Raw genomic sequence first — 141,633 nt, 5'->3', positions numbered from 1 at the left:
CAGGAAGATTTAGCAGGTTGGCTCCTTGCCATCTCTAGAGTTGCACAAAGCAAGGAGGGAAACCCCAGGCTCCTGTTAAAAAATTCAAGTCACTGCCTACTTAGCAGCAGCATCATGCTTCACCTTTGCCTCAGCATTTGGCCTCTTCCACCAAGCACACAGGGCAGTTAACTTGGATCCCAGCACAAGGAAACCCGCCATCTAATCCCAGGTATTTTGCTTCCCCCACCCCCTGGGTCATGGAACACCACACAACACTATAAATGATTTTTTTTACTTCTTCCTGAATGTATTTACATTGGCTAAAATTGCTTAGTTACTTCATAAATATCCACCACTTTTATTTTTAGAATTTTAAACTTTATCAGGAAACACAAAATGTGCAAAACCACATTAGTTTGAAGTAAAAGCTGTCAGCAACCCTCAGCCTCAGCTGAGTGGCACTGACAGCTTCCTGAAGGCGGGGTGGCAGGAGCCCACGTCTGGTTTTGTTCTGGGCTTCTGGTCTTTGTGGTCTCTGTTCAGTTTTGGAAAATTCTCAATTTTTATTGCTTCAAATGCTTCTGCTCCATTCTCTCTTTCTCCTCCTGGTACTCCCATCCGAGGTGTGTTACTTTTGTAATTGTCCCACAGTTCTTGCTATTCTGATCCATCTTTTTAATTCTTTTTTCTCCCTGCATTTAGGAAGTTTCTATTGGCACATCTTCAATCTCACAGATTCTCTCTTCAGCTGTGTCCATGTACTGATGAGCCCCTAGAAGGCACTCCTCATTTCTGCTAGTGATTTTAGTCTCCAGCTTTTCCTTTTGATTCTCTATCTGAGGTTGCATTCTTCTGCTTACAACAGAGGAATTGTCATCTACGCTTGTTGTCTACCTTTTCCATTGGAGCTTTTAGCATTTTAGTCATAATGGTGTTAAATTCCCCATCTGAAAATTCTAAAATCAGTCCCATTTGAGTCTGGTGCTGACGCTTGCTTCCTCTCTACAGACTGTGGTTTTTGCCCTTTAGCATGTCTTGTAACATTTTGTTGAAAGCCGGACATGACGCACTTGACAGAAACTGCGTAACTGGTCTGGGGTGTGGGAGCTTGTGTCTACCTGGCTGCGAGTGAGGCTGTGGGGGCTGCTCGCCACAGCCGTGCTGCCAGACGCTCCTGTTTCCCTGGTGTCCTTGCTTTCATCTGCCCTGCTGATTTCGGTTTCCCTAGAAACTCCTTCTTAATCATGAACTGTGCCCTGCAGTCCCTTCAGCAGGCGCCCCTGTGGGGCACAGGCTCCCTGTGGATGTCAGGTGGGGGGGCATGGGGTCCTCACCAGCTGAGGAGCCTGTGTCCTGGGCCGAGACCGCCCCGAGGTGAGTGCGAAGGCTGCAGGGCTGAGCTGGGTATTTCCCCCCTTGGGAGGCAGAGCTGAGTGTCCTGCTCGTTTCAAAGTGGTTTCTCCACATCCCCACAGGAAGCACGGGGGATTTTCTCCCACCTTCACCCTGAGAATCCGGGGGCTCTGGAGGTGAGAATCACAAAGGTGAGGGCCCTGCCGGCACCGGTCGGCAGGAGTTTCCACTCCCCAGCTGTCGCCAGTCACGACGCCCTTCCCCCTACACTCCAAGTCTCTGTTTTCATCTCTCTTTCCAGGGTCAGTTGGTCCCACGGCCTCAGTCCTCTGAGGGATCTAGGAAAGATGTTCAGTGTTTACTTTTGTGAGGCTTTTCCTTCCTGTGGGGAGCATCTGCCACGGGCTCCTTCCCTCAGGTGCTGACGGGTTTTGTTCTCATTTCTTCACTTTTTACCTCCTCATAAACCACTGTGGGCTGCGCATACTCTCACTTCCACTTTAGGAAACATTTTGCCACTGCCGCACCCGTCCTACAGCCCAGCTGCTCCAGCCCTTGGGAAGTGAGAGAGGACGAACCCCGCCTCACCCAGGGGCCCGTCGGGTGCCCGGGGGGCGTGTGACGAGGCCATCACACGCGGCTCACAGCAGCCCCACATTGGAACGCCCGATGTCCCCCAACAGCAATTGTGAACAGCGACGTCCGCTGGTCAGACGGTGGGTGGCCTGTCGCCACCCCAGGCCCCGGGGGGATTCAGGCCGGGAGCAGAGGGGCCACGGCACATGTGGACTGAAGCACCATGGTGGACGCTGTCCTACCCTGGGGAGAGAGCATGCAGAGGAGAGTCCCTGGATGTGCCTGCAGTGCAACAGCCCCCGACACTTGGTGGCTGACATAAGAAGATGGATTTGCCCAGATAGTTGGAGGAAATGAGGGTGTTCACAGAGATATTTGGGGGAAAAGTGCTCCACGCAGTGGAAATACTGCAAAGAGCCTGACAGGGGCCTGCCCCGTATGCGGACGGCAGGAAGCCGGAGTGGGCGGGGCAGGGCCAGCGGAGGCCCCAGCCCTGCGACTCAGTGGTGGCCAGCACCCACCTGGGGACAGCGCCGGGCAGGTGAGGTGCCTTGTCCACAGCCAAGGGCTTTAAGAGGCTCCTTCTCTCTCCCTCTTTTCTTCTATTCCAGAACAGTCCACTCCAGAGCTGTTGGTGGCACAGAGCAGTCATGGCCCTGTGGGCTGGGGACCCACCTAGGGGTCAGAGCCCATGAGCAGCAGGGGCCCATCGGGCAGGGGTGTCCAGGCAGGGGTTACCCAGGGACCCTGGAGTGAGAGGGCATCCGGTCAGGGGTCACCCAGGGGCACAAGGGAATGAGGGGGCATTCCCGTGGCTGGGGAGCCTGACCTGGGGTTGCCTGGGCTGGGGAGGGGAGACTGAGGGGTCAGTGGAGGGCGTCCTGCGAGGGGTGGGCTGGAGGGAGCCCTGGTGCCCCCGCCTGGTAAGTGGGATGTCCACAGGGCGGCAGGGCCCACAGGGCACAAGGAGGGGTGGCGAGGGCACAGGGACAGTGCACTGCCCAGAGCATGTATGGGTGACAGGCCAGCTGTAAATGCAGGGTCCACCAGCCCTGCCTGCAGCCCTGCCTGCAGCCCTGCCTGCAGCCCTGCCAACCAGCCCTGCCTACAGCCCTGCCTGCAGCCCTGCCCACTGGCCTGCCCACCAGCCCTGTCTGCAGCCCTGCCCACCAGCCCTGCCCACCAGCCCTGCCCACCAGTCCTGCCTGCAGCCCTGCCCACCAGCCCTGCCTACAGCCCTGCCCACCAGCCCTGCCCATCAGCCCTGCCCACCAGCCCTGCCTACAGCCCTGTCCACCAGCCCTGCCCACCAGCCTGCCCATCAGCCCTGCCTGCAGCCCTGCCCACTGGCCTGCCCACCAGCCCTGCCTGCAGCCCTGCCCACTGGCCTGCCCATCAGCCCTGCCTGCAGCCCTGCCCACCAGCCCTGCCTACAGCCCGTCCACCAGCCCTGTGCACTCAGCACACATCGCCATGGACATTGGTCTGGACGCACAAGCAGCACAAGCCCGCTGTGGGCCCTGCACACCTGGCGCCCCGTCCCGCTTCCCCGTGGGGAGCCAGGCTCCTGTGGAAAGCCAGGTCCCAGGCTGCGGCGGGAGCAGCGGGGGTGCCGGGCTGGACGACAGTGGAAGCCGGCTGGACAGGGCCCTGGTGCCGATGTGGGACATTTGGGGGGTCAAAGTAAATAATGACCAGGACAGGTTACAACCCACAAATACAACAGGAATCACAAGTACATACAGATACGAATGAATGAATGGAAAGTTGAATTAGAAAGTGGACATTTCCAAAGCCTCAGAGACGCTTCCAGCAAAATGCTGGTTTGTGGCCACGTGGAACGGGCAGCCGCCAGGGCTGGGGTGTGGAGGACGCACAGAGGACGCGATGACATCAGACTCAGGCAAATCAAGGGACAGACTGCAAAATAACTGGCCTGAGGTCCTCAGAAGTGTCAAGGTTAAAAGAGTCAAAGAAATACGAAGGAGCTGATTCAGGCTGGAGGAATCTAAAACCAAGTGGCAGCCAAGTGCCACGTGATTCTACGTGGAATCCTTTTGCCGTGACACACATTATGAAGCTGTGGGGCTGAACCTGCAGGAGGCCTGAGGCCGGACGGGGGGATGGAACCCCCAGGGCTTTTCAGGCCACCCCCCGGGGCTGCCCCTGTGGAGGGGTCGCACACGGGTTCTGCATATGGAGAGCACCAGGTTTGCAGGTGAGTCCAGAAAACGACTGTCCTCTGTACTGTTTCTGAACATTTCTGTAAGTGGACTAGTTAAAAAAAAATTTTTAAGCACTGTTAAAGATAAGTAAATGGACAAATAAGCCTCTCTTTAATATAAAGGCCCGCGCCGATGCCGTGGGGACGGACTGCTGAGGAGGGTGTTCGTTCGTGCGGAAGCAGGGACGGGTCAGGATGGCAAAATCTGCGGTGGCAGAGGGGCCGTGAGGAGTGGAGGGTTTCTCAATGCGGGGTGGTGGGGCCCACAGGGGTTCCTTGGGGATGGGGGGGGAGAAAGGAAGGAATTGCTGGAGTCTGAGAATTGGGGGCTCAGCAACTGAAAGAACATAGTCCCCTCTAGTACGGAGGGGAAGGCGTCCATGGGACTGAAAAAGTGGAGTTTAGTTGTGGCCAGGTTGGGTTTTCGGTATCGATGAGACAATTGAGCGGAGACTTGACCGGGTGTTCGGGTAACCAGCCTGGAAGGACTGAAGAAGAGGTGTCTGGACCGTGGATCTAAACCTGGGGGCTGTGAGCCTGGGGTGATGTTTAAGCCTGTCCAGCGGACGAGACCTTCAGTGAAGCAGCGTCAGACCCAGGACCGGAAAGCGCAGGGACCCAGCCCCGGGCTCTCCCTAGAACGTCCGCCCGGGAGGTGAGGAGACACGAGCAGAAGGCGCTGAGACGCTTTCGCCCTGAGGAGCCAAGGAGAAGAACCAACCAGCGGGAAACCGGGAGAGGGTGCGCCTGGAAGCGGCGGGGAGAGAATTTCGGAAGGAATGCGCGGTCGCTCGCGTCACATCCTGCTGAGAGTTCACGCCAGGTGACAGAGATTTCTGAAGCTCTGGACACCACTGGGTTGTCAGGTTCTTTGATGGATTTACCATTTTACCACCGTGGATTGTCCCCCTTTATCCCAACGCTCGTCCTTGTCTGGCGGCACAGGTCTGTACCCACGCGGCTCCCTTAGGGTTAGCGCCGGCAGAGCGAAACTTTTCAATCCTTTTACTTCCAGCCCATCGTTGTTCTTGTAGGCAAAGTGTGTCTCTTGTAAACAACACGTAACTGGGCCCTGTTTTGTTACCCAGATTGACAGAATCTGACACTAGAATGTTTATTCCTTTTGCACTTAGTATAATTACTGATAGAGTTGAAGTTTACCATCTTGCTATTTATTCTTTACTTGTACCATCTGTTCTTTCTTCCTTTGTTAAAACTTTTCTGCTTTCCTTTGGAGTCAACAAAAATTTTACTCTCGTTTTTTTAGCTATACATTTTGAATTTTATATAAATGGTTACTCTTAGCATTATTGTATACACCCTAACATTTTCAGTCTGCACTGAATTGTCTTATCACGTGTATAATACAAGAAACCTTACAAACTATGACTCCACCAATCCCTCCTGCTCTTGGTCCTACTGTTTTCGTGTTTTATTTTGCACACCATATATACTACATAGTATTTTTTTTGTTATTGCTGTAAACAACTAATGGTCTTTAAATGTTTTAAAACCGTCTTTTACCATTTCATCCATTCCTGCAGATCTGTGCTTCAAGCTTAATGATGTCCTCTTTAGCAGGAAAGTTTTTCTCAAGTGTTTTTTAGCATTGTATCTCATGGAAAATAATTCTCTTAGCTCATACTTCTCTGAAAGTACCTTTATGCCATCTTCATTTTGAAGGCTATTTTTGCCAGGTATGGAATTGCAGGTAAGCCTAATTTTTTATTCAGTATCCTACAAAAGTCATTCATTGTATACTGACTTCCATTGTTTCTGATTAAGTCAGTCTGTTTCATTTGTTATTCCCTTGAATATAATGTGTCTTTTATCCTCTGGCTGCTTTTAGGATTTTCTCTTTTTATTTGATATTGCCAGTTCAACTATGATGTGCCAAGATGTGGCTTTCTTTGTATTTGTCCAGATTGGGGTTTGATAAATTTCTTGAATTTGCGGGATGGTATCTGTCCTCAATTTTGGAACTCCTTTAGCCATCATCCCTTTCACGTTTATTCTGCCCTCCTCTGCCTCTGGTGTTTCAGACCATTCCCTGCCACCTGCATGTCTCCGTGCAGGGGTTTCATCCACTCCTCACTCTCGGTGTCAGTTTAGGGCATTTCTGCTGATCTACCTTCAGGTTTACTGTCCTTTCTTCTGCTCTGTTTAGTCTGCTGTTAATTCTCTCCAGTAAATTATTATTTCAGATACTTTATTTTTCAGTCCTAGAATGTCAATGTGGTTCCTTATTAGCATTTTCATTGCTACTTCTAATTCTCCAACTTTTCATTCATTTTCTTCCATCTCTTCCTTTACTTTCTTTAAAATATTTATGTAATTGAAGTCTTTAACCTGCTCACTCCACTACCTGGGTCATCCATGAGTCAGGCTCTCCTGTTTTCCTCTTCATTATCTTCTCATAATTGTTTACATATCTCATAATTTTTTATTGTATGTCAGATATTACGATTAAGAGATCCTTAGAAACTTGAGTAAACATCAGTTTTCCCTGTAACTCATACACCCTTTCTTTTGTCTGGCAACCAGGGTGAGTAACCAATTCTTTCAATCCAATCAGGAATTGAGCTGTGTCCAGGCTGGGCTGCCACTCGAGTTTGTTTCATTTCACTTCTGGCTTCACATGTCTTGAAGCAGGATCGTCTTGATGCACATGGCCTCTTCATCTAACAGGGCTTCGGGCTCTAAGCCCAGTGGATATGCAGAGATCTCACTCTCCAGCCCCACCTCCAGCTTCCCCAACCTTCTCATGCTCAACGAAATCCTGGGGACAGAGGGAATCAACAGCGATGAGGAGAACCAGCTCTGCACCTGAGGCTTCTCTCCGCTCCTCCCTGTCCCCAGCCTTCCCGCAGGGTTGGGGGTTCTGTGCTTCCTCTCAGCCTTCCTGTGCGCAGACATGGCTACTTGCCCCGGGCAGGAAGGATGGCCCAGCAGGGCTTGTTCCAGCGGCTGACATTGCTCTCCTCTCCCTCTCACCCAATTTCCTTCCTACAACCCAGGAAACTAATGCTTTCTGTGCCTCCTTTCCAATTCCAAATGCCTACCTCAGCATTAATCACAAATAATGGTATTGCTATATATTTTGAGTGTCCTCTATGACCTGAATCCCCTGGTTTAGCTATTAATATTCTGAAAAGTAAGAAGACTGCTGCCAAAAGAATTTAGTAAATTCCTTTTCAATAAAATGGACAGGCTTATAAGCCAATTATCTTGGCTGCAAAGACCTATTCTGAATGCCGAAAGCTGGCCGTGCTCCTATTCCTGTAATAAACTGCAGTTCTCTCCTCCCTCCGCCCCCCACCCGCTCATACCCCCAGGAGATGCCTGCCCCACGCCAATTAGGGTGAAGTTCGTGCACTTGAGGAAGCAACATAGATCATATTATTCATTTCAAAATCCTAATTCTGGACACTAAATCGTACGCCAGGTTTTGAGAAGGGGGTGGGGAAGGAAACCCAAAAGGGCTGTTGATGACAGAACATTTTAGGACGATGCAAGCTCACCTTAACATTTCCTCTTTTTAGAAAATCAGTTTTCACTTCTCTCCTTTAGTAGGACACAGTGAAAGAAAAGCAAGGAAAACTTGTGGTTGTTTTTCTTTTCTTTCTTCCTCTGCTAGTGATACTGACCTGTAGAGTAGGGAAGTCATTCTTGTTTGTTAGTACATGTGTTTGCTTATTACAACCAGGAAAACAAAAACAAATAATACAAAGTCAAAGGGGAAACCAAACTCTGTGGATGGAGGCCTCTGACAATAGGGACTTTCTCAGCAGTGACAGGAGTGGAGACCCCCAGCCAGGGTCTCAGCAGGCAGTGGACACCGCGAGCTGGAGGGGCCGTGGGAGATGGATGCTAGGCTAGAAATGACGCCCATCCGAATGACCAGCGATGAGGCGCCCGGTACCTGGGTGAGCTGCGTGCGCCAGGCCCCTCCCCCCAGGTGCTCCAGCGAGAAAACCGGGGTCCTGAGAGGGGACGTGATCTGACCAGGCCGCACGGGCAAGCGGCCTCACGACTGAAGCCCCGAGCGCAGGTTAGTGAGCTCCCTGCTACAGCCCACACTGCCCCCCGGAAGGCCTGCTACGTCCTAACCCACCTGCAAGCAGGACGCGCCTTAGAAGACGCTCTTCGTTCCCGCGGGGCCGAGTGGGCCAGCAGGCCTGGACGCAGGAGTAGGTGACAGGTCTGCAGGGACAGGTGTGGGGCAGCAGGACAGCCTGCCGGAGGCCCTGCCAACACCTGGGTCTCAACCTCAGAGCTGAACCGATGAGCCCCGTGGTCAAGCCGTCCAGCCTGTGGGAGAACTGGCTGCAGCAGCCCAGCTCCGGCGTGTCGGGGAGCCCCGCGGTGCCATCCAGGTGAAAACTGACAGCCCGCCTAATTTTCTTCGGCTGCCATTATAAATGATTTGTATGATCCTTCCTAAGTGCTTCCTGAGGTGATATTTTATTTTTAATTTCTGACTCTCTTTTGGAGACTGGAAGCTTTACCATCATGGGGCTTTACCCGCAGAGCTGGCTGGGTCCATCCTCCCGTGTAATTAGAGGGCAGAGAGAGTCTTTGGAAATATTAAATGAGGAAAAATTGTTCTAATAAGCATTCGTAACCCCATTTTCCCATCAAAGAAAAGGGTTTGCAATGAATAAAAAACTGCCTTGCTTTAACACAAGTGAAGTCATTAACTTAATACTCAGTTACAAAGCAGCAGTTTTGAAAACATATTATTTTGGGAATCAGAAATTCTTGTTAGTATGTTGTCTTACTTGCCCTGGAAAAGGAAACTATGGAGCTAGAAGGAAGATGTAATTTGGATTCTCTCGAAGTTCTTTTATTTCTCAGAGGACGCATCCATTAGAGCAGCAAAACCACCAACCCCCATTACTGGTCTTTCCCCGGAGCGCGGGTCCATGCCATCTGCCCAGACGCTGCTGCCCTCGGGCCAGGTGCGGCCAATCGCGCAGCCCCGCGGCCTCAGTGGACCCAACCCTGGAGCCCCCACGGAAAGGAAGGGAGGCACGCGGTGGAGGCTGGCGGTGCGGGACTGACTGTGGGCCAGCAAAGTGTCCGCCAGAGGAGATGGCTGGAAACGTGTCCCCAGGAGTCAGGCCGAGCGTCCCCTGCCTGCAGGGCCCATTGCACTGTGCTCCGTTCAGCCGCGCTGGTGCTCGGTGCAGAGCAGCCATCGCCACAGCCGAGGCCACCGAGCGGTCGCACCAGTGGGACGTCCAGCGTCCTCCCGTGGGTGGCGGAAGCGGCGTGGGTGGTGGGCCTCGGCGGTCCCTGCAGCTCCAACGCCCGCGGGTCATGGAGCAGGCGCAGCCGAGGCGTGGAGACGGGCCCCGCCGCCACCAGCCTTTCTCCCGGGACGCGGAACGCGACGTACGTCTCCAGGCCGGGAAGACACAGGCATCGGGGTCCGCCACCACCAAAAAGGAAGAAGCTAAAGGAAATGTCCATGCTCCTTGCCTGTGGGTCCCGCCTTGCCACGTGAACCTGCCCACCCAGACTTCACTTTGCCTTTCAAATTCTCACCTGCTCATCTGACATTTACTGATGGGGATAAAAGGCGTCTGAGCAGCAGGACATGCCTGCTTTACGGTCATTTATCTTTCTAAGGCACCTCTACACAGTGTGGGAGGACTGGCAAGATGAAATGAGGCAAAACCATACAGCTGGCTAGGAACTGACTATTAATTCGTATAAATAAAGTTTAAGAAGTTCCAGGGTGGGGTGATGATGGTAAGAGGAGCCAGAGCACATCTGTAAGGTCAAGCCTCCTCGCCACAGAGGCCGCTGCCGTGGGAACGCACGTGACACCCTCTCGGGCTGTCCGTCCAAGGCGCCTTCCGCGGGGGCCGTGCAGGGCCCTGCAGTGACCCATCCACACAGTGACCTGTCCGCACAGGCTCTGCCAGCTGCGCGGTCGGCAGCTTGGCCATAGCGTCTTCCTTTTCTCTTTTCTAGGGCCACCCACGTGTCCCAGTTTGCCCGAGATTCTCCTGCTTTTAGCACCGAGAGTCTGGTGGGGGGGAGTCAGGCTGCCCGGGACAACTGGTCACTGCATAGCCCAGGGGTCCCCAGGAAGCCAGAGGCCACCCAGGTGATACGTGGACGCCCTCGAGGGCACAGGGCAGAGGACGCTGCTGGGACCAGCGGATGCGGGCAGCCCAGCAAGGGTGACAGGCCTACTGCGCGCCTCAGGCTGGGGGAGGCCAGACCCCTCCTCCTTGAGCCCTGGTACCGCCCGGGAACCTGACCCAGCACGCTGGCCCTCGGGCTGCACTCCCCTCGCCGAGCCACGCGGCCGGGACTCTTCGTGGGGGCCTCGGGGCAGCCGGGCCTCCATGGGGAGGAAATCAGCTCCCCTGGGAACACTGTGGGGAGGGAAGGGGCCTAAAGTAACCCAGCACCCACCCCCGCGGCCGCGCAGACCCAAGAGGCACCTCCAGACCTGCTGACCATGGGGCTTTGCTGGGGCGACCACCCCCTCTTTTCTCCGTGGCGACCATCCTCCTTTCCTCTCTGAGCAGCCACCCCCCTTTCCTCCGTGGGCGACCACCCCCTTTTCCTCGCCAGGCGTGACAAGCAGTTGGCTTAGCTGGGTGGAGGGGCTGCAGGCAGGGCCCCCACAGCTGGCTCAAGACCACCAGCCCATCCGCAAGGAACCCCCAGGGGAGGGGAGGCGCTGCTGTGTCTTCCCGTCACTTCTCATCCATTTTCCTTTTTCTCCTGAGCTGCAGCCTCCGAGCTGGACTCGGCTTCGCTGCTCTTTAGCTGCAGCGTTTCAAAGACAGACTGAAGCAGCTGTGAGTCACAGGTGAGAAGAAATAAAGCCCGAGGTGTCAAGCCCTGAAGTCGGCCACTTTCCTGCCTGAGCCGGTGGATTCCTCGGAGAGATTTAGACCGACAGAAGGAACCCCTCAGATGTGTGCAGCGAGCTGGGGCTGGGCAGCAGCTTCCAGGCGCTGGCGTTGGGGTGCCCTGCCCCCGGTGCCTGCCGCCTCTGCTCACACACTGGCTTCTGCAAACGCCAATGTTTGGGGAACGGCCTCAGAGTGGGTGGGGATAAAGCGCCTGAGAGTTTAAAATAATTAAAAGAGCTCCCTGTACAAATGTCAAAATAGAAAACATGTAGCAGAAAATGGGGCAACGTGACAATACAAATGGCCAGATCGCGCCTCGCTGCTCGCCCCCTGCCAGACAGCTGGTGGCCCTTTCTGCACAGGCCACGGCACCCGGTGATTTATTGGGTAATTCAGCATTTGCCAGTATGTCTCGTGCTAATTAAATGCACCGCACTCTATTCAGAAATGTCACAATTGATTTGTCTTCTGCAAGCACTGACTTTATTTCAATCTTCTAAAAAAGGTTTTATGAGCCCCAGATAACTTATCCTGGCACATCCATCTCCTGGGGCAGCTTCTGACGAGGGCAGTCAGAGAAGACGCGCTCAGAGCGTGTCAGCGTAGGTGCCTTGGTAGACATCTTATTTATCTGTGATGTGCCGTGCATCCGGGAAATCTGGGCTAGGAATTCCAAAGTTACAAACCTCCCCATTAGCCTAACACGCATTTAAACATGATGGGACTTAGCTTAAACTGGTATTGGCAGATCTTATCGGATGAGGCTGCTTCAAGCCAAAAACATGTACTCTGAAACCGTGCTATTTAGTACAAGTTGTCTGGTTATTCACGAACAGATTTGAACCGACTGTAGCTACTAACTTGCATCCTAGAGGAAATGCACGCCACCTCAGGGGCACAAACGCAGGCGGATGAGAGGGCAGCGGCCTGGGTGGAGTGGCCACGCACCCCCCCCCCGTTGCCACCCCCGGGCCAGCCCCACCCAAAGGACAGGTCAGTCCAGGGAAGTAAAAACTGCGGTGCAGCCGCCCCGTGCAGCCGCCCCGCTCGCCAACTGTCACCCGCACCCCGGACGAGCGGACGCCCCGTCGGGAAGGAGCAGTGCGTGTGTGCCCAGGACAAGGAGACAGAGTCGCGGTGCCGTCCTCAGCAGGGCAGCGCAGAGGGCATTGGCTGGAGGTTGGAGACTGCATCTTTCTCCTTACGTATGTTACTGTTTGGGTTTGGATGCAAAAACGCATCACTGAACAGTGTCAACTTTCCAAGCCCTTTTGGCTCCCAGTTAAGACACATTTCCTTTGGAATCAACGTTGGCCTGGCCAGGAAGGCAGGTGGACTCGCCAGGCGGCTGCTGCCCCTCAGCTTCCACCTACCGCAGGGAAGGCGGGTCCACGCGAGGGCAGTGAAGGCACTCAGGGGGTCCGCGCGCCAGCCGTTCCCCTGCTTCTCCGCAGCGCGATCAGACGCTTTTGTCCCTCCACGGGAATCTCTGTGTGTGAGCAGCTGAAGTAAGAACCCGTGAACTGGGGAATTCTTCAGCACGAACGTGAAAGCTATGTGTGAGGCAGCAGCCCTCTGACTGATTTCTTGTGCCTTTAAAATATTTACCCTCAACCGTGGACGGCACGTTTTTCTTTCTGTGTAGCAGAACAGGAGACGGAGTCTCAGCAGCCGAGACAAAGCCGAGGCCTCAACGCGGGGACCCGGAAAACCGTGGCTCCTGCACTCGATTCCGTCTCTGTCCGGCACGGCGTGGGTGAGGCTGCGCCCCAGGCTCGACGGGAGCAAAGTGAAAGCGTCGCCAAAGGGACGGTTGGCCCAATCCTGGCTGCTGGCCTTTACACCCTCCCTTCGCCCACACAGAGGCCGTGGTCGGCTCGGGGTGACCCCGGCCAGTACTGAGACAGACACCCCGGCTCGCCCTGTCCAGCAGCGGGGACAGCTTGGAGGGCTTCGTGCTGGGCCAGTGCTCCCCGGGTGCAGCCCTGCGTGCCCACCCCGGACAGGGCAGCCCCCAAACCTCAGGGACCTTGTCTCCAACCCAGGTCCTGCTTCCAGGCTTCCCATGGCAGGCGTCCCACGTCCCCCCATCCCCCCATCCCCCCATCCCCGCGTCCCCCCATCCCCCCATCCCCACATCCCCCCGTCCCCCATCCCCCCATCCCCGCGTCCCCCCATCCCCCCATCCCCCCATCCCCCCATCCCCGCGTCCCCCCATCCCCCCATCCCCCCATCCCCGCGTCCCCCCATCCCCCCATCCCCACATCCCCCCGTCCCCCCATCCCCCATCTCCCACCCCCCCATCCCCACGTCCCCCCGTGCCCCCATCCCCCATCTCACGTCCCCCGTCCCCCCATCTCCCACCCCCCACCCCCCCATCCCCACGTCCCCACATCCCATGTCCCCACGTCCCCACGTCCCCACGTCCCGCATCCCCGAAGTCAGGAAGCCGCTCACACACGGAGGGCAGAAGAAATGACTCTGTTTCCCAAACACCACCTCGACTAGTTATTTTCCTCCTATTTTTGGTCACATCTACTTCACACTCATCTTGTCATCCTTACTTGTTCTAAAATCAGGGACATGCATTATTTGCACTGTAGTTCATGGGAAATAAAACAACCGGTACAGACTGTAACAGATAGAAACTATAAGGAGGCTTAGGAGAATTTAGGCATTTATTTTCAGTCATTATCCATAAAAGATATGACAAGTAACAGTGGTTTCAATCAAAATTGATAAAAAAATAATAGAGCAGTAATTGAATAACCATATTTTTTAATTGTTTTACCTACGACACAGAAAAGACTTTTCTTGGAGATTTGGGGGAAAACATGCAAAAAAATTAAAGGAATCATCAAATTAAATCATTATCCAAGTATGGCAGAGACAGAAAATAAAATTTGGTTGCTAAGAAATTAAATGAATCTGTGCATAGCAAATCTGTAAAAAGTGACTGAGAGATAAACACCTAGCTAGGTTCCAAAATAGCATTTGAGAAAACTCAATAGTCACTCATGATAAAAAACACTTGGCAAAAGAAACACTTAGCAAAAGAAAAATAGAAAGGACTTCCTTAAATCTAATAAAGAACGTGTCCCCTAAATATTTATTGTGAAATATTCAAAGCTTTCCTCTGACTGGGGACAAGACAAGGGCACCTGTAAACAATTCTCTCACCTAGTTTAGCCATGTGATAAGGCGAGAAAAAACAGAAAGCATAGGAATTAGGAAGGAAGAAATAAAAGTGCCCAATATTAGAAGTTAACATTCCTTTTGTGACTACCACATCCAAAAGGGTCTTAAACTTAACAATTAATAAGTAAATCTAGAAAGTCACTGATTTCAAGGTCAGGTTATAAAAATCAACTGTGTTTCTAGATATCAGCCACAAACAAGTAAAATATGGAACTTTAAGCATGATACCGTTTACAATAGCATCAACAAGCATAAAATAACTTGGCAATAAACCTGAGAACGGTGTGCAGGGCCTGTGCTGAGCACAGCCGGTTTCCTGGACAAGCTCAGCTGCCGGTGAGCGGATGAGAAGATGGAAGCTTCGGCGTCAGGTAATAACCTAACCGCGTGCCCAGCCGGCCCACCCTCAGATATTTACACACGGGAAGTTAAACCAAATATCCACAAAAAGTCCCCCATTCATGGTCATGCCAGCTTTATTCATAACCACCAAAAACTAGAAATAACCGAAACGTCTATGGCTACTAAAGGTAAGCAAAGCCGTCACCAAAGGAGCCCGCGGGGGTGTGAGCAGGGATGGAAAACGGCACAAAGGGTACAAACCAGATGCTTCCGCCCATACAACACTCTAGAACAACCACACTAATCTGCAGCTCAGAGGCGCAGGTCTGGAGGGGGCTGGGCAGGGAGGGGGAGGGGAAGAGGCACAAAGGAGCTTCTGGGGAGCTGGAAACGTTCTGTAACTTACTGTCACGGTGACGTGCGCTTTTCAAAACTCATCAAACAGCATAAAATGGGTGCAATCGCTTTCGTTTAAAAGTTAAAACTTACCACTAGCGACGCTCCGACATGGAATGAGAACTCGTCCTCTAGAGAAACTCAAGCACCCGCGAGATGGAGATGGCCTCAGGGACTAAAGGGCCCTGGAGATGTTAGCCGGAATTTCAAACTCTCTGTCAGGATTCTGGCTAAAAAGAGACGGCAGATGCAAAGGAGGCAGCTGAGGGAAAACGTCATCCTGAGACTGTTTAAAAGATGGACGCAGGGGATGAGAAAACCCTAACAGGACGTGCAGTGAACTGAGCTAAGCCCTGGGTTGGAGGGGTCAGCAAGAAAAGACTGGGGGACCAAGGGGCCTGTAGGACCTGGGGGAGGCCGGGGGACCTGGGGAGGCAGCTTGGACCAGAGCCCCAGGAAATGGCCTGCAGGGCCGTGGGGGGCCGTGGGGGGGCCGTGGGAGGACCATCGGGAGGGCTGTGGCTCCACGCCCAGGGTCACTGTCTCCCCTCCCGGTCGGGCTCCCCAGGGCTCGGAGGTGGCGCCCATGTCTCCAGATCAGCCTCTTGGGTGCAAGACAGAAGGGAGAGGCAAGTAGCCGACCAGGGCACGACCCTCAACCCCGGTCCCCTTCGCTGCCCTGAGACTCTGACCAGGCAGTGGACGGTGGCCCCAGGACCTGCCCAGGTGAGTCTCCGGAGAGGGTGCCTGGCCAGGGCTCAGCAGCAGCATTTAGAGTTGAGAGCACGGTCCCCTGGCCCGAGCACCCTGAGCTGCCCCCGAATTCTTTACTTTTCATTCTGGCTGCAGGTGGGTTCAGCTCTGGGAGGCCTGTGAAGGGGTCTGAGTATCCGCAGCTCACACTTCCAGGAGTCCGAGCCAACCCGGACTGTCTGATGCAAGGGAATGAAGGTTGTGCAGCTGGGACACCTGGGCAGGTAGGGGCAGGTCCTGCCTCCTGGGCACCGAGCACTTACACCCAGTCTTTACCCTTGAAGCTTCCTGAAGGTCACAGGAGGCGAGAAATCAGAAGGTGAGACGCGGGTTGGTGGGGAGCGGGCCTCCCAAAAGGCCACAGGTGGGGTGCAGGCTTCAGCTCTGCCCGAGGTCACGCTTTCCCTTTTGGGGAGTCTGGGGACAGCCAGGAAGGGTCCGCTCTCACCACGTCGGCACTGCCTCTTGGCACAAGGGGAGCACAGAGGGCAGAGGGAGGCACCGGCTCAGGCGCCCGCAGGGCCCCCAGGTCCACCTCCCTGATGGAGCAGAGCCAGTGCACAAGGTCCAGCCAGTGTGACGTCTGCACACACGGGCCGCATCTCCACAGACGCGCTGCTGGTAGTCAAATAACAACCCTGTGCTTTTACTTTTAAAGTATTTAAAAGGAAAAACAGAACCAAAATGCTAGCATAAATTCTACAGAGAATGCACTTGGAATGTATTTTTATCTTGAAATCATGTAATAATTGTGAAATGCACAACTTACATAAAACAGTTACTATCACATCTGCAGCGCTTCCTTTTTCATGTAAATATCACAGTAAATAGGTGCACGACGCTTTTGTATGGGAGAATTGCATAAATATGCTCATCCCTAAGATGGCACAAGCGGTGAGCGCTTTTTTAGGTAAAATTACCTGAAACGATTCTAATTTGTCCTGCAATAAAACATCGACCCTTTGTTTTGAAGCGTGAGTGTCACCAATTCTGCCCTCCACTTCCTTTCGGTTCTAGGTCCGTTTCTGACACATCTCAGGGCACAAAGGATCTGCTTGCAGGACAAGGGCTGCAAGAGACGGACGGTGGCTCTAGAATCTTCCGCGCCCATGGAGCCTGGGCAGGGAGACCATTCGCCGACAGCCCGGCTTTCAGGGAGGCTCAGAGGTCACCTGAGAACGGGGGGGGGGGGTTGCAGTTGTGAGGCAAATGAAGGCACACACAGAACCGCACTATTTGCAGACCACGCGTAAAACCCACTAACTGTTAAAAATACGTTGCGACTCCCCACCTGACAAATGTAACCACAGAAGTGTCTGCAGAGCCGTGGCGTTTCTGTGGCTGAGGGTCAGGAGCACTGCAGAGGAGCGCTCAGCATTTTTCCATGTTGGGTACTTCACTGATGCCCAAGCGATGAGTAATATGATAAGGACAAATATATATCGTAATTTCTTATAAGTAATTGTATTATTAAAAATAGTTCCATGCACATTGTTTATTTTTACGTCTGCAAAATCATCATGCTGTTATATCAAGGATTTTACATGACTTTTCTTCCAATTTTGTCAGTGAGCACTTACAGGATTTTAAAAATGTAGTTATTTTTAAAGATGGAGTTATTTTACATGTATGAAATCTGAACATATTTTCATTCAAAATGTAAATTAATGTAAATGTAGAAAATAAAAAACTTAGTATTTTAATACATTTGTAAAAGTATTTTTCTTCTTTTAAACTATTTAATTTGAATAATTAAATGGTTAAACGTCAAATAATTCAGTAAATAAGTTAGAACTATTGGCGAAAATAAAGGGAAAATACAAACTGCAGTTAATGTATAATTTTTAAGCAAAAATTTTCAAACGGGAAACTGAAATTTGTCTTCTGAGAGGTAATTCAATCCCATGAATGTAGGAATAAAATGAAACTAATTCTGGCGTCTCTCAGCAGTGTCCGCCCTGCACACACCTGAGGTCAGCCCAAGGCCCTCGGAACCGCCGGAGACGTGGGTGGCCGCGCTGGGCCTGCCGGGCGGAGGGGTCGCCGGAGGCGTCCCTGGGACCCAGGTGGACCCGCCCCCCCCAGGCCAGCCGGTTCCCGACCCCGCCGATGGCGGCCGGAGGGGCTGCGAGGCTGGGAACGGGCAGCCTTGGACGCCGCTGGTCGCACAGGCGACTCCCCCGCCCCCCGGGAGCGCCCGGTGTAAAGCTCGTGGCCCCCGAGGCAGCCCCGGACCTGGCACCTGCCTGTGCCCACACCCGGGTCCCCGCGGAGCAGGGAGGCGCCCCCGCCGCAGCCGCCCCCGCCTAACCGTGGGGACCTGCCTCCCCTCTCGCTCAACAGGACCGCGTGGTGGGGCGGGTCCGCGTGGTGGAGGGGGTCCGCGTGGTGGAGGGGGGACCACGCGGTGGAGGGGGGACCGCGCGGTGGAGGGGGGACCACGCGGTGGAGGGGGGACCGCGCGGTGGAGGGGGGACCACGCGGTGGAGGGGGTCCGCGCGGTGGGGCGGGACCGCGTGGTGGAGGGGGTACCGCGTGGTGGAGGCGGGACCGCGTGGTGGAGGGGGGACCGTGTGGTGGAGGGGGGACCGTGTGGTGGAGGGGGGACCGCGCGGTGGGGGGGGGACCGCGTGGTGGGGGGGGGACCGCGTGGTGGAGGGGGTCTGCGTGGTGGAGGGGGGGACCACGCGGTGGAGGGGGTCCGCGCGGTGGGGCGGGACCGCGTGGTGGAGGGGGTACCGCGTGGTGGAGGGGGGACCGCGCGGTGGAGGGGGTCCGCGTGGTGGAGGCGGGACCGCGCGGTGGAGGGGGGACCGTGCGGTGGAGGGGGGACCGCGCGGTGGAGGGGGGACCGCGCGGTGGGGGGGGGGACCGCGTGGTGGGGGGGGACCGCGTGGTGGAGGGGGTCTGCGTGGTGGAGGGGGGACCACGCGGTGGAGGGGGGACCGCGCGGTGGAGGGGGGACCACGCGGTGGAGGGGGTCCGCGCGGTGGGGCGGGACCGCGTGGTGGAGGGGGTACCGCGTGGTGGAGGGGGGACCGCGCGGTGGAGGGGGTCCGCGTGGTGGAGGCGGGACCGCGCGGTGGAGGGGGGACCGCGCGGTGGAGGGGGGACCGCGCGGTGGGGGGGGGACCGCGTGGTGGGGGGGGGACCGCGTGGTGGAGGGGGTCTGCGTGGTGGAGGGGGGACCACGCGGTGGAGGGGGGACCGCGCGGTGGAGGGGGGGACCACGCGGTGGAGGGGGTCCGCGCGGTGGGGCGGGACCGCGTGGTGGAGGGGGTACCGCGTGGTGGAGGGGGTACCGCGTGGTGGAGGGGGGACCGCGCGGTGGAGGGGGGACCGCGTGGTGGGGCGGGGACCGCGTGGTGGAGGCGGGACCGCGTGGTGCAGCCAGGACCACGACGTGGGGACGGGACCACGACGTGGGGACGGGACCACGACGTGGGGGCGGGACGTGGAGCAGGGACCCCGTGGTGGAAGCGCATCTCCGCGAGAACCGAGGCCGCTCGAGCGCCTGCCCGCCCCCCGAGGCCCCGCCCACAGGCCCGGCTGTCGCGGATCCAGCGCCCAGCAGCGGACCCGGGTGTGGCCAGCAGGAGGCCCCTGGGATCCCCCCTGCCGCGAAGCTTGTCTGGTGCAGACGCTGTTCCAATATGGTTTACTGTTTCGGCTAGGAGCAAATGAGAAGTGTTGTTTTCAATCTTACCGGTTTCTAAGCACACCAGCCTGGGTTATGTCCCCTGGCCTGGGGACAGCTGCGCTGCAGTTACCTGAGGCAGGTGAAGATGCGCGCAGGTTCAGGTGCACTGGGGGTAAACGAGGCCTTCGGAGCGCATCGTGGGTCCTGCGGTTCCCTCCCGAGCCCGGGAACCCTGGGTTCGACTTCTGCGGGCCTGAGGCAGCGTCCTAATACACGAGCCTTTTGTCCTGCTTTGACACCTGAGTGAAAGCAGAAAGTGAACAGTGACCAAAAGGAAAGGTGGAGGGTGTGCCTTCAGCAAACATTCTTCTCCGGACTCCTCAGCCCTGTGAGTCTCACGCCAGCACCGGGTCACAACCAGCGGGCGACTCGCTGCCCGCACTGCCCGAGTGCGTGGCCCGGGCTGCACACCCACCTGCTCTCCCCTCACCCTTTCCTGGGGCCGGACACCCCATCCTCAGCACGAACGCTCAGCCTCGCCCCTCCGGAGCTCCAGCACCACCTCAGCTCTCCACCTATTCGGGACGTTGTTTTGTCATTTTTAATTAGCATACAATGTTTATTTAACAAAAACCAATTTGGCTGATACAGACAGCTTTTTAAAAAAAGACTATGAACTCTTTTCTACATACAATATTTTAAGCCTATTTGCACAGAAATTCACAAGGAATTCCAACAGATGTCAAATGTCTTCACAGAGAACGCTTAGCAGTAGCTCTTCTCTTCTAAAAGCATCAAGGAATACCTGGGAAAATTAATGGAATTGACACTTTTTAAATGATGAAATTTTCCGAAGGGGAAGATTTTCATAAACTATAAAAAAAATCTTAAATATAATTCAATGAACTTTTAGACATGAAACTTGAGGACCACCTGAATAACGCTTAGTCCATGGAATCCCTTGGTGGAGAAATAGAAAGGTACAGTAAAAGAAAAAGCCGTAGCCAAGGCACGGCCAGGCCCACGGAGAGCTGAGTTCACTGATCCGTGCTTGGACCTGCCCATTACTTTCTGCATCTTGACTCAACCAGCGGGTTTAACCTCCACCAAGCGGTCACTCTGCGCGTGAAACCTCAGTGGTCACCGCTGAAGCTCTTGGTTCACAGACGACTCTTTCTGTTCCCGAGTGCTGACCCGGGTGATGGACTCTGGCTGCCTGGTAAACCCTGGCCATGAGCTCCGCAGGCCTGGGGACTGAGCAGATGACCACAGAGTGGAGAACTTGCTTTTTCTTCTGCTACTTAGAGTGTCTGCTCCGAGAGAGAACGCAGCGACAAGAACACAGCAAGTGAAGGAAAGACGCTGCTGAGTGATGGCAGAAGCGTTTTGCAGGAAGTCCTGGAGCTACGGGAAAATGAATGTGAAAAAGAAATTAAATCTGTGGAAGAAAAAGTAAACAAAAAATGAAAGGAGGAAAAAGAACAAGAAAGCTTCACCTTTAGAAGAAAGAATACAACTTCAGAGACATTAAACAAAATGAGAGAAACTGCTGGGTTACTCAGAGTAAGTAATGGTAATAGAATCCTACAATTCAAAAGTTTTGAGGCCAACAACTGAAATTAGGTAATTTTTTTTTTTTCGCATGGGCAGGCACTGGGAAATGAACCCGTCTCCGGCATGGCAGGCAAGCACTCTGCCACTGAGTCGCCATGCCCCGCCCTGAAATTAGGTAATTTTTCAGTCACATTTGAGACTGGTCTCTGGAAGAGCTCACCATCATGTTCCAGAAGCGTCTAGTAGATGTCAGTCAATGAGCTTCTAATTGGTTTTTTGAAAAAAACTTTCGTGTTCTTAAATTTCACACAGCACGTTTCCTCCATGCCCATTAAGTGTGCGGTAGGCTGCTGGCTGTTTTCTCAGATGGAGAAAGCGCGCCGTGCACAGACGCACCTTGGAGAGGGGGCAGGCTTGGTTCCAGAACACCGCAAAAAGGGAATGTGGTGATAAACCAAGTCACATGAATTCTGCGGGTTTTTCAGGGCATATAAAAGTTATGTTGATGCTATACTGTAGTCTATTGGATGTGCAATAGTATTGTGCATGAAAAAATGTACATACCTTAACAAAAAACACTTTCTTGCTAAACCTGCCACCCGTCCCCTGAGCCTTCAGTGAGTCGTCGTCCCTCCGCGGGTGGGGGGCTCGCCTCGGTGCCGATGTTGCTCCCCGAGCGGGGACAGGGGCTGTGGGGGTCGGGATGACCGCGGCAGCTTCTTGGACAACAGTGAAGTTCGCCACACCGATTGCCTCTCCCTTGCAGGGAAGATTTCTTTGTAGCCTGCAGTGCTGTTTGATGGCCACGGCAGAACTTCTTCCAGAGTTGGAGCCAATCCTCTCCAGCCCTGCAGCCGCTTTATCAACTAAGTCGATGTGCGGTTCTAAATCCTCTGTTGTCATTTCAGCATGTTCGCAGCATCTCCGCCAGGAGTGGATTCCATCTCAGGAAACCACTTCCTTCGTCATCCACGAGAAGCAGCTCCTCAGCTTCAAGTTTCATCCTGAGCTCGCAGCAGTTCAGCCCCAGCTCAGGCCCCACTTCCAGCTCCAGTCCTCTGGCCGTTCCCACCACTTCTGCAGCTACTTCCTCCACGGACGTCATGAACCCCTCTGAGTCACCCGTGAGGACTGGAATCAGTTTCTTCCAAGTTCTTGTGTGTGACGACATTTTGACCTCCTCTCATGAATCACAAATATTCTTAATGGCATTTGGAATGGTGAATCCCTTCCGGAAGGATTCCAATTGACTTTGCCCAGATCCATCAGAGGAATCACCGTCTATGGCAGCTCTAGCCCCAGGGAATGTATTTCTTAAATAATAAGACTTGAAAGTCGGAGTTCCTCCTCGACCCATGTGCTGCCGAATGGATGTTGTATGAGCAAGCATGAAAACAACATTAATCTTCTACATCTACTTCAGAGCTCTTGAGTGAGTAGATGCATTGTCAATGAGCAGTAGTATTTTGAAAGGAATCTATTTTTCTGAGCAGCAGGGCTCAACAGTGGGCTTAAAATAAGTCAGTAAACCATATTATAAGCTGATGTGCTCTTACCCAGGTTTTGTTGTTCCGTTTATAGTGTTCAGGCCAACTTGATTAAACTTCATTCTTAAGGGCCCTAGGATTTTCAGAATGGTAAATGCACATTGGCTTCAGCTTAAAGTCACCAGCTGCATTAGCCCTTAACGAGAGGGCCACCCTGTCCTCCGAAGCTCTGAAGCCAGGCAGTGACTTCTGTCTAGCTGTGAAAGTCCTGGATGCCCTCTTCTTTCAGTAGAAGGCTGTTTCATCTACTTGGAACGCCTGTTGTTTAGTGTAGCCACCTTCATCAATGATCTTAGCTAGATTTTTTGGGTAACTTGCTGCAGCTTCTGCATCAGCACTTGCTGTTTGACCTTGCACTTTTATGTTATGGAGACTCTCAGCTTCTTTCCTTAAACCTCATGAACCAATCAACCTTTGTTGGTTCAAACTTTTCTTCTGCAGCTTCCTCACCTCCCTCAGCCTTCATAGAATTGAAGAGACTTAGGGTCTTGCTCTAGATTTGGCTTAAGGGAATGTTGCAGCTGGTTTGATCCTCTATCCAGACCACTAAAACTCTTTCCATAGGCTCGCTAGTCATTCATATGCTCACTGGAGTCGTCCTTTTAATGTCCTTCAAGGGCTTTTTGTTTGCATTCGCAATGTGGCTAACTGTTGGGTGCAAGAGTCCTAGCTGTCTTGGCTTTTGACGTGCCTTCTTCACTAAGCTTAATCATTTCTACCTTTTTATTTAGAGAGCTTTGCAATTCTTCCTTTCAACTTGAACACTTAGAGGCCATTGTAGGGTCATGAATTGGCCTGATTTCAGTGGTTTTGTGTCTCAGGGAATAGGGAGACCCCAGGAGAGGGAGAGAGGTGGGGAAAGGACCAGTCTGGAGAGCTCAGTACACAAACAAGATTTGTTGATGAAGTTTGCAGTCATATGGGCATGGCTCATAGTGCCCAAAACAATCATAATAGTGACATCAAAGATCACAGATTTCCATAACAGATACAATAATAACGTAAAAGTTTGAAATATTGTGAGAACTTCCAAACTGACACTGAGCCCCAGAGTGAGCATGTGGTGTTGGAAAGATGGTGCCAGTGCACTTGCTCAACACAGGATTGCCAAAATCTTCAGTTTGTGAAAAGCGCAGTATCTGCAAAGTGCAATAAAATGAGGTATGCCTGTATAGGAATACATAATTAGAGAAAATGATCAGAATTGGTCCAAAATGTATTATTTAGTAATTAGTCAAATTAATGTTTCTTTAATGTCAAATTAAGACATACATAATGGAGGAGGGTTCAGGGATGGCAGTGGCTGAGTTGACGGTGCTGACTGTGCAGAAGTGGGGAGGTTTGCTCTCAGCACCGCGAGAACTGCTTGGAGGAGGAGGGAATTTAAGTGTATCCTCAGTGGGGCCGGGGAGAGAAGGGTCCCGGCAGCCCCACCCAGTGCAGGGAGCACACAAATGAACGGCCCTGTATCTGTGCTTGAGACGAAGGGAGCAAGGTGGGGCCTTAGGGTAAGGTGGCAGAGAAGTGGCAGGAGCCTTGGGCGTTCCCAAAGAAAAAAGACTAAGAAGGCTCAAAGCCCCACCTCGGCGAGGGTGGGAGGGGTACCATAGATTAGAATATTCCAGCGTGCAATGACGTTGTTTGCTGACCTTATTTTTTTCGGGCGTGAAAAGCCCAGCGGGAAGAATACATTTGGGCGTGGGCGCTGCCGTGGCCGCAGCCCTGGGCGCAGCGCGGGGCTGAGGCCAGCGTGGCAGCACCCGGCCTGACCGCGCCGGCCTCGCGTCCACAGGCGCCCTGACGCTCTCGCTGTGCAACCCACGCGGCAGCCGGTCTGCGGGAGAAACGCCCATCCGTCGATGTCTGCGAATCCACCAGCCCCGTGCACGGCGTGGCCTTCTGGCCAAAGCCAGCTGAAAGGCTGCGGCAGGCGCGCAGGTGGCCGTGGGCGCGGACCCCCAGTCGCCGTTGGTCCTGGCTCAGTGCCCACCGCACGGACGTCCGCTGGGTCCACGGATACCGGGGGCCGGCAGCAGGGGAGGGCGGAGCCCACTGCGCTGACGCCGCGTAATTGGTCTCGAAGGAGCTGCAATTCCTTTCCGCGCCGGGGAAAGGAAGCCCTGAAAGCCAGCTGCGCCCACCCCCTCCCACGCGCCCCCTGCAGACGCGCTCCTGGAGCGAGCGCAGGCCCTTTGTCCCCGCAGCCCAGGCAGGCCAGCCCGGGCCCTCGCAGCGAGAAGCCTTCCTCCCCAAAGACGCGAGGCCCCGGGACACAGCGACGACCCCTGCGATGAGAGGCCCTGCCGGGACAGCCCGCGCCGCTGGAGGCCCTCCGAGATGCCGGCCCCCGGCCCCGGAGCCCGCCTCCGGTCCCAGAGGCCTTGCGGGGTGGGGAACCGAGCGCAGGGGCTGCCGCTACCGAGATCAGGGCGCGCTGAGGGCGGCAGCCCCTGTTCTGGAGAGACAGTGGAGCAAACGCGGGGAAACATGGCCCAGCTGTGAGGCCCCAAGTAGCTAAAAGGAAAACACCTCTGGGTTTAGCCTCTCCGCACACCAGGCCAGCGGGGACTGGAAGGGCCCCTGTGCTGCTGCGAGCAGGTGGCATGGCCTCGGGCAAAGCAGGGGCCGCCGTGCCAGGCAGGGGTGGCAGACACGCCCCTCTGCTGTCACCCCAGGCCCCAGACGAGAGAGCACAGTGCGGCCCGGCCTTGCGCCAGGACACTCGGGGACAGCTCTCGATGGGTGGGTTCTGAGACCCCCCCCCCCCCCGCAAGGCCAGAGGAGGGGGCGGCTCTCGGGTCTCTGGGTCCAATCCCAGAAGATTTTAACAAGCTCACTGAATACCATGCCAAACCACACACAGAGCCGTCTCACAATTAGAAGCTGGAATCGTCTCTTCTGCTTTCCTGTCACTTTGCACGGGTGTTAATAGGTCTCTCTAGCTCTTCCTAAGTTACCCTTAAATAGACCACAATTGTGGGATTTCACCAGGCTGCTGCGCCGTGTAGGGTAAATCGTAATTCATATCTGTGGAAGAAAACGTCTTTCCTTTTTCTGAAATCCAGTCTATTGTGTGAAATTAATTTGGTGTAAATGTGGATTTGGCATGGTCTTTTATAGAAATCTTCTTTGCTTTACGCTGCTGTCATCTAAAATAAATAGCTCCAGATCAAGTAATTGGGTCAGATCTCGGAGTCTCTGTCCTGTGGCCATCGTGGGACCGGACAGTGGCGTGTCCGTGGGTGGGCATGCGGGGAGGGCTCGGGGAGAGCCCCAGTGGTGGAGTCTCCCCTATGTGTCCATAGTGTCAATAGCAGAATTCTATTTTAATTCTATTCACTGTTTCATGGAAACAAAATGCAAACAAACAAACAAAAAAAGTAGATTTTCGATCCTTGGCTGCCGTCCCGTGACCCTCGAGGAACTGGCGAGAGGCAGCCTTGGAACAGCTGCCCACATGGCGAGCCCTGGAAGGAAAATGCACAGAAAGGAGAAGGATCAAGCTGCGAAGTGGCCCCACAGGCTGCACTGAGGACACAGCAAACAGGAGGAAGCAGGTGAGAGGCGAGGTCAAAGGCCACCATGGGAGCCGCCCTGCCCGGGCTGGTCCATCGGAGAGCGTAACAGGCCTCTCTGAGTGGGGCATTCTGAGACGCTCTGGAGGAGGGTGCTCAGAGGGCCGTCAGAGCCGCCACCGGGCGCTCAGGTTTAGCGTGGAGAGAAGAGGCCGGCTTTCCTGGGTGAGGCGCCTGCAGACTCACTGTGTGGGTGCGAGACGTGCGTGGAGCAGGTATTTCAGTCGAGGTGAGAAAAGACCACGGCGACAGGCAGAGGGCTCGAGACACCACGCAGAGCCAGGAACACAGGGTAAGGACGCAGGCAAGCCGGCCTGGGGACAGGGCCACACCGCAGCACTCACGGCGCCCGGGACGTCTCCGTGACGCGGGGGGGTTGGTTCGGTTGGGTTCTGTTGTCCCAGCGATTCAGGTTTCTGGCAGCAAGTTGAACTCGCAGCAGAGAGACCCCAAAGGCGGGTGTGCTTGGTACATCACAGCGGGGGCTGGCGAGGGACAGACCCCAGGCCCCCGGGACCGCAGACCCAGCCTCCTGCAGCTTCTGTTCCACGAGGCCCCGTTAGTGGGCAGGCCTCCGATTTCCTGCCACAGATAGAGAACACCGTCGAAAGAGAAGGGGTTGTGGGAAGGGAGGGGCTGTGTGACTGCCAGGGTGGATCCCAAGTGCTCACCACGGAAGCTTCGGCCCTGGCTTCCCTGCTTCCCCGGGGGCTGTGGCCCCTGCACCTGGGGAGGGCAGTGCCGTCCCGTGCCCGCCCCCGAGGCCCCAGCAGCCGTCTCACTCCATCGATATTGATGCACTGCAGGGGTCAAACCTTGCAGATGTCGCATCCATCACCACAAACAAGCTCCCCTTGACATATTGATTATTTCATTTTTCCTGTCTCTCGGCCAGAGCCTCCTTTCTAATTAGCGTGCTGTTGGTGCACTTGGTGTGTGTGTCTTCCATGCTCCCGAGATCACACTGAGCAGGGGGTGACAGGCTCCGCGGCCGCCTGCCCCTCCTCTGCCTGTCTGTCTCTGCGAGACGCAGGGCCGGCCTCTCCTGGGTTTGCATTTGCATTTTATAGGGCAGGCTTTCCCGTGGCTGGCACAAGCACCTTTCACAGGGAGTAGCTCTGGCTATGAGCCTTAAATATCACACGAATCCCCTTCCCTCTGCTTTCCTGTCTGCGGAACTCTGCTCGCCTCCGGGCATTGCATGCCAGGCTCTGCAGGCCACCCTGGCAGGTCAGGGAACCACCCCAGAAGCCGCTGTCGCTGCCCTCGCATTTGCTCAAGCTCCCTTTCTCTCCCTGGAATCGGTGCTCGGCTCTGGGCCAGGGGACCTGCGTGGCGCTGCCTGAGGCCCCGGCCAGGCCACAGGGACCTCCGTGTCCTTCCTGGAGAAGCCACCGGCCTTTCCATGGCAGCTCACATGGGGGAAGGAACCCATGTGGGCTGCTGGGAAGTAAAGTCCTTGCTGCAGGAAGTGACAGGGATTGAATCACACAGCCCTTCATCCGTCCATCTGTCCGGAAGCTGCTACCGCCCTCCTCCTCTTGCCAACTGGTCCCTTTAATGCAAGGGCTCGATACGGCGAGCAGTGGGGAAGGGGCCTGTGATGGCTCATACACTCCCAAATGCCAGCTTGCCCATGACATGGGGAGGGAACAGTAAATAATTCATATTTTTCATAAGGCTGAATTGTAGTTCAAGTTGGGCAACGCAATCTCTTGCTGCTCGGCGCGGACGTGGATGGGGACAGGGGAGAGAGTTACAGTGGTTTGGCAGGAGGCTGGGTGGCCGTCCTCGTTAGGACTGTGCCTGATGTAGACCCGATGACCTTGGCCCACTGTCCCTAGAAAAGGGCCAGCAGGTGGGGAAGAGAATGCCAGGCCGAGGAGATCTGGAAGAGGAGAAACAGTCCGACGTCCCCGTCCTGTCTCCACTGCAGCCGTCACACAAGCCCACACGTGGGTTCTTTATGCCTCGCCCACTTCTTCATTCCCCGGCTGCCTTCACCACTGGGAATGCCTGAGCCTTGCAACTGCAGACGTGGCAACAACAGAGAACAGAGGGTCCCCTCTTCAGCCACCTGCGCTCAAATACGACGCCCTGGCCAAAAGCAAGCACGTGCCCAAGTCAAACGCTGGCGAGGCCACTTTCCCTCTCCTGTTTTGATGGTTTCTGCACAAATCAGAGCTGTGCCTGCTTGAAAACTTTGTCCTGAGACCAGGTCCTTAGTGTGAAGGGCAAAATGCAATCCACCTTCACTTCTTAAATCACATAGTCTGAGCAAAGTTATTTCTTGAGTGATTAGACTTCAATATTCCTTTTACGACGCAGAAACCAACAGCGAAAACAGACGCGACATCTCCAAGAACGAATCCACATGCGTGACCCAAGCTCAGGTAGCCTTTCTTTGGCATGGACACTCTCACAAGTGAGTGCAGTGCAGATGTGTAGTCGTGTTTAACTAGTGCCAGTAACACACTCGACTGAAAATGTCTGCCCTTTGGGCCTCTCTGCTTGCGGACAGCGACCTACCAAGCAGTGCTGGCCTCCGGCCCCCTGAGTCTCTCTGGATGTTCTGCCCTTGTCCACTGCTCCAAAAGAGCTTTTTAAAGAAATTAGCACACAGGCCATGAACATTTGAGAGAGGCCCTGGGGAGAGTGAGGCCAGCAAATCCCACTTCCAGCTGTGCCGACCCTCTCCAGTCATGCCCGACGTCTCCAGCTGTGCCAACCCTTCTCCAGCTGTGGTGACCCTCTCCAGCTGTGCAGACCTTCTCCAGTCGTGCCCGACGTCTCTAGCTGTGCCAACCCCTCCCCAGCTGTGCCGACCCTCTCCAGCTATGTCCATTGTCTCCAGCTATGTCCAATGTCTCCAGCTGTGCCAACCCCTCTTCGGTTGTGTCTGACCCTCTCCAGCTGTGCTGACCCTCTCAGGTGTGACAGCAAGAGCTTTGGGGTTTAAATCCCACAGTCTCCATGGGAAGGAAGCACTGCTTTGCCTCCACAGCGACTTACAGCTTCTCCTCTCCCTGCACACCCTGCACTGCTCATTCTCCTGCGCTGTCGTGCCAGGACACAGTGACCCCTGCAGCCTGCTTGGCCTAAACTGCAAGCACCCCTGCCTCACGGTTTCAGAGGCTGAATTAAGAAGCCCAAAGTGAGACCCCGGCGGGGCCCCTCCTCCGGGGCTGTGCCCTGTTGTGCCACCTGAGGCCGTGTCCCCTCCCCAGGCCCGCCGTCGCGTTGGCAGGGCTTCTGGCTGACGGGACCAAATGGTCCCTCTTTGGAGGGCCTCGTGGTGTGGGCTTAGGCCCACCCTGATCAAGGAGAGCCCTCCCAAAGGCCCCGCTTGCGATGGCTCACAGCCCCAGGCACACACTAAGGTCTGGGCATGTCTTTTGGAGGACACAGGGTTCCATCCCCAACGTTCTGCTTGAACAAAACTTTGACGTTCAGTTAAATGCAGATCAGCTGAGACAGGCTGCCTTGGGCCCAACCTGCCGGAGCCGCCAGCCTCCCCCAGCCCCTTCCTGCTGAGGCCGCCACCTCGCAAGCCCAGTTGAGAGACGCCACCTCTTGGACTCTCCCCACCTCATTCCCCCTGCCCCATAATGGATTCTAGGGCTGCAGGACCTAGCTGCACATGGCTTAAAACAACACAGTGGTTTCTCCAAGTCCAGGATCAGTCTCACTGAGGCAGGGCTGGGGGCTGAGGCTCCGGGGGCAGGCGCGGGGGCTCCGGGTGACAGGCGCGGGGGCTCCGGGGGCAGGCGTGGGGGCTCCATCCCCCCAGCCGTGGCTCAGTGGGTGTCCAGGGAATGGACAGGTCAGCGTGGAGGTACCGGGACGGCTTAACTGCAGGCTGTCCTGTGGCAAGGAAAGACAGCGGACAAAGCTCTGTACCTACACCAATGCCAAGATAATGCTCAGAAAGGCAGTAAATTCCATCATCCTGGATAACGTTTCATGGAGAGCCACAAAGCCACCAGCATCAGCAGGCCGCCGCCCGGAGCCGCCTGCACAGGACAAAGCCCGTCCTCCCGGAGAGCGCACGGCTCGCTGATGGACTGTCTGAGGCTCCCCTGATGGCAGAGCAGCCAGAGAAACGCTCTCGGGCGATCCCAGCAGGAGCGCTCCGTCCGGGCTGGTTGTGACCACATCACGCGCGCACTTTGGTGCGCTGCAGTCCCTGGAGCCTGCGCAGCACGGTTTGCTGGGCCTGATGTCAGAGGCGTACTCGCCGCCCCCATCCTGGGGACAGTCTTGAGCTGGAGCCCCGCGTTGCGGGCAGGGCTAAGGTAATGCCACGTGGACCAGTGTCAAACCTGCCTCCCTTTGAAGGAGAAAATCAAAGGCCTGAGAGGTCAACAGAGAAGAGGCTAGAAGGGAACAGGGCGCGTTGGCCAAACGAAATGATGCTGACAACCGTTACACAATTTTAGTGAATCCTGTGACTTTCACTTGTTTTGTTTTTTTCTTTTTTCTTCTTTTTTTCTGGACCGTTGCCATCCCTTTGTCTGTTTGAATTATAAAAACCCAAGCCACCTTTCTCACTTCGAGCTGGTCTTGGAAAGATTCTTCCTCTCGTTCCTGGGGAGACATCATCAGTAAACTCACCTTCTCAAAAGGCAGAGACTCGTTTCTGTGTTAGCGCGGGATCAGGTGGGCCTGACTATTTAGGACCGTGTTTTCTGGTGGTAACACTTTTGTGCTACCGTGAGAGGGTTGAATAGTTACAATAGGACTGTATGTCCCTACAGCCTAAAATATTTGCCATCTGGCCTTTCCCAGAAGCAGTTTGCTGACTGGGGATCTGGATAATGAGAAAAGATTAACTCAGAGCTCCATTCAAGCATTTGAATTAACTGTTTTGAAAGCTGAGTTCATGTGTTCAACCATTGTGGCAGTTGGACACCCTCTGCTTAGTCAAGCTGCCTCTCGCCTACAGACAGGCAGACTGAGTTCTCTTCTACCATGAGGTTCTCCTCTGCCACGAGGTTCTCCTCTGCTATGAGGGTCTCCTCTCCATGAGGTTCTCCTCTCCACGAGGTTCTCCTCTCCACGAGGTTCTCCTCTCCCATGAGATTTTCCCCTACCACAAGGTTCTCCTCTGCCATGAGGGTCTCCTCTGCCTCAAGGGTCTCCTCTGCTATGAGGGTCTCCTCTGCCACGAGGTTCTCCTCTCCACGAGGTTCTCCTCTCCTGTGAGGTTCTCCTCTCCATGAGGGTCTCCTCTCCACAAGGTTCTCCTCTCCCATGAGGTTCTCCTCTACCACAAGGTTCTCCTCTGCCACGAGGTTCTCCTCTGCATGAGGTTCTCCTCTCCACAAGGTTCTCTTCTCTACAAGGTTCTCTTCTCCCATGAGGTTTTCCTCTACCATGATGTCTCCTCTCCATGAGGTTCTCCTTTACCACAAGGTTCTCCTCTGCCACGAGGTTCTCCTCTGTGCGAGGTCCTTCTCTCCACTAGGTTCTCCTTTCCCATGAGGTTCTCCTCTCCATGAGGTTCTCCTCTCCCATGAGGTTCTCCTCTACCATGATGTCTCCTTGCCACGAGGTTCTCCTCTGCCACGAGGTTCTCCTCTCCACAAGGTTCTCCTCTCTACAAGGTTCTCCTCTCCCATGAGGTTTTCCTCTACCATGATGTCTCCTCTCCATGAGGTTCTTTACCACAAGGTTCTCCTCTGCCACGAGGTTCTCCTCTGTGCAAGGTTCTCCTCTCCACTAGGTTCTCCTTTCCCATGAGGTTCTCCTCTCCATGATGTTCTACTCTGCCATGAGGTTCTCCTCTCCACAAGGTTCTCCTCTGCCACGAGGGTCTCCTCTGCCATGAGGGTCTCCTCTGCCATGAGATTCTCTTCTCCACAAGGTTCTCCTCTCCATGAGGTTCTCTTTTCCACGAGGTTCTCCTCTGTCACGAGGTTCTCCTCTGCCATGAGGTTCTCCTCTCCCATGATGTCTCCTCTCCATGAGGTTCTCCTCTACCACAAGGTTCTCCTCTGCCACGAGGGTCTCCTCTACCCTCAGGAAATAAGAAGCTTGCCAATTTATTTATTTTGAATGCCTTGGTGGCTGGGATAAGATATTAGTGTTTCCAATTTCTTACTCATAATCACCCTTCAAATTTCCTAACCCCTTCATTTCAAGCGTGGACCAAATCTTCACGTCAGCACTTAGCAGGGGCCCCATTGGGAAGTTATTTCAGTATTCGAGATGTTGTCAGTTCCATTTCTTCCTACTCACCTTTTTTGTGTGTCTTTTCAGACCCTGGGGAGAAACAGGCACACAAATCCTTTTGGTAGAAACTAACTTGTGAGTCAAAGGAAATAAAATGAAGAGGAGAAGAAAACTCAAGAAGAAGAAATACTTTTTTTCTAAAGCATTGCCTTTTAATAAAGATGGGTTTGTAGCTGAAAAGAAAAGCCAGTATTTGTGGTATTTATATGATGTTGACTGATAGAAAGCTTTTTGCTGTATCACTGTAAACCATGCCCCTCTAATTTTAAAACTGTAAGGTTGAACATCAGAAGCCACTATTACAAAGCTTCTAACATGTAGCCTCATTCCAATGAACTCTCCAGAATTGAAATGGAGTCTTGGATCCTGATTGCAGCTTGGCCACCTGACTTAACGTGTGAATTGGAGCAAATAAACCCACGGCCTCAATTTCTCCACGTGTAAAGGGGCTAAACAAGGTCTTGGCCACCTAATTCCCGGCACTAGTCGTATGACAAAGTGTGAATTTGTGAAAGTGCCACAAGAGTCACAGGCAGTATTATTATCCAGTTATTACCTGCATGTCTCCCCAAGTTGTTGTCAAACACGCCATGGCCATAAGCATCTGTCTTGAGGCGCCTTAGCTGACTGAACGTCATAGTTTAGATTTTATTGTTGATGTAATAAACGGGCATCATTAACTTTCATTGTGTGCATCCTTCGTGGAACTGTTCTAACATGTTAAGTATAGTCATGTGTCTTGGCATTACGTGAAGATTACCAAACCAAGAAGTGCTGCCTTAAAAAATGAGATGACTTCATTTGGTGATTTGCGGTTGGTTTTATTGCCAAGATTAATAAAATATTGCTGCTTAAAATGAAACTGTTTTCTTTCCAGAACGTCATATTTTTGTTCAGTTAAAGAAACCGCAATAACATGACCAGACGTCGGTAATTAAATATCTCTGTAGAGCAGTATCTTAATAGCGTGTATTTAGAACACAGCCAAACCAAAAACATTCAATTACATCGATGCAGCTTTAATATTTAACAGCTTGTTCCTTAACTACCAGCCTTCTGGTGAGCTGATGCTGACCATAGTAGAAAGGAAAGCAAGCAGCTTAGTGTCAAATTAAGAGAAGTGGGATATATTATGATGGTACTTTTATGTTTTGCTATTCTTTCAGCCAAGTTAGTGTTTGTTTGCTTATTTTAATGCATTTAGCAATAGAGTCATCTCTCTTATTTTTCATGGTGGGAGCCATCCACTTTCTCTGAACAGAATGAAGTTTTATCTGGTGGCCAGAAAAGAAAAGAAGCATGTGTAGGGAGCAGGGACGTTAGCCCAGCACCCCACACAATTTCCTGAGAATACCAGGTTGACAACAGTGGAAGTCGCCTTGGGAAGTGGGGGGGGTGGCTCCCGGTGCGGCAGGCAAGGGGTCACCAGCTGGGCGGGCGCCTCCGGCCTCCCAGGGACGAGGCTGAGTCAGCGGGGTGGGCTCTGCTCAGTTTCCCGTGGTGCGCCCGGAGAGAGCTTGAGGGCATTCCCAAAGCTCCTTTTGGCTCCACTTTTGTGACCCACTGCTTCGCTCTCTGGCCTCGGCCGGAATGAAAATTGCCCCGGCCCAGCCCCAGGGTGGGCGCAGCTCCCTTGGGCTCTGGGCCCCACCACGGTCACTGCCAGGCCATTCTGAGGGCATCGGGGTCTCGGCCCAAGGAAGGTCTCAGCTGCCGGGCTCCCTGGTGGGCGGCGGTGGGGTGGGGCGGCCGTGGTGGGGCTCTGTGCCCTAGGGCTGGGTTGGTGCCCCTCCCGGATGGCCCGACGGCCCCTCTGTGGCTGGGCCTGGCTGCTCAGGGTGGGCGGCGAGGGGGGATGCAGGGGGCTTCTGCAGGAGCGCTCATGGGGACCCCTGTGAGAAGGCTTGGGGCTCGGCGCACTTGCTCCAGGCCGCTGACCCTTAAGCTTTGCTTCACAGCCCCGGGCCCTGGACGCCGTGCGGCCGGACGGCACTGGCCGCAGGGTAGGGGCAGCAGGTATATGCGGGGTCAGCCCAGAGATCAGATCGGAGTCACCATCCTTCTGCAGGACCGGCCTGGCCACAGCTGCCTCGGGAAAACGCTATACTTCTCTTGTCTCCCGGGACCCTCAGAGCCACAGGTGCCGACAATGGCCATGGTTGGCCAAACCCAAGCAAAGCCGTTCTCAACCCTAAGGAGCGCCCGGGGCCCCATCTGAGAGCCTTGAAAGGCTCCAGGCACCAAGACTACTTTCCAGAAACCTCCACCTCCAGAGGGTTCCTGGGCCAGATGAGCCCTGAAACCCAGAGCCCAGCCTCTCCAGGACACAAGCTAGCTCCATCCCCGTCCCGTGTTATCGACAGCCCCTCCCAACATGGAAAAGTTAGACTGGGCTGAGCCCAAATACCCCTAAAGATGGGAGAAGGATCAAAGGAGATGGTGGGGTCACACAGAGAAGGTTGGGTATCACAAATGAGTGTGACTACTGCATCATTACACCGATGTTCCTTTTAGTCTCCAGTGTCTTGGAGAAGCTGGAAGGAAAAGCCTAAAATTGTGGAACTGTAACCCACACCGAACTCTGAAATTAATTTATAATGACTTTGTTACAATGTACTTTGAAAATTGTTGCTTTTTTGTATATATGTTATATTTCACAATTAAAGCATTTTTTTAAAAAGTCACTAGGATCCAAGACTCCTGGGGAAGGCAACGCCCCTGAGGACGGAGCCCTGGGCCCAGCAGTGACTCAGCTGTCGACCACCAGGACAAGCGGCAAGGTTGCTTCCCTGGTTTTGGAGTAATTGGAGTCCGACTTGCCAGGCATCGTTGAGTGAAAACTGCCAGTGGTGAGGCAGAGCCACAGCGCACAGGGTGAGGGCAGCACTGTCCCCCGCGGGGCCTGCAATCGCGCTGTCCCTGGGTTTTTCCTGGCGCTGTGGTCGGCCAAGCCCTACTGGGCTGGGGCTGCCCGCTGCGCTGGGGGTGGCCTCCCCCACTGGACGCTAGCACCCCCCAATGCTGTGACAACCATAAGCCTCTCCAGATGTTCCCAAGTGTCCCCGGGAGGCACAGTCACCCCCGGGTGGGCACCCTCTGCCCCATCTCTGCCGACCTCCCGGTGACCTGGGGACCCCAGCAGCAGGGGCCCACGTGGTGCCCCCACGTCCTGGTGCAGCCCATGGGGTGTGGCCACACGTGGCTCAGCCTAGCAAGGGGGTCCCGCCCCGAGGCCCGCCCTGGGCTCACAACCCCGTCTGCCACTTAGAGGCTGCCAAGTCTGGGGCAAAGCTGCTCCTTCCTGAGCCTTGGTTCCTGAAGGAGAGAATGACCGTGGACATCTACCCGTAGCCCACTGCCGGCCGAATGACATTCCAGTAAAGCTGCGGTGGCACATCTCCATGGCGTATGGGTAGGCGGTACTGCGTAGACCCAGACGGCGTGAGGGCAGGGCGCTGGGGCAGGTGGACTGGGCCAGGATGGGCCTGGGCGGCCAGCTGGGGTAGGGACGGGGCCCCCAGGCATGCCCTGAGCGGGGCTCTTGCCGGGCCTCCTGGGGCTTCTTGCTGGGGTCCTTGCCGACCCCCAGAGGCGACCGGGCTGCAAGCAAACCCGCTTCCCTTCGGTTCCCGTCACCTGCTCCGCATTCTTGGACTGGCTCATCTCAGAACCAGCGAACATTGTTAACGAAACGTGACATTCTGTGACACTTATTTTTGTAATATAAAAAGCAAAAAAAAAGGTGCTTGGAAATGTCTCTTCTCCACATGTCAAGTCACCCTACTTTTGTTAAGGCGAGGTAAATGTTAAAAAAAACAAACAAAACTAGTCTAAGGAATTACATTTCAGAAGATGAATACAAAACGCATCACATTGTTAAATTCAATGTGAGTGGATTTCTTTGGTTCTAGAGGCACACACTAACAATAACTAGGAGGGTTTCAAAGACAAATGCACCTGCAATCTTCCCTTAAGTCCAACATTGGTATAAAATCTCACGGCAGCTTAATTCGGGGCAGCGATGGTCGGTCAGTACGTCCCTTCACTGTCACGACAACCGCGAGGAAGATGGCTGCAGAGTGCGGGGCAGCACCCACAGGGGCGGTTTCCTGCCAGCAGGACCCTCACGGCTCCTGCGTCACCACGGCGCCAGCACCGTGACAGCCACCAGGCAAATGAAAGCTGACAGCCACCACCTTACGGCACTCGGCACAGTTCAGCTTGACTGAATAGGTCTTTCTCTGGGAATCGAAACAGAAGTACACACAGCCCCACGAAATCTTCCGCTCTGGTGCATGAGAAACACCACCGTCCTGCTGCGGTGGCCGCGCAGGCCTGGCTGTGACTTTCCGCCAGACCCCTCACCGTGCCGCCGTGTCCCTACGCGCTGAGCCATCTCTGCCTTCCTTCCGCCTCAACAAGGGGGCATCTGGCAACCGTGCACCGAATCACAAGAGTCCTCCCGTCGGAATTCCGGGCACGTCTTCGTCCGTCCCTGCCATCGGCGGCCACGTGTGTCTCTCATGCCCGCCTGCAGGCGTCATGTCCGCTGACCAGCGACAGCCAGCTCTGCGGTCAACGACAACAGCAACGACAGAGTGCCTAAATCACCACTGCAGACCAGTTGTTTTCTTCTTTTCTATCTTAATAGAAGAGAAATGCTATAAATTTTTTATCAAATGCTACCGCTGTTTTAAATGTTTGGAACAGCAATGGATTTCACTTTTCTGGCATTGTCTATTCCATTTTTAAAACAGTTTAGGGTGCTTATCCAGACTGTGAAACTTTCCATAGCAACAAGCCTGAGAGAGCGGATGAGGCTCTCCTCTGCATTCACTGGGATAAGCAGCTGTGAGCTGCTTTGATTCCTGCTTCTAAGATGTACTCCTGCAACAGCCACAGGCAGGACAAACTAGAAAATGTATACCGTGTACCTCAAAAACAAACAGTAAACCAATTCCATTTTCTGACTCTATTTTTAATTATGACAGATGTTAGATACTGAATTTCAGAGAAGTAAACGAGAGGAGAGCATTTTCTTTTTGTATGATCTGGAGGATAAAATATTTAGATATGCAATTAAGGAAATTGGTTACAAAATGAGCTACATGACCTCTAGATTCTGAAGCGTGACTGGGGTTAGGAGAACAGAGTGCACTGTAGAGTGCTGTGCCCTGGGGATGATGGAGGAGGGAGGCACCGTAAAGTGCTGTGCCCTGGAGACCGTGGAGGAGGGAGGCACTGTAGAGTGCTGTGCCCTGGAGACCACGGAGGAGGGAGGCACTGTAGAGTGCTGTGCCCTGGAGACCGCGGAGGAGGGAGGCACTGTAGAGTGCTGTGACCTGGAGACCACGGAGGAGGGAAGCACTGTAGAGTGCTGTGTGTCCTGGAGACCATGGAGGAGGGAGGCACTGTAGAGTGCTGTGCCCTGGAGACTTAGGAGGAGGGAGGCACTGTAGAGTGCTGTGCCCTGGAGACCACGGAGGAGGGAGGCACTGTAGAGTGCTGTGTGTCCTGGAGACCGCGGAGGAGGGAGGCACTGTAGAGTGCTGTGCCCTGGAGACCGCGGAGGAGGGAGGCACTGTAGAGTGCTGTGTGTCCTGGAGACCATGGAGGCCATTGCTGAAGGCAACGTTCCCTAGGCGTGGGGGAACAGTTTTGATTCCTAACTTCCCAGCACTCACTGCTGATGCCCCTGCTTCCCGTGGTCTGCTCTGAGCTGGGCCACGTTGGCCAACTGCTGTAGTGGAGTTCGGATGTCTATTTAACCCTTCAGAGAGCCTCAAACGCCACTGCTCGCCTTGTGGGAGCCCCCTGGCCACGGGGTCCAGACCCCATATTCAGATCACCTGGCATTCTTCCCAAGACTAGTCTTGCCGAGCAGCGCCCAACAACAATGCTTCAAAATAACTAATTGCCTTTGTGATTGAGGAGGGAGGAAGAATAAGCTCTGATTTTTCAATATTCGTAAATAAAAGGCATTTGTTCCATGCAAATGTAAGGAGCTAATAATAGTTCTAGCGGGTGATGCTATAGGAATCTGGCACCAAATCTGTGTTTGCAGAAATGTACACCTACCGCCGTCCATGTTTATGTGGTAGCAGTTTCCTTCAGCAAAGGCACCCTGTGCATATTTGTTGATGTTCACTCACCTTGTGTTGTTGATGTTGTTTTGTTTTTTTATGAGGAACCACTCAGGCACGAGGTTCTGTTTCCTGCTTCTCATGAGACACCTATTTACTTAAACACGGGAGTCTAAAGAAATAGAGAAGGAGCATGGAAGCATAAAAAGTGGAAGAGAAATTTCACTATATACCAAAGCACACATGCTTTCTCCTTATTCATCGTAAAACAGTTTTATTGAGATGCAGTCACATAGAATACAACTGATCCAAAGTGTTCAATCCATGGCACACAGTATAATCAGAGTTGTGCATTCATCATCACAGTCAATTTTAGAACATTTTATTACTCAAAAACGAAAACCCCAGACTCCTTCTACCCCCTTAGTAGTGACACTGAGGTTTGGCATGGTGTCTTTTTTACAAGCCATGAAAGAACATTAAAATATCACTGCTAACTATGGCGCAGAGTTTGCATTAGGTGTGTTTGCCCACATACCACCCTATTGCTAACACCTCGTAATAGGGACATACATTTGTTCAGTTCATGAAAGAACATTCTTACATTTGTGCTGTTCACCATCGTTATCACCCAAAACAGGGTTCACTGTGCTACACACCCCAGGTTCCATCCTCCAGCTTTCCTGCCAGTGACACCAGGACCCTAGATTTACTCCTTCCATCACAACCCCACCCACAACTCAGCGCTGTTCACGGCACTCTCAACAATGTGCCACCATCCCCTCTACCCATCTCCACACATGTACAATCAAAATCAAAATTAAAAATTAGAAAAAAATAAAGGTTAAAAATTCTGCACAAAATGAAGCATCATCTCCCGATTCTCTAGACTCATTCTATCTTCTGGTGACCTATATTCTAGAATCTGACTCTATGAGTTTGCTTATTATAATTAGTTCATATTAGTAAGATCATCAAATATGTGTCCTTTTGTGCCTGGCTTATTTCACTCAACTTAATGCCCTTGAGCTCACCCTTGTTCCTTTGTTGTAACACGCATTAGGACTTCATTCCTGCTTAACGCTGAGTGATATTCCATCATACGTGTACATCACATTTTGCTTATCCATTCATCATTTGATGGACACTTGGGTCATTTCCATCTTATGGCAATTGTGAATAATGCAGCTGTGAGCATTGGTGTGCAAATGTCTGTTTGCCTATCCTTGCTATCAGTTCTTCTAGGTATGTTCTAAGTAGCAGGATTGCCAGGTCTGGACTTAGCTTCCTAAGGAGCTGCCAAGCTGTGTGCCACAGCAGCTGCACCAGTCTAGACTCTCACCAGCAGGGAATAAGTTTCTGCTTCTCCACATCCTCTCCAACACTTGCAAGTTTCCTGTTTTTTTAACAGTGGCCGTTCTAGTAGGTGTGAAATGATATCTCATTGTGGTTTTGATTTACATTTCCTTAATAGCTAGTGATGCTAAGCATTTTTTCATGGGCTTCTCGTCTTGTTTTTAACTGTTTTTACTAAAAGCGGATTCGATACATGGCACAGTGGGATCAAAAATGCCATCCTGACCAAAAGGGGGAAAAGAAGTGTGAAAAATAAGGTATCAGTGGCTGAGAGAGTTCAAATAAAGTCGAGAGGCTACCTTGGAGGTTGCTCTTATACAAGATTCAGGTAGACCTTGCTACCTACCATAACTTGCCAAAACCCAACCAAAACCATTTTAGCCAATGCTTAAGAACACCTAGGGTGATATATAAGAGTCTACAAAGGTTCCGTGCACCAGGGTAACTTTCCAGAAACCTACAACCTCCAGATGGGCCTCTGGACCAGATAAATCTTGAAATGCAGAGGGCCAGCCTCTCCAAAGCATCAGATGGTTCCATCTCCCATCCCATATTATTGAACCCTTCCAACATAAAAATGTTAGAATGGCCATAGCCCAAATATCCCTAAAGAGAGGATAGAAAGATCAAAGGTGATGGTGGAATTATATGGAGAAGGTCGGGTTTAACAAATGAGTTTGGTGAATCATTACACTGATATTTCTTTTAGGCTCTAGTACCTTACAGCAGTTAGAATTAAAAATCTAAAATTATGGAATTGTAACCCATACATACTAAAATTTGAAATCTGTTTTACAACTAATTGTTAAAATGTACTTTGAAATTTACTGCTTTTTGTGTATATTTAAAGAGAAGTGTAACAGAAAACATAGGATTTAACCAAAAAAAAGTGTATTTTGGAGACTCAGTACAGGAATGGATGAGGGGTCATTGTAAACAAACCACTCACTGTCCAGAGCATGCCTTGCTTTACTGTGTTTCATTCACTGCACTTCTCAGATGTTGTGCTTTTTACAATTGAAGGCTTGGTGACCCTGTCTTGTGCAACCCTATGGCACCATTTTGTCCAAAAGCAGAACAGTATTCTGTGATCAGTGACCTCTGGTGTGACTGTTGTAATTGGGGCACCACAAACTGTGCCCATAGAAGACAGAAAACTTCATCGATTACAAAAACAAGGTTGGATTAAAAGAGAATGGGTTTGCTGGGGCACGTGAGGGTTTCAGCCCAGCACGGGTCCCTACAGCTCACCCTCCCTCTGGAGGAGACCCTGCCCCGACCTGGTTGCATTAGCTAGGGTTCTCCAGAGAAACAGAGTCATCAGTAAATATTCATAAATATACAATTTATAAAAGTGTCTCACATAACTGTGGGAACACAGCATCCAAAATCTGCAGGGCAGGCTGTGAAGCTGACGATTCCGATGGAGGGTCTGGAATGAACTCCACAGGAGAGGCTCACCAGCAGAAGCAGGAAGAGAGCCTGTCTCCTCTGAATTCTCCTCAAAAGGCTTCCAGTGATTAGACTGAGCATCATCATTGCAGAAGACACTCCCCTTGGCTGATTACAAATGGAATCAGCTGTGGATGTAACCGACATGCTCATGATTTAATTCTATGAAATGTCCTCATTGCAACAGGCAGGCCAGCACTTGCCCAACCAGACAAACAGGCACCACCACCTGGCCAAGTTGACACATGAACCTGACCATGACACTGGCCATCACCCTTCCTTTTCCTTGTCACTCAGCACACACCGGGGTTTCCTTAAACATTGTGTTATTCAGTCTTGAAGGCTCTGAAGTCAGATACAAATGGAACCACTGAATTCTTCTGCCACTCGATTTTTTTCACTCAGTATTATTTCCTGGGATTTATCAACTTGATATGTATAGCGATAGATTTTTCTTTTTCACTGATACAAAGTATTGTTGCATTTTTTATTTAAAAAAAGCACAGGAAGGGGAGTCAGCTATAAATCAATAAGTCTTGATCATTTGCCATTTGAGGGAAATGTGAATTTCCCTTCCATTTCTGCATGTGACCCTTTGCTGCCTCCCCTGGAGGGAAAGGAGGGCACAGGGTCCCGACGGCGGGAAGGGCGCCAGGCCATCGGTTCCATCCTCTCCCCTGTGGGGCAGGAGCTGCAGGCCCGGGGGGGCAGCGCCTGGGCGGAGGGGCCCTGGACGCCGGGGTCTGCCCCGTCACACACCTGCAAAGGGGGAGGGCGTCGCGGCCAGGTCCCGCCCCACACAGGCCCCGGCCTCCACCCTGCTGCTGCGGCACGGCTCACGTGGAAGCGGCTAGAGCACAGAACTCTATTTTCAAGGGGGCCACAGCCAGGCTCCTGACGAGATTTTTAGAAGAAAATCATCGTTTATGTGAGCCTGCAGCACCCAGTTGCTCAGGTCTGCGTCTCAGGGGCGCAGTGAGATCTCGGGCATGTTTCTACGGCCTTTGCAGTTGATGCTGTCGTTTCCTTGCCTGGTTTGGTTTAGTTGGTCGGTTTGATTTGGGCTGCCCACCAACCAGACCCGCTCCTGTGCTTGAGAAATGGTCACCATGGAGATGGTGAAGGCCCCGCCCACTCCGCCACGCCTCCGCCTCCGTGGTAGCCCCACCGCTATGGTAGCCCCGCCCACCCACCCCCTACTGTGGAAGCCCCGCCCACTCCACCCCTGCGGTGGAAGCCCCGCCCACCCTCCACTGCGGAGGACCCCATGTCCCCACCCCATGTGGAAGGCCGCAAGTCCATGCGCTGCCCCCCACAGCCCTGGCACACAGGCACCTGTTGGCACGTGGACTCCGGTTCTCCCCTGGCAGCGGCCACAACATCTAATTTCCAGAGGCAGCAGCGGCAGAGCAGACCCTCACGTCCACACACCTGGGGCTCCGCGAATTCGCAGAGAGAGACTTGCCCTGGCAGCCAGACACAAGCACAGCCCCCGCCGTGCAGACCCCACGGGCTCCCTGAGGGCGGACAGAAGCAAGGAGGGGCTTCCAGCATGGACATGGAGCCAGCAGGCCAGGGCCCCCCACTCCTCCCCGGGCAGGTCAGGGCCCCCCACTCCTCCCTGACAGGTCAGGACCCCCTACTCTTGGCCGGCAGGTCTGGGCCCCCTGCTCCGCCCCGGGAGCTGCGGTCCATCCAGTGCAGCTGACAGAGCGCAGCAGCCCTGGGGGAGCCGCCTGTTCTTCCCGGGGGCCGCACGGTGGGGTCAGGGCCTGTGGAGGTGGCAGCACCCCCTCCAGGGCTGCGCTGAGACACCCACGGATGCGCCCAGAGCCCTGACAGTAAGGCTGCCTGCGCCCGCAGAGGGATAGCAGCCCTTCCCACGGCTACCTTGAGGGGCTGCCAGGCGCCCATGCTCAAGTCCAGGCCGTCCTGCTGCAGCCGCGGGTGGGCACAGCCCTGGCCGCCCGTGCGTCACAGACCATGAGACCCACCGCCTCGGGGGCCCAAGGGAGTCCCTCCAGCCCTGGGGCTGAGAGCTGCTGCACAGCTGGCTCTTCGCGCCCCTGTGAGCACGAGCCAAGGAAGACGGCTCGCCTGGGCTTCCCCGTTCCTTAAAATGCAGCTGAGGCCCGGAGCTGACCGTGTGGTTGAGGGACAGTGAGTTTCCATGCAGCCATGTAGCTGCCCCTGGGTCCCAGGCTAAGCCCCAGCTGGGGAAATGGACGGCTGTCTCCCAGGGATTTACCCCATGAGGGGAAAGAGGCCATGTGGCCGAAGTCTCAGGGCTGGAGGGGAGGGGCCACAGGGGCTCCGGGGGGACCTTACATCTGCATGACCCGGAGGGGAGATGCCCCCCCACAGACCCCTAGGACTGAGGCCAGCTCTCACCTTGCACCTGGCGAGGCTGGGCAGGTGCTTTTCCAGGGCCCCGGAGCCCCTCTGCCAGTCCATCAGAGCAGGAGGATGGCCCCTGGGCCCCAGGCCTACCCCCGGGTCAGCGTGGACACCCCTGGAGGCTGGGGCCGCCCTGCATGTGCCCTGTGACCCAGCAGCAGTGTGTGGCTGCACCCTGGCCTGCCCGGCTCCTGACCGGGCTCTCCCTTGTTCTGACTGGACGCAAGCCCAGGCTGCCCGTTTGCATCGGTCTCCCAGGGGAGTGTGGCCGCAGGCATGGGGGCCCAGTGGCCCAGGCCTCGGGTAGTGGATTTGCTTTCCTGTGTTTTTAAGTAGAATCACTTGTTTCCTTACAACTTTCCTGGAAAGGCAGTTTGAAGTATAATGACAACTTCATCTGCTTTAACATTATCATAACCCACAGAACCGACCTGTGCATGTGCAGTGAACCATTGAACGGGGGCTGCTGGACGTGTGTCTGGGCAGCCTGGCTGGTGGCCCACTCTGGCCCTCCGTGACTGCCTCCAATGTCGTTAGCTTTCTCAGGCACAGGTAAGTGCCGCAGGAGAGACAGCTGCTCACTTCAACCTGGAATTGTCCCCAATTTGCAACATGCATGAGCACATCTGCCTGCGGGCGTGCTTTATTACTATTTCCAGAAACTCGCCCCATCTCTTAAGTCTCTGCCTGGGGTTAAGGCAGGGCCTCCCCACGTGCGCCCCCCCGGCACATCAATAGGTGCTACGCTAAGGAAACAGTAGAGCCTGAGACCCTCTCACTCGGGTTGGGAACTCATCCCTCCCAGCGACACTGGCGGGTGACGCCTACACTGGACAGCCAGGTCTGTGGGCTCCCTCCAGATGCACCAGCCTCAGTGCAGACCTCGCCTGACGGGGGCTCAGGATGAAGGCCAGGGGGCCTCGAGTGCACTTCAGGGTCAGCTCAGGGCCCTGCCCGGCAAGACACAGGTGGGAGGGCAGCGGGTGCTGGAGGAGCCCCCGGCGGAGGGAGGGCGGCGAGGGGGCAGCGGCCCGAGGAGCTCGAGACACACGTCGCTGTCGGACGGGCTTTGCCTTGGACCATCCAGGCAGGGAAAAGACGACCAAAGCGAGGCGCCTGTGCCGCCCGCCCCTGCCCTGCACCCCCTTCTTCTCTGCAGTTTAAACAGAAACAAGTGTGGACACATGCGCGGCCGGTGGGCACGTCGGGGCCAATGTCCTGCCTGAGCGGGCCGCGGGCACCACAGCCACCTTTTAACCGCTCTTTTCCAGGGGCCGTGGGCTCGTTCTCACTACTGAAAGCCCAGGAAGCAAACCACACGAGGTTACTCCTGCATTCTGAACTGATTCTCGGTGCGCGTTTCAGCTTCGCCTCCAAGGAAAGTGCTCAGCGATGCTCCTTTCCACTGGACGTGAAGTCCGGGCCGAGACCTGACTCAGTGAGGAAGCACGGTCTAATTTAGACGTGCACCTCTCAAGTATTCTAGGTAGTTCGTATCTACTGGAACCTGAAGTGCCTCCCCGAATGCAGCTCCAGAGAGAAGTGGGCGCTGCTTCCGGGCGGGGGGCGCCCGACGCCGAGGCCACAGGTGTTCCCACCTGCCGGCCACATGTGGTCTCCACGTGGGGTTCCTCCTCCCGTCAGAGGCGCCGCCTGTTGTCTCCGGCGTGGAGCGGCTTGTCCCGAACCCCTGAGGGGGGGGAGGCCCATCACTCTCCTGGCCCTGGTCCCACTCTCGCGGGGGAAACACTTCCACGAGGAAGTCGCTGCCCTGTTACCTTAGAGGGAAAATAAGGCAAGAGGAAGTCAAGGAATACACACCTCACAACTTCATCTGTGCCAGGAGCAAGTCCTACCCACCCTGGATTTACTTTAAAACACTGATTTTGCCTGAAGCTGATGTTTTTAAAAATCCATTGTCTCCTGACTGTAATAAATGGTGCACGAGCAGCTGCCGTTTTAAAGAAAGTCCCTGGTGAATATCAGGCCCTGTCTCTCCCACCTCTGTCCCTCTGGCCGTTCTGTCTGACCTGAACCCAGAATCTGAGTCAAATGGCAGGAATCTGTGGTGAGAGCAACTGCCAGGTTAAGTGTGAGTGAGGAAGTGCCAGACTAGGTCTCTGTGCCACTTATGGGCAAGCAGAACTCCTGACCCAGGGGGAGCATCTACCTGACCTGATGGCCAGGTGGAGTACTGAAGGTGAAGGACTGCAGGTGGAGGACTACAGGTGGAGGACTACAGGTGGAGGATTGTCAGGTGGAGAACTATAGATGGAGGACTGCAGGTGGAGGACTGCAGGTGGAGGACTGCAGGTGGAGGACTACAGGTGGAGGACCACAGGTGGAGGATTGTCAGGTGGAGAACTATAGATGGAGGACTGCAGGTGGAGGACTGCAGGTGGAGGACTGCAGGTGGAGGACTACAGGTGGAGGATTGTCAGGTGGAGGACTGTCGGTGGAGGACTGCAGGTGGAGGATTGCCAGATGAAGAATTGCCAGATGGATGACAGTTGGGTGGAGGGCAGTCAGGTATTTGGGTGGAGCACAGCCAGGTGGCGCACTGCTGGGTGGAGTACTACTGGGCCAGCCTTACATGCTGCTCAAGCTCACACCTGTCTGAGAGCAGGTGGTTTTCAACCACAGTCCTCCCCACCTAAGACTTTACCACTGCTTGTGGAAGCCACTTCCAGGACAGGCAAGGGGAGGCCAGTATCTGCAGCCTGGCTTCCCAGCCCCTTGGTCCTAAAATGCTGCTCAGATCCGACCCAAATCAAGAAGTGTTCAGAGCATCCTGGCACTTCTGGGAGCCCTGGCGGGGACCCACCCACCCTCCTCCCTCTCCACTCCTGCCTCAGCGAGGCCCGGGCGCTGGGGCTCTTTCTGCTGAAGGACTGTGCAGCGTGAGGGTTGCCGTGGTGTCTGAGCCCCTGCAGTGCTGGGGGGGTCTCCCTCCCCGCAGGGAGCTGCCCCCAGCCCCCACCTCAGCAAGCAGAGCCTCTCCCCCACCCACCGTAGAAACGGCCTCTCAAGGAGCACCTACATGCATTGCAGGCAAACGCAAAACAGGCTTTGTGTAGACATGCATTTATTTCGTAGGCGCCTGCCTGCGTTGGCCCTCTGAGGCTCAGGAGCGGAGTCGGTGGGGGGGCCTGAGCACCTGGCGAGGCCCCTGGGCCCCTTGGGGCCGGAAAGCAGACCTGCTATGCGGCCATCCGGGCTTGGAAAGTCATTTCTGCCTCACTTCCATGGTGAAGGAACACCATTAACTACTTCTAAAGAAAAGTTAAACTGGGGCAAAACGGTGCTAGGAACTATGGCATTTGCCGTAGTTGCCCCTCTGGCTTAGGGCGGCAGGGGTCGTCCTGTCAGGACTCCAGGAGACGGTGGAGGAGGCGCCAGGAGCACGGGTTCCTGGGAGGACAGCAAAGGATGAAAACTTAAACTCGGGAGGGCGGGAGATGGGAGGTGGGCGGTGGGACCACAGGTCCCCTCACACACTCACACTCACAAACACTCTCATATGCACACATATGCACTCACGACCACACTCACACATGCAAGTCTCACACTCTCACATGCACACTCACAACTCATATTCATGTATTCACTTGCACACTCAAACGCAATCACACACCCACGCATATTCTAACACACTCATGCTTCCACTCACTCATGCACTTTTACACTCACATTCAAATTTATATAAACACTTTCTCACATTCATATATACATCCATGCAGTCACTCATGCACACACATGCACTCACACACTCATGCATTGCACACTAACACTAGTTATTCACACTGTCACAATATTCTCAAATTCACATGCACACACTTATGTATACACATACTCTCACATGTTCAGTCTAACACATGCTCACCTTCATGCACTCTCACACTCATGCACATTCACACACTCACACTCACACACGGTGTGTGAGAAGGATGGCCTCAGGGTCTCCAGCTCAGCCCTCACCCCACCTCCTCTGACCTGCGCCTCACTAGTCTCCCCGTCTGGACAATGACAGCTGGTGGGAACGGGCCACTTGGCCTGCGCCTCTGAGCACTTGGTGTTGATTTCTGGGTAGTTCTTAGCCTCGTCTGGGAACCAGCAAGACCTGGGTTAGAATCCCAGTTTGGCCATGTACTAGTCACGAGAGCTTGCACCTCTGCAAATGGGGGTTCTGGGAGTGACACCCAAGGGGTCCACAAAGGGGCCCTGGGTAGCGGCTGAGGGGCCCTCAGGACATCGCGGTCGCCCAGTCCGGCCACCTGCCGCCTCCTGGGCCAGCCTCCACAGGGGGCCCCTTGGGCTCTGAGACGAAGACCAGCTGTGTCCAGAGGCATCACCCACTCGGTCCCCGCTGCTGACTACACTTCTCGGCACCTTCTGCCTCCTGCCCCTCCAGCCCCCAGGCGACACCAGAGAGTCCAGGCCATGTTTAACCCGCATACCGACCGACCAGGTGTGGGGCTCGGCCACTGTCCCCAGTGGCCCCCCTGCTTCCCCAGGCCGGGACCCTCGGGATCCAGCAGAGCAGCGGGCCGAGGACTCACAGAGGGCAGGACCCGGAAGGGCACAAACATGTCCATCTACCCGCACAGCTGTGCCCGCGGCCGCAGAGGGGAGAAGGGCCACCTCCACCTGGAGGCCACGAGCCCCCGGGATTCTCAGGGAGAAAGGGAGGACAGCGGAACACGGAGGGGGCACGGAGGGGAAATGAAGGGGGCACAGAGAGGAGCACAGAGCGGGGCATGGAGAGGGCACAGGGGGGCACAGAGTGGGACTCGGAGAGGGCGTGGAGCGGGGCACGGAGGGGGCACGGAGGGGTGTGGGGCCCAGGGGATGAGGCAGGGGTGGGAGCCCCCACAGTACCCGAGTTCTGTCACACACAGCATGAGTGGCAGGAAAATGCCAGTGAACAGCAGCAGCAGTTCCACTGGAGGCATTTTTATTAAATTATGGTGACGTTATTTAAAATTATGTATTTATTTAAAGCAGAAAACATGAGTGAGAGCAATAGAAAATGTTGAAAATTAGTCAAGTTTTCAGTTATCTATAAACAGCTGTCTAAAACTGACACATCTTAAGACAAACTCATTGAAACCTGCTCCTTCAAAGTGTCACAGTAGCTCATGAATAAGGAACTCGGTGAGCGTCCGCTCACTTGAGGGGTTGCGCCTTCTCCACTGGGCTCTTTAAGAAACAAACCTTTTCCCCCCATTTCCCCCCTTGCTTCTGAGCGAAGTAACAAAGCATGTTGAATAGTTAGTTGCGTTCTCTGTGGGTACAAGAGATGGGATTTGAGAGAAAATAGGGGTTGAAAGTTCTGCCCCAGGCCCCGTGTGGCACAGGCTTCTAACATTTCACAGAAAAGATAGGAATAGCTCATCACACCATGACTAAAAATTAAGCCCAGAAAAGGTCTGCGCTCAGTGCGTTTTAACTTCCAGTGACCAGTCGGGACCCACAGCGCTGCCTTTGCAGAACCAGCATCCTCGCTCCCCTTTCTGCTGCTTGCCTGACAACTGTCTGCATTGTTTTGGGTCCTGGCCTCTCCAGATCGTTTCCATAGGCTGTTTTTGCATAAATACTTAAAACAATGAACCAGGGTGATGAGAATTTGGGTGCTCTGCAGGAGTTTAGCCAAAAGGCGAGGAGCTTTGGACATCTGGTTTTGATTTCATTCTCTCTGCCAATTTAGTGTTCCAGAGGACAGGCTCCAAGTTCAAAGAACGATGGCATGAAAAGCAGCCACTGCAGAAACGAGAGCGCATCTGAGCTAAATCCCTACCTGAGAGACTGACTGGGAAGCCTTTGGCCCCTTCGTAATGTGATTTTTAACTTGGCCATTTTATCACAGACATATGATGGTGCACTGATATCTGAGGTTTCAAAAACTATTTCCAAGTTAAGCTTCTCCAGGGAGAAAGGCTGAAAAACCAAGGTGGGGAAAAGGCTTGATGCCAGATTCTCTTTTTCACAGCAGGACGTCATAAAGACCCCTCCCCATCACCACACTTGCTGCCTGTGCCCACAGCTAGGACATCTGGGGCTCAAGAAGGTGACTTTACTTCCTTTTTAAAATCCGTCTCATCTGCAGCAGCGGGCACGTCGCTTCTGACGTGAAATGGGATTATAACGTGCACCCACGTGCAAAATGCCCCAAGAGTTTTTCACCACCACACAACTTGCCGGCTCCCCTGGCCTTCTTTGAACACACCTGTTATGGCTCTTCTGTGAAATTCCTGCAGTAAAACTCCTGTGCATTGACCTGAAGTGCATTTGAAGCAACAACAGGGGAGAGGGCGAGAGGCTGCCCCTGTGCCACTGCCATCTCTCGTGAAGGAGCCACGGGACCAGGGGCCGGCGAGGCCCTTCGCCTGGTGGAGCAGGTGCCCGGCAGCCTCCCTAAGGGACACCAGGGTCCCGCAGGCCCGCAGTCTGGGTGTGACTTCAGGCAGGCGGCAGGGACCTAGTAAAACACCAGCATTATAAAATAACGGCCCAAGGGCCCGACACTCATGTGCCCAGGGTTCTCCGTGGTGCTTCTCGTCTCTCCCGCTGCGGGCCCTGCCGATGCCCCCTCTCGGCTCCTCCAGCCACCCTGTGGCCGCCTCAGTAACCCTCCTGCCCACCTGCCCCACCCCAGTCCCTCCCAATATGTCCTCACTTTCCCCGCCAGAGAGGAGAGGCTCACCTCCACCTCCTTCCTTCCCTCTCCCCTGACTTATCTATGCTAATTTCTTTCCTCTCCAAGGGCCAGGTTGGCCCCCACCTGGGCTGGGTGCGTGACTCCCCCATCCCCGGGCTCTCCCCTGCAGTGGGGGGTCAGCGGACACTGCCAGGGGGTGTAAATCAGCAGGACCCCTGCTTGCGAGCCCCGGCTGAGCCCTTGGCCCAGTGAAGGCCAGCGGCCAGCGTCAATCTGGGCTGATGGGCAGGGCACCCCCGACTCCCGTAGGAGCACCCACCTGCCGCTCCCCAGAATTCAGGATGAGACTGACTGGACACGGAGGCAGCACTCCAAGGCTGCGGGTGGCACTGCCCGGCCCTGCCCCTGCCCGCAGGCCCCAGGCACGGAGGCGCCCCAAAGGCGCACGCACTCGGGAAGGCGACAGGTCCCCTGTAGCGCGGCCTGAGCCATAACTTTGGAAGAACCAACGTTCCGGCTATCCTGGGAGTCGCGGCGTCTGGACAGTTGCTGGCTTTCCCGGGAGGGCCTAGCCCCTCCCCACCCCGGGCTCAGCCACAGTGGAGCGAGATGGGCGCCCTGCCCTCCCCCGCAGCCCGGGCTGCCAACAGAGAGCCTCGCGCAGGGCACCGGGGCGCCCCGCGGACCAACGGGGCGGGGCCTGGGGCAGGGGCTGGGCCTCGGGAAAGGGCAGGGGGCGGGGCGGCCGGAGCGGGGCAGGGCGGGGGGCGCCGTCCGGGCCTGGGGAGAGCGCGGCGGCGCGGGCCGGAGCCAAGCCCGGTAGGAGGGGGCAGGGGGCGTAGGGGGTGCGGGTGGGGGCCGTTCTGCTCCGGGCGCGGCTGCGGGGGCGCGGGGGTCTGGACGCGGCCGGACCCTGCGAGGCCCCGCGAGCCTGGCTGGACGCCCGCGGGCGCTATCGCGCGTGGGCCGCGCCCGGGGACCGGGCCGCGCTTTCGGCGCCTCCGGGAGGAAGGGTTCGGGCGTCGTCGGGGACTGCGCTGAGGCGGGGGTGCGGCGGGGCGTCCAGCCCACCCGCGATCTTGGTGGGCGGTTGAGCCCCCTTTAATAAGGCCCGGCCCCTCGCGCGGATTGCGGGGCGGGCCCCTGCTCCTCCATTCGGGCCACTCCACGCGCACCCACGTGCGCCGCCTGCCCAGACTGGCCGGCAAGTTCCTGCCGTGCGCCTGGGACCCCGCCGGGGAGGGACCTGCGAGGGGCCTTTGCGGACAGGAGCCGTAAGTGCCCCGCAGAACCGCGTGGGGTCTGCTGGCGTGCGCGGCTGCAGGGCAGGCTTAGAGCACAGCGCCCAGTCCCAGGTAACCTAGGAGGGGCGGCCCTGCGGACGCGAAGTGGGTGCAGCGCAGAGAAAGCGCAGCTGTTGGTCAACTAGAAACAGCATGCAGAGCTGCAAGGCAGCTGGGGCACTTATTTGGGGTTCAGGTGGCAACCAAATCATGTCCCATCCTGGGATTTCCAGGCGGAGATTTTTAAAGGAAAAGGAGATCAGCCACGTGGTTGCTGGTTGGTGGACATTTGGGGTGGCCTTCAGGCCCAGAGAGTTGACCGCGTCCTGCGTCTTGGGTTTTGTGTCCGGCTGCCTTAGGGTTTTCGGGAACACCCTTGCCCGACACCGCGGCAGTGCGTGATGGCTACTGAGACCTGCCTGAGTCACCACCAAGATGACCTCCTGGCTCCATTTGAGATCTCTTAGCTGGGGAAATTCTTGTTTTATCTCTTTTAACAGTGTCAAGATAGCCTCTTAATTTTAGAATGGATAATTCCCAAGGTTCACAAACTACTACTCAATGAAATTGTGTTTTCATTTGTGAAATTTGCCTGTTTCTTTATCATTATACAAGTTACTAAAATATGTGTAACATAGTTTACAATAAAGCAAGCCACCTTTTATTTCCATCCCTTGATTTTGGAATCAGATTAGGGGTACCCCAACTCTGTTTTTGCATTTAATAACCGTTAGCAGAGTCTTCTTGACTTCCCTTGTTCCCCAGCCCTGAGGTATCTGGAATCCCCGAGGATGCCCGGTAGAGAGGGGCCGTCTGTCCCGGGGTGGGCATGGGGCAGGCGGTGGGGGCTGCGGAGGGAAACACCCGGGGCCCAGAGCTCAGGGCCGAGTTTCAGCTGCAGTCCTGGCTGCGAGACTCTGCACTTTCTACCTTTATCTTTTCTAGGCATATCAAGGTAATTGGTCTCTAGCCCTTTACCGGATCTAAAAACCTGTGTGTGCTGGCTTGAAAGGATGTGTGTACCCTCGAAAAGCTATGTTTTAGTCCTAATCCCATTTTGTAAAGGCAACAATTTCTTCTAATCCCTATTCAGTACTGTTTGTTTGAAACTGTAATTAGATCATCTCCCTGGAGATGTGACTCAATCAAGAGTGGTTGTTAAACTGGATTAGGTAGAAATGTATCTCCACTCATTTGGGTGGGTCTTGATTAGTTTACTGGAATCCTATAAAAGGGGGAACATTTTGGAGAAAGAGAGATTCTGAGAGAGCAGAGAATGACATAGCCGTGAGAAGCAGAGACTCCACCAGGCAGTGACCTTTGGAGATGAAGAAGGAAATCACCTCCCAGAGAGCTTTGTGAAGGGAACCCAGAAGAGAAAGCTAGCAGATGACACCGTGTTCGCCATGTGCCCTTCCAGATGAGAGAGGAACCCTGACTGTCATCGCCATGTGCCTTCTCACTTGAGATAGAAACCCTGGACTTCATTGGCCTTCTTGAACCAAGGTACCTTTCCCTGGATGCCTTTGATTGGATGTTTCTATAGACTTGTTTTATTGGGACATTTTCTCTGCCTTAGAACTGTAAACTAGCAACTTATTAAATTCCCCTTTTTAAAAGCCATTCCGTTTCTAGCAAACTAGAACTCTGTGGATTTAGGAAATAAGATCCTGGGCTCATCATTTAGGAACATTTGTCACATTTGCTGTTGCATCTGAGGTTGTCAGGAATGGGCGGTCTGCTCCCCCCCTGCGTCTGTACTGTGCACCTGGGTCTGGGGATGCAGGTGGTTAGGACACCTCCAAGTAAGGTGGACGCAGGCACACGTCGCCAGCAGGGGCTGGGACCGGCAGGGCTGGGGGCACTGTGTCCTGGCAGACCATCTTCCCTCCCTGTGCAGGGCCCGGGCGCGCAGGGATGGGCTCCCGGGAGGCTGGGGAAGCCAGGCAGGGGTGGCTGGGCAGGGTCATGGGTCCTAGCTGGAGGCCCTGGGGTACCTGGAGAGTGGCTGGGCTGGGGCTGAGTGAGGGAGACCGTGGCAAAGCCCAAACAAGGTGGGGGCGTGGGGGACTCGGGGACTCGGGGGCTTGGGCCAGCTGCTGCTGCTGGAGCCAGAGAAGTGATCCCACCAGTAGGGCCCCAGCAGGGCTTTCCTGGCCGCCCAACTTAAACACCCTGGCACTCCTCCGGCACTGCCACCCACCAGCACCCACTCCCTGAGGCCATGCCCAGTCTTTATTTGTTAATTCTTTATCACTCTGCCATGAGAGTTTTGATGTCTGCTTCCCACTGTCCCCCAGCACCTGTGGAAGTAGGGTGCTGAGGACTGGGTATCCTGACTGTGGATTCCATGGGGCTTGATGATGGCTTGGGTCCAGAGGTGAGAGCAAAGGACAAATCAAGGGTGATGCTCCCTTTGCTTGAAAACTTGGAGTTTCCTGTTGGTTAACCAGAGGGGAGGCTGGGGAGAGGACTTTCGGGTCTGAGGTTTGTGGACTGTGTGTCTCCTGTTGCATCAAGAGTCACCCTAAAATTGAGCACATTAGCACAGTGGAAGAGGACCTCGGGGTGTCTGCAGGTCTGGAGTCTGGGTGTGGCTGCCCAGGGACTCTGGGGAGCCTGGTCTTGGCTAGAGGGATGGTGCTGGGTGCCCGGGAAGGGTTTTCCCCACAGGGCGTGGTCCGAGGGTCTGGAGGCGAGGGGAGCGCAGGCTTCCTAGAACCCCAGAGCAGGCCCGACACTGCACGGGGAGGAGTGGGAGGGTGTGCTGGGGCCGGTAGAGGCTGCCCCCCCACGCCAGTGGAAGTGTTCTGTAGGTTGTTGGCTGCACCCCACCGTGGCTCACAGGAGAAATCTGGCTGCAGGTCATGGAGTTGCAGGCCACACCCATGGGGCTGTTGCAGGCGCATAGGAGTCCCAGGGAGGACTGAGCCTGAGGAACTCCTGTGGAGGCTAGTGGGGGAGCCAGCCAGGTTCTGGGGTGACACGCTGGACCAGCTTCCCCTGCCCTGCGAGGGTCAGAGAATACTTTGACTAGGGCTGAAGTGAAGAGAATTTCCAAAAAAGTGCAGTTTCGTCCAGCATGAGTGTCGTGGCGGGGGGTGGGCTGAGGGGTTGGGGAGGGCTGGAGGGGTCTGCCACAATCAGGACCCCACCAGCGGCTCCACTCAGGACCACCTCAGCCCCTGCGCCATCTGGCATCTGCAGGGGGCTTGCTGGCCATCTGTCCCCCCAACTCCCGGCCGTCTGTCCCCTGCTGACTCTCGTCTGCCCAGATGTCTTTGGTTCACGAGGACCGCAGTCTTCCTGGGGTGACGCCCCACTGATGGGGCCTGGTGTCCCCGCCCGGCCTGCTCCTGCTTCAGCCTCATCCGAAGGCGCATGGGGGCTGGAGGTCCCAAGACGGGGCACATCTTGCAAGGCCCTGGCCACAGGGTCCCCTAGAGGGTCAGCGCAAAGCTGAGTCCATCTGCCTCAAGGGGAGGCCTTCTTTGTCTCGCAAAGAAGGGTCAGCGGAATCGGGGGGTTCGGTGCCCCCCTTTATCGTGGTCTGCATACATGCCCCGTTCCTCCCTGGCCACGGCCTCAGCTTGCCAGCAGGCGCCTGCAAACCACATTGTACTCCAGCTTCCCCAGGGTGAGACTCCGCAGAAGTCGCACCTCTGCGCCTGCCAGAGAGGACGGCTTCTTTCGGGCCCCCGGGAGACTTTCATGGCAGTCGTGAGGACCCTGAGCTGGTAGCCGGACGCCGTGAGCTGGTTGCCGGATGCCGTGAGCACGTCCTTCCCTTCACAACTGTTTCCAGCATATTTAGGAACAACCAGCCAATCTCTATACTAATTAGCACAACAAAAATGTGCAAAACTATCAAATGCACTCTCACCCTGGCTGTCCTCTCATAGCCTGAGGAACAGTATACATGGTGATATTTTCCAAATGTTGCCAAATCACGTGGCTATCAGTGCCTTCTCAATAATTGGAAATGGAGTCATTGGTGCTTTTGACTCTCATTGGATTAGAGAACCAGTTCCCAAAACCTGAGCACCAGTTCAGCAATCTCATCCTTAAGTTTGTTTCTCAAGACCCACTCCCAGCACCAAGTCTGCATTCGCCAGCGTTCTCCTGGGAAACAGAGAATGCCACATATAGAAAGAGATTTATTTCAAGGAATTGGCTCACGTGAACATGGGGCAGGCAAGTCTGGACTCCTTGGGGCAGGCTGCAAGCTGGAAGCCAGGAAAGTTCACGCTGCCGTCCTCAGTCCGGAGTCCCCAGGAGTGGTGGCTGACTAGAAACTCCAGCAAGAGTCAGTGCTGATGTGAAGGCAGAACTCCTCCTGACGGTGAAACCCCCAGGTGTGGCTTTCAGACCTCTACCTTCAGGTGCACACGCACACGTTGCTGAGCATGGTCTCCCTTGTTAGTTGTAGATGCAATCAGCTGCTCATACAGCCAAATCCCATCTGCGAAGCCCCTCAGTTTACACTTAGAGCAGTGCTGCGCCAAGCACCTAGCCGAGCTGCCACGCCATGTCAGCTGTCACACAGCGGCAAATTTGGCCTTGTGGCCCTCGGTGTCCGGGACTTGGGATTATGGCAGGTGGGGGACCCCCGGGCGAGGCTGCTCCTGGGAGTGAACTTGAAGAGATGATGAACCACACTGCAGAGGAGGAGCTGCTGACCTCGGAAAACGTCGTCTATGCTTCCGTGGGTGCTGAACGATTACTCCATGAAGCATTCCTGCCCTCGGGTGTCTCAGATGCACAGTGGACCATACGGCATCAAGGGGACCATGGCTGACCAAGCTCCAGCCTTCTCAGGAGCTCTGAGCTGGACGTGAATAGGAGGCTCTGAAATGATGTTGGAATCCCTTCCCGGTAAACCAGCAGGGCTCTTCTGCTAGCCTCAGTGCCCTCCGTGCTGTGCTGCCAGCGGCCCCGCTTCTTCTGATGGGGCTTTGATAACAGAAGCCTTCGCATTCATAGACCCCTGGCCCCAGCTGGCACAGACTGGCCCTGTGGTTCTGGCTTTGTCTCCTGAAGGTAGGCTCTGCTCGAGCATGTATACCTGGGTACTCCTTTGGGGGGCCATTAGCCTTGCCCAGGTCTCTGCCCCCTCCGGGTAGATGTGCTCATGTGACGCTTCGGCCGGTGAAATGCAAGTGAGAGGACACAAGTCATTCCTGGTGGAAGCCTCAGGAGCCGTGAGAGACTTGCCACTCTTTCCCTTGGCACATGGCCGCCGGCTCTCTGCATCGTGCCACTCTCCCCGTGGGGTCACAGAATGCAGACGGGGGGTACGTCCCCTGCCACCCTCTGTTAAGTGCATCCCATGAGCCAGAAATAAGTGTTAGTTGTGTTGAGACCCTAAAATTTGGGGATTTATTTGTTACTGCAGCATAATCCAGCAGACCCTGGCTCATTACTCAGGCACAGTCTGAGACGCAAGCCCTCAACTTTGCCTGGGAAAGGTGCTGCTGAGGTTGTTATCCTGGAGACAGAGCAGGGGCCCTCGTTCCCAGAGTGCCTCCACCCAACGTGGCAGAAATGGCCAAGAGGCCGGTGCTCAGGACTAAGGACATAAAGACTCAACACCCAAAGGGGGTGGAAATTCAGCTTCTCCTTTTATTTTGAAAATAACAATATGCATATTTTAAATTTTCAGGACTGTTTTAGTTTAATGCTGCTGGAAATGCAATATACCAGAAATGAGTTGGCTTTTATAAAGTGAATTTATTAAGCTACACATTAACAGTTCTCAGGTCATAAAAATATCCAAACCGAGGCATCCAGGGAAAGAGACCTTGACTCAAGAAAGGCTGAGGGCATCTGAACCACCGCTGTCAGCTGGGAAGGCATGGGGCAGGCATCTGCTGGTCCTTTGGCTTCTGGTTTCAAGCAGCTTCCCTCAGGGTATTTTCTTTCTGCATCTCCATGGAAACTATGATCAAAATGTCCCACCCACACTTGGGTGGGTGACATCTCCATGGAAACAACTTAATCAAAAGGATCCCCCCCCCGAACAGTAGGTCTGCCCCCAGTTGATGGGACTAGGAAAAGGAACATGGCTTTTCTGGGGTACATACCAGCCTCGAACCAGCCCAAGCGTCCTTCCCGGTTTTCCAGCAAAGAGGAATATTCATGGGTGAGCTAGTGAAATCGATAGATGTGCCTCAGAAGCTGTTCTGTCCCCTGTGAAAGGGGCCCACACTTCCTGTCAGGCAGCCTCCAGGGCGTCTGGCATGTGGCTCCGGCCATCTCGCTGCAGGCCGGGGGGCCGTGGGCTGTGCTGGGCCTCCAGTCCTGCAGGCGAAGCCTCTGCCCTTTTCTCTCACCTACCAGGGGTGGGTGGGGCTTTGGGTGGAGCTGCTGCCCTTTGGTGCTGGGACGGCCCTTCCCCGGGAAACGCGTGCCACCGCTGGAGTGCAGGCCATGGCAGCTGCTGAATGCCCGCTGCTGATTTTGACTGGGGCTTGCCTAGTAAATTCTGTTTTCACAGAGCGAAGTGCTTAGTTCTAAATCACCTCTGCCCCCCGCTGAATTCACGAAGCTAATCAGCCTTTTGTTTTCCTCTTCCTCACTGAGAGCGTGGGGTGTTCTCCCAGCAAACACCGAGTCTTCGCAGCAACTGTTAAAACAGTAATTATTAGTCCTTTTCATGAAATCCAGAGCAGTAGCAGCTTATCTTGCAGCAGCTTAATTGGATACTTATTTGGTGGTTGGAGAGAATATTGGTAAATATTGGTGTTAATTTAATGCTCTTGTGTAATTGAAAGTCCACTGCGACCACAAAATCCTTAGTATTATTGCATACCAACAAAGGTTTCTGTCTTGATATTGCTCACTATTTTCAAAATTAGATATGTGTTGGTTTTTAGAATATTTTAAGTCTCTCAAAGTTATCTCATCTTGTGCCCTGGCGCTGCTTCCGGCCTCCTGTGCCTCCTGTGCTCGGCCGCTTTCCCGTGACACTCGGTGGGTGATTGAGGCAAGGGCCTCTGCACTGTGCATGCCGACCCCGCGGGCTGTGTCTCACCTGCAAGGGCCCTGCGTGGCCACCCTCTCCACAGGCTTGCTGCGGGGGCTGCGGTCTCCATGTGGAAACCGTCCCTTCTGGAGTTTTCTTTCTTGACAGTCAAATGTGAGCAGCCGGACATTGACCGCCAGCCTTAGGTGGCCCACCCAGTTCGGGGCAGCCTGCACGTGGGGACAGAGGGAATGGGAGCTGCGCACGAGATGACCCCATCCAGCTTATCGGGCAGTGCACGTGCACAAGCGTCCTTGCTGGCGTGCCGTGACCACCCAGGTAGGTGCCGTCACGACCGGCAGATACTTAATCCGAGCCTAAGTGAAAACCTCCTGGGGTGGCCAGGTGCTCACAGCCTCCGGCAGTTCCTCTCGGTGTCCATCCCTGTTCCAGGTGAAAACGGAGAGGCAGGGGCCCTGCGGAGAGACGCCATGTCCAGGGCCTGGGAAGGCCCCACCTTGGAGTGGGGAGGTGCGCGAGCCCCGAGGCTCAGCCTCACCTGTCCGGTTCCCCCTGCACACAGGTGTTTCAGGTGGACAGAATCAAGAGAAGTGGGGAAAACATTGTTGATTCCAGAAACCTTTCCAACCTTCTTTCAGAAGAGCAAATTGTTTGTTTGTTTTGTTTTGTTTTAAATCCTGAAACAATACCTTGTTGTGAGTTGAGAGCCAGAAATCCTCCCAGGGTGGGTGTTGGCCGTGTGTGTCGGTGACATTGGGGCCGTCGATGGGGTTTTGGATGAGCTGACACATGGATTTCCCCTTCAAACTTGCCTCAAACTGGAATTTATGGTTGAAGCTGCATGACGGACGGACGCACGGGGCCACCACCTCTCATTAAAGTGTATATCATTTACCGCAGTGGCATGTAACAGTGTGGACTGTAGCATAGAATAGTGCGTGTAATAAGGCGATTAAATAAGAGTTACTTGATGAAGAAGGAAGACTGGGGTGTGTCCTGTGCAGAGTAAATCAGTGCCCTGTTTTGTTAATGAGGGAGCGTTGCCCACATCTCAGGGACGTACAGACGTTAGGACGTCAGCACGTTCCAGACATTCGTGCCGTCGGTAAAGTCCCGGCTTTTCTCCTTCTGGGGACGTGCGTTCAGGAGGATGTCGCCCCGTGTGTCCATTCTTCCATTTCTTGAAATATAGTAAATTAACAATTTTGGTGGCACTTGAGGGATTTTTCTAGTGACCATTGTTTCATCAAATGAATTTCCCTATTGAACATTATCAGAAATAATTTTACTTGGATGAGAGACATGCTGGTGTTTTTCCAGGCAGAGTTAACGTACATTTGACGAAATAAATGGGGCTGTGGCTCATGGCGAGCACGAGTTCAGACCTCCTGAGTTGTTGATTTGTCATCTGTGATCACGTCTCACAGCAGAGTAGATAATAGCAAATGCTGGTCGTCGCCTTGGCGTGCGTACTTTTCTGCGTTAATTCACGGGGAGAAGAGTGAGGGCTGCTGCAGCAAGGGAGGCTGCGGGCAGGTTCCTCCCGCGTGGTGCTGAGACCGGGGCTGGCCTGGGCGGGCAGAGTCCACCTGGGAGGCTAAAAATAACTCGGACACAGGACAGCCTGTTCCTTTACGTAATCGGTTCCTGAGGGCAGCACTGGCCTTTATCCTCCCTGGGTGATGGCTGCGGGGGCGGGGAGTGAGGCAGAATGCGGGGGGGGGGGGGGGGGGGGGGGGAATGCGGGGGGCGGTGTCTGCTCTGTGGAAGCCACCCTGGGGCTCTGGGCCTCCCAGGCACTCACAGCAGCCTCAGCCCAGAGGAGCAGCTGCTGGAGAGAGGGCATTTGGCCAGGTGTCCACTCCCAGCCCAGCAGCCAGGTGTCCGCCCCCAGCCCAGCGGCTGCAACTCCAAGCCCAGGGCTCACCCAGTCCTGGGCCCCCGTCCACGCAGGTCTGCAGGCCCGGGGCTGTGGCTCGGGCTCATGGAGGGGCTTCCCCAGGGCCATGCACGGGTGTGGAAGCTGTGGGCACCCACGGGGCCCTTGGGGAGGTGGGGGGCTCTGCTTTCCGCTGGTCCTGGCCTCCTGGCTGTGGAGAGCAAGGGTCCCTCCTGCCTGCGCCTGCTGGGCGCCTGCGAGCGTTCTTGGGGCGTGTTGGGGTACAAGCGCCCCTGCCCCGCAGGGTGGGACTTGGCACAGCCACCCCAGGGAAGCCCGCTGCTCCTGCCCCTGTCCTCGGCCGTGTTTCGTGGTCAGCCTGGCCAGCCAGGCTGCCCAAGAGGCAGGGGCAGCTCTGCTTTTCCTTCCGCAGCTCAGGGGGCGCCACCCTATGCCGCGTGCGGTTCCCCGACAGGCCCCCAGCGGCAGGCACAGTCCGGGGGCGCCTGCCTGCGGGGGCCGCGCGCAGACCCCGCCGCTTTGTTCCCGCCTCGTGGCCCATCACCATGAATCCAGGGCAAAGTGCGGCGGGGAGATGATTTCTCCCGGGGCTGTGCTGACACCTCCAAACTGCTCTAGTGTCCGCTGGCCGCCGCGGGCGCTGCGCTCTTATGGCACCGCGTGCTTATGGCACCGCAGCGACGGGCGCTGCCCACGGGGACCACATTATGGAGCCCTTACAACCGCGATTCTAATGACACGGTAACTTGGACGCAGTTCCTTGATATGAAAACCCAGAGCTAATTTGAATGCAAGTGGTATTTCCATTAAATAGTAATTAAACCCGGAGAGCAATGCTTGTTTAAATTGAAGACGGAGGCCCACAATCCAGAAATTAAAACTGCTGGAGAATCTGTGCCAAGTGTTGGCTTAGAGAGGGTGGGAAACCCTTCGCAGGCCTGTCTGCAGTGCCTGCGACTGTGAAAGCTCAGGTCCAGCAGGAGAGCTGGTGCTCGGCGCTTCCCCCACCCCCCCCAGCCCCCGCCATCCCCCCCAACCCCCGCCATCCCCCCCACCCCCGCCATCCCCCCGGCCCCCGCCATCCCCCCACCCCCGCCATCCCCCCCGGCCCCCGCCATCCCCCCCCAGCCCCCGCCATCCCCCCCAGCCCCCGCCATCCCCCCCCGGCCCCCACCATCCCCCCCAGCCCCCACCATCTCCCCCCCCGGCCCCCGCCATCCCCCCCCCGGCCCCCACCATCCCCCTCAGCCCCCACCATCTCCCCCCCCAGCCCCCGCCATCCCCCCACCCCCCCAGCCCCACCCTGCTGCAGCCTCCTCCCTCCCAAGGCTAAAATGTTCCCGTCCCTGAGGGAACTGAAACGGGCTGGGACCCCAGGCCTTCACACCACTTAGCGTTTTGAAGCCGTGTGATGGAAGATTACCCTCCCTCAACATGAAAGGCTAAAGCAAATTATCTAGGTTTTTTCATTGGAAAGTAACTTTTTTATATACAGCAAAATTAATCCATATTTAAAATCAGACAAAATAGTTGAACACAATGGGAAAAAAAGGCAAAGGAAAACTAAATTAAAAAATCCTTCTCCCTGCAGAGAACCCATAGGAGGGTCTCGGAGTATTTTTTTTTTTTTGCACTATTTTCTATGCATAGAAACACATCTGTACTTCAAAAGTTTGCATTACAATACTCTTAAACCTACTTATTGATTCATCTGTCCCCTCCACCTGACAATCTTTGCTTGGCCAGGGGAGTCCAGGCGACGTGTCTTTGGTTGTCCTGTGACGGTCGCCTCAGCTGGACGGTCTCGCAGGTCACCTGAGTGGACAGAACCTGCAGGCTTCCTGCTGGGCACCCTCCTTGCCGGGCAGTGCCGTGGCCCCCGGCACCTCCTACCGTGCTCAGGACTCGCCCCCCTGGCGTGCGGGGACGGCGGCCTTGGGCACTCGGACTCTGGGCAGCCCTGTGGCTGAGGCGGACACGAGGTAGGTGGTGGACCTTAACCGAGAAGCCTGAGGTGAGCCGAGTGTGCGGGGGGCACGGTGCCCCGCTGGGGGGGAGCTGGAGGTCCCGGGCTGACGGGGGCTCCGCCGCGGTCCCCATGGCGCGGTGGCAGGGCTGCCCAGGCACGGGTTTCCACCTGTCTCGAGAGCGTTGAGTGCGCCGTGGGCTCTGTCATGGTTCTTACCACTTCCCGGTGGTGGGCCTGCCTGGACCCCCAGCCCTTTACCGTGCTAGGAGGGGCACGGGGCAGCATTCGCGGGGCCCAGCTGACCAGATGCGATGAATCCAGCCTGGTTTAGGAACGAGCACGGCCACCAGTGGGAGGGCAGCAGGGAAGCCAGCCAAGTCCAGGGCCTTCCAGCCCGCCCGAGGTCAGGGCCTCAGGCGTCCCGCCCGACCGTGAGGGCAGCACCCTGCCCCTCCGACACTACAGGTCAAATAGCACTCAGTCACTGAGCCTTAACTATTTTAATTAAAGATTGTACATTTTATTAATGAGTACTTAAAAACCATCCGTCTAGGTTCAAACCCATGTCTTTTTTAGATGGCATTTGATGATTCAACAGGTTTTAGCAGTGGATTTGTAATTTGCCTTCAGATGTCTTTCTTTAAGGAATGTATTAAAATAAAAGTTGCAGACATGACTCTAATCTGAAACATAGATTTAGCATCAGCTCCTTTGGGAACCTGCAATATTGTTAAAGGATGGTTAGAACTGAACCTTGTGTATGCATATTTGTGCAAATCGAGAGAAAATGATGGAGAATAATGCCTAATCTGTGGCTTTCCGTGAATCCTTAAGAAGCAGACAAAAAGCAATGATTACTAAATAACAACTTAATATATAGTCCAAGGCAAATCTTCCTAAATTATTTAGACTTAAGGTTATTGTTATGGGGGAAATATATTAGCAAGTACATTCATTTTATATTTAGATGCACATTTGTATTTAGGGATTAATTAACCTTCTTACTTGACAGTAGGTGATTTCCCTAATTTTGTGAGGCTTTTTCTCTGGAGCACCGAGCGGCCTGTTAGAGTAGCCGCGAGGGCGTCACGCGTGGACACAGCCCAGGCCCGGGTCTCGTGCCCAGGCGACCGCTCATCGGCCAAAGAGGCTTTTGGTTCAGGTGGGGTCTGCAGGCGGCCTCAGCTACCCCCCGGGCCTCTGGCCAAGGCTGCAGCATGGCGCTCCCCACTTGGCGGTCCTCCCCACTCAGCGGTCCTCCCCACTCAGCAGTCCTCCCCACTGGGCGGTCCTCCCCACTCGGCGGTCCTCCCCACTCGGCGGTCCTCCCCACTCGGCAGTCTTCCCCACACTCGGCAGGACCGTGGGTTTCTGAGCGTCGGTGGCACGGCTGACCTCACCATTGCTGTCTGAGGTTCATCCGCCTTGACCGCTCTGAGGCCTCAGCGGAGGAAGTCTAGACCCAGACGTTTGCCTCTCTTAGGAAGTGTCCGGGCGGGGTGTCCAAGCCCTGCCACCCCGAGCTCGGGCCTCGCTGTGTGCAGCGTGGCCAGTCAGCAGATGCCCACATGGCTGCCTCAAGGGGTCGGGCCACAGGGACCCACACGCGGGGACCGGCTCAGGGTTCCTGTTGGCCCCACGCCCCTGGCCGCGGCCTACGGGTCCGGTGTGGGCAGCCCTTTGGGAGGAGCGGCTGAGGGAACTGGGGTGCAGGGAAGCTGGGGGTCCTGGGGGGCCCCCAACACGTGGCCAAAGTGATGCCACGTCAGGGCCAACAAAGCGGCCCCTGGCCCGCGCCTGTCCCAAGCAAGGCTGTAGGTTTCCCTGGTACACCAAGGGGCCTGTCCGGGCTGCGGCCTCAGAGCCCACGGACTGCCCACAGCTTTTCATCCCCACGTGCTTGGCCTTGGGAGCCTGCGGGGCCCGTCACGTGGGCCAGAATAAAAACCCATGTCCTTACCGGGGGCTGGGAACAGTCATAGCAAACGTGGATTGTCCACCTCCCAGGTGGGCCTCGCAGGTCAGCGCCTGGGGCTGGTCCTGCCCCTCGCTGGCCACAGGGTGACCCCTGCGGAAACGAGACCGGCCACCCCAGAGCCGGGCTTGGTGATGACCCCGTGGCGTGGAGCTCGCAGCCATCCTCGGTGCACGCTGGGGGTTGGAGTTCCATCTTGCTGTGCTTTCTCACTGCTCCAAGTGTCGTGCTTTAGTTTTCCCTTCAGTGAGCGGCGCCTTTGGGAGGTCAGCAGGCTCTCGGGTCTTGCCTTGTGGAACAAACTTTTGAGACGCCACAGGTTGGTGAGCAGAGCCAGCGAGGCCACGGCACTCCTGGGGTGGAGGGGAAAGGAGGGGCCCAGCCTGTGCCAAGCACCCCTGTGGCGGGGGCCCTTGCCCTGGCCCCTCTCTGCTCTCCTCACTGTCCTCGCACAAGACTCACAGCCTCTGTAGGCTGCAGACGCGCCTGCAGCTCACCTTTGCTCCCCTCCTCTGAATGTCGGCCTCTTACATCCTCCTAGTGCCCCAAGGCCTGGATGCCACCTCCTCCAGGAAGCCTTCCCAGCCCCCTTCTCAGTGATGTCTTCTGGTGGCACCCTGCTCTGCGCCCCCTTCCCGACTCTCAGGGGCTCTGCTCCCCATCCCAGGTGACTTCTGACGTCTGGCAGGCCATACCCTAGGACCCCGCGGCTTCTGATGCACCTTGGCGTTTCTGCCCCTCTCCTGCCTCCTGGCTCAGCAGGCATTGCTTCCTTGAATTGGCGTTTGCCAGGCAACCCCGTGGGTGCCGGGAAGGTGGGGCTGGAGGCCGGGCCTGCAGGCGGGCGGAGGGCTCACTAGTGTGCACAGCCAGTGCAGCCTCGAGCGGTCAGTGTGGTGTGGAGGGCGGAGCCGGTGGGCAGCCCCTCGTGGCCACCCAGGTTTGCTCAGGCCTCGGCACCTCTGCTTGCTGAGGAGGGACGTGGGACCCATGCTAGCCCCTGCGGCTCGAAGCGGGTCACCGCGGGGGCCCTGCAGCCCGCGGCCTGGCCTGGGTGTGCCATCCCTGAGCACGCAGCCCCGGCTGCACCGAGCAGCGCAGGAGGCATTCTAAGGCTGGAGGCCCTCCTGGGTCCGTGGATCTGTGGATGGGGGACGGGGAGGGGGGTTCTGGGTTTCTAGGGGGGATATTTTGGAATTAAACTGCCTTAAAAAGAAGTTAGGGTGGGGGCGGTGTGTTTAGGAAGTTAGCCCAGGAGCCGGGGCTCCCCGGGGCTCAGCTGTCAGGTTGGCTGCAGCACGGCCAGCGCGCTCCTGCCGTGCCTTCCCTTAGTGAGAGGGGAAACAAACAAACAAACCCCACGTGTCCACCCCGCACGGGGCCGGCCAAGCCCAGCCTTGGCCCACCCTGGGCCCACCCCTGCCGGGCTCAAGAAGCTGGTGGCAGCCGGTCTGACGCGGGGAGATGCGCGGTGCACCTGGGAGGGCAGGCGCGTGCTGGGTCCAGCCGGTACTGGAGCCTTCTAGGCCCTGAGCCCGTCGCCCTCCCTGGTCCTTCCCTCTGGGCGGGCGTCTGGGGAGCTCGAGCGGCAGCGGCGTCCCTGAGGCCACAGGCCTGTGCTGGCTGCGTATTCGTTTCTGGGTCTCGGTGTCTGTGTTATTTGACATGTGACATTAGGACAGTGTCTGAGCGGTTTTCCTGGGAACACTGATTCCCCCCAATTCTTTGATGATTATAAGCGTAATAATAAACCTAAAAAACTGGAAAATAACATGCACAGTAATGAAGGGAAAAGTAGTTATCTTCCCTCCTCTACCACCCAAAGATAAAAACAGCACTTTAGAGTTTCTAGTCAGTAAGTCCTGGGTATATATGGATATATACTCTCCAAGTCAATTTTTCATCATCCTTAAAATGCAGGTTTTCATTTTGCTGCTTGCATGTTATAATAAGAGCATTTTCCTACATCATTAAATATTTGAAAACATAACTTGAGTGGTTGCATACTACTCCATCCTCAATGTGAAATCCCATAACGTCTGGCCGCTGTTCTAAGTAGTGCCACAGTGCAGTCTTTGGTATAAAGACCCTTTTGTCCCTGCGACGGGTCCCCCACGTGGAACAGCGCGGCTGAGACCTGGCATGAGGGTCCGGTGGGTACACGCGAGGGGCCCTTCGCACTCACAACGGAAAGCTTCATGGAGACCACACCCTGCTCAAGGTGGTGTGTGCGCTTGTCCTGAAGCATCAAGCGGGAGTTCTCTCCAGAAGACTTCAGAGGGCGGCTTGGTGTCCCGCCCGCGGCCCTTAAACCTGGGGCATGTTTCAAATGTTTCACTGTCCAGTCCCGCTCACACCGCACAGGAGCCCGTGTCCCTCCTCCACTATGTTTTGGGACTGCTCCGGCCACAGTCATTCCCAATCAATTCCCTGATTATTTGGTATTTGGACATTTGGTCAATTATTTGAAATCTGGATCAGTTTTCTGTTGTGTCATATTCTCTACAAAGTATTGGAAAATGCACCATTCTTTAAGTTTCGTTTGCAGGCATGAGAATTTTACATGTGCAGCCTCTGTCTCTTCATTTATCACTAAGTAGGCATAATTTAAACTAGACAGTCCTATTTGTGTATAAAAAAAATTAACTATTTTAGTATGTTTTAACCTAATGGGATTTGGGGTATAGTTCTACATATTATGTGACCAATTCACTTATTAATTTCAGCCAGAAAAATGTAACCTTGCTGAAATTTCAAAGCTATAGCAAATCAAATTTTACTTTATTTCCTCAGGAGTACAATTTTTGGCTGTTTTATTCATTCTTTAAGTTATAAACTAGTTGCTTTCTTTTTCTGTTGACTTCAGCTTGCTTTCACAGATGCCAACAAAATGCTGGTGACCTGTGTAAGGACAGAGGTAGACGAGAGCTCTCCCCGCAGAGGACACATCTCCTCTGGGCACCATGCACGGTGCAGACAGATCCTCCCTCGCCCTCCTCTCTCCCTCGTCCCCTCCCTCCTTCCCCTCCCCCACGGGAAGCGTCCTAGCGAGCTGACTGGACAGGGAGCCCTTATGGCTTCCTCAGGCCCTGCCTGGCAGTGACCTGCAGGGCTGACCATCTTCACGTGCCTGTTCTCTCCCTCCCCCCTCCCCTGTCTCCCCACCTCTTCCCCTCCCCCTCCCTTTCTCTCCCCTCTTCCCTTCCCCCTCCTTCCTCCCCCTCCCCCCTCCCCTTCCCCCTCCCCCTTTACCCCATCTCCCTGCCTCTCTCTGCCCTGCGGTCTTCAGCCCTTGGGCCAGGCCCCACTTGGCTGTCAGGATCACAGTCCACCCTCCGGCCCCTGCTGCCCGCTGGCCAACCCTAAGCCGAGCCCTGAAATGCCTTCCCACTTTTGACAAATTAGGGTTTGCTCCGAGAAGCAAACAACCAAGAGGGATATGAAACGAGGGATTTGTTGCAGGGATCAACTTTTCGCAGTTGTGGGAGAAGCTGTTCCCCAAAGATCCATTTGTTGCATGGCCAAGGCATCTAAAACTCTAAGACAGTCCCTTAGGCCAGTCTCGGGCGGTTGAGCCAAGGGCAGGTGGAGAGGGTGTCTATCTGGAGGATGGCGCGCTGGGTTTACAGGAAATCCCACTTGCTCGAGTGAAAATGTGCAGAGAGCCACAAGTCCCACCTCTGAAACGTGCAACACAATTAAATGGACATTTAGCCGCAGGGGCAGACAACCCTTGAACCTCATGGCCAAGGTAGAAAAGCTAAGGGACAGCCTCAGTGAGAGTAAAGCTGCCCCCAGACCACCGCCCCTCCACTGGAATGTGCAGTAATCAGTCACGATAGTTATTTGCAGTTGGAAAATTGGCTTCCTTCAAACTGATTTTCAAGTCATTGAATTATTTTCTTTCTTTATCAATCCATCCTAAACAGTCCTTCTCCAGTCCCAGATATTGTTTTACAGCTTTGTTTTCTTCACAGAATTTACCTCTGCTTGAAGTTATCTTATTTATTGAGATGGTCTGTTTTCATTTGCTAAATGCTGCTGGAATGCAGTATACCAGAAACAGAATGGCTTTAAAAAAGGAATTTATTAAGTTGCAAGTTTACAGTTCTAAGGCCATGAAAATGCCCAAATTAAGGCACCAACAAGAGGCAATGTTCTCTCAAGAAAGGCTGATGCTGTCCGGAAAACCTCTGTCACATGAGAAGATATGTGGCTGGTGTCTGCTGGTCCTTGTTCCTGGTTCTGTTGTTTCCAGCTTCCGATGCCAGTGGTTTCCTCTCTTAAGTGTCTGTGGGCCTTCACTTAGCTCCTCCAGGACACAACTCCGGGTTCTGGCTTGTCAGCATCTCATGGGAAGGCACATGGTGACATCTGCTGGGTTCTGCCTGCGTCTAGGCATCTACTCTCTCTGTTGACACTCCAGGCATCTCCAAACATCCATGTCTCTTGTCAGCTCTGAAGCAACTATTCTCCAAGTGTCTGCATCTGAGGTTTCTCCAAACTATTTCCCCCTTGAAGGGCTCTAGTAAACTAATCAAGACCTACCTTGAATGGTGGAGTCACATCTCCATTTAATCAAAAGGCCACACCCACAAGTGGGCATGTCGCATCTCTGTGGAGATAACCTAATCAAAAGATTCTGCCCTACAGTGTTGAATGATGATTGAAATAAAGCTGCCCCCTCAAGACTGGGTCAGGATTAAAACACGGCTTTTCTGGGGTACATAATAGCTTCAAACCGGCACGAAAGTGTGCATTTATTTAGAACGTTGTAAAGACAGCCACGGGATTCACTGGAAGGCAAAGCCTCTGTTTTATAAAACTGCGTGTATCAGAGCGCTGTGCCTCTTGTCCGTGGTCCCGGTTCTGTGCTTTTGCGCCAGGGCTGCCGACACCACCACTGACAGCGGGACTCGTTGCGAAGGCGAGAGGGTGGCTTCGTCCCGCGGTGCCCTGGGGCTGCAGCCCTGCCCCTGCTGCGCCAGCCTCTGCCCCTCCTGCGGCATGTCCCCTCCCGTCTGGCTTCGTGGCCGCAGCTCCCTGTGGGAGGCCTTGGCGTGGCCACGCCCTGACCAGCAGGGAGGTCCTCCCTGGGATGGGCTCCCCGCCCCAGGAAAGCAGGAACGAAGGGCACGCCAGTCCGCCGCAGCGGCCTTGGATGCTCTTCTCTTCTCCTTCTTTTATCCTTTTAAGACCTGTGTTCTTTGACATCTCAACTGGAGGGGTTGTTTCCTTTGACCAGGCTGTAAGAGTGACTGCCCAGGGCCTCTGTCTCTCTGATGGCTCAGAATTCGCATCTGAACTATAGCAAAGTTCTTTCCCTGAGGCGGGGCCCGGCACCCCTTCTCCTGCTGGCCACAGGGCAGCTCTGTGCGGTGCTGAGACTTCCAGGGCACACTCTGCAAACCGCCTGAGGTTCTTTGAGATGGGGCTGCTCTTCGCTGCACAGTGTGGGTGGAAGCTTGTTCTCCTCCCTGCTGGAGGAGCTCTCTCCTCTCCCGTGGAAAACCATTTACAGCTCCTTGCCGGTTTGCTGAGCATGGAGCAGTTCCGAGCTGAATGCTGGCTGCAAAGGGCTCACAAGCTGCAAGGAACCCTGACTTCCAGATCTGTGCCCCAGCCCATGAAAAGACAGACTTCCGCTCAGAGCAGTGTTTGGTTACAGTTTGTTCTTTAATCTTTTCTTACCCGTTGTTACATTGTGTGTGATCAGAGGACAGCATCAACTAGTTCTGCCAGAGCTTGTTAGAGGGAGTTCCCAGAGGAGGTGACATTTCTTAAGTGATTCTTTTCACAAAGACTCACAGTTTGTAAGCTCAAAACTTAGCAACTTTGCTCTTTCAAATATACATCAATTAAATAGGCGGTTTGTCAGTTTTGTAGTAAAAGTGGTAGTGTTTTATCCATCAATCCAGACTGCAGTCTTCCTGTGCCTCTCCGGAATACATATATAAAACCACCAGGCAGGGGGAAGGCACAGCTGGAGGACCACCAGGCAGAGTGAGGGTCACAGCTGGAGACCACCTAGGCAGGGGGAAGACACAGGTGGAGACCACCGGGCAGAGTGAGGGTCACGGCTAAAGGACCACCAGGCAGAGTGAGGGTCACAGCTGGAAACCACCGGACAGGGGGAAAGTAAAGCTGGAGGACCAGGCAGGGGGAAGGTCCTAGGAAACTAGCCCCTGTGGAAGACGGGGCCTTATCTAGGAACCTGGTGTCCTCACCAGGGAGGGAACCTCTGTCTCCCTGTTGAGGGACATGGATTAGGAATGGAGCTGTGAGTCCCTGGACTTGCCACTGGAAATGCTGGCCTGGGCGCTGGCTGGCATGGCTGAGTCTCAGTCCCAGTTTACAGCCCAGGGTGTCCAGACGTGGGGGCCTTACTTGCAGAGGGGCCTTGGCACATAAAGTTGCCCTGAAGCTCCTTAGGCTGTGTCATCTCCACGCCTGAGGGAAGAGGCCAAGGGGCTTCGCCGTGGGCTGGCTGCAGCCGGCAGCCCCTTCTCGCTGACACCTGACTTGACCTCCACCTGGCCTCCTGTACCTGCTGTTCCCTTTGCGGCTTCCTGCTCACCCATGGCGCCCCAGATTGCCTCCTGTCTAATCACCTGCTTCCCCTGAAAAGTATGACCCGGGAAATACGTAGTAGCTCCTGGAAGTGGCAAAGCGGGGCTGCCGTGGGTTGGGCATGAGTGTGTCCCAAACGCCTGTGATAGTTCGTCAGTTTATTTCCGGCACTGGCCAGTGGAAGCCCACGCCTGTTCCCCTATGCAGCCAATGAGACTCACGAGGGCCTGGGGTGCTGGCAGGTGGTGCTGCCCTATGATTCGGGATCTCCTGGCGCCCCAGCCGATGTCCGGCTGGGTGGCCCAGCGGTGAGGGAATGCTGCTTCTGGCCAGGACTGGCTTTCAGCCCTGGACGGTCGCCCCTTGGGCAGGCCTTCTCCAAGGCCGGCTGTGCGTTTGGGAAAAGTACTTTCAGATGCTCTCTGGGCTGGGCGCCTGTGGACGCTGCTGGGCACGCGGTGGGCACGTGCTGTGCGTCCCCCCCCAGGGCCCGCGGGTCCCCGTGAAGACGTGGGTTTTGGGTTGGGTAAAGCATGGCCGCTTCCATCACAGCTCCGGCCTCCTCCACGCGCTGACACATGACCTCATGACCTGGGGCGAGTCGTTGCCCGCCCCCCCCATGGCTTCATTGTCTGGCTTGTTCCCTGGGCCCCCGGCTGAGCGTAGCTGCCGGCACCCCTGCACATGGGGGGGTTGGCGTGGGGGGGGGGGGTCATGGACAGGCCCCAGAACCGGACCTGGGTCTCTGGCATGGCAGAGGGGGACTCTGAGCCACCGTGGCCCGCCGGCTGTTAGTTTTAAGGAGTATTTTTTTAAATGAAGTTTACTGTTGGATTCACCAAAGGAGCGTAGCTGTGAGAGCCCAAGGTGAAAGGGGCACCAAGAGGGTGCCCTGTGGTGAGGTCGGTGAACAAGGAGCCTGAGACGTGGGGGCTGCGGGGGCCCCACGGTTTGCAGGATGGGCCAGGGGCAAGGAGAGGACCGTGTCCAGCTCTCCTGCGGGGAGGGGAGGCGTCCCGTGGCGCGAGGGGGTCTGGTGACGGCTCTCCTCTTCCCAGAACCCTGGAGCCCGCGATGTCCGCCTTGAGTGGGAAGGTGCAGACGGTCCTGGGGCCCGTGGCGCCCGGCCAGCTGGGCCGCACCCTCACCCACGAGCACCTGGCCATGACCTTCGACTGCTGCTTCTGCCCGCCGCCCCCCGGCCACGAGGGGGCCTCCTGGGGCCCCATCACCATGGAGAACCTGTCCTGGATCCGGCAGCACCCCTACTCGCACCGGGAGAACCTGCAGCTGGCTCAGGAGCGCGAGGCCGTGCGGGAGGAGCTACTTCGCCTGCGGGCGGCGGGTGGGGGCACCGTGGTGGACGTCACGACCCGCGGCATTGGCCGCGACTTGCAGACCTTGCGCTGGCTGGCCCAGGAGACCGGCGTGCACATCGTGTCCGGAGCTGGCTTCTACGTGGACACCACCCACGCGCCGGCCACCAGGGCCATGTCTGTGGAGCAGGTGGGAATCCCGAGCTCCGAGGCGTGGGCTGCGCAGCCCGAGGTGCTGCAGCCAAGAGCCTGGCCCTGGGTGCAGGCTGCACCCCAAACCCCAAGTGCAGGCTGCACCCCAAACCCAAGCGTAGGCTGCACCCCAAGCCCCAAGTGCAGGCTGCACCCTGAACCCAAGCACAGGCTGCACCCCAAGCCCCGAGTGTAGTCTGCACCCCAAACCCAAGCACAGGTTGCACCCCAAACCCAAGCACAGGCTGCACCCCAAAACCCAAGTGTAGTCTGCACCCCAAGCCCCGAGCACAGGGCGTGGGCCAGGTGGCTCCCCCAGCCCGAGACCTCAGGTTTCTGTTGCAGGTTTCCGTGAGGAAACCTGGATTTTATAGTAACTAGAAATAAAGAATCACTGCAGGGTGAAATTTGCAGGCAGAGACTTGGACCATTCACCAGGTTTCCTTCTCCTTTTACTGAACGAGAAGGGCAGCCGATGTCGTGAGCCTAAGCAGAGGAGCTAAGTCCTTCACGGTCAGGAAGGAAGGACGCGCCCAGCACTGGCCTGCTCTGCTACGTGCTCTCTCCACATGTGCACGCAATTGTTTATACGTGTTGTACATATGTGTATATATTTGTGCACACGTATGTTCCCTTGCCTATTTTATACGTCTTTCAGCAAATCAATGAATCTTTAAAACATTTTCTATTTCAATTTTTTCTGTATTTTTCCCAGTCAAGAGGACTTTACCTTTTTATACATCTATGTTATTTATAGATGCTTTGTTTTAGAATAACAACTTGTTGGACTTGAGATTTGACTAGCAAAATGCCGTTCTCGTGTCCAGCACTAACTGGATGGATGTCGAATATGTTTTAGACAGTGACCGCCCAGGGCAGCGTCCATCCGCGCGTTGTGGCCGCTGCCCTCAGAGCCGTGAGCTCTTCGCTCTCGCTGTCCTGTAGCTCACCCAGCTCCTCATCGACGAGATCCTCCACGGCGCTGACGGGACCAGCACCAAGTGTGGGGTCATCGGAGAAATCGGCTGCTCCTGGCCGCTGACCGAGAGTGAGCGGAGGGTCCTCCAGGCCACGGCGCAGGCCCAGGCGCAGCTTGGGTGCCCGGTCACCATCCACCCCGGGCGGAGCCCCAGCGCCCCATTTCAGATCATCCGCGTGCTGCAGGAAGCCGGCGCCGACATCTCCAAGACGGTCATGTCCCACCTTGATAGGTAAGCGGCGACCAGACAACCAGTGCCACCCACTGACGACTGACCAGGGGCTGATAAAATGATCTGATCAGCAGTAAATCCATGAAATCCTGCCCCCTGGGGAAACCACCAGCATCTGGGAGCTGCTGCTAGAGGGCACTGCAGCTGGCACTATGTTCGTAGCAGAGTGCCTAGGATTTGTGCAAACATCCCGTTTGATTCATTTGCTCTTTCCTGTAGGTGCTGCTTTCTGCTTCACTGCCTCTGTTCGGGCAGTGGTCACAGAAACTGCCAGTCCCGCTGGTTCGGGACTGACCAGCAGGTAGAGTGGTAACGCTGTCTGCAGATAGGAAAAGAAAGTGAATGGTTTCATCCAGAGAAGAAAACCATTCTGTCCCCCTTGTGACTGGTGACTTGAATGCTGGAAATGTGAGAGGTTGAAAAAGAACAGTGACAAGCCCAGCCTTTGGTCAGTGGTATCGTACCAGTGTGTAGGGCAGGCGGAGTCACCGGCTGTGAATGGGTGGCTGCTCTGTATCTGATGAACCAGCCTAACGACGCCGCTGGGGCTGGTCACCAGCTTTTGGATTGACTTTATCAGGGAACTAACCCAGGACAGTGAGAGTAATGATGCCGCAGTTACTTGTGCCTTGCATAGTGGAATAACCCACGAGGGCAGACAGATGCATGCTCGCCATCAGACCTGACCTGCTATGTCATAAACCAGAGTCCCGCACAGTGTGCTGGTGAGGCGCTGCTCCTTACCAGACAGACTGTAAAAAGCTGTGCAGGAAACTTAAGCACATATAAGGGAGTGGGGACACGGAGGAAGGTTGAGGTAAAGGCTGGTGTCCTGGCAGCCAGGTTGGGCTTGAGATCAGTCCTCAACTGCCTGCTGAGCCTTCTGGCTGTGAGACTGGCAGAGTGACTTCTGGGCATTGTCACGGAGGCCGCTGCTTCTGCTGCGGTGCGAAGGGCAGGGGAGAGACACCTGGGCTCAGAACAGCCATCCCTGTGGGAGGGAGACCTTGGGTATGGTGTTTGATGATATTACTCTGTCCAATGGCATATGTAGCATTGTTAATCAATAGTGGTGGTTCATTTTTATGCTTTTTAGACATTGTAAAGAATACATACATGCAAAACAGGACAGATAATAGGTATTTTTAAACTTTATAAACATTTCTCAGGTTCTCAAAGTGATTAAAAGTGACTGTTGTACAGCCATATTAGTGCTGTGTGTGTGTAGCAGGCTGCAGCTTCAGTCATGTTGTTCAAACATTCTCCATTTTTATGGCTTTTTCCCCATCGCTCAGTCTCCTGGCTGCTGAGGGAAGCATGTTAAAATCCACCGCAGTAGATTTTTACTTTCTTCTTGCACATTGTTCACATTTTGTTTTATGTATTTTGAAGCTATGTTGTTACATGCATACAAATTTAGAATTGTATTTAGAATTGATTAATACATTAGCATACATTGAGCTGCTTTCTCTCTAATTATGTAAGTGATGCTACTTGTTTGAAAGGCTTTTTTATCTGATACTGTGGCACTATACCAGACCTTTTGTGTTAGTATTGTACTTAGATTTTTCCCCATATTTTACTTTCCATCTTTCAGAGTGTTTTATATTTTAGATGAGTCTCATCTAAAGAGCATGTAGGTGGGTTTGAGGTTTCACCCAGTCAGACAGTCTCTGTCTTTTAAATGGAAAATCCTGCTCATTTATGTTGACTATACTGACAGCACTTGTTCCACCTTTTCTTTCTGCCATGGCTATTGTTATCCTATCTTGATTTCTTTTTCCTGCTTTTTTTCTTCTAATTCTATTTTTTCCCCATTACTTCTTTGGAAGGTATACACACTATTTCTCTGATTCAGTGGTAATAATAGAAAAGTACTGTGTACATTAACTTGCTAAATTTAAATCTAATAATTTTACCTTTCTTCCTAGTCATAGCAGGAACACCTCAGAACCATTCAACTCCAGTCCCTCACCACGTTACATACTTTTCCCCCTGGATATTAGGTCTACCTGATTGGGTTTTTTTGGTTGTCAAGGTCAGAAAGGTATTTATGTTTCTTAAAAGCTAATGCCTCTTTTTTTTATTAAAGAAGTTTAGGTTTAGGGAAAACTCATGCGTAAAACACAGAGTTCCCATATACCACCTATTTTTAGTTTCTTAAGCTGCTCAAACAAATACCATGAAATGGGTCGGGTTAAACAGTGGGAATTTATTTGCTCCTGGCTTGAGGCTGGGATGAACTTCAAATCACAGGGCCAGCAGGTCGATGCTTTCTTCCTGAGGCTGTGGCATCCGAGTTGGCTGCTGGTGGTCACTGGCCCTCAGCGTGCCCCACGGCGGCATCTCCAGGTCTCCCACTGCCCTTCCGGGTCCCACTGAAGTTTCTTCCTCTCTGTGGCTTTTTATCTGAGCTTTATTCTGCTTATAAAGGATGCCAGTGATAAGATTAAAATTCACGCCTTATCTGAAGTAACCTCATCAAAAGGTCCCACTCATTGCAGGTTCACACCCACAGGAATGTATTAAATCTGAGAACGTGTTTTTCTGGGGTACATCCAGCTCCAAACCACCACACCCCTATGATGGTGTCCACTTGGCCAGGTGATGGTGTCCAGTTGTCTGGTCAAGCAAGCCCTGGCCTGATTGTTACTGTGAGGACATTTCATGGACTTAAACGACCAGTCAGTCGATTGCATCTATGGCTGACTGCATCTACAATCAACCAGGGGGACTGCCATCATCCAGGAGAGGGGGTGCATCCAATTAGCTGGAGGTCTTAGTAGGAGATGTGAGGATTTCGGCAGTGAGAAGAGAGAATTCCCATCTCTGCTCCACCAGCCTCTCCTGGGGAATTCACGGATGTCTCTGTCGGCCTTCCCAGCCTGAGGCCCACACTATGGAATCTGGAGTTGCCACCCCCACATGAGCTATTCCTGTAATAAATCTCATACTATTTACATTCTATAGAGATACAAATGTAGAGATAGATATCTATGTATATCTTTCCTGCAGTTCTGTTTCCCTGGAGAACCCTGACTCCTACAACTACCCATATTATTAACACCTTGCATTCGTTTGCTACATTTGTTACAATTCCTAAAGGAGCATTTTATAATTGTGCTATTAACTATAGTTGGTCATTGACAAGAGGGCTGACTGAGTGCTGTGCAGCCATGAGCCTGATTTTTAACTCTGTGATTAGACATTATTTTATTGTTTTAAAGCATATAAATGGTCAATGTATGTTTTGCTTAACTTTTCTGTTTGCTATTTTCTTTGCTCACAGTTCCCTCTTACCTCTCAGATCTTCATTCTGGAATTATTTTCCTTTTTCCTGAGGTACATCATTTGAAGTTCCTTTAGTGAAGGTCTATGTTGTCAATAAATGCTTTAGTGTCTGAAAACATCTTTATCCTGTCATTCACAAATGATAATTTAATATCATGTATAATTTTTAATAATTGTATTGAAAATTATTTCTTTCTAAGTACTTTAAATATGTGGCATTTTCAACTGACGTTCATTGTTGCAGCTGATAAGCCAGCAGGTGTCTAACACCCTTCTTTTGGAGCAGGCCGTCACTTCTTTCCAGCTGCTTCCAGAATCATATTTTCCATGACGCTGTGCATTTGCATTACGATCTCAGCATGAATTTCTTTTCATTGTATATGCTTGGAATTCTTTGGGATTCCTGAATGGGAAGATGTTATCTTTTCCATTTCTGGAAATCTCAGATGTTGTCTCCTGTGAAATTACGTCACCTACACTGTCTCTGTCATTTGCATCAGAAACTCCAGTGCGCCCGATGTGAGACCCGCTCACCTGTCGCCCGTGTCACAGCCCCATTTCCGTCCATCGGCATCTGGATGCTGTGTGTGGGCTGAAGCTGCCTGGGCCCAGGAAAGCATGTTCTTACCCTAATCCACTGCTGGGGGGTAAGCCCATTGTAGGTACGACCTTCCGATGAGGCAACTTCAGTTAAGGGGAGAGAGGGAGAGAGGGAGAGAGAACACTCCAGGGAAGCTGGAAGCAATGCCACCCGAAGCGAAGGGAGGGACCTGCAGAGCCCTGAGGGAGGCAGGAGCCCCAGCATCTGGGCTTCGGGCAGAAAGCAGCGCCTGGAGGGGCCCGATGGGGACAGTTTCCTGGGCTCTAACCACAAGCGCATAAACTCCCACTGTCCCAGCCTGTTTCCTGGTATTCGCTTTAAGCAGCTTAGGAAAACAAACGAGCTATGATAATGTGTCAGTTCAGCCCTCCTTTTCCTACTTCTCTCTCCAGGGGAATCAATCCCCTGCATAGCCTGTAAGATTAATAATTGCCCCTTATTTCTGTAAGGTCAGTTTTGTTACTTTTCAAATATGCTTGTCAATTCTGATAATTTCTTTCTCCCTCAAAATGTTTCAATTCCTTTTTTTAAAAAAATATATTAAACATACAAGATTATAGCTCATAATTGATCAATCCAATTTCTACTCTTTTTCACTCTGATTTGTAGTTTATTAGTTCAGTGGGTTTAATTCATGTGTGCTTGTTTTCTTGTGTTTAGAATTTGTGAGTGTGTGTGTGTGTGTGTGTGTGTGTGTGTGTGTGTGTGAAAGAGAGAGTTTGTGAGCTCAGATTCCCTGGAAAATATTATGAGTTCCTAGGTTGTGTTTCTTTTCCTTTTCCACTGTTAGTTGGTTTTTCTCCTGGTAAGCAGTTAGGAGGTGCTGTCAACCTGGGGTTGCATTAAACTGAATTTTGACTTTAGGGGTTTGTGACCCAAATCTCGGCGAGTGCCTGGTTGTCGCTGAGCATTCTCAAGGAGACTCTTCTCCTCAGCGCTCTGCCTTTCACATGAGTACAGGGAGGACGGACACGGGCCCCCATGTGAATTCCCGCTTTCCCCAGCTCATGAGAAGGCTGCACCTTGGGCAGGCTCGTCCCTCTGCCCTGTGTGGGCCCCTGAGGCCCGAGACCCCCGACTCGCAGCCTGCCTCCCCCTGCCCCGTTCCTGCCGTTCTCCTCGCTTCTGGCCCCCGAGCAGCCCCGTGTTCCCACCGCGCTCATCAGGCATTTTCGCATATGATGCCCGTCTGGAGTGCTGGCCAGCATTGTAAGCACAATACGCTAGAAAGGTTTTCGGTGAGCCTCTAGTGCGCCGCTCCGGCCTGGCGCTGTGGGAGCCAAGAAGACGACTCGTCGCCGCGTCCACAGCTACACAGGACGCGAGTCATGGTTGGGTCTGGCGTGAGGAGAAAATAAGCTCTCCTTGGAGACTGGGGAATAAATCTTAACTCTTAGCACAGTAGTACTTCCTGACTCATAAACTCAGACAATGCGTAAATTGTAAGTTTCGTTTTCCTCGTTCTTAGTGATGTGTATTGGTTCTTTCGAACGACGAGACTGAATGCCATGGTCCGACTGTGCGTGCGGGCCGTAGAGCAGCCTGGGCCTGGGGGGTCGCCCCACCTGCCCCTTTACTCTGGTTAGTTGGGCTCCGGCGTCAGGTGCAGGCGTTTCAGGGCAGCTGGGGAAAGCGGCTTGAGAAACGTAGCGGCTCTGAAAAAACAAATTGAATAAAAGCAGAAAAAGAACCATCTGGGAGGCCTGTGCGGGCAGCTCCAGCCATGTCAGGTGGCCTTCGCCCCTGAGCAGCCTGTGGTGGGGGCACACACGCGCACACACACACACAGCCGTGCACGGCTCCCAGACACGTGCCCAGAGATCCAAGATGGAGAGACGGAGACGGCGCCTCCCCCACGGCACCGGGGGTGCCAGTCAACACACATTCACACACGCTGTCATGCTCACACAATCAACATACATGCATATGCTGATTCTCATACAGTCTCACTCATATGCTCACACTCACTACTACAGACGTGCTCACACACAACTCAGTCACACTCATACACAGTCATGCTCACGGTCACACTCAACTCACATGAACTCAGTCAACACACACACGAACATGCACACAGACACGCTCACACACACATGCTCATACACAGTCACTCACATTCACACACACTTACACACAGTCACATACACCCTTACCACTCAGTCATGCTCACAGTCAACACACTCACACTCTTCACTCATACACACTCACATTCACGTGCTCACACACTCACTAAGTCATGCTCACACACACGTGCCACACACTTTCACATACTCGTTACGCTCACAACTCAGTTACACACTCAGTCACACAAGTCTTATACACAACCCAGTCACTCTCACAACTCAGTTACACACAGTCACATACGACTCACAAACACACACGAATGGACAGTCACATGCACACACACAACGCAGTCATGATCACACACAACTCAGTCACACGCTCACACACCCACAAACATGTTCTCACACCCTCAGTCTCACACACTCACACACACATACACTACAACAGCTACAAATCCCTACCGTGCGCCTCTCCAAAGGGTGCAGAGGGCGTTGTGGCAGTTGCCTCCCCCGGACCCGCTGTCCCCCTAAAGCTGTGGGGCCTGGGAGGGGCCCCTGGGGGTGTTGGGCTGCCCTCCGCAGTTGTGACCACCCGAAGTCAGCATTTGTCTGACAATAAGACCTGAGGTTGTGCATTTCTGCTTGGGCTTTTCATGGACAAAGCCTTACCTTTCTCATCACTTTTGGTAACGTTTTGCCTGTTTAGACTGTTCAGGGCGCCTGCTGAGGCCCTGTCTGCCGCGGGATCTGTCTTCCCTCTCCAGACCCCGCACCAGCCGCGCTCCCGCCCCGCACCGGCCCGCTCCAGACCCCACACCTGCCGCGCTCCAGACCCCACACCTGCCGCGCTCCAGACCCCACACCTGCCGCGCTCCAGACCCCACACCTGCCGCGCTCCCGCCCCGCACCGGCCCCGCTCCAGACCCCGCACCAGCCGCGCTCCCGCCCCGCACCGGCCCCGCTCCAGACCCCACACCTGCCGCGCCCTGTTCTAATCCGAGCTTCAGTTGCTGGCGCAGTTCTGAGCCAACCCCTGGTTTTAGGCCAGTTTAAACAAGGGCTTTTCCCCCTCGCAGCCATAGGTGTGACATCATCCCGTCGTATGACGTCAGACACATCTCTGGATGAACCGAGCAGCCTGAAAACAGAATTACATGAGGTGGGAGGAAAATGCTGTTCAGATGTAGATGGTGCGAACTAAGTGCCTGGGTGACAATCTGAATTGTTTTGCTATTGTTTTCTATTGTTAGTTATTCTCTAATATTGAAATTGTGTTTCTTGAAAACAATGCCTTAATGCAAAAAGAATCCTATAGAAAAATATAAAAATAAACTTTCAAATACCTACATATCTGGACATAAACTCCATGATGAACAATGCTCCTTTATAATTGATGGTTTTGATTTGTGTGGAACCAAAGTCAAATGTTTCATTGAAGCAGGAAATGATATTTTTTTGACCATAGACAGTGTTTAGGCAACACATTAACCAAATACCGTCATTCAGCTCTGGTTTCTATTTTTGATACTAAGATGTAAAGTAATTAAAATTCATGAATTAATCAGTTTTTAGATTTTACATTGAGGTGGAGCTGCTGTTAGCAGGATAGTACTATTCATAGATAATTTTTCACTTCTGATAGCATTCAGTTAGACTATAGTAAGTGAGATTATAATCATTCAATCATAGTAACATAGACTAATTTATTTTGAACATTACATTATAAATATTTAAAATTCATTTTAGATTACTAGATGAATAGTTGTAGGTGAACTTTTAAGTAGTTGTTGGAAATTTCTCAGAATGATAAAGAAGCCCACATAACTCTTTTTTCTTTTTTTAGGCTTTTGCAGCCTTTTTCTTCTTTTTTAAGTGCTTAATCATGCGATTATCATATCTTTTAGATTTTTTATTGTGAAAAATAACATATATAAAAAAGCAATAAATTTTAAAATACATTGTAACAAGTAGTTATAGAACAGATTTCAGAGTTTGGTATGAATATCAGTTCAACAGTTTTAGGTTTTTCCTTCTGGCTGCTCCAAACACTGGAGATTAAAAGAAATATCAGTATAATGATTCAGCAGTCATACTCATTTATTAAATCCTATCTTCTCTGTGTAACTCCACCTTCTTCTTTGATCTTTCTTCCAATCTTTAGGGGTATTTGGGTTATTTGTTCTAATGTTTTCATGTTGGAATGGGCTTTCAATAATATGGGATTATTATAATAGGAACATGAACCAGTTGGTGTTCTGGAGATGCTGGCCCCTCTGGATTTCCAGACTTCCCTGGCCTAGGAACCATCTAGAGGTAGGTTTCTGGAAAGTAATCTTAGTACATGGAACCTTTTTAGACTCTCAGATAGACCCCAGGTGTTCTTTACGATAGGTAGAATGATTTGGTTGGGGTTTGGCAAACCATCATAGGTAGCAATGTCTAACTGAAGCATACGTAAGGGTGGCCTCCAGAGGAGCCTCTCGACTCTATTTGAACTCTCTCAGCCACTGATACCTTACTCGTTGCACTTCTTTCCTCCCTTTTGGTCAGAACAGCGTTGTCGATCCCTCGGTGCCAGGCCCAGACTCATCCCTGAGAGTCATCTCCCACATTGTCAGAGATACTCCTACCCCTGCATGTCATGCCCCAATGCTTTCACTTGCACAGTTGGGCTTAGAGAGAGGCCATGTCTGAGCAACCAAAGAGGCCCTGCAGATACTACTCTTAGGCACACCCACAGGTAGGCTAAGCTTCTCCACTATGTAAATCATCTTCCCAAGAGCAAGCCTTAAGATCAAGGGCTCGCCCTACAGACTTGGGAATCCCTATGTTTGAAACAGTACCAGAGGTTTCCTTGGGGATAAGGTTTAATAGTTCCATATTTTTTCTCCTATCCCTCAAGGGACTTTACCACTACTTTTTAATTGTCTGCCCAGCATACTCTGGGGTGTATCTGGCATTACATTAAGCTGTACAGAATTGCAAGCCTCACTCCCATTCTGAGCTCCATGTGTTTGGATTGCTTAAATGAACTGGCCAGACAGATTGAGTGCTACAGAAAATTTAGGTTCTGGACAAAATGTATGTCTCTTCCTTTGGCCTCATACAGTAGATAAAGTTCTAAAATGCAGTCAATATCTTCCTGATACCTGTGTTCTGAATTACCTTAATCTCAAACCGATTGTCTTCATCCTTACCTCTAATTGAAGCCTGATCACTTTTTCAGTTTCTTTAACAGTTGTTGTAGGTGGCAGTGCTGTCTTTCAGGCCTGCAGAACTCCTACTCGGAGTTTCAGGTGTCACACAGGCACCCAAAGTTCCAGGGAGACACCAGGTTATACACACACCACAGCCTCTCAAAATCTAGAAGTAACAATTATAGCTCTGGACTAGATGTGATTTCTGTAAGAGCTTATACTATCTGGGCCCCAATTTTCTTGTGAGTATTTTCTGAATGAGACCATACAATATTTGCTCTTTTATTTCCGGTTTATTTTGCATTACATAATGTCCCCCAGGTTCATTCACAACATTGCATACCTCACAACTATGTACCTTTCTGTAGCCATACAGTATCCCGTCACATGTACACACCACAGTTCACCATTCTACTTCTCTGTCAGTGCACCTTCAGCCACCTCCATCCACAGGGCATTGTGTGTAATGTCTAAAGTCAAGAGTTCATCAATTTTAGACAATTTTCATTGCTCCCAAGAGGAAAATAACTTATAAACCCATCCTCACCAAGCAGAAAATCCAAGCTTCCCCTTAACCCTTGTCCCCCCGCCCCATTACTTCCCCCTGGTATTGCTGTGGTAGTGCTGATGTTTCCCTGCTAAACACAGCCCGTAGCATGCAATAGCAGCTTCCCCCTATACCCCGACATTATAACTCTTTGTACAAGAGTCATACCTTTGAAGTAGTTCATGCAAGAACTTATTTATATTTCTAGTGTTAATCAGTGGGACACATGGGTCTATACAACCCCATTCAATCTTGTTCACTTTCAATATAGTAATATTACTTATAGACCCACTAATGAGCCACCTTCACCTCCATCTATTCCCTTACATGTAAGTTCAACCTCGTTAGCTAACCATTCACCCATTTCTAGCTTCTGTGTATCTCTAAGTCCCCTATATTCTGCATTATAAAGCTCTGAGTTTACCTTTACCATGTTCATAAAAGTGGAGTCATACAGTGTCTATCCTTTTATGTCTGGCTTATTTCACTCAGCATTATGTCCTCAAGGCTCATCCATCTTCTCATGTGCTTCAGGACATCATTTTGTCTTACTGCTGCATAAAATTCCATCGTACGTACATACCACATTTTGTTAATCCACTCGTCTGTTGATGGGCGCTTGGATTGTTTCCATCTTTTGGTGATTGTGAATAATGCTGCTATAAACATCAGTGTGCAAATGTCTGTTTGTGTCACTGCTCTCAGCTCTTTTGGGTATGTATCGAGTAGTGGTATTGTCAGGTCGTAGGGCAACTTGATACTTGGTTTTCTGAGGAACCGCCAAACCTTCTTCCATAGCAGCTGTATCATACATTCCCACCAGCAGCACACAAGTGTCCCAATTTCTCCAACATTTGTAGTTTCCTGTTTGTTTAATTGTAGCCATTCTTATAGGTATGAGGTGGTATCTCATTGTCGTCTTGATCATTTCCCTTATAGCCAATGAAAATGAGCATCTCTTCATGTGCCTTTTAGCCATCTGTATTTGCTCTTTAGAAAAATGCCTATTTGTAAGTTTATCCCCTTTATAATCATGTTGTTTGTTCTTTTGTTGTGGAGTTATGTGATTTCCTTCTTTATACAAGATATCAAAACTTTATTCAATGTGTTTTCCAAATATTTTCTCCCATTGAGTTGGCTGCCTCTTCTTCTTTTTGACAAAGTCTTTTGAGGTACAAGAGCATTTGATTTTGAGAGATTCCCATTTAACTATTTTTTTCTTGCTTGTGCTTTGAGTGTAAAGAAAGCTTTTAAAGTGTTAGAAAGCTACCTCCAATTACTAGGTCTTGAAGATGTTTCCATCTAGGAATTTTATGGTGCTAGTTCTTACATGTAGGTGTTTGATCCACTTTGAGTTAATTTTTTGTATAGCGTGTAAGACAAGCATCCTCTTTCATTCTTTTGGCTGTCGATATCTAGTTCTTCCATGCCCATTTATTGAAAAGACCATTTTGTCCCAGTTCAGAGGATTTGGGGCCTTGTCAAAAATCAGTTGACCACAGATTTGGTGGTCTGTTTCTGCACTCTCGATTTGATTCAATTGGTCAATGCTTCCATATTTGTGCCAGTACCATGCTGCTTTGACCACTATGGCTTTATAATAAGTTTTTAAATCGGGAAGTGTTAATTCTCCCACTTCCTTCTTCTTTTTTAGGACATCTTTAGCTATTTGAGGTCTCTTTCCTTTCCAAATGAATTTGGTAGGTAGCTTTTCCAAGTCTTCAATGTAGATTGTTGGAATTTTGATTGGTACTGTGTTGAATCTGTAGATCAATTTAGGTAGAATTGATGTCTTAATGACATTTAACCTTCTTATCCATGAGCAGGGGATGTCTTTCCGCCTTTTTTGGATCTTCTTTTATTTCTTTTAGCAATGATATGTAGTTTTCTGTGTACATTTCCTTTACATCCCTAGTTAAGTTTACTCCTAGATACTTGATTCTTTTAGTTGCTATTTTGAATGGAATTTTGTCCTTTATAGATCCTCAGTTAGGTCATTAATTGTGCATAGAAATCTTACTGATTTTTTCATATTAATCTTATGTCCTGCCACATTGCTGAATTTATTATCTCAAGTAGCTTTGCTGTAGATTTCTCAGGATTTTCCAAGTATGGGATTATGTCATCTGCAAATAATGAAAGTTTTACTTCTTCCTTTCCAATTTGGATGCCTTTTATTTCTTTGTCCTGCCTGGTTGCTCTAGCTAGAACTTCTAGCACAATGTTGAATAATAATGGTGACAGTGGGTGTCCTTGTCTCATTCCTGATCTTAGGGGGAGGCTATTTCCCTCCACTGAGTCCGATGCTGGCGATGGGTGTTACATATGCCCTTGATCATAGTCAGGATGTTTCCTTTGAGTCCTATCTTTTGAAGTGTTTTTTATCAGAAAAGGATGTTGAATTTTGTCGAATGTTTTTTCAGCATCAATTGAAATAATCATGTGATTTTTTTCCTTTTAATTTGTTGATGTGCTCTGTTACACTGATTGGTTTTTCTTGTGTTGACCCACCCTTGCATTCCTGGTATAAAACACACTTTGTTGTGGTATATAATTCTTTTAATGTGTCATTGGATATGATTTGCTAGTATTTTGTTGAGAATTTTTTCATCTATGTTCATCAGGGAGATTGGTCTGTAATTTTCCTTTCTTACAGCATCTTTATCTGGTTTTGGTATTAGAGTGATGTTAGCTTCATAAAATGAGTTAGGTAGTGTTCTTTTTTCCTCAGTTTTTCAGAAAAGTTTGAGCAGAATTGGTGTTAGTTCTTTTTGGAATGTTTGATAAAATTCCCCTGTAAAACCATCTGGCCTTGGGCTTTTCTTTGTAGAAAGATTTCTGATGAATGATTGAATCTCTTTACTTGTGATTGGTTTGTTGAGATCTTCTATTTCTTCCTGCGTCAGTGTTGCTTGTTTGTGTGTTTCCAGAAATTTGTCCATTTCATCTAAGTTGTCTAGTTTGTTAGTGTATAGTTGTTCATAATATCCTTTTATGATTTTTTTTTATTTCTTCAGGGCCGTTGCTAATGCCCCTTCTCATTTCAGACTTTGTTTATTTGCATCCTCCCTCTTTTTTTCTTTGTCAGCCTGGCTAGTGGTCCATGGATTTTATTGATTTTTCTCAAAGAACCAATGTTTGATTTTATTGATAATTTCTTATCAATTGTTTTTTTTTTTTGTTCTCCTATTCATTTAACTCTGCTTTGATCTTTGCCATTTCTTTTCTTCTATTTGCTTTGGGGTTAGTTTGTTGTTCTTTCACTAGTTCCTCCAGGTGAGCATTTAAGTCCTTGATTTTTGCTCTTTCTTCTTTTTTAATACAGGCACTTAGGGAAATAAATTTCCCGCTCAGTACAGCCTTTGCTGCATCCCATGCATTCTGATATGTTGTCGTCTTGTTTTCATTGGTCTCCAGATATTTACTGATTTCTCTAGCAATTCCTTCTTTGACCCATATTATTTAATCTCCATATATTTGTGAAAGTTCTCATTCTTTGGTAGTTATTGGTTTCCAGCTTCATTCCATTGTAATCAGAGAAAGTGCTTTGAATAATTTCCATCATTTTAAATTTATAAAGACCAGTTTTGTGCCCCATCATATGAGCTGTCCTGGAGAACATGCCATGTGCCCTGGAGAAGAATGTACATCCTGGTGTTTTGGGGTGTAACAACCTATGTGTATCTATAAGATCTAGCTCATTTATCAAGTTGTTTAATTCTCTATTTCCTTGTTATCCTCTGTCTGGTTGTTCTGTCTGTAAAGGAGAGTGTATTGAAGTCTCCACTATTACTGTTGAAACATCTGTCCCTCCCTTCAGTTTTGCCAATGTCTGTCTCATGAGGTTTGGAGCTCCCTGATTGGGAGGATACACATTTATGATTATTTCTTCTTGGTGAATTTTCCTTTTTATTTATATGTAGTGTCCTTTTTTTGTCTCTGATGATGTCCTTACATTTAAAGTCTATTTTGCCTAATATTAGTATAGCTACTCCTGCTTTGTTTTGGTTACAGCTTGCACAGAAGAGCTTTTTCCATCCTTTCACTTTCAGTCTATTTGTATCCTTGGGTCTAAGATGAGTCTCTTGTAAGCAGTATATAGATGGATCATGTTTCTTGATCCATTCTGCCAGTCTGTATCTTTCAATTGTTGAGTTTAGTGCATTGATATTCAACATTATTTCTGTAAAGGCATTTCTTGAATCCACCATCTTATCCTTTAGATTTTATTCTTCAGATCTATATATTCTTTTCCCTCTTTCTCTTTTTATCCGTTAAGTTACCCTTACTGGTAGTCTTCCATTCTGAGCCCTCCTCCCTCTTCTGTCTTTTTTTTTTTTTCAGCAGGCAGAACTCCCTTTAGTATTTCTTATACAGCCAGTTTCTTGTTGACAGATTTCTCAGCATTTGTTCGTCTGAACATTTTAATCTCTCCCTCACTTTTTCTTTTGGGGGGGGGATTTGTACGCAGCCACAGGAACCCTTTCCCAGCATTCTGGGGCCCAGGAGGACTGCAGGTGGGGACCGCCGTCCCATGCTGAGGCCAGGTCCAGCCACAGAGGAAACTGAGTCACGGGCACGCCTCCAGTTCCTAAGCCAATACATTGCGTTTTTTTCTAAACGCAGAGTGGGGAGGTTTTCTGTCATTGCAACAGAAGCCTGCTTGATCCAACCCTCCTCTGAGCCCCTGAATGGTCCAGGAATCGCACCCGGGTCTCCCGCAGGGAAGGCGAGCACTCTACCACTGACCCCCCAGGCACCCTGTCCCTCACTTTTGAAGGACAGTTTGGCTGGGTACAGAGTTCTTGGCTGGAAGTCTTTCTCTTTTAGCATCCTGACTGTATCTTACCACTGCCTTCTTGCCTCCGTGGTGCCTGTTGAGTCATCCGAACACAGTCTCATGCTGTTTCCCTGTAGGCAGTAAGCTGCTTTTCCCTTGCTTCTTTCAGGATTTCCTGCTTCTCTTCAGCATTTGACAGACTGACTAGTATGTGTCTTGGGGAAGGCCTATCTGGATTTATTCTATTTGGGGTTCATTGGGATTCTTTCATTTTCATAATAATGTCTTTTATAAGGGTTGGGAAGTTTTCCCCTATTATCTCCTCAGCTAACTTTTCCTAGCCCTGTTACTCTTCTCTTCTCCTTCTGGGGCACTGATGACTCGTGTATTTGTGTGCTTCATGTCATCCGTCATTTCCCTGAAAGCCAATTCAAATTTTTCCATCTCTTTTGCCACTTGTTCTTTTGGGCATTCAAAATTAATTGTCCTGTTCTCTGGGTCACTTCTTTCTTCTGCTTCTTCAGATCTGCGGTTGTGTGTCTCTCTAGTGTATATATATATTTTTTTCTAGTATATTTATATATTTTTTTCTTCACATGGGCAGGCTCCCAGTATCGAATGTGGGTCTCTGGCGCAGCAGGCGAGAATTCTGCCCCTGAGCCACTGTGCCCTGCCCTCTAGTGTATTTTCTATTTGGTCTACAGTACTTTTCATCTCAGTGATATCTGCTATTTTTCTACTGATTCTTTCAAATTCTTCTTTATGTCCTTCTAGTGTCTTTTTAATCTTCTTTATGTCATTAGCCAACCCATTGACTTTACTTATAGAGTTGTATGAGCATCTTCGATTAGTTGTTCCACAGTCTGTCTCCTCCGGTGTTTTGATTTGGCCATTAGGCTGGGCTGTGTCTGTCTGCATCACAATATGCTTAGTGAGCTTCTGTTGCCTTTGAAGCATGTAGTTATCTTGGTAGGGTGACTTCGGGGGCTGATTTCCTTCAGTAGCCTTCAGCTTTGTATTTGCATGATGGGCGTGTGGCCGGATGTGAGGTGTAAGCGATGCACGGTGGCATGGTGGCAGGCTGTGGTGCAGAGCTGGGCATGGGGCAGGGGGGAAGGGTGTGGTGTGGGGCTGGGGTGTGGTGTGGGGCTGGGGTGTGGTGTGGGGCTGGGGTGTGGCGTGGAGGCCGGGGGACAGGGTGCTACACAGCAGGCCTCGGAGCGCAGGAGCAGAGTGCTGCATGGAGGACACAGAGGAGGGAGTGTGGGAGGATCGGGGGTCTGTCGGCACGGGGGCGGGTGTGCACATGGAGGTGGGGGTCATGGGTATCAGGGCGCAGAGGTCAGGACTCAGGGGTGGTGGGGTGCTGGTGTGCACTTGTGCAGGGCACAGGGTTGTGTTGGTCACAGATGTGAGCATGCACAGGGGGCAGGGTCATGTGTGCAAGTGTACTGGGCATGGGGGTGGCATGGAGGGGGTATGTTGGTGCACAGGGTGGGGGGCATTGTGGCACACATGCATGGTAGAGTGCCTGCAGGAGAGGGGGATGGGGCAAGGGGTCGAGTGGGGGTGGTGGGGGTGCAGTTCCAAGGGGGTGAGGCGAGGGTGTGCACGTGCCCTGGAGGGGTGGACACGAGTGAGTGTGTGTTCGGGGGGGGCGAGGATGCACAGGTCTCAGGGGTGGGGCTTGGGTGTGTGGAGTGGCGTAGGGGGAGGAGGGTCGCAGGCTGTGGGGGGCGGTCTCGGGTGTGTGGGGTGTGGAGAGGCCCACAGGCTGCAGGTGTGCGTGTGCCTGTGCGTGTGTGTGGCACATTCGGGGAGCACTGCTTGGCTCACTTCCTCTTCCATCTCCCCACCCGTGCACTCCTGAGGGGGTGCGTTGGGCTCTGTGCAACAGTGAGTGGTTTTCAATTCTCTGTGTCTCATTTCCTCAGCTTTTTCACCCAGGGCCTCCCTGTGTGGTGTAGAAGACCCTCTCCAGTCACTCGCACACTGGACTTGCTGTCCCTTGGAGCAGGGGTGAACGTGGCCTCTCCCGTTCCACAATCTTCCCAGCCTCATGTGATCCCACAGAAATATCCATTGGTTCTATACTGAGAAGTCCGTGGGGGAAGAGGACGAAGGGGTTTTCTGGAATTACTTTCTTGGTAAACTGTACTTATCAAGGCCGTAGAAGCTCAGAGGCATTTTAATAAGTCAGTTGCGTATGTCAGCATTCCCTAGCTATCACACCAGTCGCCACTATGTTTAAATCATCTGCTCAGGTTGCCAAGCGGTAGCAGCGCGTGCCCCACACCGGCCTGCATGTGCAGCCTGTGCCAGCCGCTCGCAGTGTGCGCGCTCCCGGCCGGGATTCCCAGGTGGGAACGCCAAGGATGTGGAAGGGAAAGACCCCAGGTGGGAGTTGGGCCCCAGGTTCTGGGTCACTGAGAAAGACCAGCTTTAGTGTCTTCTTGTGTAATGAGATACGGACTGACGATGTCTCCAGGCTGTGCGCTCTGGAGCCGGCACCCACCACGCTCCTGGCACCCATTCCTGGTCCCATGATTCCCTGGCCCCTGGCTGCCGCCTCCCCCTAGGTAACAATGGCTCTATCCCCCAAGAGGTCACCTAAGCAACTTCTGCATCTCAACGGAGTGGACCCTCTTTGTGCCAATCCAGCTCTTAGTAGTACCTTTATTATCACTCCTGGTAAATTATAGCAATTATTTGTTTCCATGTCTTGTTTAGCTAGTGCACTATGAACTTTTTGAAGGATGAGACTATATTTATTTTTGTTTTCCTTGCTCATACCTCACTGTAAGTAGGTGATCAACAATTTCCTGTTAAATTAATGGATGGATAGATGGATGAATGGATGGATGGATGGATGGATGGATGGATGGATGGATGGGTAGATGGATGAGTGGGTGGATGGGTAGATGGATGGATGGAAGGGTGGATGGATGGGTGGGTGGGTGGTGGACAGATGGATGGATGGATGGAAGGGTAGATGGATGAGTGGGTGGATGGGTAGATGGATGGATGGAAGGGTGGATGGATGGAAGGGTGGATGGATGGGTGGATGGATGAATGGATGGATGGATGGATGGAAGGGTGGATGGATGGAAGGGTGGATGAATGGAAGGGTGGATGGATGGGTGGGTGGGTGGTGGACAGATGGGTGGATGGATGGAAGGGTAGATGGATGGAAGGGTGGATGGATGGAAGGGTGGATGGATGGCTGGGTGGGTGGTGGACAGATGGATGGATGGATGGAAGGGTAGATGGATGAGTGGGTGGATGGGTAGATGGATGGATGGAAGGGTGGATGGATGGAAGGGTGGATGGATGGGTGGATGGATGGATGGATGGATGGATGGATGGAAGGGTGGATGGATGGAAGGGTGGATGAATGGAAGGGTGGATGGATGGGTGGGTGGGTGGTGGACAGATGGGTGGATGGATGGAAGGGTAGATGGATGGAAGGGTGGATGGATGGAAGGGTGGATGGATGGAAGGGTGGATGGATGGAAGGGTGGATGGATGGCTGGGTGGGTGGTGAACAGATGGATGGATGGACGAGTGGGTGGATGGGTGGATGCTTCTTTCCTCATGCCTTTTGGATTTGATGAAGCACAGTCTTATCTTGAGGAACAACAAGCTCTTCCTTGCTTCTGAGCAGATGTCCCTTCAATCTGGGTTGTCCACCCCTCACCTGACACCTGAGCTGCTCTGGTCTGAGCCTGAATAGAATACTTCAAGACTTACATGGGTCACTTTTCCACTATTCTTTCACTCTGCTTTGCATTTATTTCTATTTTAGAAAGCTTGTGACAAATTAATTGTAAGTATCAGTTTCAATATCCATCTTCTTCCCTGGACATTCAAGCTCTTTAGGACAGGTGCTTGAAGTTCTTATTCATGCTGTATTTCTAGCAGAGGCAGCAGATGACAGGAGATGTCTGCTGAATTAATGTGCGTAGGCGAGCTTGGTTGTATGAAATGATGTAATGCACTGGAGAGTTCTTTGAATCCTAAAACCCAAGCCTAGTGTTGGGTGTTATCTTCATGATCACACCCACGGCCCGTGCCCTCCCTTGGTCAGCATCGCAGAGACCCCGCCTGAGTTATCACTTCACACAGACCTCCCGTTCCCATTCCGAGTGCATTTTGACATTAAAGTGAGCCCCTCGGCACTAGGATAAGATCTAGAATATAAAGCGTTGAAAAACAGAACCAACTGTGTTGCATTTTAGTGCCACTAGATAAGTGATAATTGTAGAGTCTTAAAATGAAGATAGCCACATCATTTTAGATGGCATTTTCTGAGCTGATGGCAATAGCTTAACATAAATTTATGCCTCTTTCTTATAAAAGGAGACTTTACTAGTTGAGGAGAAAAGTGTAAATACTGTAGATCATGCAACAAAAGAAAAAATGCAGAACAAGTGATAAGAATAAATACTTGGTGCAAAAATCTTGTCTTCCTCTTGGGACATCGGATGACATCCTACCATGACCTTGGCATCACTCCATCCACCTTCTGTCCCTTCTGAGGGAAATGTGGCAGTTCTTCCCTCCTGGCCATTCAGGTCAACACAGGAAGAGGCACGAAAATGCCTGCCTCGAAGGATGGGGAAAAGTGAAAAAAGAAAGAATGCTGCCTACAGATTTACAGATTGCGGGAAGGCACAGGGTGACGTCTGTTGGCTTCTCTCCTGGCTTCTGGGTTCCAGTGGCTTTCCCCAGGGCAATTCCTTTATGCACCTCCAAGCATCTGGGCTGAGCGGCTGAGCTCTCTCCTGACCTCTCTTTTAGCCTCCAGCTAATTAAAGTAAACCTCACTCACTGTGGCAGGCACTGCCCTTAGCCCACCGCAGACGTCGTCACATAGATGCGTTTCACATGCTGATGATTTGTGTCCACAACAGCAGGACAACAGGCACCATCACCTGGCCAGGTGGACACCTGACCCCAACTCCCACAGACCCTATCATTCGAATCGTCCAAAGTCCTGGCAGTGGCCTGTCCTGGCAATTAAAGAGCTCCACAGCGGAGCCCTGAGGTCCCTTCTGGGTGTGTCCCTCACCCCCACACCTCCCCTTCATGGCAAAGCCCCATTTTCACGTGCAGCTGGAAGGAACAGTGGTCCCACAGAGATTGAATTTAAAGTAAAAGGAGCATTATGTGTATGTTGAACCAATGTTATTCTGGACCATGCCATTTGAATAAGATTATCCCACAGCGGGCGGAGCCACACACGATGGTGACTGAGGTCGGGCCTCACTTGAGCTGCGCTCATTCCAGCGAGTTCCTCATCTGTAAAGCGAGAGGCTGGTGGCCTAGGGGACAGTGTGCGTGACGCACTCAGCATGACACCGGCGACACAGCAGCTCAGCCATTACGAAGATCTCAATAATAAGCAACGTCCCTTTTTGTTTCCAATTGTACAGAAACCGCAGGTTTTCTTCTGCCTTTGCATTTACTAGGGACTCTGCACTGAGGTGCACACCCCACACAACCCCTCCAGTTTAGAAAGCCTTGAATCAAGGCCTTCAGCTAAAAGGGGGAAAGAGGCCTTGATCTGGGGGTTCCCAGAGCCCCCCTCAGCACCAGCCTTAGGCAGCAGCACCTGAAACGGAGTTGACTCAAAGGCGAAGTACTAAGCTAAACCAGCCCCCTGCTTAGGCTATTTTAACAGGGTGCTTATGATTTGCAAGCCTGGTCTCTGGGGGAGGGAGGTGCAAAGCCTACAGGGTTTGGGAGGCCGAGGCTGGTCTCAGGAGTAAGAGGGGAGAGGGTGAGGCGTGCCCAGCGGGCAGCAGGCAGCGGTTCCCCAGCACCCCAACTCCAGCTGTGGGGAAGGAGCAGCATGCCCCCGACACGGGGGGAGGGAAAATCTAGTCAGCTTCAGAGGCGGGTTTGCAGACCAGCAGAGCTGGGCCCCAGGGGGCACAGGCTCAGTAGGACGATGGTTTTCTGACATTCCCAACTCCTCTCGGTCAATTTTCCATCCCCAAGAATCACACATCACTTCCTCTCTCTGGTCTTTAGCTCCCTTCACACAGCCAGGGCTGTCTTCTCCCTCGCAGGTTTCCACATTGTTTTCTGGTAGGACTTTTCCCCCTCTTATTTCTCCCTGTCTTTGAGTCTCTGTAGGGGTATTTTGGGATTGCCTTAATCCATCCCTCCTTCCTTGCTAAGGTATAAATTTCCTGAGTAAACCTCCTCTTGTTCCAGATGCCCTTTACCCCTGCTGTCTCCCGTTTTTTCCCCTTTCCCCCAACATGCACGGCCTTAGGGTTGAACGGGGGATGGCCGAGGAGACAGTGAGTGCCATGAGAAGACATCCCTGAAAGTTGTTTTGAGTGATGACAACCTAATTAGAATAAGCCTGTGGTTTCCCAAGGGAAGGACTGTAGACAGGACAGAACCGTGGGCTGTTCGTGGGCCCAGGGCTTCTCAGCCACCCCCTGAGAGCCAACCCCACAGCTCCGTGCTTGGCCTAAACCATGCCCCAGTGTCACCCCTGTGGTCTGTGTGTAAGGAGGACCTGCCCTGAACCCTGGTGTGTCTCCCGCTGCCCTAGGACTCTGGTGGATAAGAAGGAGCTCCTGGAGTTTGCTCAGCTTGGCTGTTACCTGGAATATGATCTCTTTGGCACTGAACTTCTGAATTACCAGTTCAACCCAGATGTTGACATGCCCGATGATAACAAGAGAATCAGAAGGTAAATATGATGGAATCTCGTGTCGCCGTCCCTTTCACCAGCCCTTTTTGATTCTCATATCTGGGTATCAGCAAAGACTCAGAAAACATAAGCAGACTGAACCAGGGACTTGCAGAGAAAAATATATCTGTGCTATTTCAGGGAGAAAATCTCTCTATATTATTTCAAGGAGAAAATGAGTCATCCTAAGTAGGCAGACGCTCGGTGGAGCCTCTGAAGTTTGGTGCAGATGGCAGCTGACAGGGGCCACAGATAATATCAGGGCCGGAACAGAAAGAAAACAAAGGCCTTTTCCTCTCTCCACCTGGTGCGAGGAACCCTTCCTTCCCAGGCTGGCCACGCTGAAGCCATACTGCAGTGCCCCAATCCCCCTCTCCCCTCCTCCCTTCCCCCCTCTCCCCTCCTCCCTTCCCCCCTCTCCCCTCCTCCCTTACCCTTCCCCTCTCCCGTCCCCTCTCCCCTCCACCCTTCCCCTCCCCTCCCCCTCTCCAGGGTGTCTGATGCTGGGAAAGCAAACTGAGGTGCTCAGGCCGGATGAGGGTGGGATGTTCCTGTGGAGCCGCAGGTTAAGCTCACCTGACTCAGGCGGCAGGGACTAAGGACAGAGCCATGGGGTGGGGGGCGGGGGGGGGGCGGCAGTGGACCTTCTGCAGGCGTGGGGAGCGTGTCGTCCGGCATGGGGGAGGGGGTGGGGTGCTTGCAGGGAGGGCCTGTGCACCTCGGCCACCCTGGGGGAGCTCGGTGGGGAGTGGTGCCAGAGCCTGCACGGCAGGGCACGTAGCTTCAGGAGGGCACCCCGCCTCTGCGAGGGCACTCCAGCCCTGTGGGGGCACCCCGGCTCTGAGAAGGCACCCCGGATCTGCGAGGGCACCCCGCCTCTGCGAGGGCACCCCGGATCTGCGAGGGCACCCCGCCTCTGCGAGGGCACCCCAGACCTGCGAGGGTACTCCAGCCCTGTGGGGGCACCCCGGCTCTGAGAAGGCACCCCGGATCTGCGAGGGCACCCCGGATCTGCGAGGGCACCCCGCCTCTGCGAGGGCACCCCGGATCTGCGAGGGCACCCCAGATCTGTGAGGGCACCCCGGCTCTGAGAAGGCACCCCGGCTCTGCGAGGGCACCTTGGATCTGCGAGGGCACCCCGGCTCTGCGAGGGCACCCCAGACCTGCGAGGGCACTCCAGCCCTGTGGGGGCACCCCGGCTCTGAGAAGGCACCCCGGCTCTGCGAGGGCACCCCGGATCTGCGAGGGTACCCCAGCTCTGCGAGGGCACCCCGCCTCTGCGAGGGCACCCCGGATCTGCGAGGGCACCCCGCCTCTGCGAGGGCACCCCAGATCTGTGAGGGCACCCCGGCTCTGAGAAGGCACCCCGGCTCTGCGAGGGCACCTTGGATCTGCGAGGGCACCCCGGCTCTGCGAGGGCACCCCAGACCTGCGAGGGCACTCCAGCCCTGTGGGGGCACCCCGGCTCTGAGAAGGCACCCCGGCTCTGCGAGGGCACCCCGCCTCTGCGAGGGCACCCCAGACCTTCGAGGGTACTCCAGCCCTGCGAGGGCACCCCTATGGCTGACTCCATGCTAAGGCGGGTCTTTCGTCATTTTGCAGCCCATCACTTGACAGCCGGAGTGGTGGTTTGTGGGTGTGTGAGCTGCTCTACGCTCTTAGTTACCCCAGAATCTGGGCTCTCTCAGGCACTGCCAGGCCCAGCCCAGACGGGAGCCCCTGTCCACAGGCTGCTGCAACTAGGGGGTGCGGCCTGGGGCTTCCTTCTCTCGGCCTCTGCACCCAGATTTCCTGATAAATGTCCTCAGCCACTGCCCACTGCACCCGGGACAAGGGAGTTTGCGGCCAGGAGAGGCTTCCTCGCCCCAGGTGCCACCCCACCCCAGGGGAGTGCAGTGGAGGGCCCCGCCCTCTATGGCCTGCTGCCCTCCATGCCTGCACCCCTCCATGCCCGCGCCCCTCCATGCCCGCACCCCTCCATGACCGCTCCCCTCCATGCCCGTGCCCCTCCATGCCCGTGCCCCTCCATGCCCGCTCCCCTGCATGCCTGCGCCCCTCCATACGCACACCCCTCCATCCCCACTCCCCTCCATACCCACACCCCTCCATGCCCGCTCCCCTCCATGCCCGCGCCCCTCCATGCCCACTCCCTCCATACCCGCACCCCTCCATCCCCACTCCTCTCCATGCCCACTCCCTCCATACCCGCACCCCTCCATCCCCACTCCCCTCCATGCCCACTCCCTCCATACCCGCACCCCTCCATCCCCACTCCCCTCCATGCCGGCACCCCTCCATCCCCGCTCCCCTCCATGCCCGCGCCCCTCCATGCCCGCACCCCTCCATCCCCACTCCTCTCCATGCCGGCACCCCTCCATCCCCGCTCCCCTCCATCCCCGCTCCCCTCCATCCCCGCTCCCCTCCATGCCCGCTCCCCTCCATGCCCACTCCCCTCCATACCCGCACCCCTCCATCCCCACTCCCCTCCATGCCGGCACCCCTCCATCCCCGCACCCCTCCATCCCCGCTCCCCTCCATGCCTGCGCCCCTCCATGCCCGCTCCCCTCCATGCCCACTCCCCTCCATGCCCGCTCCCCTCCATACCTGCTCCCCTCCATACCTGCACCCTCCATGCCCACTCCCCTCCATGCCCACTCCCCTCCATGCCCGCTCCCCTCCATACCTGCTCCCCTCCATACCTGCACCCTCCATGCCCACTCCCCTCCATGCCCACTCCCCTCCATGCCCGCTCCCCTCCATACCTGCTCCCCTCCATACCTGCACCCTCCATGCCCACTCCCCTCCATGCCCACTCCCCTCCATGCCCGCTCCCCTCCATACCTGCTCCCCTCCATACCTGCACCCTCCATGCCCACTCCCCTCCATGCCCACTCCCCTCCATGCCCGCTTCCCTCCATACCCGCTCCCCTCCATGCCCGCTCCCCTCCATGTCCATTCCCCTCCATGCCCACTCCCCTCCATGCCCGCGCCCCTCCATCCCTTCACCTCTCTATGGTCCGCCCCCCTTTGCATTCCATGACACTCCCAGATCTTCCCGAAAAGAAGAGGGGAGGCTTGGAGAGGAGACTGTGAAAAAGTGAGGGAAGCACTGTCCTTGGCTCTCTCAGCATTCATTTTTAGCAACTTTTGGTGATTAGGAAAAGAAGTTAATTTTGGTCGTCTTGTATCATGCCCCATGGAAACACTTTGAATGTTGGAAATACAAGGCTGATTTGTCTGCCCTGTGTTCACCTGTTACCTGTGAGCGCTCATACCCATAAGTGACCTCCAGGCCCCATCCCCTGGCCCCATTTGGGGTGGTCTTGGTGAATGTGCCCCCCCGGAGCCCCCACTGTCCCCCCCACCGGCCAGCCACGCTTTCTGCGCACAGCAGCCTCGCGGCGCAGCGGACCGGGCTCGGGGCACTCTGCCTACCTCTGGTTTCCAGCACAGAAATTCTGCGTCTAACACCTGTTCTCAATCTCATGCTCCATTTCTCAAATCTTATTATATCTCTGCCTTTTCACACTTTGTAGTCTCTCTCTAATATTTGTTTGCAAAACACTAACTCATTTGTATTTCTATAATTGCTGTAGTTTTTGTCTTCCCTTCTGGCAGTGTCTCCGCGCGTGGCACCGTGGAGCGGCCGCTGTCAGGCGCGGAGCCTCTCGCCAGGGCGGGACGTGGCTCTGCAGCTGCAGCCTCGTCTCCCTTTGCGTTGGTTCGGCTGCAGGTTCCTGAATTCACGAGCTCCTGCGCTCCCGTTTCTTGTGGGAGCACTTGGGCTTCCTGCTCTTCCCTCGCAAGTCAGTAATTCCGCGTGTCAGGCTGTGACCCGCGCGCCTCCCCACGTATGTTCATCGTGTCTCTCAGGCGAGAGATGCAGGCAGGAGCCCCGGGAATAGCTCTGGGGACAGGGTGGGCGCCGGTCCCAGGCGGCCCGCAGGTGCCCTGGTCTCCAGGTGCAGCGCCCAGCTCCCCGCACCTGCAGTTGCTCCCTCGAGCGTCTGCCCCCGGCGGGGGCTCCCGGCAGCCTGGGGGCATGTGGGGTGCGCGGGCGGGGGCTCACCTCGCTCCGCTTCATTCTAAGACGTCCGCCCCCAGAGGACAGGTCTTGAGGGCTTTGCTCGCCATTGGAATGACCGGACTCGGGGACTGAAGCTCACCGGCCGTGGCCGTGGCCCGTTTCCCACGGGGACCTGCCGGTGGACTGCCAGGGCAGTCAGGTCAGGGGCCCAGGGCCCGGCCGGGCAGGGACGGCTCCGGACACGGAAGATGCTGCTCGGACCCCAGCAAGGAGGACAGACCTGCTGACAAGAGCTGTCCACAGGCTCCTGACCACGCGTAGAGACCCGGCTCACCACTTAGCAGGCGTGTTGGAAGGAAGGAAGGTAACATAATTTTTATTGGCCAATTTAGTCCAATGCTTGGAGACACTGCCAGGCCAAATTCAATAGACTTCACAGGGACAAACGCCTAAACCACAGAAGCTCCCTTGCCTACTGTTTCAAAAAATACGTCTATTTTTAATTATGGTGAAATATCCGTACATAAGATCACACAGCCCTTTTGGGTGGACACTTCTCTGACATTCAGCCTGAGGACGGTCCCGTGTGGCTCCCACCACTTCTATTTGCAGACTGTTTGCATCATTCCAGGCCCCAGCTCACACTTGTGTGCCGTGAGCCCCTCCCAGCCCCCCAGCCACTATTTTGCTTTCTGTCTCTATGAAGGTGCTTATTCTAAATATCTCTTGTAAGAGCACTCACGCAGTGTTTGCCCTCTTGCCCCTCACTTATTTCATGACCCTGTGCCCTGGGAGCTCCTGCTGGGGACCTGACGGGGCTGGTCAGTCCAGAGGGGACCACCTCTGCGGTCAGCCAGCATCCCAGTGCCTGCAAAGCCATGGATGGGACCCACGGCATAGAGGCACCGGCCCTAGGCAACCTTAGATGGAGGGGATTGCACCCTTAGGCCCACCCCCTCAACCCAGACCCCTTCTTCCCTCCCCAGGCCGGCCCCCTCTGCCCAGGCCCCACCCCCTGCCCAGGCCCCGTCCCGCCCTCCCCAGGCCCACCCCCTCTGGCCACCCCACCTGGCTTGAGGGCCAGTGAGTAATTAGCTTTCAACTGTCTCTTCATGATTGTGTCATTGAAGGCAAACCTGGAAGTCAACCCCACCCGGCTAGGGAAGCTCCCCAAGGGACCCCTGGGGGCTGCAAGCCCCCTAATTACCAACCTCCCAAGAAAGGGCAGAGCAGATGGCGCCCAGGTTCGCCCACGTGGAGCACGTAGTCCCCCCACGACTTGATCACACTCCACGCGTCTTGCTCATCCGGCTGCTGACGGACGTTTGGGCGGCTTCCAGCTTTCGGTGATTGTGAATAGTGCCAGGGTGAGCATCAGTGTGCAAATGTCTGAGTCCCTGCTTTCAGCGCTTTGGGGTTTATGCCCAGAAGTGGAATTGCTGGATCATAAGGCAAGTCTGTGTTCAGCTCTGAGGAACCACCACCCCTTTTCCACGACGGTCACACCATTTTACATTCCTGCCGGCAACCTGCAAGGGTCCCTGTTTGTCCACACCCTCTCCACAGTGTTGTTTTGAGCTTTTTAAATAATAACCTTCCCAAGGGGGTATGAAGTGGAATTTCATTGTAGTTTTAATTTGCATTTCTCTAATGGCTGCTGTTTTTTAGCATGATTTCAAATGTTTATTGGCTATTTAAATATCTACTTTGGAGAAATGTCTATTCAAATCCCTGGCTCATTTTTAAATTTTGGTTGTTTTTCATTTTGCTGTTGAGTTGCAGGTATTCTTTATATAATTTGAATATTAAACCCTTATCAGATATATGGTTGCCACATATTTTCTGCCATTCTATAGGTTGACTTTTAACTTTCCTGATACAAAAAATTTTAACTTACATGAAGTCCACTGTATTTTTCTCTTTTGTTGATTGTGCTTTGGGCCTAAGTTTAAAATTCCATTGCCTACTACAAGGTCCTAAAGATATTTCTCTGTGTTTTCTTGTAAGAGTTTTGTGGTATTAGCTCTTAAAATTTAGGTCATTCATCCATGTTAAATCAGTTGTTGGGTGTGCTGAGAGGGAGCGGTCCTTATTCATTCTTCTGTGTGTAGACACCAGTTTTCTCAGCATGGTTTATTGAAGGGACTCTTCTTTCCCCATTGAATGGACTTGACACCCTGTCAAAAATCAGTTGGTCGTATGTGTAGGGCTTATTTCTGCACTCTCAATTCCATTCCATTTGTCCACATGTCCATCCTTATGCCAACACCACACTGTTTTAATTACTCTACCTTTCTACTGAGTCTTGAAATCAGGCAATGTCCTCCAACTTTGTTCTTCTTTTTTCAAGTTGTTTTGGCTATTGGAGGCACTTGCAATTCGATATGAATTTGAGAATCAGCTTTTCTATTTCTGAAAAAATACTTCTGGAATTGTGGTAGGGATTGCATTGAATTTGTAGATAACTTCAGACAGTGCTGACATCTTAACAATATTAATTCTTCCAATCCACGAACAAGGGATGGCTTTCCATCTATTTAAGTCTTCTTAAACACCTTCAGCAATGGTTTATAGTTTTCAGTGGACAAGTCTTTCACCTCATTGGTTAGATTGCTAGGTATTTTATTCTTTTGGATGCTATTTTAAATGGAATTGTTTTATTGATTTCCTTTTCAGATTGTTAATTACTGATGTATAAAACTCCAACTGACTTCTGGGTGTTTATCTTATACCCTACAACCTGCTGAATTTATTTATTAGTTTTGGTAGCGTTCTTGTGGATATTTTGGGATTTTCTATATATAGAAGCGTATCATCTGTGAATAAGCATGATTTTACTTCTTTCTTTCCAGTTTGGGTGCCTTTTTTTCTTTCTCTCGCCCACTTGCTCTCCCTGGAACTTCCAGTACATTGTTGTATAACAGTGGTGACAGCAGGCATCTTTGTCTCATTCCTGATATAGGGTAAAAGCTCTCAGTCTTTCACCATTGAGTACAATATTTGCTGTGGGTTTTTCATAAATACCCTTTATCATGTTGAGGAAGTTCCCTTCTCTTCCTGGTTTTCTGAGTGTTTTTAACGTGAAAGGATGTTAGAATTTGGCAAATGCCTTTTCTGCACCAATTGAGATGCTCAAGTAGGTTTTTCATTCATTCTGTTAATGTTAGTGTTTTAGTTTGCTAAAGCGGATGAAATGCAATATCCCAGGAATGGGTTGGCCTTTACAATGGGGATTTATTAGCGTACAGGTTTACAGTTCTTAGGCCATGAAAACCTCTGAATCAGGGCATCCGCAGGCGATGCTTTCTCCCCAAAGGTTGACCCTCAGCTCCTCTGTCTCACCGCCAGGCTCATGGCGGCGTCTGCTGGGCTCTCTCCTCTCCCAGGTTTCGTTGCTCCCAGCTTCTGGCTTCAGTGGCTTCCTCCTTAGCTTCTCTGGGCTTTTTCTTTCTGTCTGTCATCCCCTTATAAAGGACTCCAGAAAAGGATTAAGATGCACCTGAATGAAGGGGGTCTCATCTCAAGTTAAAATCTTACAGAAAGACCTACCCACAGTGGGTCCATACCCACAAGAACATACCTTTCTGGGGTACACCCCACTCAAGGCCACTATGTGGGGTGCACTTCATTGCTTCATTTTCTTTTGTTGAACCAGCCATGCATTCCTGAAATACATCTGACTTGGCCATGGTGTCCAGGCCTTTCAGTGCACTGCCGGATTCCGTTTGTCGCGTTTGTTGAGGTTTTGTGCCTGTGTTCATAAGGGCCGCTGGTCTGCACCTTTCCTGCGTTGAGCTGTCTTTCCCCGGCTTTGGTATTGGGTAATGCGGGCCTCATGGAGTGGTTATGAAGTGATTCTTCCCCTTCTATTTTTTGAAAGACTTTGAGAAAGGTTGGTATTAAATCTTCTTTAAATGTTGGTGGCGTGGGAGATGACTTCCAGGGGTGAGCCAGCCCTGGCACTGTGGGATCAACAAGGCCATCCTGACCAAAAGGGGGGAAGGAAGTGAAGCGAATAAGGTATCAGTGGCTGAGAGAGTTCAAACAGAGTCTAGAGGCTACTCTGGAGGTAACTCTTACACAAGGTTCAGGTAGACCTTGCTACCTCTCATAACGTGCCAAACCCCAACCAAGACCATTCCAGCCAGTCCTAAAGAACACCTAGGGCAATATGTAAGATTCTACAAGGGTTCCATGCACTGGTGTAACTGTCCAGAGACCTACAACCTCCAGATGGGTGCCTGGGCCAGATAATCCTGAAATGCAGAGCGGCCAGCCCTTCCAGAACATCAGCCAATTCCATCTTCCTACCACATATTAGTGACAGACCATCCCAACATGGAAAAGTTAGAATGGCAGTAGCCCTAATACCCCTAAGGAGTAGGATCGAAAGATGAAAGGTGATGGTGGAGTTATACAGAGAAGGTAGGGTTTAACAAATGAGTGTGGTTGCTGAGTCATTATATTGATATTTCTTTTAGTCTCCAGTGACTGGGAGCAGCTAGTAGCAAAAACCTAAAATTATGGAATTGTAACCCTTACCAAACTCTGAAATCTGTTCTATAACTAATTACTGTGGTGTACTTTGAAATTTATTTATTTTTGTGTATATATTATTTTTCACAAAGAAAAAAATGTCAATTGTGATGATAAATGCACAGCTATATGATGATGTTGCATACCACTGATTGTACACTTCGGATGATTACATGGTATGTGAATATATAATATATATCAATAAACGTGCATTAAAACTTGAAAAAATCACCAAAAAAAGTAAGTTAGTTATGGACATTGGTTTTAAATTATACAATACTCAATCTGTGATGCATTAATATCAAAAGGAAAGGGCAACAATGTTTTTATAGGTCTTCCTTATAGGTGTGATTGAAAATTTGTGAGTTTAACTAAAATAAAGCATAAAATTGTTTACTGACAAAAAAAATGTTGGGTGGAATTCAGCAGCAAAAACATCTGGTCCTGAACTTATCTTGGTTGAGACATTTTTAAATTCTGATTCAATCTCTTTACTTGATCTAGGGCTCTTGAGATTTTCTATTTTATTATTGTGTCACATAAGGTGATTTGTATGTTTCTAGGAATATGTCACTTTTAACTAGGTTTTCTAATTTGTTGGTATATAATTGTTAATAATGCCCTCTTATAATCCTTTCTGTTTCTAGAGTTGATGGTAATGTGTCTACTTTCATTCCTAACTTTAGTTGTTTGTGTTCTATCTCTCTTTGTCTTTGTCACTTTGGCTAAAACCTTGTTTATTTTATAGATCTCTAAAAAATGATTTTAAAAAAAACCTTGGATTTTGTTGATCCTCTTGATTGCTCTTTTCTTCTCTATTCCATTATCTCTGCTCTACTCTTTACTATTTCCTTCCTTCTACTGACTTTGGGTTTAGTTTGCTCTTCTCGTTCTAGTTTTTTGTTTGTTTGTTTGTTGGGGGGGTGCTGGGAATCGAAACCTGCACGGCGGGCGAGTGCTCTGCCGTCGAGCCGCCTGTCCACCGTGCTCTGGTTTCTTTAGGTATGAAGTTGGGGTATTGATTTGTGACCTTTCTTCTCTTTAATGTAGGCATATAGTGCTGTACATTTTCCGCATCCCATGAGTTTGGGTATGTTGTGTTTTCATTTTCATTTATCGTAAGATATTTCCTGATTTCCCTCGTCATTTCTTATTTGAGCATGGGTCGTTTAATAGTGTATTGTTTAATTTCCACATACTTGTAAGTTTCCCAGCTTCCCTTCAGTTATTGATATCTAGCTTTATTTCATTGTGATTCTAAAAGATCCTTTGTTTGATTTCAATATTTTTAAATTTATTAGGATTTGATTTGTGGCCTAAGCGTATGGTCCATGAGAAGATGCTCCACGTGTGCTGGAGAAGAATGTGCCGTGGGTGGGGTCCCCTGGTGTCCGTCAGCGCAGCTCGTTGGTAGTCGTTCAAGCCCTCCGTCTCCTTATTGACCTTCCGTTTACGTGTTCTGTCGAGTATTGGAGTAGTATGTTGGCATCTCCAACTATTATTGTAGAACTATCTGTTTCTCCCATCACTCCTGTCAATAGTTGCTTCATATATTTTGAGGCTCTGGTGTGAGGTTTGTATGTGTTTATAATCATTATATCTTTTCGCTGGATTGAAACTTTTGTCGATACATAATAATATCCTTCTTTATTTTTCGTAATCTTCTTTTGCCAAAGCCTATTTTGTCTGACGATAATATAGCAGCTACAGATCTTTGGATTACCATTTGCATGGAATATCTGTATCCACCCTCTTACTTTCAACCTTTTTGTGTCTTTGAAACTAAAGTGAGTCTCTTGTAAAGAGCATATGGATGGGTCATGCTTTTAAATCCAATCTGCAAATCTTTGCCTTTTTATTGGGGAATTTAATCCATTGACATTTAAGGTCATAACTGAGAAGGAAGGGCTCATTTCTGTCATTTAATTATTTGTGTTCTGTATGTCTTACATGTTATTTGTTTCTCAATTACTCTATTACTAATTTTTTTCTTTTTGTATTTAGTTGATTTTTTTGTACTGTACCGTTTTGATTCCTTCTTCTTTTCTTTCCTCTATATATTTTTAATTTATTTTCTTAGCGGCTACTTTGTAATTACAGTTAACATTTTAAATGAGTAATAACCTAGTTCAACTAGGGCCAGCCTAGTTTCGGTAGTGTGTAAAGCCTCTATTCCACTATATCCCTGTCCCTCACTCTTTATATTGTTGTTGTCTCATTACATTTTTATACAACATGCAGACTTAAAATGTTATTTTAGGGGTGCAAGGGTAGTTCATTGTTAGGATTCTCACCTCCCATGTGGGAGACCCAGGTTTGATTCCCAGCCTGTGTACTTCCCCGCTGCCAGAAAGATAAATTTTTTTCAGTAAATGGTGCTGCAATAATGGGATAGTTACATGGAAAAAGAATGAAATGTGACCCCCCCATACAGCATACAAAACAATATTATTTTACACGTTCATCTGTTAAGTTATCTGGGGTATGGTGGAAGCTGTTGTAAACCAAAAGGACAATAATGTAGGATTCTATATGTACCTATTTGGTTACCTTAAGCATTGTTGTTTATTCCTTTCGGTGGCTGTGAGTTACCGTCTAGGGCCCTTCAGCCTGAAGGACCTCCTTTAGCATTTCTCTTAGGGCAGGTCTTCTGGTAGTGAACTTTTACAGCTTTTGTTTATCTGTGAATATCCTGATTTATCTTTCATTTTTGGAGGACGATTTTGCCAGATATAGAATTATTGGTTGATAGTTTTTTCCTCTAAGCATTTTAAATGTGTCATCCTACTACCTTCTGACTGCTCTGGTTTCTGATGAGAAATCCACTGTTAATCTTATTGGGGATTTCATGGATGTGAAAAGTCACTTCTCTCTTCTGTTTCAAAGTCCCCTCTTTGTCTTTGGATTTTGACAGTTTCACTGTAATGTGTTTTGGTGTAGATCTCTTAGAGTCTGTCCTTCTTGGAGTTCATTGAGCTTCCTGGAGGTATATAGTCATATCTTTTATAAGATTGTTAATTTTTTGGCCATTATTGCTTCAAATCCTTTTTCTCCTTTCTTTATCACTTGTCCTTCTAGAACTCCAAAGACGTTTATGTTGGAATGCACGGTGGTGTCCCACAGGTTCCTTAGCTGTATTCAATTTTCTCTTTTTCCCTTCTGTTCTTCACACTGGGTACTTTCAGTGGTCTTGTCTTCGAGTTTGCTGATCTTTCCTTCTCCCTGTTCATATCTGCTGGTAACTCTATGTAATGAGGTTTTCATTTTAATTGCTCTACTTTACAGCTCTAAAATTTCTATTTGATTCCTTTTTTAATTTCTCTTTTATTCAGACATTTTCCTAAAATCCTTTATTTCTTTGTATATGGATTCCTTTAGCTCATTGAATATATTTAAACAGTTGATTTAAAATCTTTGACTTTTCTTTTCCAATGTATGTGCTTCCTCAGGAATGGTTTCTGGAAAATCCCTTTTTTCCTGTGAGGAGGCCATAATTTTCTGTTTTCTACATGTTTTGTAATTTTTTGTTGGGAACGGAACAATCGGAGTATTATGCTGTTCTGACTCTGGAAATCTAGGTCTCCCACCCTCTGGGATTGCTGGGTGTTGCTGAAGGCTGGAGCCATTGAATTTGTCCTCTTCCCAATTACTTTTGCTCCTAAATGGGGAATGGAAAGAACAAAAAGAAAACATAGGGATTCTCTTTAAGAATTCTCTGCCAGTTCTGCCTGAAAGGGTTGAGCAATGGCCACCCTCAGAGCAGGTGCCCAGCCATCTGGAGAGCTGATCAAAACCAGCGGTCATCATTTAGGCCACCCCTGCTGCCACCCCTGGATGTCGGAAGCCTGGTCCGTACAGCCCTCCTGACTCCAGCAAGCTCCCCCAGAAGCCCAGGCTGTTGGCCCCACACTGCCCGCCTGGCTGGGGAAGGGGGCTTGGAGCACTGCAAGGAAGTGAAATTCACCAGCATTCTCTGCATCCAGCTCTCTCTTGGATGCTGCGCAGTGTCCTGTAGGCTCCAGTGTTCCTAAACAGTTGACTGAGCCATTCCTGCCGGTTCTGTAGCTGCCATGGTGGAAGCACTGATTCCTGAGCTGCCTGCCCCCCCTCTTCCACAACCTTCAGGCTTTTAAAAATGACTGCCAGCCTATCATGAGCTTTACTCTCTGAATGTTTCACTGGGACTGATATTTGCCAAGGGTTAGGGTTAGGGTTAGGGTTAGGGTTAGTAAAAAGAGACAGGAAAATGAAGATCTGAGAAATGGGTCCAATAGGAGAGGCATCTTGGGGAGGGAGTCTGAGTCCAAACCCCGAGCCAGGATGCCCAGGGGGAGCTGGCATGGTCGTTCAACCGGGCTCCCTCCGGAGCAGACCACCCGCGGGTGCAGTGTGTCCCCCGGCAGGCCGCTTGGCGGGGGGTGAGGGCGGCTCCCCTGGCGCAGCCCCTCCTCACCGTCAGCACACCAGGCCTACGTGGGGACTCCTGGTACAAGCAGAACGGGTTCTGAATAAAAGCAATAAAGCACCCTGAACGCGTAAACGTGAGACCCGCACCCAGTGATGATCTGACGCTTTTGCCAGGGTACGTCTGCTGGTTGATGAGGGCTACGGCGACCGCATCCTGCTGGCCCATGACATCCACACGAAGCACCGGCTGACCAAGTTCGGGGGCCACGGCTACGCCCACATCCTCACCAGCATCGTCCCCAAGATGCTGCGCAGAGGCCTCGCCGAGCGCACGCTCCACCAGGTGCTGGTCGAGAACCCCAAGCGCTGGCTGACCTTCAAGTAGGTAGGGCGGCGGCTCCGGACGCAGAAACCCGCAGACAGCGCCCCGCACTCCACCCACGCGCGGCACCCCGCAGGGCTCCGGACCCGCCATCTCCTGCTTCACAAGAACAGTTTTGCTTTCTCTGAAGCTCGATGTTACACCCGCTCCTTTAGAGAGCTGCTGAGCGTAACTGAGCCTCCCTGTTTTCACCTTTCCAAAATGAATAAGTACCTATTTCCAAACAGTGATTTGAAGTCTACATTCCCCTCATGGGAAGATTTTTGTTGTGGTTTTCCCCCCTCCAATCTATGAGCTGCAGTACTTGAGAAAATTTAGTCTTTCTAGTCAAATTACCCCCTTCTGGAGCAATCTAACGTTTTTTGTAATATTGATGGTCCCACTAATTCTCCTGCTGTTCTTTAATTAATGCTTAATGAATGATATGGCATGTTAAGATAGCTTCCACAGCAAGGGAAGTTAAATTTTGAGACCCTTTTTTCAAAGGATACTGCAATGTAATTACTAATCGGCAGTGGGGAAATTATTTGGGGAGGTTAATTATATGCTGTCCTTCTACCCATATATACTTAAAATAAATTCATTTCTAATGACTTTGGCCTGGTGGTACCCATTTTTGTTGTGAATTTTGTTGTGTTTTGCAAAGAGATGGGCATAGAACAGTACTGAACTACAAAGATCCAATCATAAGAGTCAAAATATATTACATAATATATATTTTAATGAATCATTACATTTATAATAACAAAGGCCACAATTTAATTAATTGATAAGATAGAATGTAAAAAAGAAATGACTGCCTTATATATAGTTTTATTACTTCTTTACCTTTTATTTGTTTTTTCACTTGGACCTAACTGGAGAAAATAGTACTTGTTTACTTGGGGAAAAGATGACATCTATTAGAAGTGACAGTATGATTCTAGATATATACTCTTTAAAATGTGCCCAGCCCTGTTTTTTTACATAAATGGGGGCCTTTTAGTTAACTGTTAGTTAAAAGTCTTCGTGGATGGGCACTGCTGCTTATCAGTTAATCTTTTACTGGAATCCTCATGATGCTATTTGATACCAAAGAATTCTCCAAAGCTTTGCTGCCAGTTCCTATTTGATAAATATATATTGTTAAATAGACATAAAATGCTGTATAATTCATTTATCCGTTATCATTAGAAAGGCCAAATAGAATTAGTCACTGCTCTTGATGAAAGGTCTAAGTGTCTCCAATCACATAAATTATGACAGTTGCTCAGACACCGGCGTTTAAACAAAGCAAACAGCACCTTCGGGGGGCCCTGTGCAGGGCTCTTTGGGAAGGCTGAGGTTTGGTTAACAAAATATATTTTTGCCAATCAAAGATCAAGCTCTCTGTAAATTAGAACAGAAGGTGCCAAAGAGGAGCCAGCCAGGAAAACATACTAATTTTTTTTAAGTGAAGAAATGCAAATGTTCTCCACCAGCTAAACAAGCAGATTTTCAAACCTCTGTTTTTGAAATCCACTTGTCAAAGAGTCTTCAGAGGCAGCTGAAAGAGGAACAGGGTTTCCATTGCAATAGTGGAGATTGTCTGATAGCTGGGATCTGTCAACATGCATTTTTAGCCTTTTCCTTAGATTAAAGAGGTGGCACTGGGCAGTGTATTTTGGCCAGAGAGAAAGGATTTGCGTTATTCTCAAATCTGCTGTACTGTCAGCTTCAATCCACATCAGAAAAAAAAAGGAAAAAATTGGTAACTGAAATGCGTATAATCCATAAACGTGGTGGTGGAAAGGCGCTTTGTTTCTGCACTTGTTACAGTATTGATTGGCGTACGATAACAAGGAAACCAAAGGCGTAACTTACAGACACGCGAAGTAACCAAATGAAATTCAATTTCTGAATGCCTAAAGAGAACTCGTTTTAATTGTTTTGCTACTCCATATATTTTTGTCATCCAAAATAAGTCAAACTATATATATATATTCGTTTTTAAATTAAACATTGCGGCTGCACAGCCACTGTGCCTTGTGGACCAAGTCATATATAGCATCTAACATGAATATACTAGCAGGTATCTGTATAAAACATACACTCTGTTGTCACTATTGGCCGCATGTGAGGGCGTTTACCCTGCAGCAGCCTCAGGCGTAGACTTATCCTGACTGCGGAGGCCCTTCTTGGCCGCCCAGTGGGGCCTGCAGCAGCTCAAGTTAAACCTCTGGGCAGCGGGTTGTGAGTTAGGTTTTGTTCCAGAGAAGGCAGAAGAGCCTCGTTCCAGCTTCATACCAAAGAAGACATTGTCTGGCTTTCCAGGTAACCTAAAGGTTCTCTACTGACAAAATGGACACACAGGGGATTTCCTCAATACCATACATAATTACACATTTTCACACCTAGAAGGTAATCCTATGATACAATTTCATTATCTGTTTTTAAAGACAATCACCAGAAAAAAAACAGAGAAAAGAAAATTCGTAAGAAAAGGAAATGTGAAAATGATCACAGGCTTGGGAATTCCCCCAAATCCCGAAAATTCCAGGTTAAGGCTTGAAGTTGAATCATTCCCAGGTCCAGCTAAAGTTAGCCAGAGCACAAGGCCAACAGTCTCTTTGGGGACAAGCAGCATGGTTTCGGCCAGACCTGCTCGGCGGGGTGCGTGTCCTTCCCGCGGGGCCGACCCCCCGCGTCCTGGCCAGCGGGGAAACTCACAAGAACCAAAGCGGGCGACGGGAAAGCGGCGAGGTCTCGGCACACCAGCGTGTCGCATGTCGGAGACGGACTTCGGCGTCTTGGGTTTTCTAGAAAAACGTGTGAGCTATGCGGGACTTCATTCACGCGGACACTGGCGACCAGGGCGGCGGCTTTGGCCTTGGTGGCCACGCGTCTGCTCGCCTCGCGCCTACGTTTTACGGTGTCCGCCCAGGGGCACCGGGGGAGGGAGCTCCGGGGGAGGGTGTTCGGGGGTACGGGGCTCCGGGGGAGGGGCTCCGGGGAAGGGGTTCCGAGGAAGGGGTTCCAGGGGAGGGTGTTCGGGGGTACGGGGTTCCGGGGGAGGGGGTTCAGGGTACGGGGCTCCGGGGGAGGGGTTTCGGGGGAGGGGCTCCGGGGAAGGGGTTCCGAGGAAGGGGTTCCAGGGGAGGGTGTTCGGGGGTACGGGGCTCCGGGGGAGGGGTTTCGGGGGAGGGGCTTCGGGGAAGGGGTTCCGAGGAAGGGGTTCCAGGGGAGGGTGTTCGGGGGTACGGGGCTCCGGGGGAGGGGTTTCGGGGGAGGGGCTCCGGGGGAGGGTGTTCGGGGGTACGGGGCTCCGGGGGAGGGGTTTCGGGGGAGAGGCTCCGGGGAAGGGGTTCCGAGGAAGGGGTTCCAGGGGAGGGTGTTCGGGGGTACGGGGCTCCGGGGGAGGGGTTTCGGGGGAGGGGCTTCGGGGAAGGGGTTCCGAGGAAGGGGTTCCAGGGGAGGGTGTTCGGGGGTACGGGGCTCCGGGGGAGGGGTTTCGGGGGAGGGGCTCCGGGGGAGGGTGTTCGGGGTACGGGGCTCCGGGGGAGGGGTTTCGGGGGTACGGGGTTCCGGGGAAGGGGTTCCGGGGGAGGGGGTTCAGGGTACGGGGCTCCGGGGGAGAGGGTTCGGGGGAGGGGCTCCGGGGAAGGGGCTCTGGGGAAGGGGCTCCAGGGAAGGGGCTCCGGGGGAGGGGTTTCGGGGTAGGGACTCCGGGGAAGGGGTTCCGGGGAAGGGGTTCCGGGGGAGGGGGTTCGGGGGTACGGGGCGCCGGAGGCGGGGGACCCGGAGAGGGGGCGCCAGCGGGGGGCACGGGGGCGGGGGCAGGGCGCAGCCCCCGCGGCGGGTCAGTCGGCGTAGATGATGAAGCCGGAGAAGGTGCTGTACTTGTTGTTGTTGCCGCCGTGCGCCTTGCCGCCGTCCAGCTTGATGTAGACCTCGTCGCCGGGCTCCAGGTGCAGGACGACGCTGTTGCTGGCGTAGTCGTAGTTCTGGTCCGCGTCCTGCGCGATGGCGCTCGCGCGCACCTGCGGAGACACGGGCTCAGCGCCGCGGAAGGGCCTTGTCGCCACGCCAGCGCTCGGCATGGCAAGAGGGGAGCCCCTTCCCCCACGTGGCCGGGAGGGGAGACCCCGCGCCCCCCAAGTGGCCAGGAGGAGGAGACCCCCGCGCCCGCCCCCCAAGTGGCCGAAAGGGGAGCCCCCCGTGTGAACCAAGACCTAGGCCCAGCCACCTGGGAAGGGTACAACAGTGGTAACGGGTTTGCACTCGAACCTCAGCCCAACAGCCCCGTGCTCACCAGCCCCCCCAATACGGAGCTCAGGGCTGATGGGTCCCACGGCCAGAGAAACCCTCCTAGGCCCACAGCGGGAGGCCGGGGGACCCACACAGGTCTACTCTGGGAAGGCAAAAAAAAAACCCCTTTGATTTGGGGCTTTTGAAATGTGATTTCAGTTAAACCCTAAAACCCTTCTCACCAGACTGCCCCAGAACCAGCTCACTCGCATCTGTGGTTCCATCAGCCACATTTTCATTTTATCACTAGACTCGGCGTGTTCACGCAGTCAACCATTTAGTTTCAACCTACCTAGAAGTGACACTAGGAGCTAAGTGGTCGCCACCTGAGTCTGTGCACTCGGCGCTTGTGGATGTGTGGACTGCGGGTGTGTGGACTGCGGGTGTGTGGATTGTGGGTGTGTTGATGTGGGTGTGTTGGCTGCACCTTTAAGCGGAGGGGACGGCGCTGCCCGCTTGGCTTCGGGAGCTCGTTAGCGGTTGACAGACATTTGCAAAGAGTCAAATTGCCTTATCAAGTGATGTGGACGTGCTGTCACATCCTCAACTCAAATTAGGCTTCGTATTCATTTAGATATATTTTTATTCTGCCTTAGGAAAATCTTTCAGAAGGCGGACTTATATTTGATTTATTTCAGTAAAATGTCTTCCACTCCGTGGTTTGTTCCTATTCCACTCTCCTGCTATCTCCCTGAATGGCACAGCGAGTGATTTAGTGGTTTTGCTAGCCCTCACTACGTAATAATACATGGCTTGGGGCACAATGTGCTGGATTTTATCATTTGGCAAAATGAGGGAAATGAAACATAAGTCAAGAATTTCCATGCATTTCTTTCAAAAATTTAAATGATAGGTTTTCAAATTGAATTTTCATGTGAAATGTTCTCCCATTAATGCTGAAATGTTAAAAAAGGAGAAAGCTCTTTGACACTGCTGAACTTGTAAAGTAATTTGAGTCGTATTTAAAAAATTTCTTTCTGGATATCATATAGCACAAGGAGAGAAGGGCTTAAAGGATTGAGATGTGCTGAGCCCTGCACCCCGGGCCCCGGGCGCTGGCCCCGGCAGGGAGGCTGTGCAGTGCCGTGGCTCTGCCCGGGAGCAGGGACTGAGGACCCACGTCACATACAGGATGGGTCTGTGAGCCATGAAGCCACAACACAAGGGAACTTCAAAATACTTCCTAGGAATTAATCGTCAGTTTGTAGGAGTTGAATGCCTTGAATCATTAATTTTAATCAAGTCATTATTCCCAGGGAAGAATTCTACAAGGAAAATATTGCTATCCCGACTAGGTTTTTAAAATAATGGGTGAGAAAAATTAAAATACAAAACAATAACTAGCCATCCTATTTATACATGTATTAGTTATCAACTCAGAATATACTGATGAGCTACATTAGTAACTAGGTTTGGAGTAGATATTCCATGAGAAGTGTGCTTTAACATGATTTTCTCTTCGAAGGCACTTGGGAACTGGGACTCATACAAATCACTTCATTTAGAGACCTCAATATTAAAAATTAGAATGCAGGTTTTTTTCTGGAAGTTGTCACACAAAACCATGTGAATGTGGCCGTTTGCGTTCAGTAGCTGTGACCACAGAAGCCAGGACATGCCACCGGCCGTTGGGGAAAGTCACACATTTGCCCCGGAGGCTGCTTTTTTGCCCCAGAATGCCCACAGATTTCAGCGTTTTCTCTGGGAATATCATGCACCCCTTCCTCAGCCCAATAGCCCCAATTCTCCTGAAATGGGCCTTAACATCTTTTCATATTGTAAGTTAACTATGTAGATTCTCCTTTATCTTTAGTCCACATTTTACCACCCTTAAAAGATAATTAACTCAACCTTTCATTAAGCTTTCTGATACGTATCAGCCCACAAACTATTCCTTCTTCTCAGTGTTCACTGCTCCGTAGCTAACAAATTCTTAGAGTAAAAATTGGCCTTTAATTATTTTATATACTTGTAATCCTGAGCCAGTTTTATTTTTTATTATAGAGACTTATGATCGTGGTATTATAGTTATTCAAGTAGCAATATTTTCATTCGGCTTTTCTGCTAAAAGCATACAGACATATTAACAAATATTTCCTGTCTCTCTGTAAAGCTATTTGCGTCTGACTTTTAGCTGTAATGTGCACCATGATAGGCTTTCAGCAAATGGTGAGCTTTGATTTAGGTCGAAATCTAAATCTAAATTGGGACTGAGAACAGCCGTCTTCTCCGTGGCATGTTTGTGAGACTGTAATAGGTGGTGGAGCTGGGGCTTTATCTTATTAGTGAGGATTCATCATTAGAGACAATATTTATGGTAACATTTGCTCATTTAATTAATTGCTACTGATGTTCCCATAATTTCATTTTCATTGTACTTCTGTGGAATCATAAACAAAAGGTTAAGTGGCACATCCGGTTAATTTACTGCCCTTTGATGGTTCCATCTGTGACCCTGCATTCAACACAAAGCATAAATAAAATAGCTCTCACATGGTCTTGGCCCAGAGGCTCCCCCCACCCCCCATCCTGAAGCCAACTGCTTCTTTAGTTTAATTTTTGTGTTTCTCGGAATCCACTTAATCCATAGAGCATTCCACTGACACGGATCTCTGAGTTTCTGTTTCCTGAAAGCCAATTAGGTTAGCTCAGAGACTGCCATTCGAAGAGGGGACCAGACAAGGTATAAGTGAAAATCAAGGGTAAACTATTTATTTAGTGATCATAAATAAGGCATGACGACATTTCTCATTCAAAACTGACAGCACACTGGAGTTTGTGTCATCGGTTCTCTTTTGGAGATAAAATTCCTTAACAGCAATATTGTGATAACTGTTTTATCAAAATGGTTCAGAGTAAACTAAAATATATATGTTGTTTACTCCTATATGTTTATTTTCCTCAATTACCTGTTGCACTCCTTTTGTAGAAGCAGCAGCTGAAAGCATCATACATTATGAGGTCAGCTGTTTATCTTATATTCTTCCTGATCCCCACGGAACACGTATGCCAGGACGATACAAAGGAAGATTCCACACCCCGAACAATGAAGTCACTTTACAAGCGAAACACACACAGGTACCTAACAGCACGCTTTCTTCCGAGCCCGTGGAAAGTACCCACGCTCGGCTGTCTGGACGTCAACATTTAAGCTAATTAAAATGGATTGCTCCCACTGCTTCATGTGGGTGCAGTTTCCAGATTAAAGGTGTGAAATTCCATGCATTTGCTGATAAAATGGAATCTTCATTTTAGTTAAGGCCTTTACAGACCCTCTTTCGGGCCCAGCCTTGGCTCAGAAGAGAGACAGTTTGTAAATTAGGTGCTGCGGGCCAGGCCGGTCACGAGCCCCGCTCCCGTGCAGCCTTTTACCTGCGGCTCCTGGGGGCGCCTTTATTTATCTTAATATTCCTTTCTGCATAATAGTGGTGGTAAACAGCCCTGCCGAGCCGCGTCTCTCCTTTTGTTCTGGGTGTCCAGAGGCCTCTGCTATTTACTTCCGAATTCCTGCAGAAGTGGGGGTGGGGGTGGTAGGATGGGGGGCGGGACTTTTGTCCTTTCTCTCTCATTCAGTCATAGATTTAGGACACTTGCCTTTCACTTTTGAAAGAATCTGACCCTGAATGAGATCTCTGGAAGAAACCCCGCTCTCCTGGTGCTAACAGAAGCCTGGGAAGCAGCTTCAAACACTGAATTATCGAAGGGGTCCCTGGCCTGAGCCCAAGAGGCCCCGGGAGGTCAAAGCAGGCGCCCGATACGCGGCCTCCGGTGGCGACGGCGGGTTGGGGACCCCGGGAGCGCAGCGCTGCCCGGGACCTCGGCCCCGCTGCGGCACGCAGGGGTCGCAGCCCACTTAGGTGGCTGCTCACATCCTCTGTCCCCCTAAAAGACCAGCTGGCTTCGGGTCGGCAGGGGCCGCGAATTTGTTCAAGTCATGGAGACGCGGCCCCGGCGGCGGAACGGCGGCTCAGGGAGCTAGTCCCCGCGGCCGGGAGCAGCCGGGGCCGCGCCACCGTCAAGGCCGAAGCGGCCGCGGCGCAAGGGCGAAGGCTGCAGGCGCAGCGACCCAGGCGCGCGCGGAGGCCGGCAGGCCGGGGCCCGGGAGTGCAGCCCGCCGAGTTGCGGCGCAAGTCCGGGTGCGTGTTTTGGGGTGCAAAGCCACGAGCCTCAACTCTCCCTTGAGTTCGCAGCGCTCCCCGCCTCTCCTCCTTCGTTCTCGGAGCGCTGGGAACTACCCCGAGTGTGCGCCTCCGCCCTGGCTGCGAGCGCGTCGGCGCCGGGGGTCCTGCGGCGGGGCCCGGGACCGCTCGGCCCGGCGGCGGCTGGCCTGCACGCGCCCCCTGGGGTCCCGCCGAACCCCTCGGCGGCGTCTTTACGGCTCGGGCCACTGGCCCGCCCACCCCGGAGGGCTCGGCGCCGCCGGGGCTAGACCTGGCTCGGCAGCCGGGACACGAGCTCCCGCGTCCGCCGCGAGGGTCGCGCTCTGGCGCGCGCCCCGAGCGCGGGTCCTCGGCTCGGGCGCCGGCTCTCCGGGTTGCCCGGCTCCCCGCGCCGAGCCCCCCGCCGCCGCGTCCCGGGGTCCGCGCCCGCCCGCCGGCGCCCACCTGGCTGTTCTTGCAGAGGTCCGCCCACATGCTGGTGCCGTCCCCGCCGCGCATCAGGACGTGGTAGGTGAAGAAGTAGATGCCCGGGATGGAGCAGGTGAACTTGCCCGTGGTGGGGTCGTAGTGGTTGCCCAGGTTGGTGACCACGTCGTCGAACTTGAGAACCTCGTAGCCCTCGTGCTGCCGCTTGAGACCGGCGTAGAAGGCGATCTTGGGCACCGTGCTGTAGGTGGCGGCGCTGACGGCCCCGGCCGCGCTCAGGCCCGGAGTCCCCGGCGGGCCCGGCAGGCCCTGGCGGCCGGGCTCGCCCCTCTCGCCCGGGGGCCCCGCGGGGCCGGGCGGCCCGGGCTCTCCGGGAGGCCCGCGCGGGCCCGCCTTGCCGGGCCGGCCCGCCTCGCCCTTGGGGCCCTGGATGAAGGTGGGCAGCGACTGCATGAGGCCGCGGTCGGGCGTGGCGGCCGTGCTGGGCGCCTTGGTGCCGCCGTAGGGGTCGCAGACCATGCGGCAGGTGCCCAGCATCTCGTAGTGCGCCGACGTGCCGGCCGAGCTCACCAGCACCGGAATCAGGACCACCAGCAGCAGCAGCATGACCACCCCCAGCGCCCCCGCGGCGATCAGGCGCCGCCTGCTGCCCACCAGCCGGCTCAGCGCGGGCCGCTCCTCCTGCCGGCCTTTGGACAGAATTTTGAAGGCTGGGCGGGGACCTCTCGCGCCGAAAAGCTGCCCCTGGAGGCTGCGCGGGGGGAGCGGGCCGCGCCCGGGGGGGGGTTGGTGCGGGGCGCGGGGCGTCCGCCCGCCGCCTCTCCACCTGTGGCCGCGCGCTCACACCCGGCCGCCGCCCGCCGCCCGCGCCACTTCGCCCCAACTTTCGGCCCAAGTTGCCCGGCGCCGCCGCGGAGAGCGCTCGCCCGGCGCGCTCTGAGCCGCCGCCTTGGCCGCCACCCGGACCCGGAGAGCTCGGCGGGGCGCGGAGCCGGCGGCCGCGCTCACGGCCAGACGCGGGCAGGAGAGCGACGGAGCGCAGGAGTCCGCGGGCAGCGCCTGCCAGGAGCAGAGGGGGCTGGCAGACGCGCGCCGAGCAATTTATAGGCGCCCGGGCGCAGAGGAAGGCAGTCGCGTTGGCATCTCGCTGCAGCGTCTGCTCTGCCCATCCCACTCAGAGAGAGTTTGGCATGACTCTGACGCTGTGGGGAGGGCTGCTGCTTTTTTTTTTGCTTCTTTTTTCCCCTCCCTGCACATGGATGAACAGTGCGATCTGGCTGAGCCCAGGCGCTGGCAGCTCTCGCTGGACTGGCTGGGGGAGGTGGGGAGAGACAGGTGCCGCCGCCTCACGGCAGGCCCCCTCCCCACCGGCGCCCCAGGGGAGGGTGGAGGCGAAGGCGGGAGGGCGCTGGCTGGACTGGGTCTCTGCGGCTCACCCACAGCAGGGATCAGGCGGTTTTCCAAATGCTGCTTTAGCATAAGGAGGGCCTTTAGGATGCCCGAGTTTCCCTTCACCTGACGGTTTTCCTCCCGGTCCTTCTGAAGTGAAAGGAGATGGCACCCGACGGCAGTAGGGTGTGCTGAAAAGCCAAAGAACATTTCACAACAGACCTGTCCCCCACAAGGGGGGGTGCACTCCCTGTACAAAGGCTGCCCCACAGTCTGCACGTGTGCACACGTGTGCATGGGCATCTGCACTCTGCTCCCAGGCTGACAATCTCACAACCTTTCAGGAGACACTAAAGTTGCATTTACCTGAAGGAGCGTGTAGAGGCCTGAGAAGTTCACTCAGCAAGATGCCATCACCAGGCTGGAGGTAAAGCAGGCAGCTCATTCAAAAGGGCTGGACACGGCCTTTCCTGGGACCGGGATTCTTTAGGATTTCCGGCATCTGCATTGGGGGAGGGGAGACAACAAATAGGAGGACGCGAGTTCCCCTGGCAGTGAGAGGGCAGAAGGGGCCGCTGCCTGGATTTGTAACCTTATTCCCAGTCCCAGATAGGTGCCTGGCAAGTGTCCCACCCACAAACACGCAGGACACTCAGCAACGGCTTCAAACGAGTGAGTCAAATTGAGTCCTTCATCATACTTGGGCATTCAGGAGCAATGGATGTCCGTCAAGCGTGGGTGACATTTGCTTGTCAATACGGGATGATAACTTATCACATGGGGCGAGAATCGGAAGCGAGCCACGGGGCAGAGGCTCAGCCAGCGAGAGGCTGGTCCTGTCTGGGCCTGGGCTGGCTGTCCCCGCTCTGCTCCTGTCCCCCACCCCCACTTCAGTTCGTTCTTTCCCTCTTCTCTATTTTGAATCAAAATAAGGTCAAACAAGCAGGCAGAAGGAAGCAAAGGTTCATTGATTCCTTTAAGAGAAATGTCAGCAGCTCCTTCAGCCCTTTCCTGGGAGAACTGGCTGGAGGGAGCCGGCAACTGCTGGCTCCACCCCAGCTCGGCCTGGCTGCGGACAGAACCGCCAGCCTGGGCCCAGGAAATGCCCCCCGCCCCCTACCTTGAGCCTTCACTTTCGTGTTCTGATTTATAAGTGTGTGTCTATATCTTGTGCTTTACTATACATGTCTTTTAATGACATTTTTGTTAGCATAAGTCATCTATCTTCATATTTTTTAATCAGAAAACACATGGTAAACTCTCTCCTGGCCATAATAATTATTTTCCTTACACACCTTCTGGTCTGCCTTTCAGCTGGGGATGAAATGGTGAGGCGGGCTGTGCCAGCAGTGGCGGGTGGCATAGTAATGAAATAACCCCCCTCTCAGATGCAACAGATTACCAGAATTCATAAGGTTTCTTGATTGCTGGGGAGGGTTTGGTCAGGGATGAAAGGAGAGCTTTTAAAAGGTAGAGTTGTATGTAAATAAATGCTCGTCAAAAACCTCAAGATACACAGTGGTCCCCGAAGTATGCTCAACCCGTGGGGGCCTCTGCAGACACCCGACACTGGAGCTGGGCGGACACCCCACTGCAGATGAGAAGACCGAGCCCTGACCCACGCGTGGAGCCAGGCCTTGGGCAGGCTGGCTGGTCGACCTCCACCAGCCCTCCATGGTGACACAGGCCCCAGTCTCAGGACCTGCCCTGGCCCCAGCCTCCCTCCCGTCCACCTGCCCTGCTGCAGTGCACAGTTCCACTGTGCAAGCCAGTGTCTGAGCATCTTACACACCCCCAGTCCGTGCACAGGCCCCGGCAGGCACCGATGCCTGGCTCTCAGAGAAGTTTAAACTGTCGGTCTCCTTCCTCTCCTCTAGAAACATGCCACCGGGGACTCTGGGGGCTCCTTCCGCCCCCCACGGTTCTCAGGGGTGGCTGGTGTTAGTTGAGCGCCTGGCTCGTTATGCCACGTGGTGCAGCTCGAATTCCTCAGGCGGTTCTCCGGGAAGCCACGCACACTTCAGCTCGCCTCCCGACAGTTTGGATAAACCATCTGATGTGGCATATTACTCATCATCTCTAAATGTGTGTGAGAATAGAAAATGTGTCAATTAGAAAAATACTGGGTTTTCTTCACTCCTCATCCGAGAGCCACGTTCTCACCCAGATTCGATATTAATCTTTGACACGGAGCATGTCCCAACTATTTATCCAGAAAACCCAGGCCCCACGTTCCCCCCACTCCCACTTCTGTGCTGCCCCCACCCCGCCTGCCGCTGCTGAGGCCACGTGCCTGGCTGTCCATCCATCTTCATTGGCGCCCACTGCCACTGGCCCTGCCGGGGCGCCTACCAGGCCAACGGATATTTAGTCACGAGAATGATTTCCAAATCCGGCAGCACTTAAACAGAAATAGTATTTCTTAGAGCAGGAAAAAAAAATGAAATTAAAATGCTCAAGGGCTAGCTCAAAAACAGACATAAAAAATGTAGAAACTGGGACTGGACCAGCAATGAGGTTAGTTTCTGGGTCTCTGAACTGTATTTCAGAACATACACTCCTTCGACTGAAGAATGCACAATTTCCAGGCTGAGGGGTGTGGTTGGAGCTCGGGCAGAAGCAGGATGGCCTTGCAGCTTTGGGACCACAGGGCCGCAGTTTGACCCCACATTACTCATGGAGCACCGAGAAAGCGGCTTCGTCTCCCTGGAGCTCAGCTTCCTTTTCTGCGGATGGGGCTGTCGTGGAGACTGAGCCGACAGGCAGGTGGCCGGCGTAAGTGTGTACTACCTTCCCTGGTGGAATACTATAGCCCTCCACATGGGGTCTGAGCTCAGACAGGGCTGCCGCTGGGGCGGCCGAGACCAATGCACGAGACCAGCACTCTCAGAGGACCCTGTCCCGGGCAGGACACACAGCACAACCTGACAGACCTCCCGGGGGCACCGCCCCTCTCTCCCAAGTCAGGGAACTGTCTTCAGATTCGAGAGCTCTGTGCTTTTCGTCCTCTGGAAATCCCCCAGGGCAGCAAGTGGCCAGGGTATTTATAAGTTATTAAGGCAGCTACTTTGGAACTGCAGTGGAGGACAATTCTCAAAAAAACAAACGTTCCAGAGACCAGGCGTCTTGGTACAGCGAGGCCGAAGTGGGGTCACTGCAAGGCCAGCAAAGGCTCAGCTCGAAAGTCCCCGCAGAAGACAAGGAGCTGGGCAGCTGGCCTGGCAGGCAACACTGCACAGCTGCAGGGGGTGCCCGCGGGGGCAGTTCAGGGGCCCTTTGCCTGGCGCCGCTCCTGCCCCACTACAGGGACCTCCCACTCGTCACGGGTGCAAAGGCCAGGCCTGCAGCCCGAGTCCAGTGCAGCTGGAGGGACGGTCAGGAGTGAGGGCCCGGGGCACGGCTCTCCTCCCTCGGCTTGACCTGGCCCAGCCCGCCAGGAGGCCGGGAGATCCGAGGAGCTCCATCTCTCACAGGAGCAGCGTGGCGTGGCGCGGCGCGGCGTGGCGTGGCGTGGGAGGGGCGCACCGTGCCTGGGGAGCCGTGTGTGCGGGTCAGCGGGCCGCGGCAGGAGAGCCAGGGGCTCTGTCTCTCCAGGCTTCCTGGGGACACGATGCAGAGGCCCGCACCCAGCCAGGCCTGCAGCCACCAGTGCCCTGGAGCTGGCTCTCGAGGAGTCAGGCTGGGGCGGGGCGCACACGGGGAGGGCGCCGCAGCCTCACCTGCGCAGGTGAGCACCCATGGGCCCCAGGACTCCTGTGCACATGGACAGAGCGATTTTCCCATGAGGCACACCCGTCAGTGGGAGTTTCAAAGTGTGAGAATCGATCGAATTAGGGACAAAAATCCTAAAACCGAATTGCGGAGGTATATTAAACTTGCCATAAGTTGAAAAACACAAAATACTCTACCATTGGAAGGAGAGCGTAACAGTTCATAATTTAATTAATTAGTTAATTAGCTAATAAAAAGTAACTTTACACTTAGGCTGTGGAGAGTGGAAAAAGTCAGTGAAAGCAGCTCTGCTGTGACCGCGTCTTAGGTTACCTTTTCCTTGCGCTCAGCCAGGGCTGCGCAGGTTGTGTGGCTCCCGTGGCACCCTAGCAGGCCTGTCGGCAGGCTGGGGGACACGCTGCACACCTGGCCAGCCCTTCACTGCCCCGTGGCCTCCCCACGCCAGCGCCTCGCAGAGGGCAGTTTGTGAGAGGAGGGTGGGGGCTGCTGGCTTGCTTAGGGGATCACGTGGACCGTCTGTGGCCATGTATGTGTGTGTGTGAGTGTGTCTCCTGTCACGTACATGCAACTTAAATGTCCGACTGCTCACGCTCCATGCTGAGGACGCGGCGTCCTGGCTGTGTGTGTGCTGGGAGTTTGGGGTCACGATGACAAACCCTGAGCTGGGGGAGGGTGGCCCATCGGCCAGTCTGTCAGCCACACCTCAGGACGTGTCTCGGGGTCTGGGGGGTCTGGTGGCCAGGGCCCTGCTGGTTTCTCTTTGCCACAAGCCCCAGAGCTCGATTCCAGCCCCTGCCCACCGGCCCCCTGTGCTGCTGCCACGCAGGCCACGTGCAGCCCCTTTGCCTGTCTCCCCAGGCCACGGCGCCCACCTGGTCCTTTGTAAAACAAAACTGGATCAGAAGGAAATGACATCAGGGGCCAACTAAAAGGAATTTTAGGAAGAGCATGGTCTTCGGAGAAAGAGGTCAGGGTTAAATTACATAATCATAAAAAGTGCTTTCTTCAGGGGCTCCACACACTTAAAGGCCGAATTGCACGCTGCGTCCTGAGTCGGCCCCAGGAGGAATCAGCGTCAGTGCCCTGGTCTCCCCACAGGGAGGGCCACCGGCTTCCATTCGCCATCATTTGAACAACACAGGAAGAGCTGGATGGGGCGGGCGGCCAGGCATCTGCGCTTCTTCACGGCCACCGCCCACATCAGCGCCAGGCCACCTCATCCACCGCCCTCCCCTGTGCAGCCTCCGTGGCCAGGACAGAGCTGGACCGGCCGTCCAGACACCAGCTCAGCCCGAAGCAGCTGCCTGGGGCTCCCCTCGTCCGGCCTCCGGCCCCGGCCCCCTGCCTCTCCGGGTCTTCCCGGGCCTCTCACAGAGCCTGCCCCAGCTCTACTTCCGCACCGAGCTCTCCTGCCACCCAGAGAGAATCGGGGCTTCTCACTCAGCCTCCGGGCACCCCACAGCATGCACGTGGCAGGCCCCACGGGCGAGGTGCAGGGCAGAGCCGGCTCAGTGCCCACGCGAAGCAGAAACAAGGCCGAGAGGGACCTGGCAGGTGCTGGAGCCTGAATATGTGTGAGCAGGACGTGTGCGAGAAGGGCGTGTGCGAGCAGGACGTGTGCGAGCAGGACGTGTGCGAGCAGGGCGTGTGTGAGGAGGGCGTGTGCAAGCAGGCGGGGCGCCTGGAGACCAGCTGTACCGAGGGCCAGAGCCGATGGCTCAGGAGCAGGAGACTCAACCATGGGGTCCCCAAACGTGTGAGGGGCACAAACCCCCAGGGCCACCGGAGGGGCCTGAATTCTCCCGGGGTCTGGCCGCGGACTCCAGGCCCCATGCCCCGCGTGTCTGTGAGCCACTCCTCAGCTCCATTCTACGGGGTGCAGGGTGAAGCTGCTTGCGGAAGTGGAACAAGATGCCTGAAATTGCTTCTTTGATGGTAAGGAATTGATTGTACTGATTCTTCTAAACTCCACTTATTTTCAAAATGTACTGGAAGTTTCCTATAAGGAAAATTATATGTGCGTGTGAGGGGGTATTTAACGTTCCTTTAAAATAGGAGTATGGGGCCAAAAGATGGGCCTGGGGAAGAGACAGACAGTTGCCCTGGAAAGAATTTTCAGGCTGGTGGCTGCTACATAGAAGATCAAATGTTTCCTATGTTTCCCAGTGGCCAAGGTGAAAAGGGAATCATCATGAGACATTTGTCTCTGTATTTTAAAAAGAAACATTTCTTGCCTGCCATGTCAGAGGACCCGGGTTCGATTTCTGGTGCCTGCCCATGTAAAAAAAAAAAAGAAACATTTCAGTCCTTCGGGAGACAGGGAATTTTTTCTGTTACAGGCTCCTAAGGACTTAGGAAGTGAGGGCCTGTGCCAATACCCGACAGTCAGAGGCAGCTTCACCGAAAATGCCGAAGCCACCCACCCCCTTCCTGGTGCAGCCACTGCAGCCCCTGCCCGGCACCCCGGGTGCACTCGGGGAAAGTGGGACAAAGCGGGCAGGGTAGACCCCAGGCCACGGCTGAAGATAACCAGAAATGCGACAGCTTCAGATCCAAGCTGGGAGGCGGCAAATGCCACCGTTGAGTGGCACAGCAGCCACCACACATGCAGATGCCTTCCCTGCTTCTGTTTCCTTTCAGTTTGCAAGCTGAAAAGATCAGTCAGATGTGACGAGCTACAGAAAAAGAAGTCAAACCATTTGGCAGATCTGTTCCCCTGGCGGTGGCAGTATTTTGACCCATGAGTCACAATAGATATGGAAGTGCTACTACTTGTGTTAGGAAAACATAACCCCGAGCAAGCGGGACATTAAATCCGCCTAAATAGAGCAGGCTCGCGTGTGTCTGACAGCGCTGGCCCTGCTGCAGCGGCCACCCCACGTCGTGTCCAGGACCGCCGGCAGCTGCGAGGCGCAGGCACGGGAGGTCCGCAGGGTGTGGTCGTGTCCAGTCGAGGGTTTGTTCCTGGAAGCGACCTGGAGCGAGCCTGCAGGACCCCCGCCAGGGAACCCTGGGGCTGGAGTGCCACAGGCTGCAGACAGGGGACCACCAGCTTGAGGTGGGCATGCGCCGTGAGTCGGATGGGCCACCCGGGGGGCAGGACCCCCCACAGGGCACGGAGTGGGCAGTACTGGCCCAGACTGGGCAGCACGCAGCCTCCCCAGGGCCCAAGGGGGTGGCGAGGGCCCCCCAGGCTGGAATTCCTCCCAGACGAGAGGCATGGGGGCCGGGCTGCCTCCCTCAGCTGCAGGAAGCCCCCAGGCGCTGGTCACGCTGGACTGCAGGTGCCACCGGGATGCCCAGCTGGCGAGCAGTCCTGAGTCATTCGTGGTTGACTTTTTTAGCCACAGCCACGGTTAACTATACATTTGTGATGTGTTTTAGTTTAAAGCAGAAGAAGATTTCTAAACTGAGTTCTGTAAAATGAAGTGCCCCCTTTATGGCAGGAGCATATTTTAAAGGGATTTGAGTCTTCTTCGGAATTTTGCTGTGTCAGAGCAGGTGTCCGGCCGAATGGAGGACCAGCTCCCCCGACAAAGGAAAGGCCGAGGTTGGAGCCGGAGAGCTCATTTTGGACGAGCTATGCCCAAAAGTGGAAGATTACAGGGTCTTTTCTCAGTAACTTAAAATCTGTGCAATGACAAGCCGAGCTCGCCACTGGCCCTGGCAGTGAGGGTGGGGCGAGAGGGGCTGCTCCGGGGCCTTGTTCGAGGGTGTCCGTTCCTTTTGTCCAGTTTTTCATGGTGAGGAGGCAGTGAAATAAGAACATTATTTTTAAGGTTGTTAAAGTGAGGGACAGAGACTCAGCGAAATCAGCCTCTCCTTAAGCAGCTCAGTCTCCAAGAACAAGCGTGGTGAGTGGGCGAGGATGGCACCAGAAGTGCCCGCCCTTCACACCTCTGCCGTAGGGGAGCCGAGCCCTAAGCCAATGCCCGGCACCCACCTGACAGGTGTGGGGAGGCGGCGTGTCTGCCACAGTGCCCACAGGGAGACTACCGGGGCGGCAGGTCCTGCTGGCAGCAGAAGGTTCCGGATCCAGTGCCCTGTCTCTGTTGCGTGCAGTGGGACCCCCAGACAAGGCCCCTCCTCGCAGCAGCTCCCTGCTCTCGGGAACCCTGGGGTGCAGGGCGAGCAGACGCGCCGGCCACTCACTCTTCCCGATGTTGCAGGGCCGCGTGGGGGCAGCGGCGGCTCCACGGAGGGTGGCCGGCTGCGGGGTCCTCGCGTTGTCCTCCCAGTCCGTGGGCATGTGCACCTCCCCCTGCCCCAAGTTCCGTCCACTTCAACCCCGATGCCCCCAGTGCCCCCCCCGTGCCACATCCCCCCACCATCCTACCCCCCAACTTCCATCCTACCCTCAACCCCATCCTATCCCCACCCTAACCCCTCATCCTGTCCCCTAACCCCGTCTTAACTCACCCCCCTTTTACTCACTCTGAATAGAGGGGTCGAGCTGCTGACCACGCTGGGTTCTTGGGTACTTGGAGGTCCCCAGACCATGCCTAGGTGCCACGGGAGAGGGGGAGGGGGATAAAACTTCACCCCCCAGTGTTGACTGGGTTGGTTGCAAAGTGGTATTGGGGTGTCCACGGCTTGCCCTGATCCTGGGTTGGTTTAGAATGTGGGTGAGGAGGGGGCACTCATGCTGGGAACCTCACTGCCTGGCACCTGCAGCATCTGGCAGGCGCCCACAGATGTTTCCTTGGATAGCACCCATTGCCTCTCTCACCCCTTCAGCTGCAGCCACAGGCAGCTGGCCTCCGTGCCCATGCTGAGCTCCTGGTGGGGGCTGCAGGTGACCCTTGAAGGGCCAGGGGCCCACGCGACAACTGGGTTTGTGGACAGCAATCCCCCGGCTCTCCAGGGCCGCCCCTCGGCACGGGGCAGCCTCTGACCTACAGGAGAGATCAAGGGACCTGGGGGGCCCCGCTGGCAGTGGGGTGTTTGAACGTCTACCCCCAGGACAGGAAAAGAAGGCAGTTTGCAGGTTTTGTGGGCGCAGGGCCACAGCCCCCCCCTCCTTTGCTCTTTCATTTGCGTTTGCTTCTGTCATTACAAAAAAAAACAAGCCCACTAACAAAACCATGAACTGACACCCTGTGATGAGCTCTGTTGAGGAAGAGGTGATTTCCTTTGGAAACAAAGCCAAAAGAGTGGCCCTGGAGGGCCCCCATCCCGGGAGCCCTGGCAGCCAGAGCGCGGCCCTCCTCTGCGCTGTCCAGGAGACGCACCTGCACTGCACATCCACAGGAGCCTCGGCGCGTCCACACCCCCCCCTCCTAAATCGCCTTGCAAATCCCGGCTGTTCTGAGGATCACCGCTCACTGCCCAGCTGAGAGCAGCTCAGGTGCCCTCCCGGCTCCGAGACATAAAACTGACCCGCTGAGCGCAGTGCAGCGGGCAGTGGCTCGAGGGTTCACAGCGGCGCCTGCAGGAGGACCTGAGAGGCTAGAGCTGCTGCCCGAGCTCACTGGCGGCCAGGCCTGAGGGTGGCCTGGGCCGGGGTCTCGGGGGAGGTGGGGGCTGCTCCGGAGCAGGACATGAGGAAGGGCCACAGAGAGCACCAGAGGCCTCCCCCAGCCCGCGGCCCCCCAGGCGGAGGGTCGCAGAGATGTCCGGAGCTGAGCCACGAGCCCAGAGAGAGGGCTGCAACCCACAGAGCTCCTGGGGGGAGGGGGGCCTGGCGCAGGGGAAAGGGGGCTTGGTGCAGAGGGCATGTAGGCCGGGGGCGCAGGGTGGGTGGCGGGAAGGGGCTGGCGCCCAAGGCCCAGTGGGCTCTGCGGTGTGCACCCCAAAGGGCTGACAAGTGGGGTGGTGGGTAGGGGACAGGGGGCAGAGGGCAGGGGGATGGGGGCTGGGGCTGAGGGGGCTGCTGGGGCAGCAGGGGCTTGGGGCCTGGGGGGCCAGGGCTCATGGGGTTGGCACTGCCAGGGCTGGGGGTGCAGGTGGTAGAGGGCTTTTGGGGTCTGGGGGTGAGATGGGGTGCTGAGGTAGCAAGGGGGTGCCATGGGGGCTGGAACAGCCAGCAGTAGGGAGCGGGGCGGGGCTGTGGGAGTGTGGGGCTGGGGGCCTTCCAGGGGCGGGGTGGGGCCATGGGGCTGGGGCTGCGGGGGCTGAGTCCCTTTTGGCAGACCTAGGCTTGCAAACCCTGCTATGAGAACCACCCCGTTAGGTCCAGCCCGCGGGCTCAGCCTTTGAAGTGCTGTTTTCTGTGCCAAGGGCAGCCTCGGCAGCCTGGCATTGTGGCCACTTGCAGGGCCCCTGAGCTGGCCTCCTTACTGCAGCGTGCCCAACCCCCTACGTCATGCCCCCACCCACGCCAATCTCCAGGCACGCCCCAGGCACCCCTCACAATCCCTGGGCTGGAGGCTGGACGACTGCTGAGCCCCCTGCCCAGGGAAGAGGTCCCCTGACCCCCAGACCAGGGCTGACCTGCAGGCCAGGTCTTCTGCAGAATGGAAACCGACCTGCCCTCTGATGTTTCCTTTATCATGTAAAGTCTAACATTGTTGCTATTTATATTTTTCTCCAAAATTATGTTAAACACACAAACAAGAGGAGTGCTAATAAACACACAGTACCGGTCTCCCCCACATGCTGGCCTGGGCAGGTGTTCTCGGGAAAGGCACGAGGGAGGAGCGGGTGGTGGCACTGCAGCCCGAGACGTGTCAGGATGACACCTGTCTGTCCCCGGGGTGGGGGCTTTCGGCCATACCTGAGTCTCAAAAGGAGTCTCAGCCGGCCACAGATGGGGTCCCCCTGAGCGTGGCTGCCTGCCCTGGCCTCCCTCCAGCCTGCAGGTCATCCAGCCTCCCTGGTCTGGCAGCTCCCCAAGCGGGTCCCAGAGGGGACACTCTGACCCCTTCACTGCCCGCAGTGACCTGGCAGGGCCTTGTCCCCTGTGCCTCAGGCAGCTGGGACCCTCCTGGGTGGTGTGGGCTGTGCACGGGGACTTGGGCGCCCACAGAGGGGCCACTGCAGCTTCCGTGGCCAGGGTGGACGTCCAGGCTTTTGCAGCCTGTTGACCTGAAGCTCAGTGGCCACCTAAGTTGGTCCTGTCGGTCCAAAACGGGGAAGGGCCCCAGGGAGCACCTGCAGTCGTCTGCACTCTTGTGAGCTCTTTTACCTGCTCTGCACGTTGCATCGTACATGCGAAACTCAATCGTATTTGGAAGCTTCTTGCCTTGGAAACAACATCCCGATGGCAACTTAAAAATATGTCCCAGCCTGTAAAGAGAAGCCTGGTGGCCAGTGTAAAAAGTAACAGCACATGGCTAAAGCGCTGTCGGGTGCTTCTTTCTCCTCTGCTGCACAAACAAGGTGCTCTGCGGGCTCACGTGACTTGAGGACAACAGAATGTTCCCAGGAGCAGGGAGCCCACCTCCCCACCCTGTGCCCCTTCCCCAGCGAGGGGGGTCCCGGCTCTCCCAGCCCCTGGGTCCCCTCGTGGTCAGCAGAGGTCAGCCACAGGGACCGACTCCTCTCCCAGCCACCCCAGGGCGACAGGGAACACAGCTACTCACCGCACAGTGCAACGGAGCTTTTACAAAACTGGAAAACCATTTAGTCATTTTAAAGTAACTTGTGGATAGTACCGCAAAGATGTGTAACATCTTATATAAAGCCTCCTTGGCTACTGGAAAGGAAGCGGTGCCAGACCTGGGAATGGCAGCTTCCACCCGATGTGTGAGCCGGAGAAAAGCTAGTTTGCTTCTCACTGCCTTGGGAGTCCCGATTTTGCTGGGAAAAGGCTGTTCTGTTTCTCTTCCTGCTATACACTGAGCCGTGCTGCAGCCAGGTTTCCTCAGAGCAGGAGGGGGCCGCTAAGCCCCTGGCCCCTGGGCTGGTGCCCGCAGGCTAAGGCGGGCCACAGTGTGACCATTTCCTGAGGTCTCCACGGGTCTTACAAAGACAAAAATCCAGAGTGGGCTATTTTTAAGATAACAATATCAAGTGGTTGTTTTAGATCTTAACTTGCTTTCTATTATTTGAACTTTGATCTCAGATGGTATTTTTTATTTTTAGGAGAGCACCTGGTTAGACAGGTGGCCCGGTTCCCTCCTGTCCCCCTGCATCCCCGCCACCTCCAAGGCGTGGGCAGCGGCCCTGAGGGCACAGTGTCCCTCCAGCACCCGCAGTGTCCCCCAGTGCCCGCAGTGTCCCCCAGCGCCTGCAGTGTCCTCCAGCACCCGCAGTGTCCTCCAGTGCCCGCAGTGTCCCTCCAGCACCCGCAGTGTCCCCCAGTGCCCACAGTGTCCCCCAGTGCCCGCAGTGTCCCCCAGCACCCGCAGTGTCCCTCCAGCACCCGCAGTGTCCCCCAGTGCCTGCAGTGTCCCCCAGTGCCTGCAGTGTCCCTCCAGTGCCCACAGTGTCCTCCAGTGCCCGCAGTGTCCCTCCAGCGCCCGCAGTGTCCCTCAGCACCTGCAGTGTCCTCCAGCACCTGCAGTGTCCTTCCAGCACCTGCAGTGTCCCTCAGCACCCGCAGTGTCCCTCAGCACCCGCAGTGTCCCTCTAGCACCCACAGTGTCCTTCCAGCACCTGCAGTGTCCTTCCAGCACCTGCAGTGTCCCTCAGCACCCGCAGTGTCCCTCACCACCTGCAGTGTCCCCCCCAGCACCCTCAATGTTCTCTCCAGAGCCCGCTGTGTCCGGCTGTGGGTGGCTCTGCAGAGGTGCAGCTGGGAACCCACAGGCCCTGCCCACCCCCTGCTGAACCCTTGTGCGGCCCCCGCCCCCCTCCACACTGTCCCTCTCACCAAGCTGTAGATAAGGTCAATGGACCACCAGCCTCCAGGAGCCGGGCAGGGCTCCACCCACGCCTCTGGGGCCCCCTCTGGGGTTTTGCCCGTGAAACCTGGGCCTCGGAACCAAGTTGGATTATAGGGTTTATTGTGCTGGAAGGGACAGATGGCAGACCAACCCCAAAATAGCTTTTCTGGAACAGTAACACATGGTAAATTGCATTAATTGAAATAACTGCTTCTTATGCCTTGGTAAAAACTGGCAAGAGCTCCAAGGGTCTCCTGCATGGCAAGTGTGCCCAGCTCCCTCAGCAGGAGGGCTCGGGGCCCTGGGCAGCCGGCTGGGCAGCTGGTCCCTGGTGCTAGGCTGCAGGCATTCTTGAGGTCCACAGCTGGCTGACCCGGGGCCACACTCACAGGGACACTGCAGGGAGGGCAGGTGGGCTGTCCTTGCAGCTTCCTCCTGGACTGAACTGCAAAGCCAGGCTAGGGGCTGGAGGGCAGGCTTTCCTCCAGGGTCTCCAGAATTTTCTCCCATGCTTCAAGGAGAATTTCTCTTGTTTGACAAGCACTTTCCTGTTTTCCCTCCTCTCTTTGCTCCATGAGCTTCATTGCCCCTCCTTTACGTGTGTTGAGTTGAACTTTTGCTTTTGCAAGCAATCAGTCTATGAGTTTGGATAGCTTCCCCTATTTTAATCTTCCAGGAATGTTTATGTGTCTCTTCTTCAGTCTTTCAACACCTGCGAGGAGGACCCGTGGGCTGCACCGTTGAGCTCGCGGGACACCAGACGCGCTCAGCTAGTAGTTTTTGTCCCAGACGCTATTCAGAGCACTTCTGCAATGTTCTCTTTGCTCCTCATAGCAAGCCCTTTTCTGCACACGAGACAGACTGGGTCATTTTCCCAGTGCCACGCAGCTCACAATTGGCACAACCAGACATCGAGTCCTGGCGGTCCCCCAGGACCGCCACTCTCCCTGCAGAGGGGATGTGGTGGCAGGCTGGTAAACACAGAGGGTCCGGGGCCGAGAGGAACAGGCTCTGTCACACAGGCCTCAGGGCACGGCTCGGCCCGCCTTTCCTGTCAAGCGCCCGGGTAACGACTGTGGAGGCTTTGGGAGCTCCTGCCCTGGTGGTGTGGAAGCAGCACGGACAAATTGTACGCGAGCGAGGCAGCTGGTTCCAGGACAACTTTATTTACAAGAGAAGGTGGTGGGCCGGGCTTGTTTAGTTGACTATGGGCTGTGCTAGGGACGGACAACAGTTCTGCCTAGGTAAGAGCAAGACATCTGATGTCAATCTTGGCGTCCAGGCAGCAAAGAGAGAGGAAGGCATTCCAGGGAGGTGGCACATGTGTGAGGAAAATGCACGTCCAGGAAGGACGCAAGAGCCGTGCACAATAGAAAACAAGTTTGGAGAGGAGGGTCCCTGCGTGTCTCAACAAAGAGCTTGTTATGCAGTAACTGCCTTCTCAGGGAGTTTATTTTATATTTTTATGGGCTTTTTGTTTTCCTCTGCAAACAGCTTATTTCTCTTTCTCTGGTACAACTTTGATATTTCCTCTTAATTAGTAGCATGGAAAATGTCTTCATATGCAATTTAATAGCAAAACAGGAATAAGGGGGCAGAGGAGAGGCTATTTCAAAGATCCTGGGGTCGAGCAAACTCGGGAGGGGGCGATGGGCAGGAGCTGGGCCTGGGGCGGGACGTGGCCACAGTCACTGCCCAGTGCTCCCGCCGGGCTCACCCCCGGCCTCTAGGCGCGCAAGCGTGGGACCGTCTCGGAGCCTCCCCGTGGGGCTGCAACCGGGGCACATCCTCGCCACAAGATCCCTCATCTGGACAAGTAGTTTCGTGGCAGCCGTGAGCTGGCAACAGCTGTGCCCCGTCAGGTGCCGGGCCAAAATGCAGATTTTTCAGGGGAAATCAAACAGCGCCAGGGGTGGTTACACCTGCGGCCCCCACCCAGGAAAACGGCGAGAGGCCCCAGGGCACCCCTCCCGCCCTGGGGGCACTGCCTTGCTCTCCATGCCAGGGGGGCCTCTTCACACCCCACAGCTGGAACTGCAGGGCCTGGGGCCTGGGCTGGGCGTTGCCCGGCTTCAGGGCCCCGAGTGGGGGCTCCACGGCTCTCCAGTGGATGGGGACACCCCAGACAGCGCCGGCAGGGACGGGGGTCGCGGCAGCCAGGGACGGGCTGACGGGAGGGCAAGGCGGAGGGCACCAGTGGGCCGGCCGGGAGCACAGGGAGGGCCCCGGAGCAGGAGGCGCCCTCCTGGAAGCGCAGGTGAGCCCCACCCGCGGGGAGGGAGCGGCACCTGCCTGCCAGGCCCCAGGCCTGTGCCCCCGTCGGGGCCATGGGGGCTCACAGCAGCTGCCCCCGCCCTGGTGCCCCTCTACCCAGGCAGCCGGCCGCCGGGAGCCGGGTGTGAGCTCCTGGAGCCGCGCGGGCCCGCGACGGTGGGGGGCGACAGGCCCGGGGACGCCCCGTGGCTCCGCCGCGCCTGGTCCTGGCCGCGGGGTGGGGGTGCCGGGCCGATGGGCGCCGCTCAGGGTTTCCCTTGTGGTCACCGGTGAGAGCTCGGCGGCGGCGAGGGGTGCGGGCTGGAGCCCACTCGTGTGCGCGCAGCTGTGACTGCCCCGCCGAACGAGGGACTCGTCCCCTGGGCGCCGGGAACGTCTTCTCGGGGCTTCCGCCTGCGCGCGCCGCGCCCGTGGGCTCTGTCCGCAGCGTCGCCGCCGGCTCCGCGCTGCCCGGAGGGCGAGAGAATAAAACCAGCCACGCTCAGAGGGGCGGCTTTGCCCGCGGTGCGCGGGGAGGCTCGGGGTGCAATCGGGGCTGGGGGTGCGCAGGCCCAGGCGCCGTGACCCCGACTGCAGGCCCCGCCCAGCCCCCCTCGCCGCCCTGGCGAGGTGCACGGCACGCCCCCCCATTTCGGGGGCCATTTGATCTGAGCCCCTGGTTCGGAGAGGCCCCTGGCACTTGAAGTTTATGCACAGAACCCGCCTCTGTGCCAGAGGCCGGCAGGGTGCCGGCCCCTCCCCCCCGCGGTCAGCAGGAGGGATGGCTGGGGGAAGGGGCGCCCCAGAAGAGCCAAGCTGGGGTCCTGCTGAGCTCAGCGCACCTTCTTGCAGGACCCGGAGGCCCCTGGCCTGCTTCCATCGCCCCCCACCCTTCCCCGGATCCCCTTCTTGTAGGAAGCCCACCCCAGGCGGCCGCAGCCCCGCCCTTTCACTGTTCTCTGTGACACTGTCTGTTCTACAGGTTATTTGTTCTGCCCCCAACCCCGAGGTTGGATTCCGAGGGGTTTATTACTCCTGAACTTCCATGCCCTCAACCGTAAATGCTTCTTACACACACGACCTCGCCTGGAGTCCCCGAGCCATGAGTGGCGGCAAGACGCGTGAGCCCGTCCTTAGAAGCTCAAATTGCTTAGGAAGGGGAAGAAAATTAAAAATCACACAAATAAGGAATGGTGACGTATGCACTTTGAAGCAAAAGTACGGGGTCGCTGTCCTAACCGGGCGGTCGGGAAGCCCCGTTTTCTCAGCGCGGAGGCTGACAGCGATAGGAGGCTGCGACCAGCCAGACCCTCGGGGTCTGCAGACGAGACGCAGCGCCTCGTGGTAGGTGACACCCTAAGGTGTCAGGAGAGGGAGGCAGCGGAAGGGCCAGCCACGAGCACTGCGCCCGTTAGAGGAAGGGCTAGTAATGAGCGCGGGCCCCAGGCCCCAGGGGTGGCATAAACCTCAACCACAGAAACAGCAATGTACCCGCAAAAGTCCCGCAAAGAAAGAAGAAATGGCACGGGGAAGCCTAAGTGTAATTTCCTTACATTTGTAGCAAGGAGTTAATAGATTATGTTAAACTCAAAATATCTAGCTTTAAAAGCCACAATGGGTCATTTGTCTTCTTATTATTGCATTTGAGAGGTCTTTATATATCCTGGATACATCTTTTATCAGATATGTGATTTACAAATATTTTCTCCCAGCCTGAGACTTGTCTTTTCTGTCTCTTCATAATTTCTTTTGAAGAGCAGATGTTTTATATTCTTATGAAGTCCAGTTGATGATGGTAGCAGCAACAAGGCAGAAACAACTCAAATGTCCATGAGGGTTAAATAAATCATAAACACATTACGGTTACATGTGCACAATTAAAAGCTATGCAACAATAAAAAGGATTGAGCTGTTGCTATACTCAGCAGCAAAGATGAATCTCAAATTATGTATGCTGAGTGAAAGAGGCCAAAAAGAGAGCACAGGTTGCATGGCTCCATTTACAGGAAACTCTGGAAAATGCAAACTGATCTACAGTGAGAGAAAGTGCCTGAGCCTTCGCCCGGGAAGGAAGGAAGCCCAGGAAAACAAGCCAGAGAGTCGCCCAGGGGCACCAGGGGCCTGTGTGGGCATTACCCGAATATGTGAGACTTCCCAGAGGGTGCGTTTAATACAAAGCTTCTCAGAGCTTCTCAGCCCAGGCCCTTTAAAGATATGCAGTTTACTGCATGCCAATTATGCTGCAATAAAGCTGATAAAATCATGATTCCATTAATATTTAGCATGTTTCAGTTTTTTAGCATGAATCTGGAACAATTTAATTGGTCTGCATTGTACCAAAGCATCCTTTTCAAATCTCAACAGCTGGAGAACTGCAAATGTAAGTATTCATTTCTCATATCCAAAAAAAAAAAAACTAAGAAAAAAACAGGATAAAATAAGTTAAAATGGTAAATCTTGAAATACTTAAAGAGTGACAATAAGTTGAATTTTGGGCCGCCAGTTCTAGTCTGTCCAGGACAATTGCCGAACGTGACAAATCTGCCCCTCCACGCACAGGGCGGACCCGTCCTTCCCTACACGTGGTGGCCCAACCTCCTGACCTAAGATCTCTACAGTCCAGAACTTTATGTCCATGGTTCTGCCCTGGAAGTCGTCCTTCCTTCAGTTCTTCCTTTTCCTGTCCCTTTCAGGCCAGGCTGGCCGTGGTTATGTTCATACAAACTTTGTAAAGCCCTTGTCGTCTTTGCATGCAGTTCAAGCAGATCAAAACCATCAGACGATAGAACTTTCCGCAGACCCTTCCGGGGTGACTGCATTTCTATCCTGACTACCACTGGAATGGCTGACTGGCTCCATGTTCAGCCACGTCTCTTTAGCCAAGGCCTATTCAGTTAAACTGTCACATGGAGCCCTGTCCTCTGGGAATTTACTTCCCAAAAGCTCAGCTGGTCCTTGAAAGAGCGATTCTGGCCATAGTGCCAGAGCATGCTATCTGGATAGGCCAAGAATTTCCCAAATTAAAATTTCTAGTTTCCTTGGGCTTAACAGTTCATCCTCAGTTCATCTCCTTCAGCTCTCATTTCACCACTAAGCTGCAAGAAGAAACCAGGCTATACCTTCCACACTCTGCTTGGAAATCTCCTTAACTAAATACCCAAGTTCATCGCTTTTAAGTTCTGCCTTCCACCCAACATCATGACTCAATTTCCCAAGTTCTCTGCCACTTTATAACAAGGATCATCTTTCTTCCAATTTCCAAAGGCAAATTCATCATTTGCTTCTAAGGCTTTACCATAAATACCTTCAGCATCCATATTTCTACCAACTTTCTGTTCATGACAAATTGTGTATTCCCTAAGACAATACAAACTTTCTCTAATGTTTTCACTGATTATTGCTCCCTCACAATTCTTCCAGCCTCTACCCATTAACCAATGCCAAAGCCATGTCTACATTTTCAGGTATCTGTAATAGCAGCACCCCACTTCTGGTACCAAAAACTGTTTTAATTTCCTAGCTGTCAAAATGAATACCACATAATGGGTTGGATTAAACAATGGAAATTTATTGGCTGATGGTTTGAGGCTAAGAGAAGTTCAAATTGAGGTGTCAGCAAGGTGATGCTTTCTCCCCAAAGACACAGGGCTGCCTTCCCGTGATCCTCGGTCCTTGGCCTTCTGGTCACATGGCAAATGCACATGGTATCTTCTCCTTTCGCTTCCAGGCCCTGTTGACTTCCAGCTTCTGGCTGCTCCTTGTGGCTTCTCTCTCTCTGGTCCTTCTCTGTGAGGCCTCCAGTAACAGGTTTAAGACCACTTGTAATTCACTTGGACCACAGCTTAACTGAGGTAACCTCATCAAAAAGTCCTATTTACAATGGGGTCACACAGTTATGTGAACACTGAGGAATCAGCATTGCAATGTTGAAATAGCCAAAGCAAATTCAGATCATAGCAAATCATCTGCTGTCATCATGGCTGCCAGGCCTGGAGGCCACCGGAGCTCGGCCAGGGAGTCCATGGTAGCTCCAGAGGAGACTGGGGTCAGCCACCCAGGGGCCTCCAGCACTCCACTGCTGTTCCTCATGTTTTATTAATTTTCAAAGAATATTTTTAGGAGCTAATATTGCTTTTGGTGAAGAATTACTTATCTGAAGATTAGTACTACTTTTAGTTCTCTTTCAGTTTCCTTTTATTTTTATAAAGTAAAATAATGTAAAATACCATGATGTTCCAACCCAGCTCAAACCTGAGATCAAAGAACACGCCAGGCACAAAGTTCCCATGAGTTTAATTTGGGACTTACTTATAGGCGTTGGCTCTTTCCTGATAGCAGCTGGGTGTGAGATGGGAATCGGTGGTCTGCAAAAAGCAAGAGGAAGTGGGAGAGCCTTAGATAGCAGAGCTTCGAGGCCTGGCCACTGAGAAGCCTCAGCTGTATCTCATGAAAGTGAATGACCAATACTAAGTAGGCTCAGTGACCTTCATGTCTGCTCTGGTCACATGGAGGCTCAAGGCTCCACCCTTTTCCCTAAGGGAAAGGGTCCCAGTCCTGGGCTGCCACAATGCACCCCAGTCCACCCCGACCACAAGGCAGACGTTGTATCCATATTCCACGGCAAGAGTACAAGGGACGACAGAGCACTAGGCATCCTCCCACCCACAGAGACAACAACGTCACAACATGATGCCACCATGGCCAAAAAATAGTAGGGCCATTCTGCTGACAACTAAGTAGACCTGTGAACTCAGTCCTAACAGCAAGGACTCCGCCTCGGGTCTCATGAGTGCTGAATTCCGCCAGGCCAGCAGGGCCGCACATGCACAGGGTCACGGTTCAAGGTGCAGGACGACGGCAGGTCCAGTGCACCCTCGGCTTCCCCACAGAAGCATGACCACATTTTCTCAACACGATCAAACTCAGTGATGGAGTTCTGACCCACAGACATCATCAGTTTAACAAAAATGTCTATTTTTAGATTTGTCCTTAAAAAAAGTAAGCCCCTCTAAGCCATCAACTTTTTTGTGCAATATTTTTCCCTCTAAAACTCTCATTTGCCAGATTATTGTTTATTTATTTCATACTTGGATCAGCTTAAAAAAACATAGATACTAACAAGCTGATTCTTTAGAGGGAGCATAAGAACAAAGTGACATATTCTAGAGCCATATCTTTTGTTTATACTCTCTAGATAGCAAAACAGTACTAACACATAGAAAACAGAGATTTACAATGTAATGAATAATTTATTTCTACCTAATGCAATTTCTATCATTTGGACTAAAAAAAGGCAATTTTAAAACATGTTTATCATGAACAATTGGCATTTCCTTGTCACAAGTATATTTGATCTAAAATAAGTACCCTGTCCAGCATTCTGTATTTCTTAAATGCTATTTGTACCAACAAGCTTGCGTTTTCAGGAATGAAAGGCCAATAAACTATCACAGGATAAGCTATTTTAAGCGACCCATTGAGGAGCAGCGTGGTCAAATTAAGGCAATAGCTATAAGCCTACCTGCACCTTTCTTATCTTCCTTGTCAGGAGAATTGAGAACAATTTTTACCCATATATATGAAAATATTATTACTCCATATGCTACCTAGTATGTGACAGGCACAAGTCTGCCATGTGTGTTTTTAAAAATGATAATAGAATCAGGAAAGAGAAAACCATATCCAAGCATTCTCCTTTCCTTTTCTAAGATACCCCATTCCAATTCTTCCTTAAATATAAATTCCCTTCTTGATTGATTTAACTTTTCACCTTAGCACATGCTGTAACAACCTTATGTACTTTGTGAGAGTATGGGCTTTTCATTAAGAATTTTCTAAAGTAAAAAAAATTGGAAGCTATGGAGTATTCTCAGCAGCTGTGATATTCTGCCAAATCCACCATAGAAATATTTTTAAAAAATCATATTTTACACAAATTAAAGGAAAACAAAGCCACAAGTCAGCAGTTTTCAACAAGACAAGGAATCAATCGTATTCTAGTTTGCCTTCAGGAGTTAGTAAAACCCCCAGGATAGCCCTTTCAGATGCCTTCAGATGCCGAATGATGAACTAAAGTAAATACATGAAGCTTAACATTCAACATTGTGGTTTAAAAGGTAGCATTTTTGATTTTCCATTCAGGCAATGTTAGTACAATCTTTGGGTGACTCTGCTACCCCAAGGGCTGAGGGTTCCCCAATCAGGGTGGCACATCGGCCAGGACCATGGCCAAGCTAACATACCCCAATGTCCAATGCTTGTGGCACAGGCAGGAGCAAACCAATTGTAACAGAGAAGCTAGGATTTAAGGGATAATTATGATTACTGAATTATTATTATATAGACTTTCCTTTTTTATGTTCTGGTATATTGGACAGAGGGAAATACCTGAGATCTCTGAACTGCAATTGAGCTGCCTTGCTCTCTAATAAGTGCACAGCCTTTATTTTGGGATTGTGAAAACCTTATGACTGACCCTCACCTGTACCCATTATCCAGTTTTTCAAATTTAGAGTCTGTGATCACTGAAGATACCCCTAATGTTTATTAATGAAAGGTCCTGGGTCAGCCCAGAACTGACCCACCCCAAGCTCACAGTTATCTTGATAACTGAAACTGGATCTAACCAGACTGAGTCCACCTGACACACGCAGTGGTTAGACTTTAACCTATGATTCACCTGTACCTCATCATAACACCAAGAAGTATGCCCGTCATCATATTGAGGCCACCATTTTCCTACGTACGTTCTGTGACTAAGCATGTAATCGATCTGTGCTTTTTCAATAATTAAATCATCTCTGATTACATCATCTGGGGCCATTGTGCTCATTATCCTAAAGCCTGCCCATCTTTTAATGCTATAAAACCATCGGAATCACTGCAGTTCAGAGAGACAGATTTTGGGCCAGTAGGCCATCTGCTCTCCTGTTACACACCTAGTAAGAAACTTTTTCTCTCTTTGAAATCCGTGTTTCAGGAATTGGTCATTTGAAGGCATGGGCAAAAGAATCCACCACCTTTGTCCAGCAAGCACTCTTACCACCTTGTCACCATTGTACATTGCTGCTCCCTTTTACAAAAAGAGATTTATTGTTTCCAACAGTTTCTAATTTAATGGGAGCAGGAGCAGCTGCAGGGCTACAAATGAGGCTGGTGGGGGCTGGATGTAACCACCATGCCTGTTGGTATTTGTCTTGGTCAACAAGTGTCTCCAAAAGGAGGAAATACTAAACTTCCCATCTGGGAATTCCTGATGGTCTCACAAGCAGTGGGGGCAACCAATTCAATAGGCTGAGCCCTTGATCTTGGGGTTCACTCCTATTCCTGCAAAGGAGCTAAGCCTACTTATAATTATGCCTAAGTCACCCCAGAGAATCTCTTTTGTTGCCCAGAGGGGGCTTCTCTCTCTAAGCCAACTTGGCAGGTGAACTCACTGCCCTCCCCCCTACAGGGGACATGACCCCCAGGGATGTAAATCTCCCTGGCAATATGGGATAGAACCCTCGGGATGAGCTGGGACCCAGCATCATGGGATCAAGAAAGCCTTCGCAACCCAAAGGGGAAGAGAGAAATGAGACAAAATAAAATTTCAGTGGCTGAGAGAATTCAAACAGAGTTGAGAGGTTATCCTGGAGGCTATGCTTTTGCATTATATATTATATCACTTTTTAGTTTATGGTGTATTGAAGTCGCTAGAGGGCAATACCTGAAACTGTTGAACTGTGTTCCATTAGCCTTGATTCTTTTTTTTTAAATACTAAAAAAAAAATCAAATAAACACAAGCATTTCTATTTTGATCATTCTTGAAGAGGATTGTGTAACTATACAGCTTTTACAATGGACTGTGTGATTGTGATAACTTTGTATCTGATGCTCCTTTTACCCAGCGTATGGACAGATGAGTAAAATAATGAGGATAAAAATTAACAAATAATGGGGTGGGGGTGATTAGGGATAAAAAAAATTGGGTAGATTGAAATGCTAGTAGTCAATGAGAGGGAGGGGGAAGGGTTATGGTATGTATGAGTTTTTTTCTTTTTATTATTTTTTCTGGAGTAATGCAAATATTCTAAAAATGATTATGGTGATGAATATATAACTATGTGACAATATTGAGAACCATTGATTGTATACTGTGGATGGACTGTATGTGCGTCAAGATTTATCAATAAAATGATTTTTTTTAAAAAAAGCATCTCCAATGCTTAGCACAAAACACAGCCTAATTCATTATGGCATTCTCTCTGCAGGATCAGCATTGCCCCTATGACTGTGCAATGGTGAGGAACCTGCTGGATTTTAAGATCCATAAGAAGATGAACTTCTGTTCTTGAACACCAAACATCAGGCAACAGGGATGGACAAAGTCTTACAGCATTTAGAATCAGTTCTTAGAATTCAGGTGGGGGTGATGTGGCTCCAGATGGATTGGCTATTGCCAGGTGTTTCCCCTCAGTGGGTAGCCCCAGGCAGGTTGTCTAGCCAGTCAGT

General features: G+C 53.0%; 2 protein-coding genes across 7 annotated transcripts; one reads left to right on the top strand and one right to left on the bottom strand.

The window, feature by feature from the left end:
- Nucleotides 1–50,951: 50,951 nt before the first annotated feature.
- Nucleotides 50,952–108,925, top strand: PTER (phosphotriesterase related). 6 transcript variants are annotated; one of them, XM_077155001.1, is made up of 6 exons: nt 50,965–51,020; nt 52,905–52,990; nt 71,942–72,389; nt 73,337–73,602; nt 94,653–94,793; nt 107,938–108,758. In XM_077155001.1, the coding sequence occupies exons 3-6, from the start codon at nt 71,958–71,960 to the stop codon at nt 108,146–108,148; spliced, it is 1,050 nt and encodes a 349-aa protein (XP_077011116.1). In that variant the 5' UTR covers nt 50,965–51,020; nt 52,905–52,990; nt 71,942–71,957; the 3' UTR covers nt 108,149–108,758. The 6 variants fall into 6 exon arrangements, with proteins under 6 accessions (XP_077011097.1, XP_077011148.1, XP_077011138.1 ...); XM_077154982.1 differs by lacking the exon at nt 52,905–52,990 and having other exon boundaries at nt 50,952–51,020; XM_077155033.1 differs by lacking the exons at nt 52,905–52,990; nt 107,938–108,758 and adding an exon at nt 94,935–95,158 and having other exon boundaries at nt 50,952–51,020.
- A 3,038-nt stretch (nt 108,926–111,963) lies between these two features.
- On the bottom strand, nt 111,964–117,603 carry C1QL3 (complement C1q like 3). The gene is made up of 2 exons (XM_077166284.1): nt 117,016–117,603; nt 111,964–112,143 (listed from the first exon to the last, which is right to left on the bottom strand). Exons 1-2 carry the CDS (start codon nt 117,601–117,603, stop codon nt 111,964–111,966), a joined length of 768 nt encoding a protein of 255 aa, XP_077022399.1.
- Nucleotides 117,604–141,633: the final 24,030 nt, after the last annotated feature.

Source organism: Tamandua tetradactyla, chromosome 1, assembly GCF_023851605.1.
Source record: "Tamandua tetradactyla isolate mTamTet1 chromosome 1, mTamTet1.pri, whole genome shotgun sequence".
Lineage (NCBI taxonomy): Eukaryota > Metazoa > Chordata > Mammalia > Pilosa > Myrmecophagidae > Tamandua > Tamandua tetradactyla.
Note: the sequence above shows the minus strand (reverse complement) of the source record. Positions and strands in the feature narration are given on the sequence as shown.

Excerpts from the sequence above, each read along its gene's own strand:
- C1QL3 (XM_077166284.1), bottom strand. The coding sequence starts at position 117,603 with ATGCTGCTGCTGCTGGTGGTCCTGATTCCGGTGCTGGTGAGCTCGGCC. Across the intron at positions 112,144-117,015 it reads ACCTCTGCAAGAACAGCCAG|GTGCGCGCGAGCGCCATCGC; the intron begins GTGGGCGCCGGC and ends GTGTCTCCGCAG.
- PTER (XM_077154982.1), top strand. The coding sequence starts at position 71,958 with ATGTCCGCCTTGAGTGGGAAGGTGCAGACGGTCCTGGGGCCCGTGGCG. Across the intron at positions 72,390-73,336 it reads GGGCCATGTCTGTGGAGCAG|CTCACCCAGCTCCTCATCGA; the intron begins GTGGGAATCCCG and ends GCTGTCCTGTAG. Across the intron at positions 94,794-107,937 it reads GATAACAAGAGAATCAGAAG|GGTACGTCTGCTGGTTGATG; the intron begins GTAAATATGATG and ends CGCTTTTGCCAG.